This window comes from Oncorhynchus mykiss, chromosome 23 (genome assembly GCF_057628025.1).
Source record: "Oncorhynchus mykiss isolate SJ-2025 chromosome 23, ASM5762802v1, whole genome shotgun sequence".
Classification (NCBI taxonomy): Eukaryota; Metazoa; Chordata; class Actinopteri; order Salmoniformes; family Salmonidae; genus Oncorhynchus; species Oncorhynchus mykiss.
Genome location: NC_143044.1, coordinates 64069319 through 64211217, shown reverse-complemented (window position 1 = coordinate 64211217; position 141899 = coordinate 64069319). Strand labels below are relative to the sequence as shown.

Sequence of the window (141899 nt, the reverse complement as noted above, 5' to 3'; positions counted from 1 at the left end):
CATGTTTACCCCCTCAGCAGATATCATGTTTACCTCCTCAGCAGATATCATGTTTTCCTCCTCAGCAGATATCATGTTTACCTCCTCAGCAGATATCATGTTTACCCCCTCAGCAGATATTGTTTACCTCAGCAGATATTGTTTAACTCAACAGATATCATGTTTACCCCCTCGGTAGATATCATGTTTACCTCCTCAGCAGATATCATGTTTACCTCCTCAGCAGATATCATGTTTACCTCCTCAGCAGATATCATGTTTACCTCCTCAGCAGATATCATGTTTACCCCCTCAACAGATATCATGTTTATCCCCTCGGTAGATATCATGTTTACCTCCTCAGCAGATATCATGTTTACCTCCTCAGCAGATAGCATGTTTACCTCCTCAGAAGATATCATGTTTACCCCCTTAGCAGATATCATGTTTACCCCCTCAGCAGATATCATGTTTACCCCCTCAGCAGATATCATGTTTACCCCCTCAGCAGATATCATGTTTACCTCCTCAGCAGATATCATGTTTACCTCCTCAGCAGATATTGTTTACCTCAGCAGATATTGTTTAACTCAACAGATATCATGTTTACCCCCTCGGTAGATATCATGTTTACCCCCTCAGCAGATATCATGTTTACCCCCTCAGCAGATATCATGTTTACCTCCTCAGCAGATATCATGTTTACCTCCTCAGCAGATATCATGTTTACCCCCTCAGCAGATATCATGTTTACCCCCTCAGCAGATATCATGTTTACCACCTCAGCATATATCATGTTTTCCTCTTCAGCAGATATCATGTTTTCCTCCTCAGCAGATATCATGTTTACCCCCTCAGCAGATATCATGTTTACCTCCTCAGCAGATATCATGTTTACCTCCTCAGCAGATATCATGTTTACCCCCTCAGCAGATATCATGTTTACCTCCTCAGCAGCAGATATCACGTTTTCCTCCTCAGCAGATATCATGTTTACCTCCTCAGCAGATATCATGTTTACCCCCTCAGCAGATATTGTTTACCTCAGCAGATATTATTTAACTCAACAGATATCATGTTTACCCCCTCGGTAGATATCATGTTTACCTCCTCAGCAGATATCATGTTTACCTCCTCAGCAGATATCATGTTTACCTCCTCAGCAGATATCATGTTTACCCCCTCGGTAGATATCATGTTTACCTCCTCAGCAGATATCATGTTTACCCCCTCAACAGATATCATGTTTACCCCCTCGGTAGATATCATGTTTACCTCCTCAGCAGATATCATGTTTACCTCCTCAGCAGATATCATGTTTACCTCCTCAGAAGATATCATGTTTACCCCCTTAGCAGATATCATGTTTACCCCCTCAGCAGATATCATGTTTACCCCCTCAGCAGATATCATGTTTACCCCCTCAGCAGATATCATGTTTACCTCCTCAGCAGATATCATGTTTACCTCCTCAGCAGATATTGTTTACCTCAGCAGATATTGTTTAACTCAACAGATATCATGTTTACCCCCTCGGTAGATATCATGTTTACCCCCTCAGCAGATATCATGTTTACCCCCTCAGCAGATATCATGTTTACCCCCTCAAAAGATATATTGTTCACCCCCTCAACAGATATCATGTTTACCCCCTCGGTAGATATCATGTTTACCCCCTCAGCAGATATCATGTTTACCTCCTCAGCAGATATCATGTTTACCCCCTCAGCAGATATCATGTTTACCTCCTCAGCAGATATCATGTTTTCCTCCTCAGCAGATATCATGTTTACCTCCTCAGCAGATATCATGTTTACCCCCTCAGCAGATATTGTTTACCTCAGCAGATATTGTTTAACTCAACAGATATCATGTTTACCCCCTCGGTAGATATCATGTTTACCTCCTCAGCAGATATCATGTTTACCTCCTCAGCAGATATCATGTTTACCTCCTCAGCAGATATCATGTTTACCTCCTCAGCAGATATCATGTTTACCCCCTCGGTAGATATCATGTTTACCTCCTCAGCAGATATCATGTTTACCCCCTCAACAGATATCATGTTTACCCCCTCAGCAGATATCATGTTTACCCCCTCAGCAGATATCATGTTTACCTCCTCAGCAGATATCATGTTTACCTCCTCAGCAGATATCATGTTTACCTCCTCAGCAGATATCATGTTTACCCCCTCGGTAGATATCATGTTTACCTCCTCAGCAGATATCATGTTTACCCCCTCAACAGATATCATGTTTACCCCCTCGGTAGATATCATGTTTACCTCCTCAGCAGATATCATGTTTACCTCCTCAGCAGATATCATGTTTACCCCCTCAGCAGATATCATGTTTACCTCCTCAGCAGATATCATGTTTACCCCCTCAGCAGATATCATGTTTACCCCCTCAGCAGATATCATGTTTACCCCCTCAGCAGATATCATGTTTACCTCCTCAGCAGATATCATGTTTACCTCCTCAGCAGATATTGTTTACCTCAGCAGATATTGTTTAACTCAACAGATATCATGTTTACCTCCTCAGCAGATATCATGTTTACCTCCTCAGCAGATATCATGTTTACCCCCTCAGCAGATATCATGTTTACCTCCTCAGCAGAGATCATGTTTACTTGATGAATAAAAACCATACAGCTTTTCAAGTCATTATTGGTTTACACTTTACAAACGTTAATATGGATGGATGACATTATAGAACAACAAACAGCTGCAGTTTCATGACTACTATGTCAAACATTATCTAATTGACTGAGTTACTACATCTGCCCCATTCAGGGACTTCCCCATTGTGGGTTTGATTGAATGGCACTTGGGCCGTTCACGAGGCCAGATGGCGAACTTTCCTTTTAAGCTGGAAGTTATGAGGCTTCGGGTTTAGGATGCCTCTTGGCTCTCTCCACACATTCCCTAATTACCATGTCATTCTTCACCTTGTTTTCATTGCAAAATACCGGAATGCTGCATTGAATTCTGAGCGGTCGCAGTTGTGTTATAGGAAACACTAAACTAATATTCCCATTTGTTAGATGAAATCCCAGTAACTTCAGCATGGAGTTACTGCACTAATGTACGTGTATGGTGGGTTAAACATAATTGTAGACTTCATGTGGTGTAAATCAAAAGGAGTCAAAAGGATTGTAGAACTGAACATGACAAGGGTTTGTTTAAATCAATGTAAAGTCAGGAAGATAAACACTAAGCTCATACTCCACCGCTAACATTCAATGTTTCTTCTCTCTCAACAAACCAGATGAAACCCAGCCCCTGGTTCAGACCATTACCGTATTCATGTAAAGACCTGGTAGGCACCATTACTGTTGCTGACATAATGCCTTTCATTCAGTCTCTCTCTGTAGGGCTCCTTGTAGAAATCATTCATTCAGTCTCTCTATAGGGCTCCTTGTAAAAATCATTAATTCAGTCTCTCTCTGTAGGGCTCCTTGTAGAAATCATTCATTCAGTCTCTCTCTGTAGGGCTCCTTGTAGAAATCATTCATTCAGTCTCTCTCTGTAGGGCTCCTTGTAGAAATCATTTATTCAGTCTCTCTCTGTAGGGCTCCTTGTAGAAATCATTCATTCAGTCTCTCTCTGTAGGGCTCCTTGTAGAAATCATTCATTCAGTCTCTCTCTGTAGGGCTCCTTGTAGAAATCATTCATTCAGTCTCTCTCTGTAGGGCTCCTTGTAGAAATCATTCATTCAGTCTCTCTCTGTAGGGCTCCTTGTAGAAATGATTCATTCAGTCTCTCTCTGTAGGGCTCCTTGTAGAAATCATTCATTCAGTCTCTCTCTGAAAGGGCTCCTTGTAGAAATCATTCATTCTCTCAGAACACTGGGCAGTAAATCAACCTTCCTGTTCTTCTCCTTCTCATTTGTTTGTCTGGCTAAATGTAATTTCTTCGTGGAAAGATAAGCTGCTGTATCCCCTTCTGTAGTGAAGGTAGCAGCGAGGGGAATATAGTAGTGGTTCATATAAACTGTTACAAAGCTCCATTCTTCTTGACATACCAGAAGCACTTCGCAGACATGTGGATACACAGAACACAACATTTCAAATCATTTGTAATCGTCTGCAACTGTTGTTTCTGATGTGATTTCTAGTCTTCTGAATTGTATCAGTCATAATAATGTTTATCTTTCTAGGTCAAAGTATTGTATGATCATGGAAAGCATTCTGGTAATATTTACAGCATAGCATTGTGATAATATTTACAACATAGCATTCTGGTAATATTTACAGCATAGCATTGTGGTAATATTTACAACATAGCATTCTGGTAATATTTACAACATAGCATTGTGGTAATATTTACAACATAGCATTCTGGTAATATTTACAACATAGCATTCTGATAATATTTACAACATAGCATTCTGGTAATATTTACAGCATAGCATTGTGGTAATATTTACAACATAGCATTCTGGTAATATTTACAACATAGCATTCTGGTAATATTTACAGCATAGCATTGTGATAATATTTACAACATAGCATTCTGGTAATATTTACAACATAGCATTGTGATAATATTTACAACATAGCATTGTGATAATATTTACAACATAGCATTCTGGTAATATTTACAACATAGCATTGTGGTAATATTTACAACATAGCATTCTGGTAATATTTACAACATAGCATTGTGATAATATTTACAACATAGCATTCTGGTAATATTTACAGCATAGCATTGTGGTAATATTTACAACATAGCATTCTGGTAATATTTACAACATAGCATTGTGATAATATTTACAACATAGCATTGTGGTAATATTTACAACATAGCATTCTGGTAATATTTACAGCATAGCATTGTGATAATATTTACAACATAGCATTGTGGTAATATTTACAGCATAGCATTCTGGTAATATTTACAACATAGCATTGTGGTAATATTTACAACATATCATTGTGATAATATTTACAACATAGCATTGTGATAATATTTACAACATAGCATTCTGGTAATATTTACAGCATAGCATTGTGGTAATATTTACAACATAGCATTGTGATAATATTTACAACATAGCATTGTGATAATATTTAGAACATAGCATTGTGTCAATGTCATTCTGTGTTTGACTTCAATCCAGTAGACTGTTAGATGTTAACATGGCTAAATGCCATTAGGCTGAACTTCCACTCAGCAGTAGACTGTTAGATGTTAACATGGCTAAATGCCATTAGGCTGATCTTCCACTCAGCAGTAGACTGTTAGATGTTAACATGGCTAAATGCCATTAGGCTGAACTTCCACTCAGCAGTAGACTGTTAGATGTTAACATGGCTAAATGCCATTAGGCTGAACTTCCACTCAGCAGTAGACTGTTAGATGTTAACATGGCTAAATGCCATTAGGCTGAACTTCCACTCAGCAGTAGACTGTTAGATGTTAACATGGCTAAATGCCATTAGGCTGATCTTCCACTCAGCAGTAGACTGTTAGATGTTAACATGGCTAAATGCCATTAGGCTGATCTTCCACTCAGCAGTAGACTGTTAGATGTTAACATGGCTAAATGCCATTAGGCTGAACTTCCTCTAAAATACCAACACCTAAAGACCGTCTCAGTGATTATTGTTGGACAGATGTTGACATATTTCACATTTGTCATGATCGTATTAATATATTTATTGTATTGTGAAATCAGTATGTTTCAACATGTGGTTGGTTGTTAATGTTGCAAGTCCAGGCTTTGCTTCTGCTGTGACTTGAAATATGTGTTTTGTCTTTCGCTGTTCAGGACCTGAACGGGGCTGACAGGGTACTGTTGCAACATGATAGGTGTGTGTCATTTAATTGAAGCAGAAATGTAGCTCAGCTTGAGTAATGATGTCTTACAGCGTTCTAGTGCCCTGCCCTGTCCTCTCCCTGTTCTCTCCCTGTCCTCTCCCTGTTCTCTACCTGTCTTCTCCCTGTTCTCTACCTGTCCTCTCCCTGTTCTCTACCTGTCCTCTCCCTGTTCTCTACCTGTCCTCTCCCTGTCCTCTCCCTGTCCTCTCCCTGTCCTCTACCTGTCCTCTCCCTGTCCTCTCCCTGTCCTCTCCCTGTCCTCTCCCTGTTCTCTCCCTGTTCTCTCCGTCTTCTCCCTGTCTTCTCCCTGTCCTCTCCCTGTTCTCTCCCTGTTCTCTCCCTGTTCTCTCCCTGTCCTCTCCCTGTCCTCTCCCTGTCCTCTTCCTGTCCTCTCCCTGTCCTCTCCCTGTCCTCTCCCTGTTCTCTCCCTGTTCTCTCCGTCTTCTCCCTGTTCTCTCCGTCTTCTCCCTGTCTTCTCCCTGTCCTCTCCCTGTCCTCTCCCTGTTCTCTCCCTGTCCTCTCCCTGTCCTCTCCCTGTTCTCTCCCTGTTCTCTCCCTGTCCTCTGAACTGCCTGATCCTCATTGAATATGATAATGGTAACGTTTTAAAATGAAGCAGTAGTTCTCTGCCTGTATGAGAACCCAGATGAGTGTTGTATAACAATCTCACTATGAATGTTGACTATCCATCCTTAGAGCACGGCTACACTGTAATGACTATCCATCACGGCTCTACTGTAATGACTATCCATCCTTAGAGCACGGCTCTACTGTAATGACTATCCATCACGGCTCTACTGTAATGACTATCCATCCTTAGAGCACGGCTCTACTGTAATGACTATCCATCCTTAGAGCACGGCTCCACTGTAATGACTATCCATCACGGCTCCACTGTAATGACTATCCATCCTTAGAGCATGGCTCTACTGTAATGACTATCCATCCTTAGAGCACGGCTCCACTGTAATGACTATCCATCCCTAGAGCACGGCTCTACTGTAATGACTATCCATCCCTAGAGCACGGCTCTACTGTAATGACTATCTATCCTTAGAGCACGGCTCTACTGTAATGACTATCCATCACGGCTCTACTGTAAAGACTATCCATCCTTGGAGCACGGCTCCACTGTAATGACTATCCATCCTTAGAGCACGGCTCCACTGTAATGACTATCCATCACGGCTCTACTGTAATGACTATCCATCCTTAGAGCACGGCTCCACTGTAATGACTATCCATCACGGCTCTACTGTAATGACTATCCATCACGGCTCCACTGTAATGACTATCCATCACGGCTCCACTGTAATGACTATCCATCCTTAGAGCACGGCTCTACTGTAATGACTATCCATCCTTAGAGCATGGCTCCACTGTAATGACTATCCATCCTTAGAGCACGGCTCTACTGTAATGACTATCCATCCTTAGAGCACGGCTCTACTGTAATGACTATCCATCCTTAGAGCACGGCTCTACTGTAATGACTATCCATCCTTAGAGCACGGCTCCACTGTAATGACTATCCATCCTTAGAGCACGGCTCTACTGTAATGACTATCCATCCTTAGAGCACGGCTCTACTGTAATGACTATCCATCACGGCTCTACTGTAATGACTATCCATCACGGCTCTACTGTAATGACTATCCATCCTTAGAGCATGGCTCCACTGTAATGACTATCTATCCTTAGAGCACGGCTCCACTGTAATGACTATCCATCACGGCTCTACTGTAATGACTATCCATCCTTAGAGCACGGCTCTACTGTAATGACTATCCATCCTTAGAGCACGGCTCTACTGTAATGACTATCCATCCTTAGAGCACGGCTCTACTGTAATGAATATCCATCCTTAGAGCACGGCTCCACTGTAATGACTATCCATCACGGCTCTACTGTAATGACTATCCATCACGGCTCCACTGTAATGACTATCCATCCTTAGAGCACGGCTCTACTGTAATGACTATCCATCACGGCTCCACTGTAATGACTATCCATCCTTAGAGCACGGCTCTACTGTAATGACTATCCATCCTTAGAGCACGGCTCCACTGTAATGACTATCCATCCTTAGAGCACGGCTCTACTGTAATGACTATCCATCACGGCTCCACTGTAATGACTATCCATCCTTAGATCACGGCTCCACTGTAATGACTATCCATCCTTAGATCACGGCTCCACTGTAATGACTATCCATCACGGCTCCACTGTAATGACTATCCATCCTTAGAGCACGGCTCCACTGTAATGACTATCCATCACGGCTCTACTGTAATGACTATCCATCCTTAGAGCACGGCTCCACTGTAATGACTATCCATCCTTAGAGCACGGCTCCACTGTAATGACTATCCATCCTTAGAGCACTGTAATGACTATCCATCCTTAGAGCACGGCTCCACTGTAATGACTATCCATCCTTAGAGCACGGCTCCACTGTAATGACTATCCATCACGGCTCTACTGTAATGACTATCCATCCTTAGAGCACGGCTCTACTGTAATGACTATCCATCCTTAGAGCACGGCTCTACTGTAATGACTATCCATCACGGCTCTACTGTAATGACTATCCATCACGGCTCCACTGTAATGACTATCCATCACGGCTCCACTGTAATGACTATCCATCACGGCTCCACTGTAATGACTATCCATCCTTAGAGCACGGCTCCACTGTAATGACTATCCATCCTTAGAGCACGGCTCTACTGTAATGACTATCCATCCTTAGAGCACGGCTCCACTGTAATGACTATCCATCACGGCTCCACTGTAATGACTATCCATCACGGCTCCACTGTAATGACTATCCATCCTTAGAGCACGGCTCCACTGTAATGACTATCCATCCTTAGAGCACGGCTCTACTGTAATGACTATCCATCCTTAGAGCACGGCTCTACTGTAATGACTATCCATCCTTAGAGCACGGCTCTACTGAAATGACTATCCATCACGGCTCCACTGTAATGACTATCCATCACGGCTCCACTGTAATGACTATCCATCACGGCTCCACTGTAATGACTATCCATCCTTAGAGCACGGCTCTACTGTAATGACTATCCATCACGGCTCTACTGTAATGACTATCCATCCTTAGAGCACGGCTCTACTGTAATGACTATCCATCCTTAGAGCACGGCTCTACTGTAATGACTATCCATCCTTAGAGCACGGCTCCACTGTAATGACTATCCATCACGGCTCCACTGTAATGACTATCCATCACGGCTCTACTGTAATGACTATCCATCACGGCTCTACTGTAATGACTATCCATCCTTAGAGCACGGCTCCACTGTAATGACTATCCATCCTTAGAGCACTGTAATGACTATCCATCCTTAGAGCACGGCTCCACTGTAATGACTATCCATCACGGCTCCACTGTAATGACTATCCATCACGGCTCTACTGTAATGACTATCCATCACGGCTCCACTGTAATGACTATCCATCCTTAGAGCACGGCTCTACTGTAATGACTATCCATCCTTAGAGCACGGCTCTACTGTAATGACTATCCATCACGGCTCCACTGTAATGACTATCCACCCTTAGAGCACGGCTCTACTGTAATGACTATCCATCCTTAGAGCACTGTAATGACTATCCATCCTTAGAGCACGGCTCCACTGTAATGACTATCCATCACGGCTCTACTGTAATGACTATCCATCCTTAGAGCACGGCTCCACTGTAATGACTATCCATCATGGCTCTACTGTAATGACTATCCATCCTTAGAGCACGGCTCCACTGTAATGACTATCCATCACGGCTCCACTGTAATGACTATCCATCACGGCTCCACTGTAATGACTATCCATCCTTAGAGCACGGCTCTACTGTAATGACTATCCATCCTTAGAGCATGGCTCCACTGTAATGACTATCCATCATGGCTCTACTGTAATGACTATCCATCCTTAGAGCACGGCTCTACTGTAATGACTATCCATCATGGCTCCACTGTAATGACTATCCATCACGGCTCCACTGTAATGACTATCCATCACGGCTCCACTGTAATGACTATCCATCACGGCTCCACTGTAATGACTATCCATCACGGCTCCACTGTAATGACTATCCATCCTTAGAGCACGGCTCTACTGTAATGACTATCCATCCTTAGAGCACGGCTCCACTGTAATGACTATCCATCCCTAGAGCACGGCTCTACTGTAATGACTATCCATCCCTAGAGCACGGCTCTACTGAAATGACTATCCATCACGGCTCCACTGTAATGACTATCCATCACGGCTCCACTGTAATGACTATCCATCACGGCTCCACTGTAATGACTATCCATCCTTAGAGCACGGCTCTACTGTAATGACTATCCATCACGGCTCTACTGTAATGACTATCCATCCTTAGAGCACGGCTCTACTGTAATGACTATCCATCCTTAGAGCACGGCTCTACTGTAATGACTATCCATCCTTAGAGCACGGCTCCACTGTAATGACTATCCATCACGGCTCCACTGCAATGACTATCCATCACGGCTCTACTGTAATGACTATCCATCACGGCTCTACTGTAATGACTATCCATCCTTAGAGCACGGCTCCACTGTAATGACTATCCATCCTTAGAGCACTGTAATGACTATCCATCCTTAGAGCACGGCTCCACTGTAATGACTATCCATCACGGCTCCACTGTAATGACTATCCATCACGGCTCTACTGTAATGACTATCCATCACGGCTCCACTGTAATGACTATCCATCCTTAGAGCACGGCTCTGCTGTAATGACTATCCATCCTTAGAGCACGGCTCTACTGTAATGACTATCCATCACGGCTCCACTGTAATGACTATCCACCCTTAGAGCACGGCTCTACTGTAATGACTATCCATCCTTAGAGCACTGTAATGACTATCCATCCTTAGAGCACGGCTCCACTGTAATGACTATCCATCACGGCTCTACTGTAATGACTATCCATCCTTAGAGCACGGCTCCACTGTAATGACTATCCATCATGGCTCTACTGTAATGACTATCCATCCTTAGAGCACGGCTCCACTGTAATGACTATCCATCACGGCTCCACTGTAATGACTATCCATCACGGCTCCACTGTAATGACTATCCATCCTTAGAGCACGGCTCTACTGTAATGACTATCCATCCTTAGAGCATGGCTCCACTGTAATGACTATCCATCATGGCTCTACTGTAATGACTATCCATCCTTAGAGCACGGCTCTACTGTAATGACTATCCATCATGGCTCCACTGTAATGACTATCCATCACGGCTCCACTGTAATGACTATCCATCACGGCTCCACTGTAATGACTATCCATCACGGCTCCACTGTAATGACTATCCATCACGGCTCCACTGTAATGACTATCCATCCTTAGAGCACGGCTCTACTGTAATGACTATCCATCCTTAGAGCACGGCTCCACTGTAATGACTATCCATCCCTAGAGCACGGCTCTACTGTAATGACTATCCATCCCTAGAGCACGGCTCTACTGTAATGACTATCCATCACGGCTCTACTGTAAAGACTATCCATCCTTGGAGCACGGCTCCACTGTAATGACTATCCATCCTTAGAGCACGGCTCCACTGTAATGACTATCCATCCTTAGAGCACGGCTCTACTGTAATGACTATCCATCCTTAGAGCACGGCTCTACTGTAATGACTATCCATCACGGCTCTACTGTAATGACTATCCATCACGGCTCTACTGTAATGACTATCCATCCTTAGAGCATGGCTCCACTGTAATGACTATCCATCCTTAGAGCACGGCTCTACTGTAATGACTATCCATCACGGCTCTACTGTAATGACTATCCATCCTTAGAGCATGGCTCCACTGTAATGACTATCTATCCTTAGAGCACGGCTCCACTGTAATGACTATCCATCACGGCTCTACTGTAATGACTATCCATCCTTAGAGCACGGCTCTACTGTAATGACTATCCATCCTTAGAGCACGGCTCTACTGTAATGACTATCCATCCTTAGAGCACGGCTCTACTGTAATGACTATCCATCCTTAGAGCACGGCTCCACTGTAATGACTATCCATCACGGCTCTACTGTAATGACTATACATCACGGCTCCACTGTAATGACTATCCATCCTTAGAGCACGGCTCTACTGTAATGACTATCCATCACGGCTCCACTGTAATGACTATCCATCCTTAGAGCACGGCTCTACTGTAATGACTATCCATCCTTAGAGCACGGCTCCACTGTAATGACTATCCATCCTTAGAGCACGGCTCTACTGTAATGACTATCCATCACGGCTCCACTGTAATGACTATCCATCCTTAGAGCACGGCTCTACTGTAATGACTATCCATCACGGCTCCACTGTAATGACTATCCATCCTTAGATCACGGCTCTACTGTAATGACTATCCATCCTTAGAGCACTGTAATGACTATCCATCACGGCTCTACTGTAATGACTATCCATCACGGCTCCACTGTAATGACTATCCATCACGGCTCCACTGTAATGACTATCCATCACGGCTCCACTGTAATGACTATCCATCCTTAGAGCACGGCTCCACTGTAATGACTATCCATCCTTAGAGCATGGCTCTACTGTAATGACTATCCATCCTTAGAGCACGGCTCCACTGTAATGACTATCCATCACGGCTCCACTGTAATGACTATCCATCCTTAGAGCACGGCTCTACTGTAATGACTATCCATCCTTAGAGCATGGCTCTACTGTAATGACTATCCATCCTTAGAGCACGGCTCCACTGTAATGACTATCCATCACGGCTCCACTGTAATGACTATCCATCACGGCTCCACTGTAATGACTATCCATCACGGCTCTACTGTAATGACTATCCATCCTTAGAGCACGGCTCCACTGTAATGACTATCCATCCTTAGAGCACTGTAATGACTATCCATCCTTAGAGCACGGCTCCACTGTAATGACTATCCATCACGGCTCCACTGTAATGACTATCCATCACGGCTCTACTGTAATGACTATCCATCACGGCTCCACTGTAATGACTATCCATCCTTAGAGCACGGCTCTACTGTAATGACTATCCATCCTTAGAGCACGGCTCTACTGTAATGACTATCCATCACGGCTCCACTGTAATGACTATCCACCCTTAGAGCACGGCTCTACTGTAATGACTATCCATCCTTAGAGCACTGTAATGACTATCCATCCTTAGAGCACGGCTCCACTGTAATGACTATCCATCACGGCTCTACTGTAATGACTATCCATCCTTAGAGCACGGCTCCACTGTAATGACTATCCATCATGGCTCTACTGTAATGACTATCCATCCTTAGAGCACGGCTCCACTGTAATGACTATCCATCACGGCTCCACTGTAATGACTATCCATCACGGCTCCACTGTAATGACTATCCATCCTTAGAGCACGGCTCTACTGTAATGACTATCCATCCTTAGAGCATGGCTCCACTGTAATGACTATCCATCATGGCTCTACTGTAATGACTATCCATCCTTAGAGCACGGCTCTACTGTAATGACTATCCATCATGGCTCCACTGTAATGACTATCCATCACGGCTCCACTGTAATGACTATCCATCACGGCTCCACTGTAATGACTATCCATCACGGCTCCACTGTAATGACTATCCATCACGGCTCCACTGTAATGACTATCCATCCTTAGAGCACGGCTCTACTGTAATGACTATCCATCCTTAGAGCACGGCTCCACTGTAATGACTATCCATCCCTAGAGCACGGCTCTACTGTAATGACTATCCATCCCTAGAGCACGGCTCTACTGAAATGACTATCCATCACGGCTCCACTGTAATGACTATCCATCACGGCTCCACTGTAATGACTATCCATCACGGCTCCACTGTAATGACTATCCATCCTTAGAGCACGGCTCTACTGTAATGACTATCCATCACGGCTCTACTGTAATGACTATCCATCCTTAGAGCACGGCTCTACTGTAATGACTATCCATCCTTAGAGCACGGCTCTACTGTAATGACTATCCATCCTTAGAGCACGGCTCCACTGTAATGACTATCCATCACGGCTCCACTGTAATGACTATCCATCACGGCTCTACTGTAATGACTATCCATCACGGCTCTACTGTAATGACTATCCATCCTTAGAGCACGGCTCCACTGTAATGACTATCCATCCTTAGAGCACTGTAATGACTATCCATCCTTAGAGCACGGCTCCACTGTAATGACTATCCATCACGGCTCCACTGTAATGACTATCCATCACGGCTCTACTGTAATGACTATCCATCACGGCTCCACTGTAATGACTATCCATCCTTAGAGCACGGCTCTACTGTAATGACTATCCATCCTTAGAGCACGGCTCTACTGTAATGACTATCCATCACGGCTCCACTGTAATGACTATCCACCCTTAGAGCACGGCTCTACTGTAATGACTATCCATCCTTAGAGCACTGTAATGACTATCCATCCTTAGAGCACGGCTCCACTGTAATGACTATCCATCACGGCTCTACTGTAATGACTATCCATCCTTAGAGCACGGCTCCACTGTAATGACTATCCATCATGGCTCTACTGTAATGACTATCCATCCTTAGAGCACGGCTCCACTGTAATGACTATCCATCACGGCTCCACTGTAATGACTATCCATCACGGCTCCACTGTAATGACTATCCATCCTTAGAGCACGGCTCTACTGTAATGACTATCCATCCTTAGAGCATGGCTCCACTGTAATGACTATCCATCATGGCTCTACTGTAATGACTATCCATCCTTAGAGCACGGCTCTACTGTAATGACTATCCATCATGGCTCCACTGTAATGACTATCCATCACGGCTCCACTGTAATGACTATCCATCACGGCTCCACTGTAATGACTATCCATCACGGCTCCACTGTAATGACTATCCATCACGGCTCCACTGTAATGACTATCCATCCTTAGAGCACGGCTCTACTGTAATGACTATCCATCCTTAGAGCACGGCTCCACTGTAATGACTATCCATCCCTAGAGCACGGCTCTACTGTAATGACTATCCATCCCTAGAGCACGGCTCTACTGTAATGACTATCCATCACGGCTCTACTGTAAAGACTATCCATCCTTGGAGCACGGCTCCACTGTAATGACTATCCATCCTTAGAGCACGGCTCCACTGTAATGACTATCCATCCTTAGAGCACGGCTCTACTGTAATGACTATCCATCCTTAGAGCACGGCTCTACTGTAATGACTATCCATCACGGCTCTACTGTAATGACTATCCATCACGGCTCTACTGTAATGACTATCCATCCTTAGAGCATGGCTCCACTGTAATGACTATCCATCCTTAGAGCACGGCTCTACTGTAATGACTATCCATCACGGCTCTACTGTAATGACTATCCATCCTTAGAGCATGGCTCCACTGTAATGACTATCTATCCTTAGAGCACGGCTCCACTGTAATGACTATCCATCACGGCTCTACTGTAATGACTATCCATCCTTAGAGCACGGCTCTACTGTAATGACTATCCATCCTTAGAGCACGGCTCTACTGTAATGACTATCCATCCTTAGAGCACGGCTCTACTGTAAGGACTATCCATCCTTAGAGCACGGCTCCACTGTAATGACTATCCATCACGGCTCTACTGTAATGACTATACATCACGGCTCCACTGTAATGACTATCCATCCTTAGAGCACGGCTCTACTGTAATGACTATCCATCACGGCTCCACTGTAATGACTATCCATCCTTAGAGCACGGCTCTACTGTAATGACTATCCATCCTTAGAGCACGGCTCCACTGTAATGACTATCCATCCTTAGAGCACGGCTCTACTGTAATGACTATCCATCACGGCTCCACTGTAATGACTATCCATCCTTAGAGCACGGCTCTACTGTAATGACTATCCATCACGGCTCCACTGTAATGACTATCCATCCTTAGATCACGGCTCTACTGTAATGACTATCCATCCTTAGAGCACTGTAATGACTATCCATCACGGCTCTACTGTAATGACTATCCATCACGGCTCCACTGTAATGACTATCCATCACGGCTCCATTGTAATGACTATCCATCACGGCTCCACTGTAATGACTATCCATCCTTAGAGCACGGCTCCACTGTAATGACTATCCATCCTTAGAGCATGGCTCTACTGTAATGACTATCCATCCTTAGAGCACGGCTCCACTGTAATGACTATCCATCACGGCTCCACTGTAATGACTATCCATCCTTAGAGCACGGCTCTACTGTAATGACTATCCATCCTTAGAGCATGGCTCTACTGTAATGACTATCCATCCTTAGAGCACGGCTCCACTGTAATGACTATCCATCACGGCTCCACTGTAATGACTATCCATCACGGCTCCACTGTAATGACTATCCATCACGGCTCTACTGTAATGACTATCCATCCTTAGAGCACGGCTCTACTGTAATGACTATCCATCCTTAGAGCACGGCTCCACTGTAATGACTATCCATCACGGCTCCACTGTAATGACTATCCATCACGGCTCTACTGTAATGACTATCCATCACGGCTCTACTGTAATGACTATCCATCCTTAGAGCACGGCTCCACTGTAATGACTATCCATCCTTAGAGCACTGTAATGACTATCCATCCTTAGAGCACGGCTCCACTGTAATGAATATCCATCACGGCTCCACTGTAATGACTATCCATCCTTAGAGCACGGCTCTACTGTAATGACTATCCATCCTTAGAGCACGGCTCTACTGTAATGACTATCCATCACGGCTCCACTGTAATGACTATCCATCCTTAGAGCACGGCTCTACTGTAATGACTATCCATCCTTAGAGCACGGCTCCACTGTAATGACTATCCATCACGGCTCTACTGTAATGACTATCCATCCTTAGAGCACGGCTCCACTGTAATGACTATCCATCATGGCTCTACTGTAATGACTATCCATCCTTAGAGCACGGCTCCACTGTAATGACTATCCATCACGGCTCCACTGTAATGACTATCCATCACGGCTCCACTGTAATGACTATCCATCCTTAGAGCACGGCTCTACTGTAATGACTATCCATCCTTAGAGCACGGCTCTACTGTAATGACTATCCATCACGGCTCTACTGTAATGACTATCCATCCTTAGAGCACGGCTCCACTGTAATGACTATCCATCACGGCTCCACTGTAATGACTATCCATCACGGCTCCACTGTAATGACTATCCATCACGGCTCCACTGTAATGACTATCCATCACGGCTCCACTGTAATGACTATCCATCACGGCTCCACTGTAATGACTATCCATCCTTAGAGCACGGCTCTACTGTAATGACTATCCATCCTTAGAGCACGGCTCCACTGTAATGACTATCCATCCCTAGAGCACGGCTCTACTGTAATGACTATCCATCCCTAGAGCACGGCTCTACTGTAATGACTATCTATCCTTAGAGCACGGCTCCACTGTAATGACTATCCATCACGGCTCTACTGTAAAGACTATCCATCCTTGGAGCACGGCTCCACTGTAATGACTATCCATCCTTAGAGCACGGCTCCACTGTAATGACTATCCATCACGGCTCCACTGTAATGACTATCCATCACGGCTCCACTGTAATGACTATCCATCACGGCTCCACTGTAATGACTATCCATCCTTAGAGCACGGCTCTACTGTAATGACTATCCATCCTTAGAGCACGGCTCTACTGTAATGACTATCCATCACGGCTCCACTGTAATGACTATCCATCCTTAGAGCACGGCTCTACTGTAATGACTATCCATCACGGCTCCACTGTAATGACTATCCATCCTTAGAGCACGGCTCTACTGTAATGACTATCCATCCTTAGAGCACGGCTCTACTGTAATGACTATCCATCCTTAGAGCACGGCTCTACTGTAATGACTATCCATCCTTAGAGCACGGCTCCACTGTAATGACTATCCATCCTTAGAGCACGGCTCTACTGTAATGACTATCCATCCTTAGAGCACGGCTCTACTGTAATGACTATCCATCACGGCTCTACTGTAATGACTATCCATCACGGCTCTACTGTAATGACTATCCATCCTTAGAGCACGGCTCCACTGTAATGACTATCCATCCTTAGAGCACGGCTCTACTGTAATGACTATCCATCCTTAGAGCACGGCTCTACTGTAATGACTATCCATCCTTAGAGCACGGCTCTACTGTAATGACTATCCATCCTTAGAGCACGGCTCCACTGTAATGACTATCCATCCTTAGAGCACGGCTCTACTGTAATGACTATCCATCCTTAGAGCACGGCTCTACTGTAATGACTATCCATCACGGCTCTACTGTAATGACTATCCATCACGGCTCTACTGTAATGACTATCCATCCTTAGAGCATGGCTCCACTGTAATGACTATCCATCCTTAGAGCACGGCTCTACTGTAATGACTATCCATCACGGCTCTACTGTAATGACTATCCATCCTTAGAGCACGGCTCTACTGTAATGACTATCCATCCTTAGAGCACTGCTCTACTGTAATGACTATCCATCCTTAGAGCACGGCTCCACTGTAATGACTATCCATCACGGCTCTACTGTAATGACTATCCATCACGGCTCCACTGTAATGACTATCCATCCTTAGAGCATGGCTCTACTGTAATGACTATCCATCCTTAGAGCACGGCTCCACTGTAATGACTATCCATCACGGCTCCACTGTAATGACTATCCATCCTTAGAGCATGGCTCTACTGTAATGACTATCCATCACGGCTCTACTGTAATGACTATCCATCCTTAGAGCATGGCTCTACTGTAATGACTATCCATCACGGCTCTACTGTAATGACTATCCATCACGGCTCCACTGTAATGACTATCCATCACGGCTCCACTGTAATGACTATCCATCACGGCTCCACTGTAATGACTATCCATCACGGCTCCACTGTAATGACTATCCATCACGGCTCCACTGTAATGACTATCCATCACGGTTCCACTGTAATGACTATCCATCACGGCTCCACTGTAATGACTATCCATCACGGCTCCACTGTAATGACTATCCATCCTTAGAGCACGGCTCTACTGTAATGACTATCCATCCTTAGAGCACGGCTCTACTGTAATGACTATCCATCCTTAGAGCACGGCTCTACTGTAATGACTATCCATCCTTAGAGCACGGCTCCACTGTAATGACTATCCATCCTTAGAGCACTGTAATGACTATCCATCCTTAGAGCACGGCTCTACTGTAATGACTATCCATCACGGCTCTACTGTAATGACTATCCATCCTTAGAGCATGGCTCCACTGTAATGAATATCCATCACGGCTCTACTGTAATGACTATCCATCACGGCTCTACTGTAATGACTATCCATCCTTAGAGCACGGCTCTACTGTAATGACTATCCATCACGGCTCCACTGTAATGACTATCCATCCTTAGAGCACGGCTCTACTGTAATGACTATCCATCCTTAGAGCACTGTAATGACTATCCATCCTTAGAGCACGGCTCTACTGTAATGACTATCCATCCTTAGAGCACTGTAATGACTATCCATCCTTAGAGCACTGTAATGACTATCCATCACGGCTCTACTGTAATGACTATCCATCCTTAGAGCATGGCTCCACTGTAATGACTATCCATCCTTAGAGCACGGCTCCACTGTAATGACTATCCATCCTTAGAGCACGGCTCCACTGTAATGACTATCCATCATGGCTCTACTGTAATGACTATCCATCCTTAGAGCACTGTAATGACTATCCATCCTTAGAGCACGGCTCCACTGTAATGACTATCCATCATGGCTCTACTGTAATGACTATCCATCCTTAGAGCACTGTAATGACTATCCATCCTTAGAGCACGGCTCCACTGTAATGACTATCAATCCTTAGAGCACGGCTCTACTGTAATGACTATCCATCCTTAGAGCACGGCTCCACTGTAATGACTATCCATCACGGCTCTACTGTAATGACTATCCATCACGGCTCTACTGTAATGACTATCCATCCTTAGAGCACGGTAATAGTATTTTTCTAGATTGTTGGTAATAGTATTATTCTAGACTGTTGGTAATAGCACTTTTCTAGACTATTGGTAATAGTATTATTCAAGACTATTGGTAATAGTATTATTCTAGACTATTGGTAATAGCATTATTCTAGACTATTGGTAATGGCATTTTTCTAGACTATTGGTAATAGCATTATTCTAGACTATTGGTAATAGCATTATTCTAGACTATTGGTAATAGCATTATTCTAGACTATTGGTAATAGCATTATTCTAGACTATTGGTAATAGCTTTATTCTAGACTATTGGTAATAGTATTATTCTAGACTATTGGTAATAGTATTATTCGAGACTATTGGTAATAGTAGTATTCTAGACTATTGGTAATAGTATTATTCGAGACTATTGGTAATAGCATTATTCTAGACTATTGGTAATAGTATTATTCGAGACTATTGGTAATAGTAGTATTCTAGACTATTGGTAATAGTATTATTCGAGACTATTGGTAATAGTAGTATTCTAGACTGCAGTGTGATTGGCTGGGCTGCATCGGACTCTGGTCTGCAGTGTGATTGACTGGGCTTTTCTTATCAACCTCTGTTACCCCTCTGTGTGTCACATTACACTGTTTAATCACTGCATGTCAAAGCATCTCTTCAATCTGCAACTACAATAACATTTGATTTGAAACTGGTTGCTTCCACATTCAAATCTCTGTTAACATTTTCGTCTTGTATCTTCTGTGCAAAATTATTTAAAAAAACATTGTAACTGTATAAGAATTATTCACATAACTTTATGAATATTCAAACATGTTGCACATTGTAATTAACAACAGTGTATAAAGTAGGCGATTATTTTGCCCTTTGTTTACAACGTAAAAGATTACATGCCTGAAGCCAAAATATATTGGGCTAATTATTTGATCTATATATGTTTAGCCTATTAGATTACGTGCCTGAAGCCAAAATATATTAGGCTAATTATTTGATCTATATATGTTTAGCCTATTAGATTACGTGCCTGAAGCCAAAATATATTGGGCTAATTATTTGATCTATATATGTTTAGCCTATTAGATTACGTGCCTGAAGCCAAAATATATTAGGCTAATTATTTGATCTATATATGTTTAGCCTATTAGATTACATGCCTGAAGCCAAAATATATTGGGCTAATTATTTGATCTATATGTGTTTAGCCTATTAGATTACGTGCCTGAAGCCAAAATATATTCATCTATTTTTGTCTGTAGCCTAATGTTGTTAACAGGCTGCAACGTCAAGGCATTTTAATACAGCAGCAGGCCTGTGTAATTCACTCGTTCCTGTCATGCATGCCTCCTTTTAGCTCCGCCTACAACCAAAACCCCCTTCATCTATACAATGAATGACCAACAGATCTATGTTTACAGATATTATGAAGTGTCATTGATAAAATAGTCGGTGGAACAAATATAGCAATATCCTTTGACACATCAATAGTTATATTTTTTTTAAATATATATATCGTGTCCATTGTGTCCGATTACCCTCGTGACTGTTAAACATTGCATAACGTAGTGTAACAGTATAATTTTAAACCGTCCCCTCGCCCATACCCGGGCGCGAACCAGGGACCTTCTGCACACATCAACAGTCACCCTCGAAGCATCGTTACCCATCGTAACGATGCTTCGAGGGTGACTGTTGATGTGTGCAGAAGGTCCCTAGTTCGCGCCCGGGTATGGGCGAGGGGACGGTCTAAATTTGTACTGTTACATTGATGCTGTTGACCCGGATTACTGGTTGCTGCGGAAAAAGGTCAAAAGGGGGGTGAGTGTAACGGATGTGAAACGGCTAGCTTAGTTAGCGTGGGCGCTAAATAGCGTTTCAATCAGTGACGTCACTTGCTCTGAGACCTTGAAGTAGTAGTTCCCCTTGCTCTGCAAGGGCCGCGGCTTTTGTGGAGCGATGGGTAACGATGCTTCGAGGGTGACTGTTGATGTGTGCAGAAGGTCCCTGGTTCGCGCCCGGGTATGGGCGAAGGGAAGGTCTAAATTTGTACTGTTACAGTAGCCTATAAAAAAGATCTGACATTAGCCTGCAGTTTTTAATCACGTTAGCAGCGTTTATTAGGCAGGAGACCCAATTCCACATGAATAACGTCTGACTTCAGAGACAGCTGCAAATAACTTCCCTTATTGTTCATTTATTTAGCAACATTGCCTAATCCGCTGCCTTTCTTTCTCCTCATGTTCAGGCTTAAATCTTTAAAAACTATATACATGTCTATATATATATAGTGCGCTGTGTTTAGATCGGGCTACAATTCACTACCGGTATAGTCTAATGTAATTGCCAATAGGCTGCACCAAATGAGTTGCATTTAGCCTAAATGACATCATTAAAACATGTGGTATTAAAACTAGGATATTACTTAGTCATCTTGCTGCCAGCAGCGGTGAAAAGCTTGTTCCGTCCCTATCCAGAATGATTAAGTTCACAGACTCTCTCAACCTCTGTACAGTATAGCCGACCTAATGAAAATAGAAACAGGAAACCACCCGGCGGCAGTAGGCTCGGCTGTAAAGCCTCGGCTAAATACTAAAAGCATGACTTGTCAACAGCAGTCATGTTCATGTTCGGCAGGATAAAGCCTACAGTCAAAGCTGCCTTACTGTTGCCTTATTGTTGCCTTCAGTCTTTAGAACATCACACTGTTTGGTTGTGGAGCATCCGATGGAAAAAAGCAAAATATTAACTGTTAAAAACAATATATTAACTGTTAAAAACAATATATTAACTGTTAAAAACAATATATTAACTGTTAAAAACAATATATTAACTGTTAAAAACAATATATTAACTGTTAAAAACAATATATTAACTGTTAAAAACAATATATTAACTGTTAAAAACAATATATTAACGGTTAAAAACAATATATTAACTGTTAAAAACAATATATTAACTGTTAAAAACAATCTATTAACTGTTAAAAACAATATATTAACTGTTAAAAACAATATATTAACTGTTAAAAACAATATATTAACTGTTAAAAACAATATATTAACTGTTAAAACAATATATTAACGGTTAAAAACAATATATTAACTGTTAAAAACAATATATTAACGGTAAAAAACAATATATTAACTGGTAAAAACAATATATTAACTGTTAAAAACAATATATTAACTGTTAAAAACAATATATTAACGGTTAAAAACAATATATTAACGGGTTAACGGGTGGAAACAATGTAACAACTAATTAACTGGCATAGACACAATGTAACAACTAATTAATGGGTATAGACACAATGTAACAACTAATTAATGGGTATAGGCACAATGTAACAGCTAACGGTATAGACACAATGTGACAACTAATTAACGGGTATAGACACAATGTAACAACTAATTAACGGGTATAGACACAATGTAACAACTAATTAACGGGTATAGACACAATGTAACAACTAATTAACGGGTATAGACACAATGTAACAACTAATTAATGGGTATAGACACAATGTAACAACTAATTAACGGGTATAGACACAATGTAACAACTAATTAATGGGTATAGACACAATGTAACAACTAATTAACTGGTATAGGCACAATGTAACAGCTAACGGTATAGACACAATGTGACAACTAATTAACGGGTATAGACACAATGTAACAACTAATTAACGGGTATAGACACAATGTAACAACTAATTAATGGGTATAGACACAATGTAACAACTAATTAACTGGCATAGACACAATGTAACAACTAATTAAATGGCATAGACACAATGTAACAACTAATTAATGGGTATAGACACAATGTAACAACTAATTAATGGGTATAGACACAATGTAACAACTAATTAACTGGCATAGACACAATGTAACAACTAATTAACGGGTATAGACACAATGTAACAACTAATTAATGGGTATAGACAACAATGTAACAACTAATTAACTGGCATAGACACAATGTAACGACTCTGGAACTGCCCCCATCTGTCTCCGGCAGCAAGCGAGATTTCACAGGTGGCGAATGTGAGCAGAGGTTCGGCGAGATTTCACAGGTGGCGAACGTGAGCAGAGGTTCGGCGAGATTTCACAGGTGGCGAACGTGAGCAGAGGTTCGGCGAGATTTCACAGGTGGCGAACGTGAGCAGAGGTTCGGCGAAAGTACATACAGTTCAAATCAAATCAAATCAAAATCAAATCAAATTTTATTTGTCACATACACATGGTTAGCAGATGTTAATGCGAGTGTAGCGAAATGCTTGTGCTTCTAGTTCCGACAATGCAGTAATAACAAGTAATCTAACTAACAATTCCAAAACTACTGTCTTGTACACAGTGTAAGGGGATAAAGAATATGTACATAAGGATATATGAATGAGTGATGGTACAGAGCAGCATAGGCAAGATACAGAAGATGGTATCGAGTACAGTATGTACAAATGAGATGAGTATGTAAACAAAGTGGCATAGTTTAAAGTGGCTAGTGATACATGTATTACATAAGGATACAGTCGATGATATAGAGTACAGTATATACATATGAGATGAATAATGTAGGGTATGTAAACATTATATTAGGTAGCATTGTTTAAAGTGGCTAGTGATATATTTTACATAATTTCCCATCAATTCCCATTATTAAAGTGGCTGGAGTTGAGTCAGTGTGTTGGCAGCAGCCACTCAATGTTAGTGGTGGCTGTTTAACAGTCTGATGGCCTTGAGATAGAAGCTGTTTTTCAGTCTCTCGGTCCCCGCTTTGATGCACCTGTACTGACCTCACCTTCTGGATGATAGCGGGGTGAACAGGCAGTGGCTCGGGTGGTTGTTGTCCTCGATGATCTTTATGGCCTTCCTGTGACATCGGGTGGTGTAGGTGTCCTGGAGGGCAGGTAGTTTGCCCCCGATGATGCGTTGTGCAGACCTCACTACTATCTGGAGAGCCTTACGGTTGTGGGCGGAGCAGTTGCCGTACCAGGCGGTGATACAGCCCGACAGGATGCTCTCGATTGTGCATCTGTAGAAGTTTGTGAGTGCTTTTGGTGACAAGCCGAATTTCTTCAGCCTCCTGAGGTTGAAGAGGCGCTGCTGCGCCTTCTTCACAATGCTGTCTGTGTGGGTGGACCAATTCAGTTTGTCTGTGATGTGTACGCCGAGGAACTTAACTTACTACCCTCTCCACTACTGTTCCATCGATGTGGATAGGGGGGTGTTCCCTCTGCTGTTTCCTGAAGTCCACAATCATCTCCTTAGTTTTGTTGACGTTGAGTGTGAGGTTATTTTCCTGACACCACACTCCGAGGGCCCTCACCTCCTTCCTGTAGGCCGTCTCGTCGTTGTTGGTAATCGGTAACAGTTTAGCTGATGCATTCTAGAAATAAGAAGAGTGAGAGGGAACAGACATAGCGCGAGAGACATAGAGAGAGGGAAGAGAGAGACATAGAGAGAGGGAAGAGAGAGACATGGCGAGAGAGACATAGAGAGATATGGAAGAGAGAGACATAGAGAGATATGGAAGAGAGAGACATAGAGAGAGAGACATAGAGAGAGACATAGAGAGATAGGGAAGAGAGAGACATAGCGAGAGAGACAGAGAGAGATATGGAAGAGAGAGACATAGAGAGATATGGAAGAGAGAGACAGAGAGAGAGAGGGAAGAGAGAGACATAGAGAGATAGGGAAGAGAGAGGGAAGAGAGAGACATAGAGAGATAGGTAAGAGAGAGACATAGAGAGATAGGGAAGAGAGAGACATAGAGAGATAGGGAAGAGAGAGGGAAGAGAGAGACATAGAGAGATAGGGAAGAGAGAGGGAAGAGAGAGGGAAGAGAGAGACATAGAGAGATACATAGAGAGATAGGGAAGAGAGAGACATAGAGAGAGACATAGAGATAGGGAAGAGAGAGACATGGAGAGAGACAGAGAGAGACATAGAGAGATAGGGAAGAGAGAGACAGAGAGAGAGAGACATAGAGATAGGGAAGAGAGAGACATGGAGAGAGACAGAGAGAGACATAGAGAGATAGGGAAGAGAGAGACATAGAGAGAGACATAGAGATAGGGAAGAGAGAGACATGAAGAGAGAGACAGAGAGAGACATAGAGAGATAGGGAAGAGAGAGACAGAGAGAGACATAGAGAGAGACATATAGATAGGGAAGAGAGAGACAGAGAGAGACAGAGAGGGACATAGAGAGATAGGGAAGAGAGAGACAGAGAGAGACATAGAGAGATAGGGAAGAGAGAGACAGAGAGAGACAGAGAGGGACATAGAGAGATAGGGAAGAGAGAGACAGAGAGAGACATAGAGAGATAGGGAAGAGAGAGACATAGAGAGAGACATAGAGATAGGGAAGAGAGAGACATGAAGAGAGAGACAGAGAGAGACATAGAGAGATAGGGAAGAGAGAGACAGAGAGAGAGAGACAGAGAGAGACATAGAGAGATAGGGAAGAGAGAGACATGAAGAGAGATACAGAGAGAGACATAGAGATAGGGAAGAGAGAGACAGAGAGAGACATAGAGATAGGGAAGAGAGAGACAGAGAGAGACAGAGAGAGACATAGAGAGAGACAGAGAGAGACAGAGAGAGACAGAGAGAGATAGGGAAGAGAGAGACAGAGAGAGACAGAGAGAGACATAGAGAGATAGGGAAGAGAGAGACAGAGAGAGACATAGAGAGAGACAGAGAGAGACATAGAGAGATAGGGAAGAGAGAGACAGAGAGAGACATAGAGAGAGACATAGAGAGATAGGGAAGAGAGAGACAGAGAGAGACATAGAGAGATAGGGAAGAGAGAGACATAGAGATAGGGAAGAGAGAGACATAGAGATAGGGAAGAGAGAGACATGAAGAGAGAGACAGAGAGAGACATAGAGAGATAGGGAAGAGAGAGACAGAGAGAGACATAGAGAGACATAGAGAGATAGGGAAGAGAGAGACACAGAGAGACATAGAGAGATAGGGAAGAGAGAGACAGAGAGAGACAGAGAGAGACATAGAGAGACATAGAGAGATAGGGAAGAGAGAGACATAGAGAGATAGGGAAGAGAGAGACAGAGAGAGACATAGAGAGATAGGGAAGAGAGAGACAGAGAGAGACATAGAGAGAGACATAGAGAGATAGGGAAGAGAGAGACAGAGAGAGACATAGAGAGATAGGGAAGAGAGAGACAGAGAGAGACATAGAGAGAGACATAGAGAGATAGGGAAGAGAGAGACAGAGAGAGACATAGAGAGATAGGGAAGAGAGAGACATAGAGAGAGACATAGAGATAGGGAAGAGAGAGACATGAAGAGAGAGACAGAGAGAGACATAGAGAGATAGGGAAGAGAGAGACAGAGAGAGACATAGAGAGACATAGAGATAGGGAAGAGAGAGACAGAGAGAGACATAGAGAGATAGGGAAGAGAGAGACAGAGAGAGACAGAGAGAGACATAGAGAGACATAGAGAGATAGGGAAGAGAGAGACATAGAGAGATAGGGAAGAGAGAGACAGAGAGAGACAGAGAGAGACAGAGAGAGACATAGAGAGATAGGGAAGAGAGAGACATAGAGAGAGACATAGAGATAGGGAAGAGAGAGACATGAAGAGAGAGACAGAGAGAGACATAGAGAGATAGGGAAGAGAGAGACAGAGAGAGACATAGAGAGACATAGAGATAGGGAAGAGAGAGACAGAGAGAGACATAGAGAGATAGGGAAGAGAGAGACAGAGAGAGACAGAGAGAGACATAGAGAGACATAGAGAGATAGGGAAGAGAGAGACATAGAGAGATAGGGAAGAGAGAGACAGAGAGAGACAGAGAGAGACAGAGAGAGATAGGGAAGAGAGAGACATAGAGAGAGACATAGAGAGATAGGGAAGAGAGAGACAGAGAGAGACATAGAGAGATAGGGAAGAGAGAGACAGAGAGAGACAGAGAGAGACAGAGAGAGACATAGAGATAGGGAAGAGAGAGACAGAGAGAGACAGAGAGAGATAGGGAAGAGAGAGACAGAGAGAGACATAGAGAGATAGGGAAGAGAGAGAGGGAAAAGAGAGACATAGAGAGAGACAGAGACAGAGAGAGACATAGAGAGAGGGAAGAGAGAGACAGAGAGAGACATAGAGAGATAGGGAAGAGAGAGACAGAGAGAGACATAGAGAGATAGGGAAGAGAGAGACACAGAGAGACATAGAGAGATAGGGAAGAGAGAGACATGAAGAGAGAGACAGAGAGAGACATAAAGAGATACGGAAGAGAGAGACAGAGAGAGATAGGGAAGAGAGAGACAGAGAGAGACATAGAGAGATAGGGAAGAGAGAGACAGAGAGAGACAGAGAGAGACATAGAGAGATAGGGAAGAGAGAGACAGAGAGAGACATAGAGAGATAGGGAAGAGAGAGACAGAGAGAGACAGAGAGAGACATAGAGAGAGAGGGAAGAGTGAGACAGAGAGAGACATAGAGAGAGACAGAGAGAGACATAGAGAGATAGGGAAGAGAGAGACATACAGAGAGACATAGAGAGATAGGGAAGAGAGAGACATGAAGAGAGAGACATAGCGAGAGAGGGAATAGAGACACAGAGAGACATAGCGAGACAGAGAGAGACATAGAGAGAGAGACATAGAGAGATAGGGAAGAGAGAGACAGAGAGAGAGACATAGAGAGACAGAGAGATAGGGAAGAGAGAGACAGAGAGACATAGAGAGATAGGGAAGAGAGAGACAGAGAGAGACATAGAGAGAGACATAGAGAGATACATAGAGAGATATGGAAGAGAGAGACATAGAGAGATATATAGAGAGATAGGGAAGAGAGAGACATAGAGAGACATAGAGAGAGACATAGAGAGAGACATAGAGAGACATAGAGAGATAGGGAAGAGAGAGACAGAGAGAGACATAGAGAGATAGGGAAGAGAGAGACAGAGAGAGACAGAGAGAGAGACATAGCGAGAGAAAGAGACCTTGCATCTCTGCAGGAAATGATATTTTGTATTATTACATATTCAAACGTCCTTGCTTCAGGTCCTGACAGAGACATAACTGTGTTATTACACATATTGGATGATTAGAGGCTGAAATCGTTCTGAATAAATATAGTTTGTATCGCAGCATCACCGGTATGTGGATATTGTCCTGTCGGCAAGAGCAGATCACAATAATTAGATCATCCTGATGTTTTAATGGATATGGATTTCACACCAGTCTCTCTATGAGGGCATGCACCCATGCCTTTTGGAATTTATCATGGCTATTTCCTTTTGCAATTCTACAACAAAAATGTACATTTGAAATAAAGTACACTGAAGAAATATTAGACTACATTTTCATACATTTTGGGTGTACTAGATTGCTAATATTTAGATTTCATATTGACGCAGGACGCAATACTGCGTGCGCATATATTGCTCCCTTCCAGGACCGTTTAGCAGTCCATTCAAGCGGACAGTTTTGGAGTGAATGTTGAGAGCGTCGAGATGGAGCCCAACTCACTCACGGTATTTATCGTTATCTACCCCGATTCTCTTTTATCGCATTTAATTTCTTAGTGATGGAAGCCAAAGTTACGGATATTGTGTTATATATAATAATAATGCATGAATACAGGAAACTTTTTAACAACATTTTATAGGCTATTTTATAAATCATTATGTTCTATCAGATCATTTGTTTAAAAAAAAGTACCCTTTAAATCATATTGCGATCGTTATACGGTTTTAATGTTTCAATTCAATCAAGTGCATGTTGCTTTTGATTTGTGCTTGTTTTATATGCCTGGTACTGGGTAATCCGTGAAATGAATGACTTATCGCTGTTTCCGCAGTGGGTCGGCTCACCTTGCGGTTTTCACGGACCTTACATTTTCTACAAGGCTTTTAGGTTTGACATTGAAGCCAATCCTCGGATCCTGTCTCTGGGAGACTTTTTCCTAGTGAGGTGTAGACCCGGGGAACCGCTCTGCATAGCGGAGCTACAGCTGTTATGGGAAGAAAGAAGCAGAAAACAACTTTTATCCAGCTCCAAACTTTATTTTCTCCCCGAAAACACCCCTCAGGGACGGACTGTCAGTCACGGAGAGGTGATTACACATTTTCTTTCTGCCTTATACTTTGTGTGATAAATTATTGACTGCATTCTTCTGCGAATAACATTCAAAATAATGTCTGTGTCGGTGGTATGACCAAAATGGAGCTGCTATCTCGATTCCGCTTTCTGTGTGACACAAAAACGGATAACACCTCGTATTTCCTCTAGTGAGACAACCGATGCGGTTATTCATGTCACATAGGCTACTAATGGGGCCTGAAATTACCTGCTGTCCTCTCTACACAATCCCCTGGCTCTAGCGCTGACTAGTCATTTTGTTTTGTCGCTTATTTTAGTTTGATGAAATAGGCCTATATATATATATATTGGCCATCTGTGTGAAAGCATCGATTGTGATATTATAAAGTTGTTAGATCACTACTTTTCATATTTCATATCCCCGTTTAGTAGAACCGTGCGGATATCCTAAGCATGAGACCATGAATCAAAAGCCGTATTTTGTCAGTGTCGAGCAGATTGCCTCATGACTGGTTGTCAATATGATGAATTGGAATTCTTGATTGTCATGGGCGTTTTGTAAAGCTACATTAACAACCTAGAGCGGGAAGGACCGCGGCAGCCGGTCTGTGAATGTGATCTGTCACGTTTACTAGACAGCTCCAAATGTTAAGCAATGCCTTTATTATAGACCTGAATCAGCTGCGTTCACACACTAGACTACAAGTATTGTAAGCGGACATTTTCTCCATACCCTCTCCGGGCTGTGGGAATTGATTTACAAGCAGATAAAGCACCAAGCTGGGATGCCTTAACGGGTCGGCTGACATTTGTGAAGGTTATTACGGAAAAGTGCTGCAGCTTCATTCCGTATCGCTGATAGGGGCATCTGCTATCAGGGAAATTTGTGAGAAAGAAAAATGCATGAAAACTTAACCCTTTAATTGCCGCATCGACTTGATGAGTTGCGCTGCGTGCATTATTATCTGCGCTATTTCAAGAATGTAATGCATTATGGAACAAGGCAATGGAGTGTAAACGCTCAGCGGCTGGCCACATCCCTAATGTAGCGTAGTAAAGGATGAATGTATTTTATGTTGTTATGCTGCTGTAATCAGTCAGACACATTACAAAGAAAACAACTCCTCTCTCACTGAACCCCCCGAGGAGCGGAGGATCACATTTCCTTCTCATAATAAGCAACAGGTTTTCTGTATCTCTGCTGCTCCGGAGAATGTCAAGGTCTCACTGCAGAAAGATGAACGATGGGGGATATTAGAGAAACTTCAGTCTGAATAGAGCTGGATGTTTAGTCAATGTAACACGGTGGAAAAGAGTAAAACCAGAGTTAACCTGCTGTTAGTTCAGTTAACTAGACCCATATTCAGACCCTCTAACTAACTTGTCATCTGTTAGAGCTACCCTCCTCCCATCCCCCTCCTCCCCCCTCCACCTCCTCCTCCTCCCATCCTCCCATCCCCCTTCACCCCCTCTCCTCTTCCTCCTCCCTCCTCCTCCTTCTCCTCCTCTCCTCCTCCTCCCACCCCCCCCCTCTCCTCCTCCTCCCATCCCCCTCCACCTCCTCCTCCCATCCCCCTCCTCCCCCCTCCACCTCCTCCTCCTCCCATCCTCCCATCCCCCTTCACCCCCTCTCCTCTTCCTCCTCCCTCCTCCTCCTTCTCCTCCTCTCCTCCTCCTCCCACAAGCATGGTGAATTATTTTCTCTCAAATGTGTTGAGTACATTTTTTATAATTACATTTTTATTGACCCTTTATTTAACTAGGCCCATGACAATAAATAATTACAGTTTACATGATAGGTGTTCCAGAGACAGCAAGGTGGATAGGATTACCAGCCCAAGGACAACACTTTATTCAAAACAAGTTCAGTATAATTAAGCAATAAGGCACGAGCGGGTGTGGTATATAGCCAACTCGGAGTGCATGGACTCAGCCCTTAGCCGTGGTATATTGGCCGTATATCACAAACCCCCAAGGTGCCTTATTGCTGTTATAAACTGGTTACCAATATAATAAGAGCAGTAAAAATACATGTTTTGTCATACCCGTGGTATTCAGCCAATCAGCATTCAGGTCTCGAACCACCCAGTTTATAATTTAGGATAACCGATGCTAGGGTTATTGTATGTTTTATTGATCAGTTATAATCAATGATTAGTCACGTAATCTGATCATGTTAAACTGTGTGTGTGTCAGCCATTAGTTCCTGAATGTTTTAAGAGCTGTAGGAAAATTAGCCCCATATGGAGAATCTAAACAACAATGTGATTGAGTGTGAACCTGGCCACTAGTAATTTGACACCCACAGTGCCCCTCGCTGCCACAACATTTATACTGCCCTCAGCAAATTGGAAAACTGAATTACATTAGCATTTGTACAGAATAACTCACATGCCTATCCATCAAATAAAATGGAAATTAGGTTAGAGAGAGAGAGAGAGAGAGAGAGACTCACTATTTACACTGCTGTTACTAGCTTTTTATTATCTATGCATAGTCACGTCACCCCTACCTACATGTACAAATTACCCAGACTAACCTGTGCCCGCTGTATATAGCCTCCACATTGACTCTGTACCGGTACCCCCTGTATATAGCCTCCACATTGACTCTGTACCGGTACCCCCTGTATATAGCCTCCACATTGACTCTGTACCGGTACCCTCTGTATATAGCCTCCACATTGACTCTGTACTGGTACCCCCTGTATATAGCCTCCACATTGACTCTGTACCGGTACCCTCTGTATATAGCCTCCACATTGACTCTGTACTGGTACCCCCTGTATATAGCCTCCACATTGACTCTGTACCGGTACCCTCTGTATATAGCCTCCACATTGACTCTGTACCGGTACACCCTGTATATAGCCTCCACATTGACTCAGTACCGGTACCCCCTGTATATAGCCTCCACATTGACTCTGTACCGGTACCCCCTGTATATAGCCTCCACATTGACTCTGTACCGGTACCCCCTGTATATAGCCTCCACATTGACTCTGTACCGGTACCCTCTGTATATAGCCTCCACATTGACTCTGTACTGGTACCCCCTGTATATAGCCTCCACATTGACTCTGTACCGGTACCCTCTGTATATAGCCTCCACATTGACTCTGTACTGGTACCCCCTGTATATAGCCTCCACATTGACTCTGTACCGGTACCCTCTGTATATAGCCTCCACATTGACTCTGTACCGGTACACCCTGTATATAGCCTCCACATTGACTCAGTACCGGTACCCCCTGTATATAGCCTCCACATTGACTCTGTACCGGTACCCCCTGTATATAGCCTCCACATTGACTCTGTACCGGTACCCCCTGTATATAGCCTCCACATTGACTCAGTACCGGTACCCCCTGTATATAGCCTCCGCATTGACTCAGTACCGGTACCCCCTGTATATAGCCTCCACATTGATTCTGTACCGGTACCCCCTGTATATAGCCTCCACATTGACTCTGTACCGGTACCCCATGTATATAGCCTCCACATTGACTCTGTACCGGTACCCCCTGTATATAGCCTCCACATTGACTTCCTACCGGTACCCCCTGTATATAGCCTCCACATTGACTCTGTACCGGTACCCCCTGTATATAGCCTCCACATTGACTCTGTACCGGTACCCCCTGTATATAGCCTCCACATTGACTCTGTACCGGTACCCCCTGTATATAGTCTCCACATTGACTCAGTACCGGTACACCCTGTATATAGCCTCCACATTGACTCTGTACTGGTACCCCCTGTATATAGTCTCCACATTGACTCTGTACCGGTACCTCCTGTATATAGCCTCCACACTGACTCTGTACCGGTACCCCCTGTATATAGCCTCCATATTGACTCTGTACCGGTACCCCCTGTATATAGCCTCCACATTGACTCTGTACCGGTACCCCCTGTATATAGCCTCCACATTGACTCTGAACCGGTACCCCCTGTATATAGCCTCCTCCGCCCTGTTATTACCTGGTAGCACAGTGTAATGAAGCCCATGTTATTACCTGGTAGCACAGTGTAATGTAGCCCATGTTATTACCTGATAGCACAGTGTAATGTAGCCCATGTTATTACCTGATAGCACAGTGTAATGTAGCCCTGTTATTACCTGGTAGCACAGTGTAATGTAGCCCATGTTATTACCTGGTAGCACAGTGTAATGTAGCCATGTTATTACCTGGTAGCACAGTGTAATGAAGCCCATGTTATTACCTGGTAGCACAGTGTAATGTAGCCCATGTTATTACCTGGTAGCACAGTGTAATGTAGCCCATGTTATTACCTGGTAGCACAGTGTAATGAAGCCCATGTTATTACCTGGTAGCACAGTGTAATGTAGCCCATGTTATTACCAGATAGCACAGTGTAATGAGGCCCATGTTATTACCTGGTAGCACAGTGTAATGAAGCCCATGTTATTACCTGGTAGCACAGTGTAATGTAGCCCATGTTATTACCTGGTAGCACAGTGTAATGTAGCCCATGTTATTACCTGGTAGCACAGTGTAATGAAGCCCATGTTATTACCTGGTAGCACAGTGTAATGTAGCCCATGTTATTACCAGATAGCACAGTGTAATGAGGCCCATGTTATTACCTGGTAGCACAGTGTAATGTAGCCCATGTTATTACCTGGTAGCACAGTGTAATGTAGCCATGTTATTACCTGGTAGCACAGTGTAATGTAGCCCATGTTATTACCTGGTAGCACAGTGTAATGTAGCCATGTTATTACCTGGTAGCACAGTGTAATGTAGCCCATGTTATTACCTGGTAGCACAGTGTAATGTAGCCCTGTTATTACCTGGTAGCACAGTGTAATGTAGCCATGTTATTACCAGATAGCACAGTGTAATGAAGCCCATGTTATTAACTGGTAGCACAGTGTAATGTAGCCATGTTATTACCTGGTAGCACAGTGTAATGTAGCCATGTTATTACCTGGTAGCACAGTGTAATGTAGCCATGTTATTACCTGGTACTTCCTGTATATAGCCATGTTATTACCTGGTACTTCCTGTATATAGCCATGTTATTACCTGGTACTTCCTGTATATAGCCATGTTATTACCTGGTACTTCCTGTATATAACCATGTTATTACCTGGTACTTCCTGTATATAACCATGTTATTACCTGGTACTTCCTGTATATAGCCATGTTATTACCTGGTACTTCCTGTATATAGCCATGTTATTACCTGGTAGCACAGTGTAATGTAGCCATGTTATTACCTGGTAGCACAGTGTAATGTAGCCCATGTTATTACCTGATAGCACAGTGTAATGTAGCCCATGTTATTACCTGATAGCACAGTGTAATGTAGCCCATGTTATTACCAGATAGCACAGTGTAATGTAGCCATGTTATTACCAGATAGCACAGTGTAATGTAGCCCTGTTATTACCTGGTAGCACAGTGTAATGAAGCCCATGTTATTACCTGGTAGCACAGTGTAATGTTGCCGTGTTATTACCTGGTAGCACAGTGTAATGAAGCCCATGTTATTACCTGGTAGCACAGTGTAATGTAGCCCATGTTATTACCTGATAGCACAGTGTAATGTAGCCCATGTTATTACCTGATAGCACAGTGTAATGTAGCCCTGTTATTACCTGGTAGCACAGTGTAATGTAGCCCATGTTATTACCTGGTAGCACAGTGTAATGTAGCCATGTTATTACCTGGTAGCACAGTGTAATGTAGCCCATGTTATTACCTGGTAGCACAGTGTAATGAAGCCCATGTTATTACCTGGTAGCACAGTGTAATGTAGCCCATGTTATTACCTGGTAGCACAGTGTAATGTAGCCATGTTATTACCTGGTAGCACAGTGTAATGTAGCCCATGTTATTACCTGGTAGCACAGTGTAATGTAGCCCATGTTATTACCTGGTAGCACAGTGTAATGTAGCCCATGTTATTACCTGGTAGCACAGTGTAATGAAGCCCATGTTATTACCTGGTAGCACAGTGTAATGTAGCCCATGTTATTACCAGATAGCACAGTGTAATGAAGCCCATGTTATTACCTGGTAGCACAGTGTAATGTAGCCATGTTATTACCTGGTAGCACAGTGTAATGTAGCCCATGTTATTACCTGGTAGCACAGTGTAATGTAGCCCATGTTATTACCTGGTAGCACAGTGTAATGTAGCCCATGTTATTACCTGGTAGCACAGTTTAATGTAGCCCATGTTATTACCTGGTAGCACAGTGTAATGTAGCCCATGTTATTACCTGGTAGCACAGTGTAATGTAGCCCATGTTATTACCTGGTAGCACAGTGTAATGTAGCCCATGTTATTACCTGGTAGCACAGTTTAATGTAGCCCATGTTATTACCTGGTAGCACAGTGTAATGTAGCCCATGTTATTACCAGGTAGCACAGTGTAATGTAGCCCATGTTATTACCTGGTAGCACAGTGTAATGAAGCCCTGTTATTACCTGGTAGCACAGTGTAATGAAGCCCATGTTATTACCTGGTAGCACAGTGTAATGTAGCCATGTTATTACCTGGTAGCACAGTGTAATGTAGCCCATGTTATTACCTGGTAGCACAGTGTAATGTAGCCCATGTTATTAGCTGGTAGCACAGTGTAATGTAGCCCATGTTATTACCTGGTAGCACAGTGTAATGAAGCCCTGTTATTACCTGGTAGCACAGTGTAATGAAGCCCATGTTATTACCTGGTAGCACAGTGTAATGTAGCCATGTTATTACCTTATTAACCATCAGTTGTTGTGTATTTATTAATCAGATGGAAGGCCGTGGTGTTATTATGTGTGATGTCATCAGTTATTGTGTATTTATTAATCAGATGGAAGGCCGTGGTGTTATTATGTGTGATGTCATCAGTTGTTGTGTATTTATTAATCAGATGGAAGGCTGTGGTGTTATTATGTGTGATGTCATCAGTTGGAACAGAACAGAAACTAGAAGAGGTTAGGCCATGGTCTTAAATCACATCCTGTTCCCCAGTGCACTATGGGGACCAATGGGCTCTGGTCAAAAGTAGTGCAATAAGAAGGAATAGGGTGTCATTTGGGATGCACCCTGGGAGCAAAACTAAAGTATATTGTCCTCATGGTTTCCATGATATTGGAGCCAGTTGTTGGACAGCTTTTCTCCTCTCTGTGAATATCAGCAGCACACTGCCGAAGCTGCGGCCGTCCTGGCAACCCCCAGGAATAATGCTTTTAGTCAGGCAGAAGTAAAACAGCTTTCTATAAATAGATCAGTATCTGAATCCATCAGCAGTTTGACTATGTTACTCTACCTAGCTGTTGCAACACTACACATCAACACTAAGCTCCCTCAACTGTATGTTACTCTACCTAGCTGTTGTAACACTACACATCAACACTAAGCTCCCTCAACTGTATGTTACTCTACCTAGCTGTTGTAACACTACGCTCCCTCAACTGTATGTTACTCTACCTAGCTGTTGTAACACTACGCTCCCTCAACTGTATGTTACTCTGCCTAGCTGTTGTAACACTACGCTCCCTCAACTGTATGTTACTCTGCCTAGCTGTTGTAACACTACGCTCCCTCAACTGTATGTTACTCTACCTAGCTGTTGTAACACTACGCTCCCTCAACTGTATGTTACTCTACCTAGCTGTTGCAACACTACACATCAACACTAAGCTCCCTCAACTGTATGTTACTCTACCTAGCTGTTGTAACACTGCACATCAACACTAAGCTCCCTCAACTGTATGTTACTCTACCTAGCTGTTGTAACACTACACATCAACACTAAGCTCCCTCAACTGTATGTTACTCTGCCTAGCTGTTGTAACACTACGCTCCCTCAACTGTATGTTACTCTACCTAGCTGTTGTAACACTACACATCAACACTAAGCTCCCTCAACTGTATGTTACTCTGCCTAGCTGTTGTAACACTACGCTCCCTCAACTGTATGTTACTCTGCCTAGCTGTTGTAACACTACGCTCCCTCAACTGTATGTAACTCTGCCTAGCTGTTGTAACACTACGCTCCCTCAACTGTATGTTACTCTACCTAGCTGTTGTAACACTACGCTCCCTCAACTGTATGTTACTCTACCTAGCTGTTGTAACACTACACATCAACACTAAGCTCCCTCAACTGTATGTTACTCTACCTAGCTGTTGTAACACTACGCTCCCTCAACTGTATGTTACTCTACCTAGCTGTTGTAACACTACACATCAACACTAAGCTCCCTCAACTGTATGTTACTCTGCCTAGCTGTTGTAACACTGCACATCAACACTAAGCTCCCTCAACTGTATGTTACTCTGCCTAGCTGTTGTAACACTACACATCAACACTAAGCTCCCTCAACTGTATGTTACTCTACCTAGCTGTTGTAACACTACGCTCCCTCAACTGTATGTTACTCTACCTAGCTGTTGTAACACTACGCTCCCTCAACTGTATGTTACTCTACCTAGCTGTTGTAACACTAAGCTCCCTCAACTGTATGTTACTCTGCCTAGCTGTTGTAACACTACGCTCCCTCAACTGTATGTTACTCTGCCTAGCTGTTGTAACACTGCACATCAACACTAAGCTCCCTCAACTGTATGTAACTCTGCCTAGCTGTTGTAACACTACGCTCCCTCAACTGTATGTTACTCTACCTAGCTGTTGCAACACTACACATCAACACTAAGCTCCCTCAACTGTATGTTACTCTGCCTAGCTGTTGTAACACTACGCTCCCTCAACTGTATGTTACTCTACCTAGCTGTTGTAACACTACGCTCCCTCAACTGTATGTTACTCTACCTAGCTGTTGTAACACTACGCTCCCTCAACTGTATGTTACTCTACCTAGCTGTTGTAACACTACGCTCCCTCAACTGTATGTTACTCTACCTAGCTGTTGTAACACTACGCTCCCTCAACTGTATGTTACTCTACCTAGCTGTTGTAACACTACGCTCCCTCAACTGTATGTTACTCTACCTAGCTGTTGTAACACTGCACATCAACACAAACCATGTGACTTGGGACTATTCAGGCAGCCCTGTGACTTGGGACTATTCAGTCAGCCCTGTGACTTGGGACTATTCAGTCAGCCCTGTGACTTGGGACTATTCAGTCAGCCCTGTGACTTGGGACTATTCAGTCAGCCCTGTGACTTGGGACTATTCAGTCAGCCCTGTGACTTGGGACTATTCAGGCAGCCCTGTGACTTGGGACTAAACAGGCAGCCCTGTGACTTGGGACTCTTCAGTCAGCCCTGTGACTTGGACTATTCAGGCAGCCCTGTGACTTGGACTAAACAGGCAGCCCTGTGACTTGGGACTAAACAGGCAGCCCTGTGACTTGGACTAAACAGGCAGCCCTGTGACTTGGACTAAACAGGCAGCCCTGTGACTTGGACTAAACAGTCAGCCCTGTGACTTGGACTATTCAGGCAGCCCTGTGACTTGGGACTATTCAGTCAGCCCTGTGACTTGGGACTAAACAGGCAGCCCTGTGACTTGGGACTATTCAGTCAGCCCTGTGACTTGGGACTAAACAGGCAGCCCTGTGACTTGGACTAAACAGTCAGCCCTGTGACTTGGACTATTCAGGCAGCCCTGTGACTTGGGACTAAACAGTCAGCCCTGTGACTTGGGACTATTCAGTCAGCCCTGTGACTTGGGACTAAACAGGCAGCCCTGTGACTTGGGACTAAACAGTCAGCCCTGTGACTTGGGACTATTCAGTCAGCCCTGTGACTTGGGACTAAACAGGCAGCCCTGTGACTTGGGACTATTCAGTCAGCCCTGTGACTTGGGACTAAACAGGCAGCCCTGTGACTTGGGACTAAACAGGCAGCCCTGTGACTTGGACAATTCAGGCAGCCCTGTGACTTGGGACTAAACAGGCAGCCCTGTGACTTGGACAATTCAGGCAGCCCTGTGACTTGGGACTAAACAGGCAGCCCTGTGACTTGGGACTAAACAGGCAGCCCTGTGACTTGGACTATTCAGGCAGCCCTGTGACTTGGACTATTCAGGCAGCCCTGTGACTTGGGACTAAACAGACAGCCCTGTGACTTGGGACTATTCAGTCAGCCCTGAGACTTGGCACTAAACAGGCAGCCCTGTGACTTGGGACTATTCAGGCAGCCCTGTGACTTGGACTAAACAGTCAGCCCTGTGACTTGGGACTATTCAGGCAGCCCTGTGACGTGGGACTATTCAGGCAGCCCTGTGACTTGGGACTATTCAGTCAGCCCTGTGACTTGGGACTAAACAGTCAGCCCTGTGACTTGGGACTATTCAGTCAGCCCTGTGACTTGGACTATTCAGGCAGCCCTGTGACTTGGACTATTCAGGCAGCCCTGTGACTTGGGACTATTCAGGCAGCCCTGTGACTTGGGACTATTCAGTCAGCCCTGTGACTTGGGACTATTCAGTCAGCCCTGTGACTTGGGACTATTCAGTCAGCCCTGTGACTTGGGACTATTCAGGCAGCCCTGTGACTTGGACTATTCAGGCAGCCCTGTGACTTGGACTATTCAGGCAGCCCTGTGACTTGGGACTATTCAGGCAGCCCTGTGACTTGGGACTATTCAGTCAGCCCTGTGTCTTGGGCTGGGGGTGCAGAGAGAGGAGAGGGAATGTGCGGCAGACTTCCAGACATATATCTGCTGCTTGGCACACGGACATGTTTGTATTTTCATGCCTGGAACATATGTATTAGATCATCAGCTTGTTTCTTTGTGAAGTAATATTGTTCTGTGTGACATTCACAGTGGTCGTCAGAATAGTTTCCTGAACTGAACACGCTGGTGTCCCCAGACATTCACAGTGGTCGTCAGAATAGTTTCCTGAACTGAACACGCTGGTGTCCCCAGACATTCACAGTGGTAGTCAGAATAGGTTCCTGAACTGAACACGCTGGTGTCCCCAGACATTCACAGTGTTAGTCAGAATAGTTTCCTGAACTGAACACGCTGGTGTCCCCAGACATTCACAGTGTTAGTCAGAATAGTTTCCTGAACTGAACACGCTGGTGTCCCCAGACATTCACAGTGTTAGTCAGAATAGGTTCCTGAACTGAACACGCTGGTGTCCCCAGACATTCACAGTGGTAGTCAGAATAGTTTCCTGAACTGAACACGCTGGTGTCCCCAGACATTCACAGTGGTCGTCAGAATAGGTTCCTGAACTGAACACGCTGGTGTCCCCAGACATTCACAGTGTTAGTCAGAATAGTTTCCTGAACTGAACACGCTGGTGTCCCCAGACATTCACAGTGGTAGTCAGAATAGTTTCCTGAACTGAACACGCTGGTGTCCCCAGACATTCACAGTGGTCGTCAGAATAGGTTCCTGAACTGAACACGCTGGTGTCCCCAGACATTCACAGTGTTAGTCAGAATAGTTTCCTGAACTGAACACGCTGGTGTCCCCAGACATTCACAGTGTTAGTCAGAATAGTTTCCTGAACTGAACACGCTGGTGTCCCCAGACATTCACAGTGTTAGTCAGAATAGTTTCCTGAACTGAACACGCTGGTGTCCCCAGACATTCACAGTGGTAGTCAGAATAGGTTCCTGAACTGAACACGCTGGTGTCCCCAGACATTCACAGTGGTAGTCAGAATAGGTTCCTGATCTGAACACGCTGGTGTCCCCAGACATTCACAGTGGTAGTCAGAATAGGTTCCTGAACTGAACACGCTGAATGGTGTCCCCAGACATTCACAGTGGTAGTCAGAATAGTTTCCTGAACTGAACACGCTGGTGTCCCCAGACATTCACAGTGTTAGTCAGAATAGTTTCCTGAACTGAACACGCTGGTGTCCCCAGACATTCACAGTGGTAGTCAGAATAGGTTCCTGAACTGAACACGCTGGTGTCCCCAGACATTCACAGTGGTAGTCAGAATAGTTTCCTGAACTGAACACGCTGGTGTCCCCAGACATTCACAGTGTTAGTCAGAATAGTTTCCTGAACTGAACACGCTGGTGTCCCCAGACATTCACAGTGTTAGTCAGAATAGTTTCCTGAACTGAACACGCTGGTGTCCCCAGACATTCACAGTGGTAGTCAGAATAGTTTCCTGAACTGAACACGCTGGTGTCCCCAGACATTCACAGTGGTCGTCAGAATAGGTTCCTGAACTGAACACGCTGGTGTCCCCAGACATTCACAGTGTTAGTCAGAATAGTTTCCTGAACTGAACACGCTGGTGTCCCCAGACATTCACAGTGGTAGTCAGAATAGTTTCCTGAACTGAACACGCTGGTGTCCCCAGACATTCACAGTGGTCGTCAGAATAGGTTCCTGAACTGAACACGCTGGTGTCCCCAGACATTCACAGTGTTAGTCAGAATAGTTTCCTGAACTGAACACGCTGGTGTCCCCAGACATTCACAGTGTTAGTCAGAATAGTTTCCTGAACTGAACACGCTGGTGTCCCCAGACATTCACAGTGTTAGTCAGAATAGTTTCCTGAACTGAACACGCTGGTGTCCCCAGACATTCACAGTGGTAGTCAGAATAGGTTCCTGAACTGAACACGCTGGTGTCCCCAGACATTCACAGTGGTAGTCAGAATAGGTTCCTGATCTGAACACGCTGGTGTCCCCAGACATTCACAGTGGTAGTCAGAATAGGTTCCTGAACTGAACACGCTGAATGGTGTCCCCAGACATTCACAGTGGTAGTCAGAATAGTTTCCTGAACTGAACACGCTGGTGTCCCCAGACATTCACAGTGTTAGTCAGAATAGTTTCCTGAACTGAACACGCTGGTGTCCCCAGACATTCACAGTGGTAGTCAGAATAGGTTCCTGAACTGAACACGCTGGTGTCCCCAGACATTCACAGTGGTAGTCAGAATAGTTTCCTGAACTGAACACGCTGGTGTCCCCAGACATTCACAGTGTTAGTCAGAATAGTTTCCTGAACTGAACACGCTGGTGTCCCCAGACATTCACAGTGTTAGTCAGAATAGTTTCCTGAACTGAACACGCTGGTGTCCCCAGACATTCACAGTGTTAGTCAGAATAGGTTCCTGAACTGAACACGCTGGTGTCCCCAGACATTCACAGTGTTAGTCAGAATAGGTTCCTGAACTGAACACGCTGGTGTCCCCAGACATTCACAGTGGTCGTCAGAATAGGTTCCTGAACTGAACACGCTGGTGTCCCCAGACATTCACAGTGGTAGTCAGAATAGGTTCCTGAACTGAACACGCTGGTGTCCCCAGACATTCACAGTGGTCGTCAGAATAGGTTCCTGAACTGAACACGCTGGTGTCCCCAGACATTCACAGTGGTCGTCAGAATAGGTTCCTGAACTGAACACGCTGGTGTCCCCAGACATTCACAGTGGTCGTCAGAATAGGTTCCTGAACTGAACACGCTGGTGTCCCCAGACATTCACAGTGTTAGTCAGAATAGTTTCCTGAACTGAACACGCTGGTGTCCCCAGACATTCACAGTGTTAGTCAGAATAGGTTCCTGAACTGAACACGCTGGTGTCCCCAGACATTCACAGTGGTCGTCAGAATAGGTTCCTGAACTGAACACGCTGGTGTCCCCAGACATTCACAGTGGTCGTCAGAATAGGTTCCTGAACTGAACACGCTGGTGTCCCCAGACATTCACAGTGGTCGTCAGAATAGGTTCCTGAACTGAACACGCTGGTGTCCCCAGACATTCACAGTGTTAGTCAGAATAGTTTCCTGAACTGAACACGCTGGTGTCCCCAGACATTCACAGTGGAAGTCAGAATAGGTTCCTGAACTGAACACGCTGGTGTCCCCAGACATTCACAGTGGTCGTCAGAATAGGTTCCTGAACTGAACACGCTGGTGTCCCCAGACATTCACAGTGTTAGTCAGAATAGTTTCCTGAACTGAACACGCTGGTGTCCCCAGACATTCACAATGTTAGTCAGAATAGGTTCCTGATCTGAACACGCTGGTGTCCCCAGACATTCACAGTGGTAGTCAGAATAGGTTCCTGAACTGAACACGCTGGTGTCCCCAGACATTCACAGTGGTCGTCAGAATAGGTTCCTGAACTGAACACGCTGGTGTCCCCAGACATTCACAGTGTTAGTCAGAATAGTTTCCTGAACTGAACACGCTGGTGTCCCCAGACATTCACAGTGGTAGTCAGAATAGGTTCCTGATCTGAACACGCTGGTGTCCCCAGACATTCACAGTGGTAGTCAGAATAGGTTCCTGAACTTAACACGCTGGTGTCCCCAGACATTCACAGTGGTAGTCAGAATAGGTTCCTGAACTGAACACGCTGGTGTCCCCAGACATTCACAGTGGTAGTCAGAATAGTTTCCTGAACTGAACACGCTGGTGTCCCCAGACATTCACAGTGGTAGTCAGAATAGGTTCCTGAACTGAACACGCTGGTGTCCCCAGACATTCACAGTGGTAGTCAGAATAGTTTCCTGAACTGAACACGCTGGTGTCCCCAGACATTCACAGTGGTAGTCAGAATAGGTTCCTGATCTGAACACGCTGGTGTCCCCAGACATTCACAGTGGTAGTCAGAATAGTTTCCTGAACTGAACACGCTGGTGTCCCCAGACATTCACAGTGGTAGTCAGAATAGTTTCCTGATCTGAACACGCTGGTGTCCCCAGACATTCACAGTGTTAGTGGAATAGGTTCCTGAACTGAACACGCTGGTGTCCCCAGACATTCACAGTGGTAGTCAGAATAGGTTCCTGAACTGAACACGCTGGTGTCCCCAGACATTCACAGTGGTAGTCAGAATAGTTTCCTGAACTGAACACGCTGGTGTCCCCAGACATTCACAGTGGTAGTCAGAATAGTTTCCTGAACTGAACACGCTGGTGTCCCCAGACATTCACAGTGGTAGTCAGAATAGTTTCCTGAACTGAACACGCTGGTGTCCCCAGACATTCACAGTGGTAGTCAGAATAGTTTCCTGAACTGAACACGCTGGTGTCCCCAGACATTCACAGTGGTAGTCAGAATAGTTTCCTGAACTGAACACGCTGGTGTCCCCAGACATTCACAGTGGTAGTCAGAATAGTTTCCTGAACTGAACACGCTGGTGTCCCCAGACATTCACAGTGGTAGTCAGAATAGTTTCCTGAACTGAACACGCTGGTGTCCCCAGACATTCTTATCTTTCTCATAGAGCTCAGAGGAAATCACACTGCTGTTTAGAGAGAAGGGGAGAGGAAGTAAAGACTTCTTTTAATAATAATAACGATACATCACAATATCAGCAATATGGAATATCAACACTTCAAATGTGAGGCAGCCATGTTGTTTTGTCATACTGAGATCCACATGCAGATTAGCAGTCTGATCCTCAACAGTTTGGATTCTTCTAGCGGCCTAATATGACAGATGTATTTTCTGATATAGAGGCTTTATTTCAGCTGTGGTGTCATGTTTTATCAGATCCCACCATGTAATTAACTCAGGCTTTGAACTAGATCAATTATTGAAAGAAACAATTGTTCATTTAACTTTTAACAGCAAGCAAAACTTTCCCCTCTGTGTCTGCTGAGCACATTGTTCATGTTAGCAGGTCAATAACTCAATAGGCGTGCAAGCAGGTGGACAAATCTGCAGTGACCCGGGGAATTCTTGGCCCGACCCCTGAAGCACTGGAGTGAAACATTCTGTGTAAAACTGTTAGTGGGTTTCTCAACATTACTGCTGCTTCACTTTGAGCCTCTGTTACCGCTCTGCTCAAAGCTCTGGGGCTCCCTTTCTCTCTCTGCCCTCTCCCCCTCTCTCTCTGCCTTCTCTCCCTCTCTCTCTCTCTCTCTGCCTTCTCTCCCTCTATATCTCTGCCCTTTCTCTCTGCCCTCTCCCCCTCTCTCTCTCTTGCCCCCCCCCTCTCTCTCTCTCCCTCTCTCTCTCTCTCTCTCTCTCTCCCTCTCTCCCTCTCTCTCTCTCTCTCTCGCTCCCCCCCTCTCTCCCTCTCTCTCTCTCGCTCCCCACCCTCTCTGTCTCTCTCTCTCGCCACCCCCCACTCTCTCTCTCTCACCCCCCCTCTCTCTCTCTCGCTCCCCACCCTCTCTGTCTCTCTCTCTCGCCACCCCCCCACTCTCTCTCTCTCACCCCCCCCCCTCTCTCTCTCTCTCTGTTGCTTTACAGCTCTCTCCTCTGAGCGGCTAATTCCTCCGTTCCCCCTGAAGTGTCATTACCAAGAGCCAATTGTTTTGCAGAGCTTCAAATCTAAAACATGGAAACCTTTAAACCATTACAATGGATTCTTTGAATGTTTCTTAGAACACGGTTTACAACCACAAGGTAAACAAACTGAACTATCAGGAAGAAGAGTTATTACTAAATATTCTCCAGATCAGCCAGCCAATAAGGAGGTAAAGTTTGCTGCGTCGCCATTAGGTTTAATAATGTTTAACCCACTTGGTTTTATAGGAGCATGAAAACAGATGCCTCCAGTCCCTCCCTCCACACTGGAATGATTATTGTGCAGAGCGCTGGAGCAGGTCTGAAAGCTGTTACTTATAGTAGAGGACTATAGTCAGAACTGTTACTTATAGTAGAGGACTATAGTCAGAACTGTTACTTATAGTAGAGGACTATAGTCAGAACTGTTACTTATAATAGAGGACTGTAGTCAGAACTGTTACTTATAATAGAGGACTGTAGTCAGAACTGTTACTTATAGTAGAGGACTGTAGTCAGAACTGTTACTTATAGTAGAGGACTGTAGTCAGAACTGTTACTTATAGTAGAGGACTGTAGTCAGAACTGTTACTTATAATAGAGGACTGTAGTCAGAACTGTTACTTATAGTAGAGGACTGTAGTCAGAACTGTTACTTATAGTAGAGGACTGTAGTCAGAACTGTTACTTATAGTAGAGGACTGTAGTCAGAACTGTTACTTATAGTAGAGGACTATAGTCAGAACTGTTACTTATAGTAGAGGACTGTAGTCAGAACTGTTACTTATAATAGAGGACTGTAGTCAGAACTGTTACTTATAGTAGAGGACTGTAGTCAGAACTGTTACTTATAGTAGAGGACTATAGTCAGAACTGTTACTTATAATAGAGGACTGTAGTCAGAACTGTTACTTATAGTAGAGGACTAGTCAGAACTGGGCTTCTGTTACTTATAGTAGAGGACTATAGTCAGAACTGTTACTTATAGTAGAGGACTATAGTCAGAACTGTTACTTATAATAGAGGACTGTAGTCAGAACTGTTACTTATAGTAGAGGACTAGTCAGAACTGGGCTTCTGTTACTTATAATAGAGGACTGTAGTCAGAACTGTTACTTATAATAGAGGACTGTAGTCAGAACTGTTACTTATAATAGAGGACTATAGTCAGAACTGTTACTTATAATAGAGGACTATAGTCAGAACTGTTACTTATAATAGAGGACTATAGTCAGAACTGTTACTTATAATAGAGGACTGTAGTCAGAACTGTTACTTATAGTAGAGGACTATAGTCAGAACTGGGCTTCTGTTACTTATAGTAGAGGACTATAGTCAGAACTGTTACTTATAATAGAGGACTGTAGTCAGAACTGTTACTTATAATAGAGGACTATAGTCAGAACTGTTACTTATAGTAGAGGACTGTAGTCAGAACTGTTACTTATAGTAGAGGACTATAGTCAGAACTGTTACTTATAATAGAGGACTGTAGTCAGAACTGTTACTTATAGTAGAGGACTATAGTCAGAACTGTTACTTATAGTAGAGGACTGTAGTCAGAACTGTTACTTATAGTAGAGAACTATAGTCAGAACTGTTACTTATAGTAGAGGGATGTAAGTCAGAACTGTTACTTATAGTAGAGGACTATAGTCAGAACTGTTACTTATAGTAGAGGACTATAGTCAGAACTGGGCTTCTGTTACTTATAGTAGAGGACTATAGTCAGAACTGTTACTTATAATAGAGGACTATAGTCAGAACTGTTACTTATAATAGAGGGATGTAAGTCAGAACTGGGCTTCTGTTTTCAAGGTGGAAATTCTAGTCTGATGTGATTCCTACGGAATTGGCCATTTTGAGGTTCAAATAGACAAATGTTTTGTTTTTACTCTGGAACTCTTGAACATGTCTTTGTCATTCCATGTTCACCTCTACAGAACATAGAATTTAACACGATTAATTAACTCTGTGAATAGAAACATTCTTATAGATATAGAAAATATAGAACATGAAAAATGGATAATAACACAATAATACAAGTACATAGATTGGTGCAATACAAATTAGATAATGGAAAAATGAAAAATACTAAATGTAGGTTTGTAATGGGAGATGGAGCTATATAGGATGACTCTATAGTAATGGGAGATGGAGCTATATAGGATGGTTATATAGTAATGGGAGATGGAGCTAAATAGGATGGTTCTATAGTAATGGGAGATGGAGCTATATAGGATGACTATAGTAATGGGAGATGGAGCTATATAGGATGACTATAGTAATGTGAGATGGAACTATATAGGATGACTCTATAGTAATGGGAGATGGAGCTATATAGGATGACTATAGTAATGTGAGATGGAACTATATAGGATGACTCTATAGTAATGGGAGATGGAGCTATATAGGATGACTATAGTAATGTGAGATGGAGCTATATAGGATGACTCTATAGTAATGGGAGATGGAGCTATATAGGATGACTCTATAGTAATGGGAGATGGAGCTATATAGGATGGTTCTATAGTAATGGGAGATGGAGCTATATAGGATGATTCTATAGTAATGGGAGATGGAGCTATATAGGATGGTTCTATAGTAATGTGAGATGGAACTATATAGGAGGATTCTGACTTGCCTTGTTAAATAAAGGACATTTCTAAATGTCTTCAAACTTTTGAACGGTGGTCTATATATATATAATATTGTTATTGTTATTTGTCAGGAAGACAAGCTCTCTCTCTGTGATGGAGCTGGTCTGACTCAGGAAGATATCCTCTCTCTCTGTGATGGAGCTGGTCTGACTCAGGAAGATATCCTCTCTCTCTGTGATGGAGCTGGTCTGACTCAGGAAGATATCCTCTCTCTCTGTGATGGAGCTGGTCTGACTCAGGAAGACAAGCTCTCTCTCTGTGATGGAGCTGGTCTGACTCAGGAAGATATCCTCTCTCTCTGTGATGGAGCTGGTCTGACTCAGGAAGACAAGCTCTCTCTCTGTGATGGAGCTGGTCTGACTCAGGAAGATATCCTCTCTCTCTGTGATGGAGCTGGTCTGACTCAGGAAGACAAGCTCTCTCTCTGTGATGGAGCTGGTCTGACTCAGGAAGATATCCTCTCTCTCTGTGATGGAGCTGGTGTGATGGAGTGGGTCTGACTCAGGAAGAAGCTCTCTCTGTGATGGAGCTGGTCTGACTCAGGAAGAAGCTCTCTCTGTGATGGAGCTGGTGTGATGGAGTGGGTCTGACTCAGGAAGAAGCTCTCTCTGTGATGGAGCTGGTCTGACTCAGGAAGATATCCTCTCTCTCTGTGATGGAGCTGGTCTGACTCAGGAAGAAGCTCTCTCTGTGATGGAGCTGGTGTGATGGAGCGGGTCTGACTCAGGAAGAAGCTCTCTCTGTGATGGAGCTGGTCTGACTCAGGAAGAAGCTCTCTCTGTGATGGAGCTGGTCTGACTCAGGAAGATATCCTCTCTCTCTGTGATGGAGCTGGTCTGACTCAGGAAGAAGCTCTCTCTGTGATGGAGCTGGTGTGATGGAGCGGGTCTGACTCAGGAAGAAGCTCTCTCTGTGATGGAGCTGGTCTGACTCAGGAAGAAGCTCTCTCTGTGATGGAGCTGGTGTGATGGAGCGGGTCTGACTCAGGAAGAAGCTCTTTCTGTGATGGAGCTGGTCTGACTCAGGAAGAAGCTCTCTCTGTGATGGAGCTGGTGTGATGGAGCGGGTCTGACTCAGGAAGAAGCTCTCTCTGTGATGGAGCTGGTCTGACTCAGGAAGAAGCTCTCTCTGTGATGGAGCTGGTGTGATGGAGCGGGTCTGACTCAGGAAGAAGCTCTCTCTGTGATGGAGCTGGTGTGATGGAGCGGGTCTGACTCAGGAAGAAGCTCTCTCTGTGATGGAGCGGGTCTGACTCAGGAAGAAGCTCTCTCTGTGATGGAGCTGGTCTGACTCATGAAGAAGCTCTCTCTGTGATGGAGCTGGTGTGATGGAGCTGGTCTGACTCAGGAAGAAGCTCTCTCTGTGATGGAGCTGGTCTGACTCAGGAAGAAGCTCTCTCTGTGATGGAGCTGGTCTGACTCAGGAAGAAGCTCTCTCTGTGATGGAGCTGGTCTGACTCAGGAAGAAGCTCTCTCTGTGATGGAGCTGGTGTGATGGAGCTGGTCTGACTCAGGAAGAAGCTCTCTCTGTGATGGAGCGGGTCTGACTCAGGAAGAAGCTCTCTCTGTGATGGAGCTGGTCTGACTCAGGAAGAAGCTCTCTCTGTGATGGAGCTGGTCTGACTCAGGAAGAAGCTCTCTCTGTGATGGAGCTGGTGTGATGGAGTGGGTCTGACTCAGGAAGACATCCTCTCTCTCTGTGTGATGGTGCTGTTGCGTTTAATATGCCCCCCTCCTAAATTGTCTCATGTTTGAACTACTTTGTTATATGATATGATATTCCATTATATTATCTCCCCCCTGTCTGCAGGATGAGGTGCTGGCTGTGTCTGAGAAGGTGGTGGTGAAGTTACAGGACCTGGTCAGATGGACTGTATGGGACTCTTCAGGCTGGAGCAGGGGCCTGAAGGCTGCACCTCTAAAGCCCAGTGAGGTGCTCCAAGAGCTGGAGAAGAATGGACAGAGAGACACCCCCGTCCTCCACCGGTACAGAGAGTCAACACTCAACAGCGGCCTCAACTTCAAATACGTTTTAAAGGAAAAGACTCAACTAGGTAACACTGGCATTTCTCTTTCTCTCTGACTTTACGCTCTTACATCTCAGCTGTTCATGTCTGTAGCATGCAGTATGATGAGGTAGATGTCATGTCTGTAGCATGCAGTATGATGAGGTAGAGGTCATGTCTGTAGCATGCAGTATGATGAGGTAGAGGTCATGTCTGTAGTATGCAGTATGATGAGGTAGATGTCATGTCTGTAGCATGCAGTATGACGAGGTAGATGTCATGTCTGTAGCATGCAGTATGATGAAGTAGAGGTCATGTCTGTAGCATGCAGTATGATGAGGTAGAGGTCATGTCTGTAGCATGCAGTATGACGAGGTAGAGGTCATGTCTGTAGCATGCAGTATGACGAGGTAGATGTCATGTCTGTAGCATGCAGTATGATGAGGTAGATGTCATGTCTGTAGCATGCAGTATGATGAAGTAGAGGTCATGTCTGTAGCATGCAGTATGATGAGGTAGAGGTCATGTCTGTAGCATGCAGTATGATGAGGTAGATGTCATGTCTGTAGCATGCAGTATGACGAGGTAGATGTCATGTCTGTAGCATGCAGTATGATGAGGTAGATGTCATGTCTGTAGCATGCAGTATGACGAGGTAGATGTCATGTCTGTAGCATGCAGTATGATGAGGTAGAGGTCATGTCTGTAGCATGCAGTATGATGAAGTAGAGGTCAAGTCTGTAGCATGCAGTATGATGAAGTAGAGTTCATGTCTGTAGCATGCAGTATGATGAGGTAGAGGTCATGTCTGTAGCATGCAGTATGATGAGGTAGATGTCATGTCTGTAGCATGCAGTATGATGAAGTAGAGGTCATGTCTGTAGCATGCAGTATGATGAGGTAGAGGTCATGTCTGTAGCATGCAGTATGACGAGGTAGAGGTCATGTCTGTAGCATGCAGTATGACGAGGTAGATGTCATGTCTGTAGCATGCAGTATGATGAGGTAGATGTCATGTCTGTAGCATGCAGTATGACGAGGTAGATGTCATGTCTGTAGCATGCAGTATGATGAGGTAGAGGTCATGTCTGTAGCATGCAGAATGATGAGGTAGATGTCATGTCTGTAGCATGCAGTATGACAAGGTAGATGTCATGTCTGTAGCATGCAGTATGATGAGGTAGATGTCATGTCTGTAGCATGCAGTATGATGAGGTAGAGGTCATGTCTGTAGCATGCAGTATGATGAGGTAGAGGTCATGTCTGTAGCATGCAGTATGATGAAGTAGATGTCATGTCTGTAGCATGCAGTATGATGAGGTAGATGTCATGTCTGTAGCATGCAGTATGACGAGGTAGAGGTCATGTCTGTAGCATGCAGTATGATGAGGTAGAGGTCATGTCTGTAGCATGCAGTATGATGAGGTAGATGTCATGTCTGTAGCATGCAGTATGATGAGGTAGAGGTCATGTCTGTAGCATGCAGTATGATGAGGTAGAGGTCATGTCTGTAGTATGCAGTATGATGAGGTAGATGTCATGTCTGTAGCATGCAGTATGACGAGGTAGATGTCATGTCTGTAGCATGCAGTATGATGAGGTAGAGGTCATGTCTGTAGCATGCAGTATGACGAGGTAGAGGTCATGTCTGTAGCATGCAGTATGACGAGGTAGATGTCATGTCTGTAGCATGCAGTATGATGAGGTAGATGTCATGTCTGTAGCATGCAGTATGACGAGGTAGATGTCATGTCTGTAGCATGCAGTATGATGAGGTAGAGGTCATGTCTGTAGCATGCAGTATGATGAGTTAGATGTCATGTCTGTAGCATGCAGTATGACGAGGTAGATGTCATGTCTGTAGCATGCAGTATGATGAGGTAGATGTCATGTCTGTAGCATGCAGTATGATGAAGTAGAGGTCATGTCTGTAGCATGCAGTATGATGAGGTAGAGGTCATGTCTGTAGCATGCAGTATGATGAAGTAGATGTCATGTCTGTAGCATGCAGTATGATGAGGTAGATGTCATGTCTGTAGCATGCAGTATGACGAGGTAGAGGTCATGTCTGTAGCATGCAGTATGATGAGGTAGATGTCATGTCTGTAGCATGCAGTATGATGAAGTAGAGGTCATGTCTGTAGCATGCAGTATGATGAGGTAGAGGTCATGTCTGTAGCATGCAGTATGACGAGGTAGAGGTCATGTCTGTAGCATGCAGTATGACGAGGTAGATGTCATGTCTGTAGCATGCAGTATGATGAGGTAGATGTCATGTCTGTAGCATGCAGTATGACGAGGTAGATGTCATGTCTGTAGCATGCAGTATGATGAGGTAGAGGTCATGTCTGTAGCATGCAGAATGATGAGGTAGATGTCATGTCTGTAGCATGCAGTATGACAAGGTAGATGTCATGTCTGTAGCATGCAGTATGATGAGGTAGATGTCATGTCTGTAGCATGCAGTATGATGAGGTAGAGGTCATGTCTGTAGCATGCAGTATGATGAGGTAGAGGTCATGTCTGTAGCATGCAGTATGATGAAGTAGATGTCATGTCTGTAGCATGCAGTATGATGAGGTAGATGTCATGTCTGTAGCATGCAGTATGACGAGGTAGAGGTCATGTCTGTAGCATGCAGTATGATGAGGTAGAGGTCATGTCTGTAGCATGCAGTATGATGAGGTAGATGTCATGTCTGTAGCATGCAGTATGATGAGGTAGAGGTCATGTCTGTAGCATGCAGTATGATGAGGTAGAGGTCATGTCTGTAGTATGCAGTATGATGAGGTAGATGTCATGTCTGTAGCATGCAGTATGACGAGGTAGATGTCATGTCTGTAGCATGCAGTATGATGAGGTAGAGGTCATGTCTGTAGCATGCAGTATGACGAGGTAGAGGTCATGTCTGTAGCATGCAGTATGACGAGGTAGATGTCATGTCTGTAGCATGCAGTATGATGAGGTAGATGTCATGTCTGTAGCATGCAGTATGACGAGGTAGATGTCATGTCTGTAGCATGCAGTATGATGAGGTAGAGGTCATGTCTGTAGCATGCAGTATGATGAGTTAGATGTCATGTCTGTAGCATGCAGTATGACGAGGTAGATGTCATGTCTGTAGCATGCAGTATGATGAGGTAGATGTCATGTCTGTAGCATGCAGTATGATGAAGTAGAGGTCATGTCTGTAGCATGCAGTATGATGAGGTAGAGGTCATGTCTGTAGCATGCAGTATGATGAAGTAGATGTCATGTCTGTAGCATGCAGTATGATGAGGTAGATGTCATGTCTGTAGCATGCAGTATGACGAGGTAGAGGTCATGTCTGTAGCATGCAGTATGATGAGGTAGAGGTCATGTCTGTAGCATGCAGTATGATGAGGTAGATGTCATGTCTGTAGCATGCAGTATGATGAGGTAGAGGTCATGTCTGTAGCATGCAGTATGATGAGGTAGAGGTCATGTCTGTAGCATGCAGTATGACGAGGTAGAGGTCATGTCTGTAGCATGCAGTATGATGAAGTAGATGTCATGTCTGTAGCATGCAGTATGATGAGGTAGATGTCATGTCTGTAGCATGCAGTATGACGAGGTAGAGGTCATGTCTGTAGCATGCAGTATGATGAGGTAGAGGTCATGTCTGTAGCATGCAGTATGATGAGGTAGATGTCATGTCTGTAGCATGCAGTATGATGAGGTAGAGGTCATGTCTGTAGCATGCAGTATGATGAGGTAGAGGTCATGTCTGTAGTATGCAGTATGATGAGGTAGATGTCATGTCTGTAGCATGCAGTATGACGAGGTAGATGTCATGTCTGTAGCATGCAGTATGATGAGGTAGAGGTCATGTCTGTAGCATGCAGTATGACGAGGTAGAGGTCATGTCTGTAGCATGCAGTATGACGAGGTAGATGTCATGTCTGTAGCATGCAGTATGATGAGGTAGATGTCATGTCTGTAGCATGCAGTATGACGAGGTAGATGTCATGTCTGTAGCATGCAGTATGATGAGGTAGAGGTCATGTCTGTAGCATGCAGTATGATGAGTTAGATGTCATGTCTGTAGCATGCAGTATGACGAGGTAGATGTCATGTCTGTAGCATGCAGTATGATGAGGTAGATGTCATGTCTGTAGCATGCAGTATGATGAAGTAGAGGTCATGTCTGTAGCATGCAGTATGATGAGGTAGAGGTCATGTCTGTAGCATGCAGTATGATGAAGTAGATGTCATGTCTGTAGCATGCAGTATGATGAGGTAGATGTCATGTCTGTAGCATGCAGTATGACGAGGTAGAGGTCATGTCTGTAGCATGCAGTATGATGAGGTAGAGGTCATGTCTGTAGCATGCAGTATGATGAGGTAGATGTCATGTCTGTAGCATGCAGTATGATGAGGTAGAGGTCATGTCTGTAGCATGCAGTATGATGAGGTAGAGGTCATGTCTGTAGTATGCAGTATGATGAGGTAGATGTCATGTCTGTAGCATGCAGTATGACGAGGTAGATGTCATGTCTGTAGCATGCAGTATGATGAAGTAGAGGTCATGTCTGTAGCATGCAGTATGATGAGGTAGAGGTCATGTCTGTAGCATGCAGTATGACGAGGTAGAGGTCATGTCTGTAGCATGCAGTATGACGAGGTAGATGTCATGTCTGTAGCATGCAGTATGATGAGGTAGATGTCATGTCTGTAGCATGCAGTATGACGAGGTAGATGTCATGTCTGTAGCATGCAGTATGATGAGGTAGAGGTCATGTCTGTAGCATGCAGTATGATGAGGTAGATGTCATGTCTATAGCATGCAGTATGATGAAGTAGAGGTCAAGTCTGTAGCATGCAGTATGATGAAGTAGAGGTCAGGTTTGTAGCATGCAGTATGATGAGGTAGAGGTCATGTCTGTAGCATGCAGTATGATGAGGTAGAGGTCATGTCTGTAGCATGCAGTATGATGAGGTAGAGGTCATGTCTGTAGCATGCAGTATGATGAGGTACAGGTCATGTCTGTAGCATGCAGTATGATGAAGTAGAGGTCAGGTTTGTAGCATGCAGTATGATGAGGTAGAGGTCATGTCTGTAGCATGCAGTATGATGAGGTAGATGTCATGTCTGTAGCATGCAGTATGATGAGGTAGAGGTCATGTCTGTAGCATGCAGTATGATGAGGTAGAGGTCATGTCTGTAGCATGCAGTATGATGAGGTAGAGGTCATGTCTGTAGCATGCAGTATGATGAGGTAGATGTCATGTCTGTAGCATGCAGTATGATGAAGTAGAGGTCATGTCTGTAGCATGCAGTATGATGAGGTAGAGGTCATGTCTGTAGCATGCAGTATGATGAGGTAGATGTCATGTCTGTAGCATGCAGTATGATGAGGTAGAGGTCATGTCTGTAGCATGCAGTATGATGAAGTAGATATCATGTCTGTAGCATGCAGTATGATGAGGTAGAGGTCATGTCTGTAGCATGCAGTATGACGAGGTAGAGGTAATGTCTGTAGCATGCAGTATTTACATATCTACCTCAATTACCTGGTACCCCTGCACATCGTCTCGGTACTGGTACCCCGTGTATATAGCCATGTTATTACCTGGTGATCCCTGTATATAGCCAAGTTATTACCTGGTACCCCTGCACATCGTCTCGGTACTGACACCCAGTGTATATAGCCATGTTATTACCTGGTGATCCCTGTATATAGCCAAGTTATTACCTGGTACCCCTACACATTGACTCAGTACTGACACCCAGTGTATATAGCCATGTTATTACCTCGTACCCCTGCACATCGACTCAGTACTGACACCCCGTGTATATAACCATGTTATTAGCTGGTACCCCTGTATATAACCATGTTATTACCTGGTACCCCTGCACATTGACTCAGTACTGACACCCCGTGTATATAACCATGTTATTAGCTGGTACCCCTGTATATAACCATGTTATTAGCTGGTACCCCGTGTATATAACCATGTTATTAGCTGGTGATCCCTGTATATAGCCAAGTTATTACCTGGTACCCCTGCACATTGACTCAGTACTGACACCCCGTGTATATAACCATGTTATTACCTGGTACCCCTGCACATTGACTCAGTACTGACACCCAGTGTATATAACCATGTTATTACCTGGTACCCCTGCACATTGACTCAGTACTGACACCCCGTGTATATAACCATGTTATTACCTGGTACCCCTGAACATCGACTCAGTACTGACACCCCGTGTATATAACCATGTTATTACCTGGTACCCCTGAACATCGACTCAGTACTGACTCCCCGTGTATATAACCATGTTATTACCTGGTACCCCTGAACATTGACTCAGTACTGACTCCCCGTGTATATAGCCAAGTTATCATTATTCATTGTGTATTTATTCCTCATGTTATTATTTTTCTATTTCAAAAAATATATCTCTGCATTGTTGGTAAGGGCCCGTCAGTCAGCATTTCACTGTTAGTGTCACGATCGTCGTAAAGGGGAGACCGAAGCACAGCGTGATTAGAATACATTCTTCTCTTATTGAAGGACGAACACAAAGAGCAGTTCAACAAAAACAACAAGACGCTATGACCACCGAGTGCAGACACAGGCAATAACCCACGAACCACAATACAAAACAGGTTACCTAAATATGGTTCCCAATCAGAGACAACGACAAACACCTGCCCCTGATTGAGAACCATATCAGGCCAAAACACATAGAAACAGACTAACTAGACATGCAACATAGAATGCCCACTCATATCACACCCTGACCAAACAAAACATAGAAACAAACAACGCAAATGATGGTCAGAGTGTGACAGTCTACTACACCTGTTGTTTACCAAGCATGTGACAAATCATATTTGATTTGATATGATTAATATAGAAAATATTTAGATAAAGCAAATCTTTCCCCTTATACGATTCCCTAAATGTTTTATATTTTATTTTTTAATCTCAAATAATATACCTAAATAATAAATGTTCAACTATAAAAATGACATTTTTGTGCCAGATAATGATTGTCCCAACTTTCAACAATCCCTGTACTAAGTCTTTGTAAGAATGGAAAGAGATCAGGAGAGGGCCTCAATCAGTTTGGAGCCCCACCTGTTCAGCTAATTTTTTTTATAACAAAATAATAATAATTGGCCTATTTTGCATGTTATTTCATGTCACATATCAGTCAGTTTGCAAACAATGTAAAAAGAAATGTTTCCCTTGAGTTAATTTGGTCACCAACAAACAAGATTTCTGTCTCTCACAGACCTGTAACTTCTTCTTTAAGAGGCTCCTCTGTCCTCCACGTGTTACCTGTATTAATGGCACCTGTTTGAACTTGTTATCAGTATAAAAGACACCTGTCCACAACCTCAAACAGTCACACTCCAAACTCCACTATGGCCAAGACCAAAGAGCTGTCAAAGGACACCAGAAACAAAATTGTAGACCTGCACCAGCCTGGGAAGACTGAATCTGCAACAGGTAAGCAGCTTGGTTTGAAGAAATCTACTGTGGGAGCAATTATTAGGAAATGGAAGACATACAAGACCACTGATAATCTCCCTCGATCTGTGGCTCCACGCAAGATTTCAACCAGTGGGGTCAAAATGAGCACTTCCCTATATAGAATACTACTATTGACCAGAGCCCTATTCCCTATATAGAACACTACTGTTGACCAGAGCCCTATTCCCTATATAGAACACTACTGTTGACCAGAGCCCTATTCCCTATATAGTACACTACTGTTGACCTGAGCCCTATTCCCTATATAGAACACTACTGTTGACCAGAGCCCTATTCCCTATATAGAACACTACTGTTGACCAGAGCCCTATTCCCTATATAGAACACTACTGTTGACCAGAGCCCTATTCCCTATATAGAACACTACTGTTGACCAGAGCCCTATTCCCCATATAGAACACTACTGTTGACCAGAGCCCTATTCCCTATATAGAACACTACTGTTGACCAGAGCCCTATTCCCTATATAGAACACTACTGTTGACCAGAGCCCTATTCCCTATATAGAACACTACTGTTGACCAGAGCCCTATTCCCTATATAGAACACTACTGTTGACCAGAGCCCTATTCCCTATATAGAACACTACTGTTGACCAGAGCCCTATTCCCTATATAGAACACTAGTGTTGACCAGAGCCCTATTCCCCATATAGAACACTACTGTTGACCAGGGCCCTATTCCCTATATAGAATACTACTGTTGACCAGAGCCTTATACCCTATATAGAGCACTACTGTTGACCAGAGCCCTATTCCCTATATAGAACACTACTGTTGACCAGAGCCCTATTCCCTATATAGAACACTACTGTTGACCAGAGCCCTATTCCCTATATAGAACACTACTGTTGACCAGAGCCTTATACCCTATATAGAGCACTACTGTTGACCAGAGCCCTATTCCCTATATAGAACGCTACTGTTGACCAGAGCCCTATTCCCTATATAGAACACTACAGTTGACCAGAGCCCTATTCCCTATATAGAACGCTACTGTTGACCAGAGCCCTATTCCCCATATAGAACACTACTGTTGACCAGGGCCCTATTCCCTATATAGAATACTACTGTTGACCAGAGCCTTATACCCTATATAGAGCACTACTGTTGACCAGAGCCCTATTCCCTATATAGAACACTACTGTTGACCAGAGCCCTATTCCCTATATAGAACACTACTGTTGACCAGAGCCCTATTCCCTATATAGAACACTACTGTTGACCAGAGCCTTATACCCTATATAGAGCACTACTGTTGACCAGAGCCCTATTCCCTATATAGAACGCTACTGTTGACCAGAGCCCTATTCCCTATATAGAACACTACAGTTGACCAGAGCCCTATTCCCTATATAGAACGCTACTGTTGACCAGAGCCCTATTCCCTATATAGAACACTACTGTTGACCAGAGCCCTATTCCCTATATAGAACACTACTGTTGACCAAAGCCCTATTCCCTATATAGTGCCCTGCTATGGACCAGAGCTCTGCACTGTGAAGGGAATAGGGTTTCATTAGGGACACACCCTCTGTGTCCTCTGTTCTCTCAGAGTTGTTTTACAAGACATGATGTTTTCATTATTGTCACCAGGGCTGTTCAGGCTGGAAGTTTACTGGTCTTATTGTCCATTATAACACTCTGATATGCTCATAACTCCCCGTGTGAGTCAAGATGGACGCGGGCCAGCACATCAAAATCTGGGAGTCAGAGTATTGTGAGAGCAGGAGTGGAAAGAAACAGTTTTTTGTTACTTTATTTCAAAGTCCGTCCTCTAGTTGTCAGTTCTCCCTCTATATGAAGTGTTGTGGTACTGTTCTGTCCTCTAGTGTTGTGGTACTGTTCTGTCCTCAAGTGTTGTGGTACTGTTCTGTCCTCTAGTGTTGTGGTACTGTTCTGTCCTCTAGTGTTGTGGTACTGTTCTGTCCTCTAGTGTTGTGGTACTGTTCTGTTCTCTAGTGTTGTGGTACTGTTCTGTCCTCTAGTGTTGTGGTACTGCTCTGTCCTCTAGTGCTGTGGTACTGTTCTGTCCTCTATATGAAGTGCTGTGGTACTGTTCTGTCCTCTATATGAAGTGTTGTGGTACTGTTCTGTCCTCTAGTGTTGTGGTACTGTTCTGTCCTCAATAGGAAGTGCTGTGGTACTGCTCTGTCCTCTAGTGTTGTGGTACTGTTCTGTCCTCTATATGAAGTGCTGTGGTACTGCTCTGTCCTCTATATGAAGTGCTGTGGTACTGCTCTGTCCTCTATATGAAGTGTTGTGGTACTGCTCTGTCCTCTATATGAAGTGCTGTGGTACTGCTCTGTCCTCTATATGAAGTGTTGTGGTACTGTTCTGTCCTCTATATGAAGTGTTGTGGTACTGCTCTGTCCTCTACATGAAGTGCTGTGGGACCGCTCTGTCCTCTATATGAAGTGCTGTGGTACTGCTCTGTCCTCTATATGAAGTGTTGTGGTACTGCTCTGTCCTCTATATGAAGTGCTGTGGTACTGCTCTGTCCTCTATATGAAGTGCTGTGGTACTGCTCTGTCCTCTATATGAAGTGCTGTGGTACTGTTCTGTCCTCTAGTGTTGTGGTACTGCTCTGTCCTCTATATGAAGTGCTGTGGTACTGATCTGTCCTCTATATGAAGTGCTGTGGTACTGTTCTGTCCTCTAGTGTTGTGGTACTGCTCTGTCCTCTATATGAAGTGCTGTGGTACTGTTCTGTCCTCTAGTGTTGTGGTACTGCTCTGTCCTCTAGTGCTGTGGTACTGTTCTGTCCTCTATATGAAGTGTTGTGGTACTGTTCTGTCCTCTATATGAAGTGCTGTGGTACTGTTTTGTCCTCTATATGAAGTGCTGTGGTACTGTTCTGTCCTCTAGTGTTGTGGTACTGCTCTGTCCTCTATATGAAGTGCTGTGGTACTGTTCTGTCCTCTATATGAAGTGCTGTGGTACTGCACTGTCCTCTAGTGTTGTGGTACTGCTCTGTCCTCTAGTGCTGTGGTACTGTTCTGTCCTCTATATGAAGTGTTGTGGTACTGTTCTGTCCTCTATATGAAGTGCTGTGGTACTGTTCTGTCCTCTAGTGTTGTGGTACTGTTCTGTCCTCAATAGGAAGTGCTGTGGTACTGCTCTGTCCTCTAGTGTTGTGGTACTGTTCTGTCCTCTATATGAAGTGCTGTGGTACTGCTCTGTCCTCTATATGAAGTGCTGTGGTACTGCTCTGTCCTCTATATGAAGTGTTGTGGTACTGCTCTGTCCTCTATATGAAGTGCTGTGGTACTACTCTGTCCTCTATATGAAGTGTTGTGGTACTGTTCTGTCCTCTATATGAAGTGTTGTGGTACTGCTCTGTCCTCTACATGAAGTGCTGTGGGACCGCTCTGTCCTCTATATGAAGTGCTGTGGTACTGCTCTGTCCTCTATATGAAGTGTTGTGGTACTGCTCTGTCCTCTATATGAAGTGCTGTGGTACTGCTCTGTCCTCTATATGAAGTGCTGTGGTACTGCTCTGTCCTCTATATGAAGTGCTGTGGTACTGTTCTGTCCTCTAGTGTTGTGGTACTGCTCTGTCCTCTATATGAAGTGCTGTGGTACTGATCTGTCCTCTATATGAAGTGCTGTGGTACTGTTCTGTCCTCTAGTGTTGTGGTACTGCTCTGTCCTCTATATGAAGTGCTGTGGTACTGTTCTGTCCTCTAGTGTTGTGGTACTGCTCTGTCCTCTAGTGCTGTGGTACTGTTCTGTCCTCTATATGAAGTGTTGTGGTACTGTTCTGTCCTCTATATGAAGTGCTGTGGTACTGTTTTGTCCTCTATATGAAGTGCTGTGGTACTGTTCTGTCCTCTAGTGTTGTGGTACTGCTCTGTCCTCTATATGAAGTGCTGTGGTACTGTTCTGTCCTCTATATGAAGTGCTGTGGTACTGCTCTGTCCTCTAGTGTTGTGGTACTGCTCTGTCCTCTAGTGCTGTGGTACTGTTCTGTCCTCTATATGAAGTGTTGTGGTACTGTTCTGTCCTCTATATGAAGTGCTGTGGTACTGTTCTGTCCTCTAGTGCTGTGGTACTGCTCTGTCCTCTAGTGCTGTGGTACTGCTCTGTCCTCTAGTGCTGTGGTACTGCTCTGTCCTCTATATGAAGTGCTGTGGTACTGCTCTGTCCTCTATATGAAGTGCTGTGGTACTGCTCTGTCCTCTATATGAAGTGTTGTGGTACTGTTCTGTCCTCTATATGAAGTGCTGTGGTACTGCTCTGTCCTCTATATGAAGTGCTGTGGTACTGCTCTGTCCTCTATATGAAGTGCTGTGGTACTGCTCTGTCCTCTATATGAAGTGCTGTGGTACTGCTCTGTCCTCTATATGAAGTGTTGTGGTACTGCTCTGTCCTCTAGTGTTGTGGTACTGCTCTGTCCTCTATATGAAGTGTTGTGGTACTGCTCTGTCCTCTATATGAAGTGCTATGGTACTGCTCTGTCCTCTATCTGAAGTGCTGTGGTACTGCTCTGTCCTCTATATGAAGTGTTGTGGTACTGCTCTGTCCTCTAGTGTTGTTGTACTGCTCTGTCCTCTAGTGTTGTGGTACTGCTCTGTCCTCTAGTGTTGTGGTACTGCTCTGTCCTCTATATGAAGTGCTGTGGTACTGCTCTGTCCTATATATGAAGTGCTGTGGTACTGCTCTGTCCTCTATATGAAGTGTTGTGGTACTGCTCTGTCCTCTAGTGTTGTGGTACTGCTCTGTCCTCTATATGAAGTGCTGTGGTACTGTTCTGTCCTCTATATGAAGTGCTGTGGTACTGCTCTGTCCTCTAGTGCTGTGGTACTGCTCTGTCCTCTATATGAAGTGTTGTGGTACTGCTCTGTCCTCTATATGAAGTGTTGTGGTACTGTTCTGTCCTCTAGTGTTGTGGTACTGCTCTGTCCTCTATATGAAGTGCTGTGGTACTGTTCTGTCCTCTATATGAAGTGCTGTGGTACTGTTCTGTCCTCTATATGAAGTGCTGTGGTACTGTTCTGTCCTCTATATGAAGTGCTGTGGTACTGCTCTGTCCTCTAAATGATGTGCTGTGGTACTGTTCTGTCCTCTATATGAAGTGCTGTGGGACTGCGGCTGCTCTATCGACCGTCTAAAATGTTCCACCGCTGCTCTCTGAGGCCTTGCTGACCTTAAAGGAAATGTATTGACTGTCTGTTATTGCTGTGAGACAACACTGGGTTAATTAATGTGTATGATGTTATATTCTTTAAATAAGTATCTCACCTCCATCCAAGCAGCCATACTTGAGTTAGTCATCATATCCTGAGGACTCTCATTTAGTTTTTCACCAAATAAAACAATGTCTTTTTATGTGCTGAATGTTGCCAAATCCCGCCCCCTTGCCGATCAGGACGCCAAGCCCCACCCACAGCCAGTCAAGATGATGACTAATGTGTTATTATGGCCAGACAATCATGTCACTGCAAGCTGGGGGCAAACATTTCCTTAAATATGAAACATTTTGGAAGTTCCACAGTTACCGCTCTGAGGCGAATAAATCCATGGTTTGGCACCGGCCCTTTAAAAGCAGCCTCTCTGTGCTAATTCTAAATCATTAGATTGAGTCATGGGAAAGGAGCTGCTGACAGGACCAGAACTGTACTGCAGGTCATTAGTCACTAACTGAAGAACCCTTGAAAGCCTGACTGAGTGTTGATACCCTGTCACCAACCAAAATCCCACTGTCACCCCCCCCCACCCTCCCTGTAACCCCCCCACCCACCCTCCCTGTCACCAACCCAAATCCCTCTGTCACCCCCCCACCCTCCCTGTCACCAACCCAAATCCCTCTGTCACCCCTCCCACCCTCCCTGTCACCCCCCCCCCACCCTCCCTGTCACCAACCCAAATCCCACTGTCACCCCCCCACCCTCCCTGTCACCCCCCCCCCCCCCCCACCCTCCCTGTCACCAACCCAAATCCCACTGTCACCCCCCCACCCTCCCTGTCACCAACCCAAATCCCTCTGTCACCCCTCCCACCCTCCCTGTAACCCCCCCCCCACCCACCCTCCCTGTCACCAACCCAAATCCCTCTGTCACCCCCCCCACCCTCCCTGTCACCCCCCCACCCTCCCTGTCACCAACCCAAATCCCACTGTCACCCCCCAAATCCCACTGTCACCCCCCCCACCCTCCCTGTCACCAACCCAAATCCCACTGTCACCCCCCCACCCTCCCTGTCACCAACCCAAATCCCCCTGTCACCCCCCCCCCCACCCTCCCTGTCACCCTCCCTGTCACCAACCCAAATCCCACTGTCACCCCCCCACCCTCCCTGTCACCCCCCCCCCCAACCTCCCTGTCACCAACCCAAATCCCACTGTCACCGTCCAAATCTCACTGTCACCCCCCAAATCCCACTGTCACCCCCCCCAAATCCCACTGTCACCCCCCAAATCCCACTGTCACCCCCCCCACCCTCCCTGTCACCCCACAAAATCCCACTGTCACCCCCCCCACCCTCCCTGTCACCCCACCAAATCCCACTGTCACCCTCCCCACCCTCCCTGTCACCCCCCCAAATCCCACTGTCACCCCCCAAATCCCACTGTCACTCCCCCACCCTCCCTGTCACCCCCCAAATCCCACTGTCACCCCCCCACCCTCCCTGTCAACCCCCCACCCTCCCTGTCACCCCCCACCCTCCCTGTCACCCCCCACCCTCCCTGTCACCAACCCAAATCCCACTGTCACCCCCCCCACCCTCCCTGTCACCCCCCCACCCTACCTTTCACCCCCCCACCCTCCCTGTCACCCCCCCAAAATCCCATTGTCACCCCCCCACCCTCCCTGTCACCCCCCCAAATCCCACCCTTCTCTATGTCTCCCAGGGTGTTTATTCTCTATGTCTCCCAGGGTGTTGTAGAGGGTGTTTATTCTCTATGTCTCCCAGGGTGTTTATTCTCTATGTCTCCCAGGGTGTTGTAGAGGGTGTTTATTCTCTCTGTCTCCCGGGGTGTTGTAGAGGGTATTTATTATCTCTGTCTCCCAGGGTGTTGTAGAGGGTGTTTATTCTCTATGTCTCCCGGGGTGTTGTAGAGGGTGTTTATTCTCTGTCTCCCAGGGTGTTTATTCTCTGTCTCCCAGGGTGTTGTAGAGGGTGTTTATTCTCTATGTCTCCTGGGGTGTTGTAGAGGGTGTTTATTCTCTCTGTCTCCCAGGGTGTTGTAGAGGGTTCAATATGCTGGGTTCTCTCCCTCTGAAAGTCATTGAAAAGACCCGACAAAACAGAAAAGGGCATGATAGTGCACTGATCACACTGACAACACTGATCACACTGACAACACTGATCACACTGACAACACTGATCACACTGACAACACTGATCACACTAACAACACTGATCACACTGATCACACTGATCACACTGATCACACTGACCACACTGACCACACTGATCACACTGACCACACTGATCACACTGATCACACTGACAACACTGATCACACTGACAACACTGATCACACTAACAACACTGATCACACTGATCACACTGACCACACTGATCACACTGATCACAATGACACCACTGATCACATTGACAACACTGATCACATTGACAACACTGACACCACTGATCATACTTACAACAATGACAACACTGACAACACTGATCACGTTGACAACACTGCTCACATTGATCACACTGACAACATGGATTACTTTTAACACTAATATTAAAATAACACATTGTTCACATTGATAATAATATAATAACACATTGATAATAATATAATAATATAACATCACATTGATAGTAATATAATAATATAATAACACATTGATTATAATATAATAATATAACATCACATTGATAATAATATAATAACACATAATATAATAACACATTGATTATAATATAATAATATAATAATATAACATCACATTGATTATAATATAATAATATAATAATATAACATCACATTGATAATAATATAATAATATAACAACACATTGATAATAATATAATAATATAACAACACATTGATAATAATATAATAATATAACAACACATTGATAATAATATAATAATATAACAACACATTGATAATAATATAATAATATAACACATTGATAATATAATAACACATTGATAATAATATAATAATATAACATCACATTGATAATAATATAATAATATAACAACACATTGATTATAATATAATAATATAATAATATAACATCACATTGATAGTAATATAATAATATAACATCACATTGATAATAATATAATAATATAACATCACATTGATAATAATATAATAATATAACATCACATTGATAATAATATAATAATATAACAACACATTGATTATAACATAATAATATAATAATATAACATCACATTGATAATAATATAATAATATAACATCACATTGATAATAATATAATAATATAACATCACATTGATAATAATATAATAATATAACACATTGATAATAATATAATAATATAATAATATAATAATATAACATCACATTGATAATAATATAATAATATAACAACACATTGATAATAATATAATAATATAACAACACATTGATTATAATATAATAATATAATAATATAACATCACATTGATAATAATATAATAATATAACAACACATTGATAATAATATAATAATATAACATCACATTGATAATAATATAATAATATAACAACACATTGATTATAATATAATAATATAATAATATAACATCACATTGATAATAATATAATAATATAACATCACATTGATAATAATATAATAATATAACATCACATTGATAATAATATAATAATATAACATCACATTGATAATAATATAATAATATAACATCACATTGATAATAATATAATAATATAACATCACATTGATAATAATATAATAATATAACACATTGATAATATAATAACACATTGATAATAATATAATAATATAACATCACATTGATAATAATATAATAATATAACAACACATTGATTATAACATAATAATATAACAACACATTGATTATAATATAATAATATAATAATATAACATCACATTGATAATAATATAATAATATAACAACACATTGATAATAATATAATAATATAACATCACATTGATAATAATATAATAATATAACAACACATTGATTATAATATAATAATATAATAATATAACATCACATTGATAATAATATAATAATATAACATCACATTGATAATAATATAATAATATAACATCACATTGATAATAATATAATAATATAACATCACATTGATAATAATATAATAACACATTGATAATATAATAACACATTGATAATAATATAATAATATAATAACACATTGATAATAATATAATAACACATTGATAATAATATAATAATATAATAATATAACATCACATTGATAGTAATATAATAATATAATAATATAACATCACATTGATAGTAATATAATAATATAACATCACATTGATAATAATATAATAACACATTGATAATATAATAACACATTGATAATAATATAATAATATAATAACACATTGATAATAATATAATAACACATTGATAATAATATAATAATATAACATCACATTGATAATAATATAATAATATAACATCACATTGATAGTAATATAATAATATAATAACACATTGATAATAATATAATAACACATTGAAAGTAATATAATAATATAACACATTGATAATAATATAACACATTGATAATAATATAATAATATAACAACACATTGATAATAATATAATAATATAACACATTGATAATAATATAATAATATAACACATTGGTAATATAATAACACATTGATAATAATATAATAATATAACACATTGGTAAAATAATAACACATTGATAATAATATAACACATTGATAATATATAACACATTGATAATAATATAACACATTGATAATAATATAACACATTGATAATAATATAACACATTGATAATAATATAACACATTGATAATATATAACACATTGATAATAATATAACACATTGATAATATATAACACATTGCTAATAATAATATAATATAACACATTGATAATATATAACACATTGATAATAATATAATAATATAATAACACATTGATAATAATATAATAATATAATAACACATTGATAATAATATAACACATTGATGATAATATAATAATATAATAACACATTGATAATATAATAACACATTGATAATAATATAACACATTGATGATAATATAACACATTGATAATAATATAATAACACATTGATAATAACATAATAATATAACACATTGATAATAATATAATAATATAACACATTGATAATATATAACACATTGATAATAATATAATAATATAATAACACATTGATAATAATATAATAATATAATAACACATTGATAATAATATAACACATTGATGATAATATAATAATATAATAACACATTGATAATATAATAACACATTGATAATAATATAACACATTGATGATAATATAACACATTGATAATAATATAATAACACATTGATAATAATATAATAATATAACACATTGATAATATAATAACACATTGATAATAATATAATAATATAATAACACATTGATAATAATATAATAACACATTGATAATAATATAATAACACATTGATAATAATATAATAACACATTGATAATAATATAATAATATAACACATTGATAATAATATAACACATTGATAATAATATAACACATTGATAATATAATAACACATTGATAATAATATAACACATTGATAATATATAACACATTGATAATAATATAACACATTGATAATATATAACACATTGATAATAATATAATAATATAATAACATATTGATAATAATATAACACATTGATAATAATATAACACATTGATAATAATATAACACATTGACAATAATATAACACATTGATAATAATATAATAATATAATAACACATTGATAATAATATAATAATAACACATTGATAATATATAACACATTGATAATAATATAATAATATAATAACACATTGATAATATATAACACATTGATAATAATATAACACATTGATAATAATATAATAATAATATAACACATTGATAATAATATAACACATTGATAATAATATAACACATTGATAATAATATAACACATTGATAATATATAACACATTGATAATAATATAACACATTGATAATATATAACACATTGATAATAATATAATAATATAATAACACATTGATAATAATATAATAATATAATAACATATTGATAATAATATAACACATTGATAATAATATAACACATTGATAATAATATAACACATTGACAATAATATAATAATAATATAACACATTGATAATAATATAACACATTGATAATATATAACACATTGATAATAATATAATAATATAACACATTGCTAATAATATAACACATTGCTAATAATATAACACATTGATAATAATATAATAACACATTGATAATAATATAATAATATAATGACACATTGATAATAATATAATAATATAACACATTGATAATAATATAATAATATAACATCACATTGATAATAATATAATAATATAACACATTGATAATAATATAATAATATAATAACACATTGATAATAATATAACACATTGACAATAATATAATAATAATATAACACATTGATAATATATAACACATTGATAATATAATAACACATTGATAATAATATAATAATATAACACATTGATAATAATATAATAATATAATAACACATTGATAATAATATAATAACACATTGATAATAATATAATAACACATTGATAATAATATAATAACACATTGATAATAATATAATAACACATTGATAATAATATAATAACACATTGATAATAATATAACACATTGATAATAATATAACACATTGATAATAATATAACACATTGATAATATATAACACATTGATAATATATAACACATTGATAACATTGATAATAATATAACACATTGATAATAATATAACACATTGATAACATTGATAATATATAACACATTGATAATATATAACACATTGATAATATATAACACATTGATAATATATAACACATTGATAACATTGATAATATATAACACATTGATAATATATAACACATTGATAATATATAACACATTGATAATAATATAACACATTGATAATATATAACACATTGATAATAATATAATAATATAATAACATATTGATAATAATATAACACATTGATAATAATATAACACATTGATAATAATATAATAATATAATAACACATTGATAATATATAACACATTGATAATAATATAATAATAATATAAAACATTGATAATAATATAACACATTGATAATATATAACACATTGATAACATTGATAATATATAACACATTGATAATATATAACACATTGATAATATATAACACATTGATAATATATAACACATTGATAACATTGATAATATATAACACATTGATAATATATAACACATTGATAATATATAACACATTGATAATATTATAACACATTGATAATATATAACACATTGATAATAATATAACACATTGATAATAATATAATAATATAATAACACATTGATAATATATAACACATTGATAATAATATAATAATATAACACATTGATAATAATATAATAATATAACACATTGATAATAATATAACACATTGATAATAATATAATAATATAATAACACATTGATAATATATAACACATTGATAATAATATAATAATAATATAAAACATTGATAATAATATAACACATTGATAATATATAACACATTGATAATATATAACACATTGATAACATTGATAATATATAACACATTGATAATATATAACACATTGATAATATATAACACATTGATAATAATATAACACATTGATAATATATAACACATTGATAATAATATAATAATATAATAACATATTGATAATAATATAACACATTGAGAATATATAACACATTGATAATATATAACACATTGATAATAATATAACACATTGATAATATATAACACATTGATAATAATATAATAATATAATAACATATTGATAATAATATAACACATTGATAATAATATAATAATAATATAACACATTGATAATAATATAACACATTGATAATAATATAACACATTGATAATAATATAACACATTGATAATATATAACACATTGATAATATATAACACATTGATAACATTGATAATATATAACACATTGATAATATATAACACATTGATAACATTGATAATATATAACACATTGATAATATATAACACATTGATAATATATAACACATTGATAATAATATAACACATTGATAACATTGATAATATATAACACATTGATAATATATAACACATTGATAATATATAACACATTGATAATATATAACACATTGATAACATTGATAATATATAACACATTGATAATATATAACACATTGATAATATATAACACATTGATAACATTGATAATATATAACACATTGATAATATATAACACATTGATAATATATAACACATTGATAATAATATAACACATTGATAATAATATAATAATATAACACATTGATAATATATAACACATTGATAATAATATAACACATTGATGATAATATAACACATTGATAATAATATAATAATATAATAACACATTGATAATATATAACACATTGATAATAATATAACACATTGATAATAATATAATAATAATATAACACATTGATAATAATATAACACATTGATAATAATATAACACATTGATAATAATATAATAATAATATAACACATTGATAATAATATAATAATAATATAACACATTGATAATAATATAATAATAATATAACACATTGGTAAAATAATAACACATTGATAATATATAACACATTGATAATAATATAACACATTGATAATAATATAACACATTGATAATATATAACACATTGATAATATATAACACATTGATAATAATATAACACATTGATAATAATATAACACATTGATAATATAATAACACATTGATAATATATAACACATTGATAATAATATAACACATTGATAATATATAACACATTGATAATAATATAACACATTGATAATATATAACACATTGATAATATATAACACATTGATAATAATATAACACATTGATAATATATAACACATTGATAATAATATAACACATTGATAATATATAACACATTGATAATAATATAACACATTGATAATATATAACACATTGATAATAATATAACACATTGATAATATATAACACATTGATAATAATATAACACATTGATAATAATATAATAATATAATAACACATTGATAATAATATAACACATTGATAATATATAACACATTGATAATAATATAACACATTGATAATATATAACACATTGATAATAATATAATAATATAATAACATATTGATAATAATATAACACATTGATAATAATATAACACATTGATAATAATATAACACATTGATAATATATAACACATTGATAATAATATAATAATATAACACATTGCTAATAATATAACACATTGATAATAATATAACACATTGACAATAATATAATAATAATATAACACATTGATAATAATATAACACATTGATAATAATATAACACATTGACAATAATATAATAATAATATAACACATTGATAATAATATAACACATTGATAATAATATAACACATTGATAATATATAACACATTGATAATAATATAATAATATAACACATTGATAATATATAACACATTGATAATAATATAACACATTGACAATAATATAATAATAATATAACACATTGATAATAATATAACACATTGACAATAATATAATAATAATATAACACATTGATAATAATATAACACATTGACAATAATATAATAATAATATAACACATTGATAATATATAACACATTGATAATAATATAACACATTGATAATATATAACACATTGATAATAATATAATAATATAACACATTGGTAATATATAACACATTGATAATAATATAATAATATAACACATTGCTAATAATATAACACATTGATAATAATATAATAATATAATAACACATTGATAATAATATAATAATATAACACATTGATAATATATAACACATTGATAATATAATAACACATTGATAATAATATAATAATATAACACATTGATAATAATATAATAATATAACACATTGATAATATATAACACATTGATAATATAATAACACATTGATAATATATAACACATTGATAATAATATAATAATATAATAACACATTGATAACATTGATAATAATATAATATAACACATTGATAATATAATAACACATTGATAACATTGATAATAATATAATAATATAACACAGCTCCAACGACCCTAATGTAGACTGATTGGAGGAAGCATGCTGGCTGTGTTGAGATGTATGGGTTTGCATTCTACCATACCATTTTTATATGTATTAGAGACAACACTGTTATACATAATATATATTAGAGACAACACTGTTATACATAATATATATTAGAGACAACACTGTTATACATAATATATATTAGAGACAACACACTGTTATACATCATATATATTAGAGACAACACTGTTATAAGTTGAGAAGTATTTTATCTTCACACTTGGCTTAAACAGTCCTGTTTCTATTTCAGGCTGTAGTGCACTATGTAGGGAACAGGGTTCTATAGGACCCTGGTCTAAAGTAGGGCACTATGAAGGGAATAGGGTTCTATAGGGCCCTGGTCTAAAGTAGTGCACTATGAAGGGAATAGGGTTCTATAGGGCCCTGGTCTAAAGTAGTGCACTATGAAGGGAATAGGGTTCTATAGGACCCTGGTCTAAAGTAGTGCACTATGTAGGGAACAGGGTTCTATAGGACCCTGGTCTAAAGTAGTGCACTATGTAGGGAATAGGGTGCCGATTTGAATGAATGACCACCAGGAGAGAGAGGAGTTGACAGAGTTTAGACCTCAAGTCCATTCCATCTGATGAGACATGCAGACTGACTCAGACTGATTTCATGGCTGATTTTGGAACCAATCAGTGCCTCCCATTTTTCCCCGTCTTGACAAAGGCTTCTTGTATCAACTATTAAAGGGAAATTGCATAATTTGATCCAACAGCTCTTATGGTAGTGCTGCCCCCATACCAATTAAATACCACAGATAAGTATTCCTTTGTTTAGAAAAGGTTAGATTTTATTAACAGAATAATGATCTAGCATGTGGGGTTGTACTTTCTTCTCCATCCTCTGGAATTATTATCTTCACATTGACAAAACATAATCTTCCCTCAATAACTTAAAATGAAGACTGGAGGTCAGCCTGATGAGCCAAACTACTCAGTAATCTCCTCCATGAGACTGGGGATCAGCATCAGCCTGATGAACCAAACTACTCAGTAATCTCCATGAAGACTGGAGGTCAGCCTGATGAACCAAACTACTCAGTAATCTCCTCCATGAAGACTGGAGGTCAGCCTGATGAACCAAACTACTCAGTAATCTCCTCCATGAAGACTGGAGGTCAGCCTGATGAACCAAACTACTCAGTAATCTCCTCCATGAAGACTGGAGATCAGCCTGATGAACCAAACTACTCAGTAATCTCCTTCATGAAGACTGGAGGTCAGCCTGATGAACCATGAAGACTGGAGGTCAGCCTGATGAACCATGAAGACTGGAGGTCAGCCTGATGAACCATGAAGACTGGAGGTCAGCCTGATGAACCATGAAGACTGCAGGTCAGCCTGATGAACCATGAAGACTGGAGGTCAGCCTGATGAACCATGAAGACTGGGGGTCAGCCTGATGAACCAATGACGACTGGGGGTCAGCCTGATGAACCAATGACGACTGGGGGTCAGCCTGATGAACCAATGAAGACTGGGGGTCAGCCTGATGAACCAATGAAGACTGGGGGTCAGCCTGATGAACCAATGAAGACTGGGGGTCAGCCTGATGAACCATAACAACTGGGGATCAGCCTGATGAACCAAACTACTCAGTAATCTCCTCCATGAAGTCTGGGAGTCAGCCTGATGAACCAAACTACTCAGTAATCTCCTCCATGAAGACTGGGGTCAGCATGGTGAACCATGAAGACTGGGGGTCAGCCTGATGAACCATGAAGACTGGGGGTCAGCCTGATGAACCATGAAGACTGGAGTTCAGCCTGATGATCCATGAAGACTGGGGGTCAGCCTGATGAACCATGAAGACTGGGGGTCAGCCTGATGAACGATGAAGACTGGAGGTCAGCCTGATGGACCATGAAGACTGGAGGTCAGCCTGATGAACCAAACTACTCAGTAATCTCCTCCATGAAGACTGGGGGTCAGCCTGATGAAACAAACTACTCAGTAATCTCCTCCATGAAGACTGGAGGTCAGCCTGATGAACGATGAAGACTGGAGGTCAGCCTGATGAACCAAACTACTCAGTAATCTCCTCCATGAAGACTGGAGATCCGCCTGATGAACCAAACTAACATCACCTGATAGAACATCTCCTGGTAGAACATCACCTGGTAGAACATCACCTGGTAGAACATCTCCTGATAGAACATCACCTGGTAGCACATCACCTGGTAGAACATCTCCTGATAGAACATCTCCTGATAGAACATCACCTGGTAGAACATCACCTGGTAGAACATCACCTGATAGAACATCTCCTGATATAACAGATATTGTGGTTAATTTGTGCTCTGGGTGCCATGATGGTGATTGAGCAGAAGGATCTGTGTAAATCAGCAGAGTGAGATGTATCAACGTTGAACCATCTGGCTCTCGTTATATCACAACGGTTTATATCACAACGGTTTATATCACAACGGTTTATACCACAACGGTTTATATCACAACGGTTTATATCACAACAATCGGTTTATATCACAACGGTTTATATCACAATGGTTTATATCACAACGGTTTATACCACAACGGTTTATATCACAACGGTTTATATCACAACGGTTTATATCACAACGGTTTATACCACAACGGTTTATATCACAACGGTTTATACCACAACGGTTTATATCACAACGGTTTATATCACAACGGTTTATATCACAACGGTTTATATCACAACGGTTTATATCACAACACTCGGTTTATATCACAATGGTTTATATCACAATGGTTTATATCACAACGGTTTATACCACAACGGTTTATATCACAACGGTTTATATCACAACGGTTTATATCACAACGGTTTATATCACAACGGTTTATATCACAACGGTTTATATCACAACAGTTTATATCACAACGGTTTATATCACAACGGTTTATACCACAATGGTTTATATCACAACGGTTTATATCACAACGGTTTATATCACAACGGTTTATACCACGGTTTATATCACAACGGTTTATATCACAACGGTTTATATCACAACGGTTTATATCACAACGGTTTATACCACAACGGTTTATACCACAACGGTTTATATCACAACGGTTTATACCACAACGGTTTATATCACAACGGTTTATATCACAACGGTTTATATCACAACGGTTTATATCACAACGGTTTATATCACAACACTCGGTTTATATCACAATGGTTTATATCACAACGGTTTATACCACAACGGTTTATATCACAACGGTTTATATCACAACGGTTTATATCACAACGGTTTATATCACAACGGTTTATACCACAACGGTTTATATCACAACGGTTTATATCACAACGGTTTATATCACAACGGTTTATATCACAACGGTTTATATCACAACGGTTTATATCACAACACTCGGTTTATATCACAATGGTTTATATCACAACGGTTTATACCACAACGGTTTATATCACAACGGTTTATATCACAACGGTTTATATCACAACGGTTTATATCACAACGGTTTATATCACAACGGTTTATATCACAACAGTTTATATCACAACGGTTTATATCACAACGGTTTATACCACAATGGTTTATATCACAACGGTTTATATCACAACGGTTTATATCACAACGGTTTATACCACAACGGTTTATATCACAACGGTTTATATCACAACACTCGGTTTATATCACAACGGTTTATACCACAACGGTTTTCATCACAACCGTTTATACCACAACGGTTTATGTCACAAAGGTTTATATCACACTCGGTTTATGTGAACCATCCTGGCTGAGAAGTGTCATGTTAAAACAGCAGTTTGGCTCTGTAGTAAAACCTCATATGATTCTCATATCCCACAGAACTGGACTGGAACACAGATACACTGTATCATTATATTAGCATTGTAGTGTCTATAAACTAGGCTCCAGCCTCTGCATCACAGCCTGAGTGGAACAGCCTGAATGCCGTCCAGCAGTATGGAGGGATGAACTCATTAAAACGCTATCTGTATTGTGGTGCAGGTTAATCAAAGCATTGGGTGACTGAAGAGCAGTATAGAAAACAGTGAAGCTGGTTCAGAACCCCAGTGTCTGTGTCAGCTGAGATTGCACCAATCAGATGTTAAAAACACTTCCTGCCTTAATGTGGCGGTCTAGTCAAGCTGACCGGTTCTGCTCACACATCCTCTGCTGTCACTTCCTGCTACTGCTAGTATGTTCTGCTCACACTTCCTCTGATGTCCCTTCCTGCTACTGCTAGTATGTTCTGCTCACACTTCCTCTGCTGTCACTTCCTGCTACTGCTAGTATGTTCTGCTCACACTTCCTCAGCTGTCACTTCCTGCTACCACTAGTATGTTCTGCTGTCACTTCCTGCTACCACTAGTATGTTCTGCTCACACTTCCTCTGCTGTCACTTCCTGCTACTGCTAGTATGTTCTGCTCACACTTCCTCTGCTGTCACTTCCTGCTACTGCTAGTATGTTCTGCTCACACTTCCTCTGCTGTCACTTCCTGCTACTGCTAGTATGTTCTGCTCACACTTCCTCTGCTGTCACTTCCTGCTACTGCTAGTATGTTCTGCTCACACTTCCTCTGCTGTCACTTCCTGCTACTGCTAGTATGTTCTGCTTACACTTCCTCTGCTGTCACTTCCTGCTACTGCTAGTATGTTCTGCTCACACTTCCTCTGCTGTCACTTCCTGCTACTGCTAGTATGTTCTGCTCACACTTCCTCTGCTGTCCCTTCCTGCTACTGCTAGTATGTTCTGCTCACACTTCCTCTGCTGTCACTTCCTGCTACTGCTAGTATGTTCTGCTCACACTTCCTCTGCTGTCACTTCCTGCTACTGCTAGTATGTTCTGCTCACACTTCCTCTGCTGTCACTTCCTGCTACTGCTAGTATGTTCTGCTCACACTTCCTCTGCTGTCACTTCCTGCTACTGCTAGTATGTTCTGCTCACACTTCCTCTGCTGTCACTTCCTGCTACTGCTAGTATGTTCTGCTCACACTTCCTCTGCTGTCACTTCCTGCTACTGCTAGTATGTTCTGCTCACACTTCCTCTGCTGTCCCTTCCTGCTACTGCTAGTATGTTCTGCTCACACTTCCTCTGCTGTCACTTCCTGCTACTGCTAGTATGTTCTGCTCACACTTCCTCTGCTGTCACTTCCTGCTACTGCTAGTATGTTCTGCTCACACTTCCTCTGCTGTCACTTCCTGCTACTGCTAGTATGTTCTGCTCACACTTCCTCTGCTGTCACTTCCTGCTACTGCTAGTATGTTTTTTCTTGCTCCCCACCTCCAGCTGTTGGACCTCTCTCTCTGTTAAAGAACATGTCTCTCCTCTGTCCCTCTAGGTGATGACGGGGACCAGAAGTGTGTCTTAATGCTGTCTTACCACCAGTATTGTTGCTACATATTCTCTGTACTGCGTTTCTGTCTGACTTTATCCATGTTGTTAATCCCTGTCTGTCTTTCTCTCCTCTGTCCCTCTAGGTGATGATGTGGACCAGAAGCGTGTGTCGGTGCTGTCTTACCCCCAGTATTGTCGCTACCGTTCCCTATTGGCCCGGCTGAAAGAAAGACCCGCCTCCCTCCTCGCCTCACAGGTGGTTCTGGCCCTGGGGGGCGTGACCTCACTCACAGACCACACCCACATCCTGTACTGCAGGGACACCTTTGAACACCCCACCCTCATCGACAACGACAATGTCTGTGATGAGTTCGGTGAGTGCCTGAAATATTACTACTGTACTGAAATACCTTGTCACTTCCTGCTTTGAGTAGGCAAATCACCAATGTTAACATGGGCTGATGTTTCCATGGCACTGAGCCCAATGCCACTGTATGTTACTGATGGTCCACATGATGGGGATGATAGCTGTGCCATTTGGGACGGATCTCCCCTTAGGGCTGATTAGCACAGCCTGCCTGGTCTCCTTCAGGTCCTCCTGCCTCAACATTCTGTAATTCCTTGAGGGCTGATTAACACCGCCTGCCTGCTCTCCTTCAGGTCCTCCTGCCTCCACATTCTATAATGACATCACACAGCTAATGACCTTTAACCTCCAGAACTAAAAAATTCAAACTGCCGTCAGCATAGTTACTGTAACTGTCTGTAAACGTGTGTTGTTTCTCCAACATGAAGGATGAGCCTTACCATGTTAGTTGTGTGTGTTGTTTGTATTGTATTTGTATATTTGTATTGTATATTAGTATGTCATTAGTGTGATATTGGTATATTATCAGGTCACCCTCTGGCTAGGTACAGGAGACTAACGGTTTAACCAGGAGACTAACGGTTTAACCAGGAGACTAACGGTTTAACCAGGAGACTAAAGAGTTAACCAGGAGACTAACGGTTTAACCAGGAGACTAACGGTTTAATCAGAACATCCTCTGGTTAGGTACAGGAGACTAAAGGTTTGACCAGGAGACTAACGGTTTAATCAGAACATCCTCTGGTTAGGTACAGGAGACTAACGGTTTAACCAGGAGACTAACGGTTTAATCAGAACATCCTCTGGTTAGGTACAGGAGACTAACGGTTTAACCAGGAGACTAACGGTTTAACCAGGAGACTAAAGGGTTAACCAGGAGACTAACGGTTTAACCAGGAGACTAACGGTTTAACCAGGAGACTAACGGTTTAATCAGAACATCCTCTGGTTAGGTACAGGAGACTAACGGTTTAACCAGGAGACTAACGGTTTAATCAGAACATCCTCTGGTTAGGTACAGGAGACTAACGGTTTAACCAGGAGACTAACGGTTTAATCAGAACATCCTCTGGTTAGGTACAGGAGACTAACGGTTTAACCAGGAGACTAACGGTTTAATCAGAACATCCTCTGGTTAGGTACAGGAGACTAACGGTTTAACCAGGAGACTAACGGTTTAATCAGAACATCCTCTGGTTAGGTACAGGAGACTAACGGTTTAATGCTACTGCAGCAGCTGCTGCTGCCTATAGCTGGTCCTCAGACTGGGATCCCAATCAGACAAGGAGGATAAGAAACAACTTTACAGCACACACAATGGAAATGGATTTCAGAGTGTGTACATGAAGACAGGAACATTTCTGGACCGTGTCCATATTCTGTTTTGAACGTGTTCTGTAGGACTTTGTTGTCATGATAAAGGGAGATGTCAGCAGGGCTTGACAGGCATCTGCATGTTAACTGTACCGATTGTCCCGATGGACTCCCTCCTGAGGGGTTTAAACAGTGTTTGGCTAGGGGTAACAGAATCCAATGGAACAACTGTGTAAGGACTGATCTCAGCAGTATGAAGTCATTGTTAATGTTACAGAACTTCACCACACGCTGGGGTTCCAAAGAACACATTTCATTCTGGAACACATCAGAGACACCCTGAGGGAATCTTCTTTATCTTCAGAATGATGGTTAGTTGGTGGGAAATCTGCTGCATTTAGAGTAGCTATTTACTTCCAGCTACAGTAACAGTTGTGTTTCCTAAATGGTATCTCATTCCCTATTTAGTGCCCTCGCCCATGGGCCCTGGTCAACAGTAGCCAACTATCCTATGGGCCCTGGTCAACAGTAGTCCACTACCCTATGGGCCCTGGTCAACAGTAGTGCACTAGCCCATGGGCCCTGGTCAACAGTAGTCCACTACCCTATAGACCCTGGTCAACAGTAGTGCACTACCCTATAGGTCCTGGTCAACAGTAGTGCACTAGCCCATGGGCCCTGGTCAACAGTAGTGCACTAGCCCATGGGCCCTGGTCAACAGTAGTCCACTACCCTATAGGCCCTGGTCAACAGTAGTGCACTAGCCCATGGGCCCTGGTCAAAAGTAGTGCACTAGCCCATGGGCCCTGGTCAACAGTAGTCCACTACCCTATAGGCCCTGGTCAACAGTAGTGCACTAGCCCATGGCCCCTGGTCAACAGTAGTCCACTACCCTATAGACCCTGGTCAACAGTAGTGCACTACCCTATAGGTCCTGGTCAACAGTAGTGCACTAGCCCATGGGCCCTGGTCAACAGTAGTCCACTACCCTATAGGCCCTGGTCAACAGTAGTGCACTAGCCCATGGCCCCTGGTCAACAGTAGTCCACTACCCTATAGACCCTGGTCAACAGTAGTGCACTAGCCCATGGGCCCTGGTCAAAAGTATATTGAGAACAGGGAGCCATTTGGGACGTATGCCATCGTTGTAAAATCCTTTGGCTACAGAGTAACAACATCAATGTGTAGGAAGATCCAGAATAAAAAGAAGAAAATAAAAGTTGAATGGAACCGTCATCATGAATACGGTGGCTCTGCCGTCTCACACTGAATATGTGGACAACTACAAATACCTGGGTGTCTGGCTAGACTGTAAACTCTCCTTCCAGACCCACATTAAGCATCCCCAATCCAAAATGAAATCTAGAATCGGCCTCCTATTTCACAACAAGCCTCCTTCACTGTTCATCCCCAAAACCAACTCCTCCTTTGGCCGCCTTTCCTTCCAGTTTTCTGCTGCCAATGACTGGAACAAATTTAAAAAATCACTGAAGTTGGAGACTCATATCTCCCTCACTAACTTTAAACATCAGCTGTCAGAGCAGCTTACAGATCATTGCACCTGTACACAGCCCATCTGTAAATAGCCCGCCCAACTACAGTGCCTTGCGAAAGTAGTCGGCCCCCTTGAACTTTGCGACCTTTTGCCACATTTCAGGCTTCAAACATAAAGATATAAAACTGTATTTTTTGTGAAGAATCAACAACAAGTGGGACACAATCATGAAGTGGAACGACATTTATTGGATATTTCAAACCTTTTTAACAAATCAAAACCAGAAAAATTGGGCGTGCAAAATTATTCAGCCCCTTTACTTTCAGTGCAGCAAACTCTCTCCAGAAAATCAGTGAGGATCTCTGAATGATCCAATGTTGACCTAAATGACTAATGATGATAAATACAATCCACCTGTGTGTAATCAAGTCTCCGTATAAATGCACCTGCACTGTGATAGTCTCAGAGGTCCGTTAAAAGCGCAGAGAGCATCATGAAGAACAAGGAACACACCAGGCAGGTCCGAGATACTGTTGTGAAGAAGTTTAAAGCCGGATTTGGATACAAAAAGATTTCCCAAGCTTTAAACATCCCAAGGAGCACTGTGCAAGCGATAATATTGAAATGGAAGGAGTATCAGACCACTGCAAATCTACCAAGACCTGGCCGTCCCTCTAAACTTTCAGCTCATACAAGGAGAAGACTGATCAGAGATGCAGCCAAGAGGCCCATGATCACTCTGGATGAACTGCAGAGATCTACAGCTGAGGTGGGAGACTCTGTCCATAGGACAACAATCAGTCGTATATTGCACAAATCTGGCCTTTATGGAAGAGTGGCAAGAAGAAAGCCATTTCTTAAAGATATCCATAAAAAGTTTTGTTTAAAGTTTGCCACAAGCCACCTGGGAGACACAACAAACATGTGGAAGAAGGTGCTCTGGTCAGATGAAACCAACATTGAACTTTTTGGCAACAATGCAAAACGTTATGTTTGGCGTAAAAGCAACACAGCTAATCACCCTGAACACACCATACCACTGTCAAACATGGTGGTGGCAGCATCATGGTTTGGGCCTGCTTTTCTTCAGCAGGGACAGGGAAGATGGTTAAAATTGATGGGAAGATGGATGGAGCCAAATACAGGACCATTCTGGAAGAAAACCTGATGGAGTCTGCAAAAGACCTGAGACTGGGACGGAGATTTGTCTTCCAACAAGACAATGATCCAAAACATAAAGCAAAATCTACAATGGAATGGTTCAAAAATAAACATATCCAGGTGTTAGAATGGCCAAGTCAAAGTCCAGACCTGAATCCAATCGAGAATCTGTGGAAAGAACTGAAAACTGCTGTTCACAAATGCTCTCCATCCAACCTCACTGAGCTCGAGCTGTTTTGCAAGGAGGAATGGGAAAAAATGTCAGTCTCTCGATGTGCAAAACTGATAGAGACATACCCCAAGCGACTTACAGCTGTAATCGCAGCAAAAGGTGGCGCTACAAAGTATTAACTTAAGGGGGCTGAATAATTTTGCACGCCCAATTTTTCAGTTTTTGATTTGTTAAAAAAGTTTGAAATATCCAATAAATGTCGTTCCACTTCATGATTGTGTCCCACTTGTTGTTGATTCTTCACAAAAAAATACAGTTTTATATCTTTATGTTTGAAGCCTGAAATGTGGCAAAAGGTCACAAAGTTCAAGGGGGCCGAACACTTTCGCAAGGCACTGTATCTCATCCCCATACTGTTATTTATATTTTGCTCCTTTGCTCCCCAGTATCTCTACTTGCACATTAATCAGGTCGCAGTTGTAAATGAGAACTTGTTCTCAGCTGGGCTACCTGGTTAAATAAAGGTGAAATAAAAAATAAAATATATAAATAAACATAGGAATCCAAATCATGTGGCTGTTCAACCTCTGCCATGTCGTTGAGTCAGAGCTGTCTATCTAATAGAACTCAAAGGGTTTTCTTTAATGGAAGCTTCTCTAATGTCAAACATGTAAAGTGTGGTGTACCGCAGGGCAGCTCTAAATGCCCTCTACTCTTTTCTTTTTTTTTACCAAATGACCTGCCACTGGCAATAAACAAAGCATGTGTATCCATGTATGCTGAGGATTCAACCATAAACACATCAGCAACCACAGCTAATGGAGTCACTGAAACCCTTAACAAAGAGTTGCAGTCTGTTTTGGAATGGGGGGCCAGTAATAAACTGGTCCTGAACATCTCTAAAACTAAGAGCATTGTATTTGGTAAAAAACCATTCCCTATGTTCTAGAGCTTAACTGCATCTGGTAAGGAATGGTGTGGCCGTTGAACACGTTGAGGAGACTAAATCACTTGGCGTTACCTTAGATTGTTAACTGTCATGGTCAAAACATATAGATTCAATGGTTGTAAAGACGGCTAGAGGTCTCTCCGTAATAAAGAGATTCTCAGTTTTTTTGACACCACACTCCACAAAGCAAGTCCTGCAGCCTCTAGTTTTGTCTTGATTATTGTCCAGTCATGTTATCGACTGCTGCAAGGAAAGACCTACACTACCATTCAAAAGTTTGGGGTCACTTAGAAATGTCCATTAAAATAACATCAAATTGATCGGAAATACAGTGTAGACATTATTACTGTTGTACATTTCCTGAACTGAACTGTCAGCTTCATTAAATAGTACCCGTAAAACACCGGTCTCAACGTCAACAGTGAAGAGGTGACTCCGGGATGCTGGCCTTCTAGGCAGAGTCCAGTGTCTGTGTTCTTTTGCCCATCTTAATCTCTTCTTTTTATTGGCCAGTCTGAGATATGGCTTTTTCTCGTTTGCTCATCTTAATCTTTTCTTTTTATTGGCCAGTCTGAGATATGGCTTTTTCTCGTTTGCTCATCTTAATCTTTTCTTTTTATTGGCCAGTCTGAGATATGGCTTTTTCTTTGCATCTCTGCCTAGAAGGCCAGCATCCCGGAGTCGCGTCTTCACTATTGACGTTGAGACTGGTGTTTTGTGGGTACTATTTAATGAAGCTGCCAGTTGAGGCATCTGTTTCTCAAACTAGACACTCTAATGTACTTGTTCTCTTGCTCAGTTGTGCACCGGGGCCTCCCATTCCTTTTTCTATTCTGGTTAGAGACAGTTTGTGCTGTTCTGTGAAGGGAGTAGTACACAGCGTTGTACGAGATCTACAGTTTCTTGCCAATTACTCACATGGAATAGCCTTCATTTCTCAGAGCAAGAACAGACTGACGAGTTTCAGAAGAAGGTTTTTTGTTTCTGGCCATTTTGAGCCTGTAATCAAACCCACAAATGCTGATGCGCCAGATACTCAACTAGTCTACAGAAGGCCAGTTTTATTGCTTCTTTAATCAGAACAACAGTTTTCAGCTGTGCTAACATAATTGCAAAAGGGTTTTCTAATGATCAATTAGCCTTTTAAAATGATAAACTTGGATTAGCTAACACAACGTGCCATTGGAACACAGATGGTTGCTGATAATGGGCCTCTGTACGCCTATGTAAATATTCCGTAAAAAATCTGGCGTTTCCAGCTACAATAGTCGTTTACAACATTAACAATGTCTACACTGTATTTCTGATCAATTTGATGCTATTTTAATTGACAAAACATTTGCTTTTCTTTCAAAAACAAGGACATTTCTAAGTGACCCCAAACTGTTGAACCGCAGTGTAGTTAAGCTGCAGCTGGCCCAGAACAGAGCAGCACGTCTTGCTCTTCATCGTAATCAGAGGGCAGATGTAAATACTATGCTGCCAGTCTCTCTTGGCTCAGAGTTGAGGGGAGACTGACTGCGTCACGTATTATTTTTATAAGAAACATTGTGTTTAAAATCCCAAATTGTCTGCATAGTCAACTTACACACAGTTCTGACACACACACTTACCCCACCAGGGGTCTTTTCACAGTCCCCAAATCCAGAACAAATTCAAGAAAGAGTACAGTATTATATGAAGCCATTATTTCATGGAACTTCCTTCCATCTCTTCTTGCTGAAATTAACAGCAAACCTGGTTTCAAAAAACAGATAAAGCAACACCTCTCGGCACAACGCCTCTCCCCTATTGGACCCAGATAGTTTGTGTGTATGTAGTGATGTCTAGGCTACGTGTGCCTTTTTAAAAATGTTTAATGTAGTTCTGTTCTTGTTATTTGTCATAGTTGATGTTCTGTATTATTTGTCATGTTCTGTGTGGACCCCAGGAAGAGTAGCTGCTGCTTTGGCAGAACACTCTAGTGTTTAATAGGGATCCTAATAAAATGCCCCCCAAAATACCAATTATATGTTAGTAAAATACCATTATCCAAATGTTCAAACAACACCATTCTACATTACTGTACTAAAAACTCCCAGGGGGCCTAGCATTACATATTGGCTTCTGCCTCTCTCCCATACCACCATCCAGATGTGAAGTTCCACACTATTACAGAGAGAGCTGCCTGCCAGGAAGAGCCTTGAGACATAGAGCAGAGTGGTGAGGGAGGGAGGGGAGGGAGGAGGGGAGGGGAGGGAGGAGGGGAGGGGAGGGAGGAGGGGAGGGAGGGGAGGGAGGAGGGGAGGGAGGGGAGGGAGGAGGGGAGGGGAGGGAGGAGCGGAGGGGAGGGAGGAGGGGAGGGAGGGGAGGGAGGAGGGGAGGGGAGGGAGGAGGGGAGGGGAGGGAGGGGAGGGAGGAGGGGAGGGAGGGGAGGGAGGAGGGGAGGGAGGGGAGGGAGGAGGGGAGGGAGGGGAGGGAGGAGGGGAGGGGAGGGCGGAGGGGAGGGAGGGAGGGAGGAGGGGAGGGGAGGGGAGGGAGGAGGGGAGGGGAGGGAGGAGGGGAGGGGAGGGAGGAGGGGAGGGGAGGGCGGAGGGGAGGGCGGAGGGGAGGGGAGGGTGGAGGGGAGGGAGGAGCGGAGGGGAGGGGAGGGAGGAGGGGAGGGAGGAGGGGAGGGGAGGGGGGAGGGGAGGGAGGAGGGGAGGGAGGAGGGGAGGGGAGGGGAGGGGAGGGAGGAGGGGAGGGGAGGGGAGGGAGGAGGGGAGGGAGGAGGGGAGGGGAGGAGAGGGAGGAGGGGAGTGAGGAGGGGAGGGAGGAGGGGAGGGGTGTTCATATAAAAACAACATGTTATTTGGGGTTTCGTCCAGTATGTCTGCAGGGTCAATGTTTTTTCAGTTGAAATTACAATGCCAAGCTCAAATACCTACATGCCAGATCATTCCCCCGGCATTCATGTTCCCATGTAATGATTGTCACTCTCTAGCAAGGGGTGCGGGGGAAGTTATGAAATCAGCCACTGATGTTTCCAGGCAGCCCCCATGATAATAACATGGCTTTAATGGAGGTTTGTTAGAAAGGTTTGTGTCCCAAATGTTCCCTACATACAGATAGAATATAGTATACACGTAGTCTATAGACACATACAGATAGAATATAGTATACACGTAGTCTATAGACACATACAGATAGAATATAGTATACACGTAGTCTATAGACACCTACAGATAGAATATAGTGTTGGGGTTGGGGTGGCAGGGTAGCCTAGTGGTTAGAGTGTTGGACTAGTAACTGGAAGGTTGCAAGTTCAAACCCCTGAGCTGACAAGGTACAAAACTGTCGTTCTGCCCCTGACCAGGCAGTTAAACCCACTAGGTCGTCATTGAAAATAAGAATTTGTTCTTAACTGACTTGCCTGGTTAAATAAAGATACAAAAAATGAAGTATCCATATAATTGTCCTTCTTCATAATCTATTTTGTGAAGTGCCTCCTGCAGCAAAGCACCTCCACAACATGATGCTGCCACCCCTGTGCTTCACGGGGGTGACAGCATCATGGTGTTCTTCGGCTTGCAAGCCTCCCCCTTTTTCCTCCAAACATAACGAGGGTCATTATGGCCATTATGGCTATTATGGCCAAACAGTTCTGTTTTTGTTTCATTAGACCAGAGGACATTTCTCCAAAAAGTACGATCATTGTCCCCATGTGCAGTTGCAAACCGTAGTCTAGCTTTTTTATGGCGGTTTTGGAGCAGTGGCTTCTTCCTTGCTGAGCGGACTCGTTTTACTGTGGAAATAGATACTTTTGTACCTGTTTCAAGCAAAGAGTCACTGAGTTTGAAGGTAGGCCTTGAAATACATCCACAGGTACACCTCCAATTGACTCAAATGATGTCAATTAGCCTATCAGAAGCTTCTAAAGCCATGACATAATTTTCTGGAATTTTCCAAGCTGTTTGAAGGCACAGTCAACTTAGTGTATGTAAACTTCTGACCCACTGGAATTGTGGTACAGTGAATTATAAGTGAAATAATCTGTTTTGTGAACAATTGTTGGAAAAATGTATTGTGTCATGCACAAAGTAGATGTCCTAACCGACTTGCCAAAACTATAGTTTGTTAACAAGAAATTAGTGGAGTGGTTGAAAAATAAGTTTTAATGACTCCAACCTGAATGTATGTAAATTTCCGACTTCAACTGTATGTATAACAGCACAGTTCTGAGATCAGGTGTGTACAACCCAGCCCTCTATACCCCTCTACAACCCTCTACAACACTCTATAACCCTCTACAACACTCTACAACACTCTATAACCCTCTAAAACCCTCTATAACCCTCTACAACACTCGATAACCCTCTATAACCCTCTATAACCCTCTACAACTCTCTATAACCCTCTATACCCCTCTACAACCCTCTACAACCCTCTACATCCCTCTACAACCCTCTACAACCCTCTACAACACTCTACAAACATCTACAACCCTATACAACCCTATACAACCCTCTACAACCCTCTATAACCCTATATATCCCTCTATAACCCTCTACAACCCTCTACAATCCTCTATAACCATCTACAATCCTATACAACCCTCTATAACCCTCTACTACCCTCTATAACCCTCTACAACCCTCTACAACCCTATATTACCCTCTATAACCCTCTACAACCCTATATACCCATCTATAACCCTCTACAACTCTCTATAACCCTTTATAACCCTCTACAACCATCTACAATTCTCTACATCCCTCTATAACCCTCTACAACCCTCTACAATCCTCTATAACCATCTACAATCCTATACAACCCTCTACTACCCTCTATAACCCTCTACAACCCTCTACAACCCTATAGTACCCTCTATAACCCTCTACAACCCTATATAACCCTCTACAACCCTTTACATCCCTCTATAACCCTCTACAACCCTCTATAACCCTCTACAACCCTCTACATCGCTCTATAACTCTCTATAAGCCTCTATAACCCTCTACAACCCTCTATAACCCTCTACTGCCCTCTGTAACCCTCTACTACCCACTACACCCCTATATAACCCTCTACAACCCTCTATAACCCTCTACAACCCTATGTAACCCTCTACAACCCTATGTAACCCTCTACAACCCTATGTAGCCCTCTACAACCCTATGTAGCCATATACAACCCTCTTACATCCCTCTATAACCCTCTATAACCCTCTACAACCCTCTCATATTCCCCCCTGGTCATTCCGGGACCACCACTCTGAGGCCGGTCTGAAAGGCAGTGAAACTAAATATATCTGGACTGGCCCTTTCCTTTCCTACGGGGCCGGAGCGGTTCAGGGTTGGTGTGTTACAGTTGTTCCTCCATACATAATTCATTTATTAAGTCCATGTATGATCTGCTCCTGACACTCAGTTGGCCTCCCGCAGCTCAGAGAACCGAGGCTGTAGAAAAGTCTTCCAGTAACTGTTTGATTCAAATTAAAACCACATTTCCATGATTCCCTTTTTACATGTTCCCTGGGGACATCTGAGTCCCTATGCTCTGACAGCTACGAGCTGAGCAACATTACATACTAGATCAGAAAATACTCTGTTCCCTGGGGACATCTGAGTCCCTATGCTCTGACAGCTACGAGCTGAGCAACATTACATACTAGATTAGAAAATACTCTATTATTAAATACTTTTTTAGAAATTACTATATTATGAAATACTTTATTAATTTGTTGACTGAGAGACCACCGGTTGGGACTCACTCCAACTCACACAATGGCCTTATTCAGTTCATAGTAATAAATAATGTATCTTGTAACCTACTTATTTCTCTACAGTCTGTTATTTTACAGCCCTGCTCTATTCTCTACAGTCTGTTATTTTACAGCCCTGCTCTATTCTCTACAGTCTGTTATTTTACAGCCCTGCTCTATTCTCTAGTCTGTTATTTTACAGCCCTGCTCTATTCTCTACAGTCTGTTATTTTACAGCCCTGCTCTATTCTCTACAGTCTGTTATTTTACAGCCCTGCTCTATTCTCTAGTCTGTTATTTTACAGCCCTGCTCTATTCTCTACAGTCTGTTATTTTACAGCCCTGCTCTATTCTCTACAGTCTGTTATTTTACAGCCCTGCTCTATTCTCTACAGTCTGTTATTTTACAGCCCTGCTCTATTCTCTAGTCTGTTATTTTACAGCCCTGCTCTATTCTCTAGTCTGTTATTTTACAGCCCTGCTCTATTCTCTAGTCTGTTATTTTACAGCCCTGCTCTATTCTCTACAGTCTGTTATTTTACAGCCCTGCTCTATTCTCTAGTCTGTTATTTTACAGCCCTGCTCTATTCTCTACAGTCTGTTATTTTACAGCCCTGCTCTATTCTCTAGTCTGTTATTTTACAGCCCTGCTCTATTCTCTACAGTCTGTTATTTTACAGCCCTGCTCTATTCTCTACAGTCTGTTATTTTACAGCCCTGCTCTATTCTCTACAGTCTGTTATTTTACAGCCCTGCTCTATTCTCTAGTCTGTTATTTTACAGCCCTGCTCTATTCTCTACAATCTGTTATTTTACAGCCCTGCTCTATTCTCTACAATCTGTTATTTTACAGCCCTGCTCTATTCTCTAGTCTGTTATTTTACAGCCCTGCTCTATTCTCTAGTCTGTTATTTTACAGCCCTGCTCTATTCTCTAGTCTGTTATTTTACAGCCCTGCTCTATTCTCTACAGTCTGTTATTTTACAGCCCTGCTCTATTCTCTAGTCTGTTATTTTACAGCCCTGCTCTATTCTCTACAGTCTGTTATTTTACAGCCCTGCTCTATTCTCTAGTCTGTTATTTTACAGCCCTGCTCTATTCTCTAGTCTGTTATTTTACAGCCCTGCTCTATTCTTTACAGTCTGTTATTTTACAGCCCTGCTCTATTCTATAGTCTGTTATTTTACAGCCCTGCTCTATTCTCTAGTCTGTTATTTTACAGCCCTGCTCTATTCTCTACAGTCTGTTATTTTACAGCCCTGCTCTATTCTTTAGTCTGTTATTTTACAGCCCTGCTCTATTCTCTACAGTCTGTTATTTTACAGCCCTGCTCTATTCTCTACAGTCTGTTATTTTACAGCCCTGCTCTATTCTCTAGTCTGTTATTTTACAGCCCTGCTCTATTCTCTAGTCTGTTATTTTACAGCCCTGCTCTATTCTTTACAGTCTGTTATTTTACAGCCCTGCTCTATTCTCTAGTCTGTTATTTTACAGCCCTGCTCTATTCTCTAGTCTGTTATTTTACAGCCCTGCTCTATTCTCTACAGTCTGTTATTTTACAGCCCTGCTCTATTCTCTAGTCTGTTATTTTACAGCCCTGCTCTATTCTCTAGTCTGTTATTTTACAGCCCTGCTCTATTCTCTAGTCTGTTATTTTACAGCCCTGCTCTATTCTCTACAGTCTGTTATTTCACAGCCCTGCTCTATTCTCTAGTCTGTTATTTTACAGCCCTGCTCTATTCTCTAGTCTGTTATTTTACAGCCCTGCTCTATTCTCTAGTCTGTTATTCTCTACAATCTGTTATTTTACAGCCCTGCTCTATTCTCTACAATCTGTTATTTTACAGCCCTGCTCTATTCTCTAGTCTGTTATTTTACAGCCCTGCTCTATTCTCTACAGTCTGTTATTTTACAGCCCTGCTCTATTCTCTAGTCTGTTATTTTACAGCCCTGCTCTATTCTCTACAGTCTGTTATTTTACAGCCCTGCTCTATTCTCTAGTCTGTTATTTTACAGCCCTGCTCTATTCTCTAGTCTGTTATTTTACAGCCCTGCTCTATTCTTTACAGTCTGTTATTTTACAGCCCTGCTCTATTCTATAGTCTGTTATTTTACAGCCCTGCTCTATTATCTAGTCTGTTATTTTACAGCCCTGCTCTATTCTCTACAGTCTGTTATTTTACAGCCCTGCTCTATTCTCTAGTCTGTTATTTTACAGCCCTGCTCTATTCTCTACAGTCTGTTATTTTACAGCCCTGCTCTATTCTCTACAGTCTGTTATTTTACAGCCCTGCTCTATTCTCTAGTCTGTTATTTTACAGCCCTGCTCTATTCTCTAGTCTGTTATTTTACAGCCCTGCTCTATTCTTTACAGTCTGTTATTTTACAGCCCTGCTCTATTCTCTAGTCTGTTATTTTACAGCCCTGCTCTATTCTCTAGTCTGTTATTTTACAGCCCTGCTCTATTCTCTACAGTCTGTTATTTTACAGCCCTGCTCTATTCTCTAGTCTGTTATTTTACAGCCCTGCTCTATTCTCTAGTCTGTTATTTTACAGCCCTGCTCTATTTTCTAGTCTGTTATTTTACAGCCCTGCTCTATTCTCTACAGTCTGTTATTTCACAGCCCTGCTCTATTCTCTAGTCTGTTATTTTACAGCCCTGCTCTATTCTCTAGTCTGTTATTTTACAGCCCTGCTCTATTCTCTAGTCTGTTATTCTCTACAATCTGTTATTTTACAGCCCTGCTCTATTCTCTACAATCTGTTATTTTACAGCCCTGCTCTATTCTCTAGTCTGTTATTTTACAGCCCTGCTCTATTCTCTACAGTCTGTTATTTTACAGCCGTGCTCTATTCTCTAGTCTGTTATTTTACAGCCCTGCTCTATTCTCTAGTCTGTTATTTTACAGCCCTGCTCTATTCTCTACAGTCTGTTATTTTACAGCCCTGCTCTATTCTTTACAGTCTGTTATTTTACAGCCCTGCTCTATTCTCTAGTCTGTTATTTTACAGCCCTGCTCTATTCTCTAGTCTGTTATTTTACAGCCCTGCTCTATTCTCTACAGTCTGTTATTTTACAGCCCTGCTCTATTCTCTAGTCTGTTATTTTACAGCCCTGCTCTATTCTCTAGTCTGTTATTTTACAGCCCTGCTCTATTCTCTAGTCTGTTATTTTACAGCCCTGCTCTATTCTCTACAGTCTGTTATTTCACAGCCCTGCTCTATTCTCTAGTCTGTTATTTTACAGCCCTGCTCTATTCTCTAGTCTGTTATTTTACAGCCCTGCTCTATTCTCTAGTCTGTTATTCTCTACAATCTGTTATTTTACAGCCCTGCTCTATTCTCTACAATCTGTTATTTTACAGCCCTGCTCTATTCTCTAGTCTGTTATTTTACAGCCCTGCTCTATTCTCTACAGTCTGTTATTTTACAGCCGTGCTCTATTCTCTAGTCTGTTATTTTACAGCCCTGCTCTATTCTCTAGTCTGTTATTTTACAGCCCTGCTCTATTCTCTACAATCTGTTATTTTACAGCCCTGCTCTATTCTCTACAATCTGTTATTTTACAGCCCTGCTCTATTCTCTACAGTTTGTTATTTTACAGCCCTGCTCTATTCTCTAGTCTGTTATTTTACAGCCCTGCTCTATTCTCTAGTCTGTTATTTTACAGCCCTGCTCTATTCTCTAGTCTGTTATTTTACAGCCCTGCTCTATTCTCTACAATCTGTTATTTTACAGCCCTGCTCTATTCTCTACAATTTGTTATTTTACAGCCCTGCTCTATTCTCTAGTCTGTTATTTTACAGCCCTGCTCTATTCTCTAGTCTGTTATTTTACAGCCCTGCTCTATTCTCTAGTCTGTTATTTTACAGCCCTGCTCTATTCTCTACAATCTGTTATTTTACAGCCCTGCTCTATTCTCTACAGTCTGTTATTTTACAGCCCTGCTCTATTCTCTAGTCTGTTATTTTACAGCCATGCTCTATTCTCTAGTCTGTTATTTTACAGCCCTGCTCTATTCTCTACAGTCTGTTATTTTACAGCCATGCTCTATTCTCTAGTCTGTTATTTTACAGCCCTGCTCTATTCTCTACAATTTACTATTCTTTACTTTTTTTAGGTAGTGGAATTACTTTTGCTTCCTTCCAGGCCTGAGGGAACACACTTTCTAGTAGGCTTAGATTGAAGATATGACAAATAGGAGTGGCAATATCGTCCTCTGTAATCCTCAGTCATTTTCCATCCAAGTTGTCAGACCCAGGTGGCTTGTCATTGTCTTTTTCACCTCTTCCACAAAAAAAAAAAAAAAAAGTATAAATTACAATGCCTGTCTTACATCATTTGGTTAGTTATTTATTTATTTTTACCTTTATTTAACCAGGCAAGTCAGTTAAGAACAAATTCTTATTTTCAATGGCGGCCTAGGAACAATGGGTTAACTGCCTGGCAGTTTTTTACCTTGTCAGCTCAGGGGGTTTGAACTTGCAACCTTCCGGCTACTTGTCCAACGCTCTGACCACTAGGCTACCCTGCCGCCCCATATGCATGGATGTGGGGCGGCAAGGTAGCCTAGTGGATGTGTAGGGTTAAACATCTGTTGTTGGCATGTCATGCCTTAGTTTGCTAATCTTTCTAATGAAAAAAACATTAAAGTAGTTTGCAATATCAGTGGGTTTTGTGATGAACGAGCCATCGGATCCAATGAATGATGGAGCATTAATTTTTCCTCATCATTTTTCAATTCCTCATCAATTCACAGGGATTTAACAATGTTTTAAAGTAATTTTATTAAAGGGTGCTTATTAGTAACTGGGATAAGCAATTTCATAAATGTGTCAAGTGCAGTGACTGGTTGCTCCTCATTACACACCATCGACCAGCAAATATTCAACATAGGAATCACCACAGAACTCCTTATATGACCTCTTATATACTATATTAGGCCCAGCCTGTCCTCTTATACACTATATTAGGCCCAGCCTGACCTCTTATACACTATATTAGGCCCTGCCTGTCCTCTTATACACTATATTAGGCCCTGCCTGTCCTCTTATACACTATATTAGGCCCAGCCTGTCCTCTTATACACTATATTAGGCCCTGCCTGTCCTCTTATACACTATATTAGGCCCTGCCTGTCCTCTTATACACTATATTAGGCCCAGCCTGTCCTCTTATACACTATATTAGGCCCTGCCTGTCCTCTTATACACTATATTAGGCCCCGCCTGTCCTCTTATACACTATATTAGGCCAGCCTTTGGAACTTTGGTTTTCCTAGATTTGGCTACTATATTGTGATCACTACATCCTATGGATTTGGACACTGCTTTAGAGCAAAATAGTAAAGATGTGATCAATACATGTTGAAAATTTAATTCCTGTGCTGTTTGTAACTACCCTGGTAGGTTGATCAATAACCTGAACCAGGTTGCAGGCACTAGTTACCAGTTTGAGGCTTTCTCTTGAGTGGGCAGCCTGATGAAAGACGGTCAATATTTAAATCACCCAGAAAATATACTTCTCTGTTGATATCACAAACATTATCAAGCATTTCACATGTTAACCAGATACTGACTGTTAGCACTTGCTGGTCTATAGCAGCTTCCCACCAGAATGGGCTTTAGGTGAGGCAGGGGAACCATTTTGCTTCAACAGTATTTGACATGAGATCCTCTCTAAGCTTTACAGGAATATGACTCTAAACATAAACGGCAACACCTCCACCATTGGCATTCCTGTCTCTTCTGAAATTGCTGAAACCATTTATTGCTACTACGGTCTCATCAAAGGTAGTATCTAAGTGAGTCTCAGAGACAGTCAGAAAGTTATCTATTTCATGAACCTTGTTTCTTAGGCTACATATGTGAATGTGGGATATTTTTAACACTTTTCTGGGATTTCTTGATAGTTTTTATTGCTTTACTGGGAGGCTTATCAGAGGTAGACATGACTGGGTTATTTATATTGTAGCTGATAGTGCAGGGCGAGCCTTCACACAGTGGACTTCCTACTAGGGCAAACCGCTTCAGTGCTAACAGTCTAACTCAAATCAAATCAAATTTATTTATATAGCCTTTCATACATCAACTGATATCTCAAAGTGCTGTACAGAAACCCAGCCTAAAACCCCAAACAGCAAGCAATGCAGGTGTAGAAGCACGGTGGCTAGGAAAAACTCCCTAGAAAGGCCAAAACCTAGGTAGAAACCTAGAGAGGAACCAGGCTATGTGGGGTGGCCAGTCCTCTTCTGGCTGTGCCGGGTGGAGATTAGAAACCTAGAGAGGAACCAGGCTATGTGGGGTGGCCAGTCTTCTTCTGGCTCTGCCGGGTGGAGATTATAACAACATGGCCAAGATGTTCAAATGTTCATAAATGACCAGCATGGTCAAATAATAATAATCACAGACAGAACAGTTGAAACTGGAGCAGCAGCACGGCCAGGTGGACTGGGGACAGCAAGGAATCATCATGCCCGATAGTCCTGAGGCATGGTCCTAGGGCTCAGGTCCTCCGAGAGAGAGAAAGAAAGAGAAAGAGAGAATTAGAGAGAGCATACTTAAATTCACACAGGACACCAGATAGGACAGGAGAAGTACTCCAGATATAACAAACTGACCCTAGCCCCCCGACACATAAACTACTGCAGCATAAATACTGAACTCTTGTTCATTGTTGCATAATTACTGCATTCAATAGCTGTAGGTGTTACGGTGAGTGAATGAGGACCCAAAAGCGAATTAACTTAAACAGAGCTTCTTTAATAACCAAACATAGGTAGGCTCAGATAGACCGGCAGATTCCGACAGGACAGGACAAGGTTACAGCAAACATGACGATAGTCTGGTTCAGGCATGAAACACAACAAACAAGAATCCGACAAGGACAGGAACAAAAACAGAGAGAGATATAGGGGACTAATCAGAGGGAAAAGGGGAACAGGTGGGAGAAGGGGTGACGAGGTAGTCAAGAGGAGACAAGGAACAGCTGGGGGAAAGCGGGGGAGAAAAGGTAACCTAATACGACCAGCAGAGGGAGACAGGGTGAAAGGAAAGGACAGAAACACACAACATGACAATACATGACAGTACCCCCCCACTCACCGAGCGCCTCCTGTCGCACTCGAGGAGGAAACCTGGCGGCAACGGAGGAAATCCTCGATCAGCGCACGGTCCAGCACGTCCCGAGAGGGAACCCAACTCCTCTCCTCAGGACCGTACCCCTCCCAATCAACGAGGTACTGGTGACCACGGCCCCGAGGACGCATGTCCAAAATCCTGCGGACCCTGTAGATGGGTGCGCCCTCGACAAGGATGGGGGGGGGGGGGAAGACGAGCGGGGGCGCGAAGAACGGGCTTAATACAGGAGACATGGAAGACCGGGTGGACGCGACGAAGGTATCGCGGAAGAAGAAGTCGAACTGCGACAGGATTAATGACCCGAGAAATACGGAACGGACCAATGAACCGCGGGGTCAACTTGCGAGAAGCCGTCTTAAGGGGAAGGTTCTGAGTGGAGAGCCAAACTCTCTGACCGCGACAATATCTAGGACTCTTAGTTCTACGCTTATTAGCAGCCCTCACAGTCTGCGTCCTATAACGGCAAAGTGCAGACCTGACCCTCTTCCAGGTGCGCTCGCAACGTTGGACAAAAGCCTGAGCGGAGGGGACGCTGGACTCGGCGAACTGAGATGAGAACAGCGGAGGCTGGTACCCGAGGCTACTCTGAAAAGGAGATAGCCCGGTCGCAGACGAAGGAAGCGAGTTGTGGGCGTATTCTGCCCAGGGGAGCTGTTCTGACCAAGACGCAGGGTTGCGAAAAGAAAGACTGCGTAAGATGCGACCAATAGTCTGATTGGCCCGTTCTGCTTGACCGTTAGACTGGGGGTGAAAGCCGGAAGAGAGACTGACGGAAGCCCCAATCAAACGGCAAAACTCCCTCCAAAATTGAGACGTGAATTGCGGACCTCTGTCCGAAACGACGTCTGACGGAAGGCCATGAATTCTGAAAACATTCTCGATGATGATTTGTGCCGTCTCTTTAGCAGAAGGAAGCTTAGCAAGGGGAATGAAATGAGCCGCCTTAGAGAACCTATCGACAACCGTAAGAATAACAGTCTTCCCCGCTGACGAAGGCAGTCCGGTGACAAAATCTAAGGCGATGTGAGGCCACGGTCGAGAGGGAATGGGAAGCGGCCTGAGACGGCCGGCAGGAGGGGAGTTACCGGACTTAGTCTGCGCGCAGACCGAACAAGCAGCCACGAAACGACGCGTGTCATGCTCCCGGGTGGGCCACCAAAAACGCTGGCGAATGGAAGCAAGCGTACCCCGAACGCCAGGGTGGCCGGCTAACTTGGCAGAGTGAGCCCACTGAAGAACGGCCAGACGAGTAGGAACGGGAACGAAAAGAAGGTTGTGAGTGAGCGCTTGCTTTACCTGCCTCTCAATTCCCCAGACAGTCAACCCGACAACACGCCCCTCAGGGAGAATCCCCTCGGGGTCAGTGGAGGCTACTGAAGAACTGAAGAGACGAGATAAAGCATCAGGCTTGGTGTTCTTAGAGCCCGGACGATAAGAAATCACGAACTCGAAACGAGCGAAAAACAGCGCCCAACGCGCCTGACGCGCATTAAGTCGTTTGGCAGAACGGATGTACTCAAGGTTCCTATGGTCAGTCCAAACGACAAAAGGAACGGTCGCCCCCTCCAACCACTGTCGCCATTCGCCTAGGGCTAACCGGATGGCGAGCAGTTCGCGGTTTCCCACATCATAATTACGTTCCGACGGCGACAGGCGATGAGAAAAATACGCGCAAGGGTGGACCTTGTCGTCAGAGAGGGAGCGCTGAGAAAGAATGGCTCCCACGCCCACCTCTGACGCGTCAACCTCGACCACGAACTGTCTAGAGACGTCAGGTGTAACAAGGATAGGAGCGGATGTAAAACGATTCTTGAGGAGATCAAAAGCTCCCTGGGCGGAAACGGACCACTTAAAGCACGTCTTGACAGAAGTAAGGGCTGTGAGAGGAGCTGCCACCTGACCGAAATTACGGATGAAACGACGATAGAAGTTCGCGAAGCCGAGAAAGCGCTGCAGCTCGACGCGTGACTTAGGGACGGGCCAATCAATGACAGCCTGGACCTTAGCGGGATCCATCTTAATGCCTTCAGCGGAAATAACAGAACCGAGAAATGTGACGGAGGAGGCATGAAAAGTGCACTTCTCAGCCTTCACAAAAAGACAATTCTCTAAAAGGCGCTGGAGGACACGTCGAACGTGCTGAACATGAATCTGGAGTGACGGTGAAAAAATCAGGATATCGTCAAGGTAAACGAAAACAAAGATGTTCAGCATGTCTCTCAGGACATCATTGACTAATGCCTGAAAGACAGCTGGAGCGTTAGCGAGGCCGAAAGGAAGAACCCGGTATTCAAAGTGCCCTAACGGAGTGTTAAACGCCGTCTTCCACTCGTCCCCCTCCCTGATGCGCACGAGATGGTAAGCGTTACGAAGGTCCAACTTAGTGAAAAACCTGGCTCCCTGCAGGATCTCGAAGGCTGAGGACATAAGAGGAAGCGGATAACGATTCTTAACTGTTATGTCATTCAGCCCTCGATAATCTATGCAGGGGCGCAGAGACCCGTCCTTCTTCTTGACAAAAAAAAACCCCGCTCCGGCGGGAGAGGAGGAGGGGACTATGGTACCGGCGTCAAGAGCTACAGACAAATAATCCTCGAGAGCCTTACGTTCGGGAGCCGACAGAGAGTATAGTCTACCCCGGGGGGGAGTGGTTCCCGGAAGGAGATCAATACTACAATCATACGACCGGTGTGGAGGAAGAGAGGTGGCCCTGGACCGACTGAACACCGTGCGCAGATCGTGATATTCCTCCGGCACCCCTGTCAAATCACCAGGCTCCTCCTGTGAAGAAGAGACAGAGGAAACAGGAGGGATAGCAGACATTAAACATTTCACATGACAAGAGACGTTCCAGGAGAGGATAGAATTACTAGACCAATTAATGGAAGGATTATGACAAACTAGCCAGGGATGGCCCAAAACAACAGGTGTAAAAGGTGAACGAAAAATCAAAAAAGAAATGGTTTCGCTATGATTACCAGAAACAGTGAGGGTTAAAGGTAGCGTCTCACGCTGAATCCTGGGGAGAGGACTACCATCCAGGGCGAACAAGGCCGTGGACTCCCTTAACTGTCTGAGAGGAATGTCATGTTCCCGAGCCCAGGTCTCGTCCATAAAACAGCCCTCCGCCCCAGAGTCTATTAAGGCACTGCAGGAAGCTGACGAACCGGTCCAGCGTAGATGGACCGACAAGGTAGTGCAGGATCTTGAAGGAGAGACAGGAGTAGTAGCGCTCACCAGTAGCCCTCCGCTTACTGATGAGCTCTGGCTTTTACTGGACATGAAGTGACAAAATGACCAGCAGAACCGCAATAGAGACAGAGGCGGTTGGTGATTCTCCGTTCCCTCTCCTTAGTCAAGATGCGGATACCTCCCAGCTGCATAGGCTCAGCTCCCGAGCCGGCAGAGGAAGATGGTAGTGATGCGGAGAGGGGGGCAACGGAGAACGCGAGCTCCTTTCCACGAGCTCGGTGACGAAGATCAACCCGTCGCTCAATGCGAATAGCGAGTTCAATCAAGGAATCCACGCTGGAAGGAACCTCCCGGGAGAGAATCTCATCCTTTACCTCTGCGCGGAGACCCTCCAGAAGACGAGCGAGCAAAGCCGGCTCGTTCCAGCCACTGGAGGCAGCAAGAGTGCGAAACTCAATAGAGTAGTCTGTTATGGATCGATTGCCTTGACATAGGGAAGACAGGGCCCTGGAAGCCTCCTCCCCAAAAACAGATCGATCAAAAACCCGTATCATCTCCTCCTTAAAGTCCTGATACTGGTTAGTACACTCAGCCCTTGCCTCCCAGATTGCCGTGCCCCACTCACGAGCCCGTCCAATAAGGAGAGATATGACGTAGGCGACACGAGCAGTGCTCCTGGAGTAAGTGTTGGGCTGGAGAGAAAACACAATATCACACTGGGTGAGGAACGAGCGGCATTCAGTGGGCTCCCCAGAGTAACACGGCGGGTTATTGATTCTGGGCTCCGGAGATTCGAAAGCCCTGGAAGTGGCCGGTGGATCGAGGCGGAGATGGTGAACCTGTTCTGTGAGGTTGGAGACTTGGGTGGCCAGGGTCTCAACGGCATGTCGAGCAGCAGACAATTCCTGCTCGTGTCTGCCTAGCATCGCTCCCTGGATCTCGACGGCTGAGTGGAGAGGATCCGAAGTCGCTGGGTCCATTCTTGGTCGGATTCTTCTGTTACGGTGAGTGAATGAGGACCCAAAAGCGAATTAACTTAAACAGAGCTTCTTTAATAACCAAACATAGGTAGGCTCAGATAGACCGGCAGATTCCGACAGGACAGGACAAGGTTACAGCAAACATGACGATAGTCTGGTTCAGGCATGAAACACAACAAACAAGAATCCGACAAGGACAGGAACAAAAACAGAGAGAGATATAGGGGACTAATCAGAGGGAAAAGGGGAACAGGTGGGAGAAGGGGTGACGAGGTAGTCAAGAGGAGACAAGGAACAGCTGGGGGAAAGCGGGGGAGAAAAGGTAACCTAATACGACCAGCAGAGGGAGACAGGGTGAAAGGAAAGGACAGAAACACACAACATGACAATACATGACAGTAGGATTGACAGAAGCATCCAGGAGAGCTAGAGGTACACACATTAGGTTAATTACAGTACATTATGACTGACAACACCCCTGGGACAATGTAGCAGCAGTACGACAACTCAGCAACACAATGGTAGGGATTATCTGATTTATTGTTGATAAATCAAATCAAATGTTATTTGTCACTTGTGCTGAATACAACAACCTTACCGTGAAATGCAGACTAACCAGCCCTTAACCAAGAATACAGTTTTAAGAAAATAGAGTTAAGAAGTTTTTACAAAGTAAGCTAAAGTAAAGAAAATAACAATAACGAGGCTATAAACAGGGGGTACCGGTACCCATTCAGTGTTCGGGGGTAGAAGCTGTTCAGCAGTCTAATGGCTTGGGGGTATAAGCTGTTTATCAGTCTATTGGCTTGGGGGTAGAAGCTGTTCAGCAGTCTAATGGCTTGGGGGTAGAAGCTGTTCAGCAGTCTGATGGCTTGGGGGTAGAAGATGTTCAGCAGTCTGATGGCTTGGGGGTAGAAGATGTTCATCAGTCTAATGGCTTGGGGTAGAAGCTGTTAAGCAGCCTTTTGGACCTAGACTTGGCACTCAGGTACAACTTGCCATATGGTAGCAGAGAGAACAGTCTGTGACTTGGGTGACCGGAGTGTTTGACAATTTTTTGGGCCTTCCTCTCTGACACCGCCTAGTATATAGGTCCTGGATGGCAAGAAGCTTGGCCGCGGTGATGTACTGGGCTGTACGCACTACCCTCTGTAGCACCTTATGGTCAGATGCCGACGAATTTCCTTTCCATGCAGTGATGCAACCAGTGGTGCAGCTCTCGATGGTGCAGCTGTAGAACGTTTTGAGGATCAGAGGACCCAAATCTTTGTTGTGCCCTCTTCATGACTTTCTTTGTGTGTTTGGACCATGATAGTTTGTTGGTGAACTTGAAACTCTAGGCCCTGTCAATGTGAATGGGGGGGTGTTTGGCCCTCCTTTTCCTGTAGTCCATGATCATCTCCTTTGTCTTGCTCATGTTGTGTGAGAGGTTGTTGTCCTGTCCACATCAGGTGTCTGACGTCCTAGTCCCAGGGTCCTTAGCTTAGCTTCTCTGGGATATGTGGGGCGGTAGCATCCCACCTCGCCAACAGCCAGTGAAATTGCAGGGCGCCAAATTCAAAACAACAGAAATCCCATAATTAAAATTCCTCAAACATTTTAAAGATAAACTTCTTGTAAATCTGTAACGGTTTTCTTCCTCTGAAGGAGAGGAGGACCAAAATGCAGTGTGGTGTTCAACATCTTTAACCTGTAGTGACGCCCAGCCTGTGAACGGGACCGTTATCATCATCTGACACTAATTAGCATAACGGACATAAATCTTCCTAGAAAATATTCATATTCATGAAAATCACAAGTGAAATATATTGGAACACAGCTTAGCCTTTTGTTAATCACCCTGTCATCTCAGATTTTCAAAATATGCTTTACAGCCAACGCTAGACAAGCATTTGTGTAAATTTATCATAGCCTAGCATAGCATTATGCCTTGCTAGCAGCAGGCAAACTTGTCACGGAAATCAGAAAAGCAATCAAATTAAATCGTTTACCTTTAATGAACTTCGGATGTTTTCACTCAAGAGACTCCCAGGTAGACAGCCAAAGTTCAATGAAACACCCTGCAAGGGACACTGAGTCCCTAATGGAACCCCCTGCTAGGGACACTGAGTCCCTAATGGAACCCCCTGCTAGGGACACTGAGTCCCTAATGGAACCCCCTGCTAGGGACACTGAGTCCCTAATGGAACCCCCTGCTAGGGACACTGAGTCCCTAATGGAACCCCCTGCTAGGGACACTCAGTCCCTAATGGAACCCCCTGCTAGGGACACTGAGTCCCTAATGGAACCCCCTGCTAGGGACACTGAGTCCCTAATGGCGTGACACCCTGCTAGGGACACTGAGTCCCTTATTGAACCCCCTGCTAGGGACACTGAGTCCCTAATGGAACCCCCTGCTAGGGACACTGAGTCCCTAATGGCGTGACACCCTGCTAGGGACACTGAGTCACTATACAGGTTAAACATTGTGCACTATATATATGGGTTACCATTCGGAAGTCACTCTCTCTCTCTGACTTCGCCTCATTGTTCAGACAACCTGTTTTTATTGTAAAACTATCAATGTTCATGGATCACAAAGACGCCTGATAATATTCTCCCTTTTCACAAGTCGGACTCAGAACTGATATCTGAGATAAAGAGAAGGAACAGTTGATCAGATGGGGGTTTAGTTTAGGAACCCTAGAGAAGTTAACAGCACACAGCATTATTTAGAGAAGGAACAGTTGATCAGATAGGGTTTAGTTTAAGAACCCTAGAGAAGTTAACAGCACACAGCATTATTTAGAGAAGGAACAGTTGATCAGATGGGGGTTTAGTTTAGGAGCCCTAGAGAAGTTAACAGCACACAGCATTATTTAGAGAAGGAACAGTTGATCAGATAGGGTTTAGTTTAAGAACCCTAGAGAAGTTAACAGCACACAGCATTATTTAGAGAAGGAACAGTTGATCAGATGGGGTTTAGTTTAAGAACCCTAGAGAAGTTAACAGCACACAGCATTATTTAGAGAAGGAACAGTTGATCCCCCTGTCTCAGTGTGTTTCTGTCTCCTCAGTGTGTTTCTGTCTCCTCAGTGTGTTTATGTCCCCCTGTCTCCTCAGTGTGTCTCTGTGTCTCTAACTCCTCTGTGTCTCTGACTCCTCTGTGCCTCTGTGTCTCTGCATCTCTGACTCCTCTGTGTCTCTGTGTCTCTGACTCCATATTGTCTCTGACTCCACAGTGTCTCTGTGTCACTGACTCCACAGTGTCTCTGTGTCTCTGTGTCTCTGACTCCACAGTGTCTCTGTGTCTCTGTGTCTCTTACTCCACAGTGTCTCTGTGTCTCTGTGTCCACAGTGTCTCTGTGTCTCTGTGTCTCTGACTCCACAGTGTCTCTGTGTCTCTGACTGCACAGTGTCTCTGTGTCTCTGACTGCACAGTGTATCTGTGTCTCTGACTCCACTGTGTCTCTGTGTCTCTGTGTCTCTGACCCCACAGTGTCTCTGTGTCTCTGACTCCATATTGTCTCTGACTCCACAGTGTCTCTGTGTATCTGACTCCACTGTGACTCCACTCTGTTGACAACAGTGTTTCTCTCTGTCTCTCCTCTAGCTCCCAACCTGAAGGGCCGGCCTCGGAAAAAGAAGCTGTCCTTCTCGCAACGCTGCGACTCCCAGAATACACCAGCAGGCAAGGAGACGTGCAACACAGAGGGCAAGGCCCCTGCCAAGGTACAACATCTGATAGCAATAGCATTAGCACTGGTCTCTCCTCTGGGCCCCTGCCAAGGTACAGCATCTGATAGCAATAGCATTAGCACTGGTCTCTCCTCTGGGCCCCCAGGTACAGCATCTGATAGCAATAGCATTAGCACTGGTCTCTCCTCTGGGCCCCCAGGTACAGCATCTGATAGCAATAGCATTAGCACTGGTCTCTCCTCTGGGCCCCTGCCAAGGTACAGCATCTGATAGCAATAGCATTAGCACTGGTCTCTCCTCTGGGCCCCCAGGTACAGCATCTGATAGCAATAGCATTAGCACTGGTCTCTCCTCTGGGCCCCCAGGTACAGCATCTGATAGCAATAGCATTAGCACTGGTCTCTCCTCTGGGCCCCTGCCAAGGTACAGCATCTGATAGCAATAGCATTAGCACTGGTCTCTCCTCTGGGCCCCCAGGTACAGCATCTGATAGCAATAGCATTCGCACTGGTCTCTCCTCTGGGCCCCTGCCAAGGTACAGCATCTGATAGCAATAGCATTAGCACTGGTCTCTCCTCTGGGCCCCCAGGTACAGCATCTGATAGCAATAGCATTAGCACTGGTCTCTCCTCTGGGCCCCTGCCAAGGTACAGCATCTGATAGCAATAGCATTAGCACTGGTCTCTCCTCTGGGCCCCCAGGTACAGCATCTGATAGCAATAGCATTAGCACTGGTCTCTCCTCTGGGCCCCCAGGTACAGCATCTGATAGCAATAGCATTAGCACTGGTCTCTCCTCTGGGCCCCTGCCAAGGTACAGCATCTGATAGCAATAGCATTAGCACTGGTCTCTCCTCTGGGCCCCCAGGTACAGCATCTGATAGCAATAGCATTCACACTGGTCTCTCCTCTGGGCCCCTGCCAAGGTACAGCATCTGATAGCAATAGCATTAGCACTGGTCTCTCCTCTGGGGCCCCCAGGTACAGCATCTGATAGCAATAGCATTAGCACTGGTCTCGCCCACAGGTATAGCATTCATTACTATTTAGTAATTGATTAAGATCCCCAAGACTACTAACGCAGAAGCTACTCTTCCTGGGTTCCACACAAAACATAGAACATGACATAATACAGACCATTGGTATACACTAACTCTAGGACTGAACTACATAGGTTTAGAATCATACGTTCACACCGACACACACCTTGACATTCAGCCTGCTCACAGATACAGTTTCACATTCAGCCTGCTCACAGATACAGTTCCACATTCAGCCGGCTCACAGATACAGTTTCACATTCAGCCTGCTCACACATACAGTTTCACATTCAGCCTGCTCACACATACAGTTCCACATTCAGCCTGCTCACAGATACAGTTCCACATTCAGCCGGCTCACAGATACAGTTTCACATTCAGCCGGCTCACAGATACAGTTTCACATTCAGCCTGCTCACAGATACAGTTTCACATTCAGCCTGCTCACACATACAGTTCCACATTCAGCCTGCTCACAGATACAGTTTCACATTCAGCCTGCTCACACATACAGTTCCACATTCAGCCGGCTCACAGATACAGTTCCACATTCAGCCTGCTCACAGATACATTTCCACATTCAGCCTGCTCACAGGTACAGTTTCACATTCAGCCTGCTCACAGGTACAGTTTCACATTCAGCCTGCTCACACATACAGTTTCACATTCAGCCTGCTCACACATACAATTCCACATTCAGCCGGCTCACAGATACAGTTCCACATTCAGCCGGCTCACAGATACAGTTTCACATTCAGCCGGCTCACAGATACAGTTCCACATTCAGCCTGCTCACAGATACAGTTTCACATTCAGCCTGCTCACACATACAGTTTCACATTCAGCCTGCTCACAGGTACAGTTTCACATTCAGCCAGCTCACAGATACAGTTCCACATTCAGCCTGCTCACAGATACAGTTTCACATTCAGCCTGCTCACAGATACAGTTCCACATTCAGCCTGCTCACAGATACAGTTTCACATTCAGCCTGCTCACACATACAGTTTCACATTCAGCCTGCTCACACTATCCTGCTTATATGAAACAAACAAAACAGTGTACTGGAGGAGCTTCACATTTTGTCCCATTCAGCTCATAAAATGAAGTAAACTATCAGCTGGCTGGGCTTCACTTCACCTCCTTCACCCCTGCTCATAAACAGTGTACCAGGGGAGTTTCACATATTGTCCTTCACTCCCATTCAGCTCCCAAGCAAAAAGGTAATTGCTCATAGCGTGGAACTGAGAAAAATGGCTTTTATTTACCTTGGTTGCACAGTAGCTCTATGCAGTTACTGCTAACATGACCTCCATTTTTCCAAAACGCAATATAATAGAGGCAGGATACTTGTCCACATGATTAAGCATGTATTTAATGTAGCAAAAAATATATATTAACTCATTTTCGACCAAATGAGCAGTTACTGCCTTTTTGCTTGGTAGGGCAGAATACCGATAATGATAGTAATAGCGTAAACCATGGCAATAACAACAGCGATAGCATTAGCGATAGCATTAGCGATAGCATTAGCGATTGCATTAGCGCTAGCATTAGCGATTGCATTAGCGAAAGCATTAGCGCTAGTGATAGCTTTATCAAAAGCGATATTTTAACGATAGTGTAAGCAATAGCATTAGAGTTAGGAATAGCTTTAGCCTCTATTGGGGCTCCAGGTATAGTATTAGTTAGCAAAAGCATTATTCTTTTCCGTGGGCCTCTCTCTCCCTCTCTACTCCACAGAGGCTGATATCCAGACTATCTCTCTCCTCTTGGCCCAGACCCAAAGTTGCCGTAGATACTTGTACTGTTTGCGCTCAGATATTTGGTTTCTCAAATGACTGCCTCGCCTGGTTTACCAAGTACTTCTCAGATAGAGTTCAGTATGTCAAATCGGAGGACCTGTTGTCCGGTGCCACAGGGTTCAATTCTCGGGCCGACTCTTTTCTCTGTATACATCAATGATGTCGCTCTTGCTGCTGGTGATTCTCTGATCCACCTCTACGCAGACGACACCATTCTGTATACATCTGGCCCTTCTTTGGACACTGTGTTAAAAACCTGTTGTGACTAGGGGGCAGTATTTTCATTTTTGGAAAAAAAACGTTCACGTAGTAAACGGGATATTTTGTCAGGACAAGATGCTAGAATATGCATATAATTGACAGCTTTGGATAGAAAACACTCTAAAGTTTCCAAAACTGTACAAATATTGTCTGTGAGTATAACAGAACTGATGTTGCAGGCGAAAGCCTGAGAAAAATCCAATCCGGAGGTGCCTCATGTTTTGAAAGCGCTGCGTTCCTATGCGTCCCTATTGAGCAGTGAATGGGCTATCAACCAGATTACTCTTTCTCCGTATTCCCGAAGGTGTCTACAGCATTGTGATGTAATTTTACGCATTTATGTTGAAGAATACCCGTAAGCGGCTACATTGCGCAAGTGGTCACCTGATGCTCCCAGAGAGATTTTCGCGTAAAATACAGAGGTAGCCATTACTCCAATCGGTCCTACTGAAAAACTAATTGTCCCGATGGATATATTATTGAATAGATATTAGAAAAACACCTTGAGGATGGATTATAAACAACGTTTGGCATGTTTTTGTCGATATTATGGAGCTAATTTGGAATATTTTTTGCTGTTTTCGTGACTGCAATTTCCGGGCGATTTCTCAGCCAAACGTGAAGAACAAACGGAGCTATTTCGCCTACAAAAATAATATTTTGGGAAAAAAAGGAACATTTGCTATCTAACTGGCAGTCTCGTGAGTGAAAACATCCAAAGCTCATCAAAGGTAAACGATTTAATTTGATTGCTTTTCTGATTTCCGTGACCAAGTTACCTGCTGCTAGCTGGACAAAATGCTATGCTAGGCTATCGATAAACTTATACAAATGATTGTCTAGCTTTGGCTGTAAAGCATATTTTGAAAATCTGAGATGACAGGGTGATTAACAAAATGCTAAGCTGTGTCTCAATATATTATATTTCTGATTTTCATGAATAGGAATATTTTTTAGGAATATTTATGTCCGTTGCGTTATGCTAATTAGTGTCAGGCGATGATTACGCTCCCTCATGCGGGATGGGGAGTCACTAGAGGTTAACTAAATTTGCAGGTTTCCATTTTTTTGTTGCTATAACAGCCTCCACTCTTTCCACTAGATGTTGGAACATTGCTGAGGGGACTGTCTTCCATTCAGAGCGTTAGTGAGGTCGGGACAGATGTCCGTTGCTCTAATGTCCATCTCTGCCCCCATCTCTGCCCCCATCTCTGCCCTCATGTCCTTCTCTGCCCTCATGTCCTTCTCTGCCCCCATCTCTGCCCTCATGTCCTTCTCTGCCCTCATGTCCTTCTCTGCCCTCATGTCCTTCTCTGCCCTCATGTCCTTCTCTGCCCTCATGTCCTTCTCTGCCCTCATGTCCTTCTCTGCCCTCATGTCCATCTCTGCCCTCATGTCCTTCTCTGCCCTCATGTCCTTCTCTGCCCTCATGTCCATCTCTGCCCTCATGTCCTTCTCTGCCCTCATGTCCTTCTCTGCCCTCATGTCCTTCTCTGCCCTCATGTCCTTCTCTGCCCTCATGTCCTTCTCTGCCCTCATGTCCATCTCTGCCCTCATGTCCATCTCTGCCCTCATGTCCACCTATGCCCATCTATGCCCTCATGTCCATCTATGCCCTCATGTCCATCTATGCCCTCATGTCCATCTCTGCCCTCATGTCCATCTCTGCCCTCATGTCCTTCTCTGCCCTCATGTCCTTCTCTGCCCTCATGTCCATCTCTGCCCTCATGTCCATCTATGCCCTCATGTCCATCTATGCCCTCATGTCCACCTATGCCCTCATGTCCACCTATACCCTCATGTCCACCTATACCCTCATGTCCACCTATACCCTCATGTCCACCTATACCCTCATGTCCACCTATGCCCTCATGTCCACCTATGTCCTCATGTCCACCTATGTCCTCATGTCCATCTCTGCCCTCATGTCCATCTCTGCCCTCATGTTCATCTCTGCCCTCATGTCCATCTCTGCCCTCATGTCCATCTCTGACCTCATGTCCATCTCTGACCTCATGTCCATCTCTGACCTCATGTCCATCTCTGACCTCATGTCCATCTCTGACCTCATGCCCATCTCTGACCTCATGCCCATCTCTGACCTCATGTCCATCTCTGTCCTCATGTCCATCTCTGCCCTCATGTCCATCTCTGTCCTCATGTCCATCTCTGGCCTCATGTCCATCTCTGCCCTCGTGTCCATCTCTGCCCTCATGTCCATCTCTGCTCTCGTGTCCATCTCTGCCCTCGTGTCCATCTCTGCCCTCGTGTCCATCTCTGCCCTCGTGTCCTTCTCTGCCCTCGTGTCCATCTCTGCCCTCGTGTCCATCTCTGCCCTCGTGTCCATCTCTGCCCTCATGTCCATCTCTGTTCTCATGTCCTTCTCTGTCCTCTGTGTCTTCAGGTGAAGCCTGAGTCCAAGGCAGTGCTGTCCAGGTGGCCTAAAGGAATCAGTAGAGGCAGCAGCTGCTGTAAGAGGGTCTCCCCTAAAGGAAGAACAGGGGGAGGAGGTGAGAAGTGTCCTCCTGATGAACAGGCCTTCCTAGTAGCTCTGTATAAATACATGAAGGAGAGGAGGACGCCCATAGAGAGGATCCCCTACCTGGGCTTCAAACAGAGTAAGTAGAAGCCTCCTTATTTTATTGCCTCTATCTTTCTGGAGCCAACACCTCTGTTTTCTCACTAGATGCTGTCAGTCTGTCTGTCAGGCCACCAGGGTCAGGTGCTGCTGTGTCAACATGGTATCAGCCCTGCATTGAGTCCAGGAACAACGATGCTAACATGTGGCAGCACAGCAGAACAGAACACAGCAGAGCGGAACAGAGCAGAACAGAGCAGAACACAGCTGAGCAGAACAGAGCAGAACACAGCTGAGCAGAACAGAGCAGAACACAGCTGAGCAGAACAGAGCAGAACACAGCTGAGCAGAGCAGAGCAGAACAGAGCAGAACAGGAGGATATGGGGGTAGAATAAGAGAGAGGAGGAGAGGAGGATATGGGGGTAGAATAAGAGAGAGGAGGAGAGGAGGATATGGGGATACAATAGGGGAGAGGAGGAGAGGAGGTTTGAGAGAGAGGAGGAGAGAAGGATATAGGGGTAGAATAAGGGAGAGAGAAGGCCATCATGACAAATGCATGGAATCCTGATGAAAGCCAGATTGATCCTCTGGAGTCCATCAGTAATATTCCTTTTAGAGAATGTAATTGACAGACACTACAGTATGGAATTGTCCTGTACATTGTAATTAATATGTTATTAATATTGTATTAAAAACAGGTTTTCTTTTTCATGTAAGAAGTGTTGATATTTCAAAAACCTTAAATCCCTTTTGAATGTTGTAGGTCTGACTGACTGACTGACTGATTGACTGTATTGTATAGACAGAACATTACAACTGGGTTTGTCTTGGTGTTATTGTCTTATTGATCGTTGTATAGACAGAACATTACAACTGGGTTTGTCTTGGTGTTATTGTCTTATTGATCGTTGTATAGACAGAACATTACAACTGGGTTTGTCTTGGTGTTATTGTCTTATTGATCGTTATATAGACAGAACATTACAACTGGGTTTGTCTTGGTGTTATTGATCGTTGTATAGACATAACATTACAACTGGGTTTGTCTTGGTGTTACTGTCTTATTGATCGTTGTATAGACATAACATTACAACTGGGTTTGTCTTGGTGTTATTGTCTTATTGATCATTGTATAGACAGAACATTACAACTGGGTTTGTCTTGGTGTTATTGTCGTATTGATCGTTGTATAGACAGAACATTACAACTGGGTTTGTCTTGGTGTTATTGTCTTATTGATCGTTGTATAGACAGAACATTACAACTGGGTTTGTCTTGGTGTTATTGTCTTATTGATCGTTATATAGACAGAACATTACAACTGGGTTTGTCTTGGTGTTATTGATCGTTGTATAGACAGTACATTACAACTGGGTTTGTCTTGGTGTTATTGTCTTATTGATCGTTGTATAGACAGAACATTACAACTGGGTTTGTCTTGGTGTTATTGTCTTATTGATCGTTATATAGACAGAACATTACAACTGGGTTTGTCTTGGTGTTATTGATCGTTGTATAGACAGAACATTACAACTGGGTTTGTCTTGGCGTTATTGTCTTATTGATCGTTGTATAGACAGAACATTACAACTGGGTTTGTCTTGGTGTTATTGTCTTATTGATCGTTGTATAGACAGAACATTACAACTGGGTTTGTCTTGGTGTTATTGTCTTATTGATCGTTGTATTGACAGAACATTACAACTGGGTTTGTCTTGGTGTTATTGTCTTATTGATCGTTGTATAGACAGAACATTACAACTGGGTTTGTCTTGGTGTTATTGTCTTATTGATCATTGTATAGACAGAACATTACAACTGGGTTTGTCTTGGTGTTATTGTCTTATTGATCGTTGTATAGACAGAACATTACAACGGGGTTTGTCTTGGTGTTATTGTCTTATTGATCGTTGTATTGACAGAACATTACAACTGGGTTTGTCTTGGGGTTATTGTCTTATTGATCGTTGTATAGACAGAACATTACAACTGGGTTTGTCTTGGTGTTATTGTCTCATTGATCGTTGTATAGACAGAACATTACAACTGGGTTTGTCTTGGTGTTATTGTCTTATTGATCGTTGTATAGACAGAACATTACAACTGGGTTTGTCTTGGTGTTATTGTCTTATTGATCGTTGTATAGACAGAACATTACAACTGGGTTTGTCTTGGTGTTATTGTCTTATTGATCGTTGTATAGACAGAACATTACAACTGGGTTTGTCTTGGTGTTATTGTCTTATTGATCGTTGTATTGACAGAACATTACAACTGGGTTTGTCTTGGTGTTATTGTCTTATTGATCGTTGTATAGACAGAACATTACAACTGGGTTTGTCTTGGTGTTATTGTCTTATTGATCGTTGAATAGACAGAACATTACAACTGGGTTTGTCTTGGTGTTATTGTCTTATTGATCGTTGTATAGACAGAACATTACAACTGGGTTTGTTTTGGTGTTATTGTCTTATTGATCGTTGTATAGACACAACATTACAACTGGGTTTGTCTTGGTGTTATTGTCTCATTGATCGTTGTATTGACAGAACATTACAACTGGGTTTGTCTTGGTGTTATTGTCTTATTGATCGTTGTATAGACAGAACATTACAACTGGGTTTGTTTTGGTGTTATTGTCTTATTGATCGTTGTATAGACAGAACATTACAACTGGGTTTGTCTTGGTGTTATTGTCTCATTGATCGTTGTATTGACAGAACATTACAACTGGGTTTGTCTTGGTGTTATTGTCTTATTGATCGTTGTATAGACAGAACATTACAACTGGGTTTGTTTTGGTGTTATTGTCTTATTGATCGTTGTATAGACAGAACATTACAACTGGGTTTGTCTTGGTGTTATTGTCTTATTGATCGTTGTATAGACAGAACATTACAACTGGGTTTGTCTTGGTGTTATTGTCTTATTGATCGTTGTATAGACAGAACATTACAACTGGGTTTGTCTTGGTGTTATTGTCTTAATGATCGTTGAATAGACAGAACATTACAACTGGGTTTGTCTTGGTGTTATTGTCTTATTGATCGTTGTATAGACAGAACATTACAACTGGGTTTGTCTTGGTGTTATTGTCTTATTGATCGTTGTATAGACAGAACATTACAACTGGGTTTGTCTTGGTGTTATTGTCTTATTGATCGTTGTATAGACAGAACATTACAACTGGATTTGTCTTGGTGTTATTGTCTTATTGATCGTTGTATAGACAGAACATTACAACTGGGTTTGTCTTGGTGTTATTGTCTTAATGATCGTTGAATAGACAGAACATTACAACTGGGTTTGTCTTGGTGTTATTGTCTTATTGATCGTTGTATAGACAGAACATTACAACTGGGTTTGTCTTGGTGTTATTGTCTTATTGATCGTTGTATAGACAGAACATTACAACTGGGTTTGTCTTGGTGTTATTGTCTTATTGATCGTTGTATAGACAGAACATTACAACTGGGTTTGTCTTGGTGTTATTGTCTTATTGATCGTTGTATAGACAGAACATTACAACTGGGTTTGTCTTGGTGTTACTGTCTTATTGATCGTTGTATAGACAGAACATTACAACTGGGTTTGTCTTGGTGTTATTGTCTTATTGATCGTTGTATAGACAGAACATTACAACTGGGTTTGTCTTGGTGTTATTGTCTTATTGATCGTTGTATAGACAGAACATTACAACTGGGTTTGTCTTGGTGTTATTGTCTTATTGATCGTTGTATAGACAGAACATTACAACTGGGTTTGTCTTGGTGTTACTGTCTTATTGATCGTTGTATAGACAGAACATTACAACTGGGTTTGTCTTGGTGTTATTGTCTTATTGATCGTTGTATAGACAGAACATTACAACTGGGTTTGTCTTGGTGTTATTGTCTTATTGATCGTTGTATAGACAGAACATTACAACTGGGTTTGTCTTGGTGTTATTGTCTTAATGATCGTTGAATAGACAGAACATTACAACTGGGTTTGTCTTGGTGTTATTGTCTTATTGATCTCACTATTATTGTCCCTCTAACAGTAAACCTTTGGAACATGTTTCAAGCAGCAGAGACCCTTGGAGGATATGAGCTGGTAAGTGATTTCTCCGTCTAAATCATGGTGAAATAAAGGGTTTCTATAGCTTTACGTTTGTCCCTCAGCGTTTCCTCTGACACTATCATCGCCACGCCTATCTCTGACCTTTTTAACCTGTCTCTCCTTTCTGGGGAGGTTCCCATTGCTTGGAAGGCAGCCACAGTTCGTCCTTTATTTTAAGGGGGAGATCAAGCCGATCCTAACTGTTATAAGCCTAATTCTATTTTGCCCTGTTTATCAAAAGTGTTGGAGAAACTTAATCAACAATCAACTGACTGGCTTTCTTGATGTCTATAGTATTCTCTGGGGTTTGCAATCTGGTTTCCACTCAGGTTATGGATGCGTCACTGCAACCTTAAAGGTCCTCAATGATTTCACCATTGCCCTTGATTTTAATCAATGTTGTGCTACTATTTTTATTGACTTGGCCAAAGCTTTTGATACGTGAGACCATTCCATTCTTGTGGGCAAGGCTACGGAGTATTGTTGTCTCTGAGGGGTCTTTGGCCTGGTTTGCTAACTACCTCTCTCAAAGAGTGCAGTGTATAAAGTCATAAAATCTGCTGTCTCAGCCACTGCCCGTCACCAGGGGTGTACCCCAAGGCTCGATCCTAGGCCCCACTCTCTTCTCAATTTACATCAACAACATAGCTCAGGCAGTAGGAAGCTCTCTCATCCATGTATATGCAGATGATACAGTCTTGTACTCAGCTGGACCCTCCCTGGATTTTGTGTTAAATTCTCTACAACAAAGCTTTCTTAGTGTCCAACAAGCTTTCTCTGCCCTTAACCTTGTTCTGAACACCTCAAAAACAAAGGTAATGTGGTTTGGTAGGAAGAATGCCCCTCTCCCTACAGGTGTTATTACTACCTCTGAGGGTTTAGATCTTGAGGTAGTCACCTCATACAAGTACTTGGGAGTATGGCTGGATGGCGCACTGTCCTTCTCTCAGCACATATCAAAGCTGCAGGCTAAAGATAAATCTAGACTTGGTTTCCTCTATCGTAATCGTTCCTCTTTCAGCCCAGCTGCCAAACTAACCCTGATTCAGATGACCATCCTACCCATGCTAGATTACGGAGACGTAATTTATAGATCGGTAGGTAGAGGTGCTCTCGAGCTAGATGTTCTTTACCATTTGGCCATCAGAATTGCCACCAATGCTCCTTATAGGACACATCACTGCTCTCTATACTCCTCTGTAAACTGGTTATCTCTGTATACCCGTCGCAAGACCCACTGGTTGATGCTTATTTAGAAAACACTCTTAGGCCTACCTCCCCCTATCTGAGATATCTACTGCAGCCCTCATCCTCCACATGCAACACCCGTTCTGCCAGTCACATTCTGTTAAAGGTCCCCAAAGCACACACATCCCTGGGTCACTCCTCTTTTCAGTTCGCTGCAACTAGTGACGAGCTGCAACAAACACTCAAACTGGACAGTTTTATCTCAATCTCTTCATTCAAGACTCAATCATAGACACTCTTACTGACAGTTGTGGCTGCTTTGTGTGATGTATTGTTGTCTCTACCTTCGTGCCCTTTGTGCTGTTGTCTGTGCCCAATAATGTTTGTACCATGTTTTGTGCTGCTACCATGTTGTGTTGCTACCATGTTGTTGTTATGTTGTGTTGCTACCATGTTGGTGTTATGTTGTGCTGCTACCATGCTGTTTTGTCATGTGTCGCTGCCTTGCTAGGTTGTTGTCTTTAGGTCTCTATGTAGTGTTGTGTTGCCAGTCTTGTTGTGATGTGTGTTTTGTCCTATTTATATTGTATTTATTTATTCATTTTAATCCCAGACCCCCGCAAGAGGCCTTTTGGTAGGCCGTCATTGTAAATAAGAATTTGTTCTTAACTGACTTGCCTAGTTAAATAAAGAAAATGTCAAGAACATCTCAAATAAACTAAGAGAAATGACATCATGCATTTAGTCAATACGGAAAATACCAAGAACTTTTAAGGTTTCTTCAAGTGCAGTCTTAAAATATATTTTGATTTGTTGAACACTTTTTTTGGTTACTACTTGATTCCATATGTGTTATTTCATAGTTTTGACGTCTTCACTATTATTCTACAATGTTGAAAATAGTAAAAATAAAGACAAATCCTTGAATGAGAAGGTGTGTCCAATAATTTGACTGGTACTGTGTGTATATATATATATATTATTTGTATTATTGTTTAATTAGCTTCTCTTTTTGCCTGCACTGTTGGAGCTCAGAGCAACAGAATATCACTGTACCCTATATAGAACACTACTGTTGACCAGAGCCCTATTCCCTATATAGAACACTACTGTTGACCAGAGCCCTATTCCCTATATAGAACACTACTGTTGACCAGAGCCCTATTCCCTATATAGAACACTACTGTTGACCAGAGCCCTATTCCCTATATAGAACACTACTGTTGACCAGAGCCCTATTCCCTATATAGAACACTACTGTTGACCAGAGCCCTATTCCCTATATAGAACACTACTGTTGACCAGGGCCCTATTCCCTATATAGAACACTACTGTTGACCATAGCCCTATTCCCTATATAGAACACTACTGTTGACCAGAGCCCTATTCCCTATATAGAACACTACTGTTGACCAGAGCCCTATTCCCTATATAGAACACTACTGTTGACCAGAGCCCTATTCCCTATATAGAACACTACTGTTGACCAGAGCCCTATTCCCTATATAGAACACTACTGTTGACCAGAGCCTCATGGGCCCTGTTCTAATGTAGTGCACTACATTGGTCGGTAGTCATAGTGATCAGAGTCCAATGACCTCCCCACTGACATTACTGTGATGTGATGTGAATGTGATTCCACACGGAGTAGAATACGCCCCAAGGCCAAATGGATGGATGTATTCTCAGCGCTGTGCTCAGGGCTTCCAATAGACTGGAGGAAGCAGTGTGTTTCTGCTCTTCAATAGGTTACTGTTCCCTCTGGGTTTTAAGGGGATTCATCTGTTTAATGAACAACGTGGACTTTCATCCGTCATATTGTCATTTATTCATAATTCAGTTTAAGTCTTAGTTGTCTGATGACATTGAATGTTCTGAATGTACTCACAAAAATGTCAGATATCGCTAGCTATGCTAGCTATGCTAATATGCTAATATGCTAGCGATGCTAATATGTTAGGGTCCAACTGTTTTCTAACCCTGTCATTGCCCCTCTGTGTCGTCAGATCACATCGCGCCGACAGTGGAAACATGTTTATGACGAGTTAGGAGGAAACCCAGGAAGCACCAGCGCTGCAACCTGCACCAGACGACACTATGAAAGGTCTCTATATTAAACATGTCCCCTACTACACCTGTATACATAGACACTATGAAAGGTCTCTATATTAAACATGTCCCCTACTACACCTGTATACATAGACACTATGAAAGGTACAGTCTCTATATTAAACATGTCCCCTACTACACCTGTATACATAGACACTATGAAATGTCTCTATATTAAACATGTCCCCTACTACACCTGTATACACAGACACTATGAAATGTACTCTAACTGTACTGTATTAATGAATGGCAAATACTGTAGATGGGAGTAATAATGATTTGACAGTATGGTACATATTAGGAGAACCGTTTGACTCATGACAGGCAGAGAATGGTTCATACAGTATGGTACATATTAGGAGAACATTTAGACTCTTTCTCGTACTGTAGTTGGTACCATACAGAGGATACAGTCTCAGACCAGTTATTAGTACTGTAGTTGGTACCATGGAGGATAGTCTCAGACCAGTTATTAGTACTGTAGTTGGTACCATATAGAGGATACAGTCTCAAACCAGTTATTAGTACTGTAGTTGGTACCATGGAGGATACAGTCTCAGACCAGTTATTAGTACTGTAATTGGTACCATGGAGGATAGTCTCAGACCAGTTATTAGTACTGTAGTTGGTACCATGGAGGATACAGTCTCAGACCAGTTATTAGTACTGTAGTTGGTACCATATAGAGGATACAGTCTCAGACCAGTTATTAGTACTGTAGTAGGTACCATACAGAGGATACAGTCTCAGACCAGTTATTAGTACTGTAGTTGATACCATATAGAGGATACAGTCTCAGACCAGTTATTAGTACTGTAGTAGGTACCATGGAGGATACAGTCTCAGACCAGTTATTAGTACTGTAGTTGGTACCATGGAGGATCCAGTCTCAGACCAGTTATTAGTACTGTAGTTGGTACCATGGAGGATCCAGTCTCAGACCAGTTATTAGTACTGTAGTTGGTACCATACAGAGGATACAGTCTCAGACCAGTTATTAGTACTGTAATTGGTACCATGGAGGATACAGTCTCAGACCAGTTATTAGTACTGTAGTTGGTACCATGGAGGATACAGTCTCAGACCAGTTATTAGTACTGTAGTTGGTACCATGGAGGATACAGTCTCAGACCAGTTATTAGTACTGTAGTTGGTACCATATAGAGGATACAGTCTCAGACCAGTTATTAGTACTGTAGTTGGTACCATGGAGGATACTGTCTCAGACCAGTTATTAGTACTGTAGTTGGTACCATGGAGGATCCAGTCTCAGACCAGTTATTAGTACTGTAGTTGGTACCATATAGAGGATACAGTCTCAGACCAGTTATTAGTACTGTAGTTGGTACCATATAGAGGATACAGTCTCAGACCAATTATTAGTACTGTAGTTGGTACCATATAGAGGATACAGTCTCAAACCAGTTATTAGTACTGTAGTTGGTACCATGGAGGATACAGTCTCAGACCAGTTATTAGTACTGTAATTGGTACCATGGAGGATACAGTCTCAGACCAGTTATTAGTACTGTAGTTGGTACCATGGAGGATACAGTCTCAGACCAGTTATTAGTACTGTAGTTGGTACCATATAGAGGATACAGTCTCAGACCAGTTATTCGTACTGTAGTAGGTACCATACAGAGGATACAGTCTCAGACCAGTTACTGGTACTGTAGTTGGTACCATATAGAGGATACAGTCTCAGACCAGTTATTAGTACTGTAGTTGGTACCATGGAGGATACAGTCTCAGACCAGTTATTAGTACTGTAGTTGGTACCATATAGAGGATACAGTCTCAGACCAGTTATTAGTACTGTAGTTGGTACCATGGAGGATACAGTCTCAGACCAGTTATTAGTACTGTAGTTGGTACCATGGAGGATCCAGTCTCAGACCAGTTATTAGTACTGTATTTGGTACCATGGAGGATACAGTCTCAGACCAGTTATTAGTACTGTAGTTGGTACCATGGAGGATACAGTCTCAGACCAGTTATTAGTACTGTAGTTGGTACCATGGAGGATACAGTCTCAGACCAGTTATTAGTACTGTAGTTGGTACCATGGAGGATACAGTCTCAGACCAGTTATTAGTACTGTAGTTGGTACCATATAGAGGATACAGTCTCAGACCAGTTATTAGTACTGTAGTTGGTACCATGGAGGATACAGACTCAGACCAGTTATTAGTAGATATCATGAAAATAATGGTCAAGCAGGTTGGCTGATGGAATGTGTAGAGATATTGTAATATCTCATTGGATTCTGCCCCAAGAGGTTTTTAAACATATTTTTCCCAAGGGGTGCTTTCGACAGATACCCCTCGTTAATGACTGCGTTGCAGCTAGCGTTAGGGGAAGGCAGTGTGGTCAGTGGAGGAGGCACTGTAGACTGTGACCATACCTGGTTGGTTTTCCAATCCAGCAATGGGAGTAACCGATCCATCAAGTCTGCTCCAAGTAGCAGGGTTACAGTTTCGAGGCTGGTAACATACACAGGGTGAACGAGCGATACGTCCTTGAAGTGTAGTTTCAGCATGACTCTCAATGTGAGAGGCAAGGTAGTCTGAGTAACCCCTCGAAGTGTAGCGTCGCATCGTTCCACTTTTAACCAATGTTTAAGTTGGCTTCAAAGCCCTTTTAAGATCATCAAACAATATTTGAGAGATGAGTGATATTGTCGCACCCGAATCAATTAGCCCATGACAAGTTAAGCAGTTCTCCAGGACTGTTTCCAGGTATGGGCGTTTAGATTCATGGTTAGTGGACATGTTTCCCACAAAGTGGAGTGGTCGTTCGCAACTTCGTAATGTGCCATTTCTGTTCAAGGTGGAAGCAGATGGACTTTTCCGATGTTGAGTGGGCGTGGCTTTAACGAAGCGTTTGACCTTTTTCTTCGCAACCTTTGTATCAGAGTCTATAGACAAAGCCTGTGGTCTATATGTATCAGTCTATAGAGTCTATAGTCTATAGTCTATAGACAAAGCCCAGTGGGCTTGTTTCTTTATCAAGCGGGCCCTGGAAGGGTCTTGAATGAGAGCGGGAGAAATAAGAACTTTAAAAGCTTGCTATGGGTGTTAATTCCTGCGGACCTGGTGTCCGGTAATTCCCCTTCTAGTCCTTGTGACTTGTCTTTCACCCTTTTCTCAAATTGTTCTCGCTTTAGTTCTTCCCGTAGTGGGACTTCTGGAGAACATTGGTCTACGTTTTGATCATCCTTCACCCCTTTGTTACCCTTGTGCTCTGACACTTTTTGGGGGTTGGGTGCAGGAACGTAGTGAACAGGTCGATTGTAGCGGTAGTCATGTTGATGGAGACGTACTTTACAGTTATTTCGACTGCGGAGGTTATTGGAATCATGGTTTCGTGGTAGAAACTGTTGTTGTGTGTCATCTCTCAACGCTCCAATACCTGATAATGCACACTCTGACTGGAGTGAAACTTCAAAACCGAGTGGTCAGGGCTCTTAGCGTTGTGAACTTTTGATGCCTCAAAGGCTGTGCTTGCAAGCTCTCTGAGTTGTAAGATAGGCAAGCCAACGTGGGCGGCAGGGCCCAAGTACCTTTGTCAAGGTATTCCGCGCCAAGCGGGCGGAGAGGGTTGGCTTCATCCTGTGGAGAGATTGGGGCCGAAAGGCCAAGAGGAGAAGCCAAGCCTTGTTGTTGTTGGCCAAGAGGCGCAATATTACTCAGTGCCGAATGGTCAAGAGGAGAAGACTGAGGGACACATGAGGGAGACAAGGTCTGAAACCTATCGTCTTTACTCTTGTGAGTACAGGGTTCCGGGTGCTTGGATTGGTAGTCACGCTGTAGAGCGTGACCATTCTGGACTTCCTCCAGATGGTACCTAAAGGTGGTATTCTGCTGCATTGCAGAGTCCACTTGAGCGCTTAGAGTACTGATTTTGGACACATGAGTGTAACACTTGCTCCTTTTGGTCTCAAACTTATCTGTCATGGTTTGCAGATAGAGGTATTAAGTACGGAGCGAGAGATTCAGTGATGAGATTTCCTCCACTTGCTTAGAAATCAATATTTCCATATTCATCACCTGAGTTCTCTCATCATTCATTTGGTCAGCGACTTCAATGAGTTCTGCTGATTTGTCATCCACCTTTGTCATTGTGTTCATTAACTGATTGTCTTTGCTCTGCAGCGTTTTGAGTAGAACCGTGTTACTTTGAGTAACGTTCAACAAAACTTATTTGTGATGGGATGAAATCCGATTTTAGCTTCTAAAAGAGAAGCTTCTAGAGATTTGGGTTTTCATAAGATAGGGCTTTGCTCAATCAGTGGCCCGCCCCTGTGAAGGGACATGGGCTATAAAACTTTTCAAACACGCCCTCCTCTCCCTTCCTATATAAGCCCTTGACGACAATATAACCTCCTTTTCCGAGGACGTGTTGACGACGGTCCGATGTCAGAATGGTTCAGATAATAACTACAGAACGAAGCCAACATCAGCGTGAGCTTTGGTTGCGAATGGTATGAACTTTGAACTCTTATTCACTACAGAAGTAATACCTCCTAGCCGTTGAGTTAGCAACAGCCGCTGCAAACGAGGGTTAGGAAGGAACAGACTGAGTAACCCGTCTATCACCCAACGACGTTACTACAACGTATCCAATTGACAACCAGAGACATTCTTCAAAGGACTCGGTTTGGCAACACGGCCTTCCATCTACCACCAACCTACCGAAGCGCAGCTCAGAGTAAATATTTATTGCATTTTCCTTTTCCGAATGGGCGGTAATTTAGAATGCATAAGATACTGTATTTACGATAGCACAGCTTCGCCCTTTGTTCCTCAGTCTTCCCGCTCTTTCACTCAAACCCAGCCCCTTTTCTTTTGTGTAACCAGCTATCACATCTGTTCCGCCCGCTAGGGACGATTTCCTTTATGACGTAATTTGTAATCAAGTTGATTAATTATGTCTATGTGTAATTCTGTGTGATTAGTTAGGTATTTAGTAAATAAATAATTAAACCCAATTTTGTATTGCTGGTTCAACTTGTTAGCCAGGGTTCGTGCAGATAACCAAGAATTTACAACTTTCAGATGAGACTGAATTAAGATGACGATTAATATTGACTGCTATGGATTTAACATATTACTAGGTCTTTAAGAGTTTATTAGGAAGATAACAGCTCTATAAATATTATTTTGTGGTGCCCGACTCTCTAGTTAATTACATTTACATGATTAGCTCAATCAGGTAATATTAATTACGGAGAAATTATTTAATAGAATAGCATGTCATATCACTTAATCCGGCATAGCCAAAGACACGACAGCTGGGTGTCAGTGTGTCAGTGTTAGGGCTCTATGGCTGGGTGTCAGTGTTAGGGCTCTATGGCTGGGTGTCAGTGTGTCAGTGTTAGGGCTCTATGGCTGGGTGTCAGTGTTAGGGCTCTATGGCTGGGTGTCAGTGTATCAGTGTTAGGGCTCTATGGCTGGGTGTCAGTTTATCAGTGTTAGGGCTCTATGGCTGGGTGTCAGTGTATCAGTGTTAGGGCTCTATGGCTGGGTGTCGGTGTATCAGTGTTAGGGCTCTATGGCTGGGTGTCAGTGTTAGGGCTCTATGGCTGGGTATCAGTGTTAGGGCTCTATGGCTGGGTATCAGTGTTAGGGCTCTATGGCTGGGTGTCAGTGTATCAGTGTTAGGGCTCTATGGCTGGGTGTCAGTGTATCAGTGTTAGGGCTCTATGGCTGGTGTGTCAGTGTTAGGGCTCTATGGCTGGGTGTCAGTGTTAGGTCTCTATGGCTGGGTGTCAGTGTATCAGTGTTAGGGCTCTATGGCTGGGTGTCAGTGTATCAGTGTTAGGGCTCTATGGCTGGGTGTCAGTGTTAGGGCTCTATGGCTGGGTGTCAGTGTATCAGTGTTAGGGCTCTATGGCTGGGTGTCAGTGTATCAGTGTTAGTGTTCTATGCCTGGTGTCAGTGTTAGGTTAAATGTGTGTCTATAGATATAATCAGTTACTTAAATGGTGTCAGCAGCTGACAGCAGAGACTCAGACTGTTTCTGTAGCTGGTTCTGGCCACATGACGGACTGGCTGGCTGGTAATGTAATGGAATGTATGGGCACTTCAGTTCTTATTCTGTTCCCAGAGGGAGTTGAGACCAGTGTGTCATCCTGGGTTTAGCTCCCAGTGAATTGTATTTTGGGGCTACTGTAACAAAGGTGCCTTTTCCTGGCAATTAAGATGCAAAAATCTCTGTCTCTGTCTCTCTGTCTCTCTCTCCCTCTCTCCCTCTCTCCCTCCCCCCTTCCTTCCCTCCCTCCCTCCCTCATAAAGGATCATTTAATTGTGGCGATCCTGTTCTTGGCTCTAGCTCTGACCAGCTGTAGTGTTATTATGTCAGTCAGACAGATTTTCAGCTCAACCAAACGTCACGTCACACACATTAAAACCTCTCAGACCCTCTTGAACTCTTAAAAGCATCAAAAGCAAGGGAATATTTCACAATGAGCCAATTTGGAAAGTAAAGATTAGTATGTGGCTGTTGTGTCCATAAATGGAAATATGTTAAATACATGGACATATTGGGAATGTGGAAAGAATGGGAAAATAGTTTTAGTCATAAATTATCTCAGATTCTTTGGAAAGGCGATCCCCAGATCTTATTATAGAAACTCCCAACAACTCTCAACCAATCACAACACTGTATCTGACTGAAACATCTGACCTCAATAACTCAACCAATCACAACACTGTATCTGACTGAAACATCTGACCCCAATAACTCAACCAATCACAACACTGTATCTGACTGAAACAAGAAGCACCTTAACCCAATAACTCAACCACAATCTATCAACATGGTCAAGGGAGGACCACACACTGGACCCACAGACTGGACCCACATACTGGTCCCACATACTGGAACCACACACTGGACCCACACACTGGAACCACACACTGGACCCACAGACTGAACCCACAGACTGAACCCACACACTGGACCCACAGTCTGAACCAACACACTGGACCCACACACTGGACCCACATACTGGACCCACACACTGGACCCACAGACTGAACCCACAGACTGGACCCACACACTGGACCCACACACTGGACCCACACACTGGAACCACACACTGGACCCACACACTGGACCCACACACTGGACCCACACACTGGAACCACAGACTGAACCCACAGACTGAACCCACAGACTGAACCCACAGACTGAACCCACACACTGGAACCACACACTGGACCCACAGACTGAACCCACACACTGGACCCACACACTGGAACCACACACTGGAACCACACACTGGAACCACACACTGGACCCACAGACTGAACCCACAGACTGAACCCACAGACTGAACCCACACACTGGACTCATACTGGACAGTTCCTAGATACTGTAGTGATGACAGACAGTTCCTAGATACTGTAGTGATGACAGACAGTTCCTAGATACTGTAGTGATGACAGACAGTTCCTAGATACTGTAGTGATGACAGACAGTTCCTAGATACTGTAGTGATGACAGACAGTTCCTAGAGACTGTAGTGATGACAGACAGTTCCTAGAGACTGTAGTGTTGACAGACAGTTCCTAGATACTGTAGTGATGACAGACAGTTCCTAGATACTGTAGTGATGACAGACAGTTCCTAGATACTGTAGTGATGACAGACAGTTCCTAGATACTGGACCCACAGACTGAACCCACAGACTGAACCCACACACTGGACCCACAGTCTGAACCAACACACTGGACCCACACACTGGACCCACATACTGGACCCACACACTGGACCCACAGACTGAACCCACAGACTGGACCCACACACTGGACCCACACACTGGACCCACACACTGGAACCACACACTGGACCCACACACTGGACCCACACACTGGACCCACACACTGGAACCACAGACTGAACCCACAGACTGAACCCACAGACTGAACCCACAGACTGAACCCACACACTGGAACCACACACTGGACCCACAGACTGAACCCACACACTGGACCCACACACTGGAACCACACACTGGAACCACACACTGGAACCACACACTGGACCCACAGACTGAACCCACAGACTGAACCCACAGACTGAACCCACACACTGGACTCATACTGGACAGTTCCTAGATACTGTAGTGATGACAGACAGTTCCTAGATACTGTAGTGATGACAGACAGTTCCTAGATACTGTAGTGATGACAGACAGTTCCTAGATACTGTAGTGATGACAGACAGTTCCTAGATACTGTAGTGATGACAGACAGTTCCTAGAGACTGTAGTGATGACAGACAGTTCCTAGAGACTGTAGTGTTGACAGACAGTTCCTAGATACTGTAGTGATGACAGACAGTTCCTAGATACTGTAGTGATGACAGACAGTTCCTAGATACTGTAGTGATGACAGACAGTTCCTATAGACTGTAGTGTTGACAGACAGTTCCTAGATACTGTAGTGTTGACAGACAGTTCCTAGATACTGTAGTGTTGACAGACAGTTCCTAGATACTGTAGTGATGACAGACAGTTCCTAGATACTGTAGTGATGACAGACAGTTCCTAGATACTGTAGTGATGACAGACAGTTCCTAGATACTGTAGTGATGACAGACAGTTCCTAGATACTGTAGTGATGACAGACAGTTCCTAGATACTGTAGTGATGACAGACAGTTCCTAGATACTGTAGTGATGACAGACAGTTCCTAGATACTGTAGTGATGACAGACAGTTCCTAGATACTGTAGTGATGACAGACAGTTCCTAGATACTGTAGTGTTGACAGACAGTTCCTAGATACTGTAGTGTTGACAGACAGTTCCTAGATACTGTAGTGATGACAGACAGTTCCTAGATACTGTAGTGTTGACAGACAGTTCCTAGATACTGTAGTGTTGACAGACAGTTCCTAGATACTGTAGTGATGACAGACAGTTCCTAGATACTGTAGTGATGACAGACAGTTCCTAGATACTGTAGTGATGACAGACAGTTCCTAGATACTGTAGTGATGACAGACAGTTCCTAGATACTGTAGTGATGACAGACAGTTCCTAGATACTGTAGTGATGACAGACAGTTCCTAGATACTGTAGTGATGACAGACAGTTCCTAGATACTGTAGTGATGACAGACAGTTCCTAGATACTGTAGTGATGACAGACAGTTCCTAGATACTGTAGTGATGACAGACAGTTCCTAGATACTGTAGTGATGACAGACAGTTCCTAGATACTGTAGTGATGACAGACAGTTCCTAGATACTGTAGTGATGACAGACAGTTCCTAGATACTGTAGTGATGACAGACAGTTCCTAGATACTGTAGTGTTGACAGACAGTTCCTAGATACTGTAGTGTTGACAGACAGTTCCTAGATACTGTAGTGATGACAGACAGTTCCTAGATACTGTAGTGATGACAGACAGTTCCTAGATACTGTAGTGATGACAGACAGTTCCTAGATACTGTAGTGATGACAGACAGTTCCTAGATACTGTAGTGATGACAGACAGTTCCTAGATACTGTAGTGATGACAGACAGTTTCTAGATACTGTAGTGATGACAGACAGTTCCTAGATACTGTAGTGATGACAGACAGTTCCTAGATACTGTAGTGATGACAGACAGTTCCTAGATACTGTAGTGATGACAGACAGTTCCTAGATACTGTAGTGTTGACAGACAGTTCCTAGATACTGTAGTGATGACAGACAGTTCCTAGATACTGTAGTGATGACAGACAGTTCCTAGATACTGTAGTGATGACAGACAGTTCCTAGATACTGTAGTGATGACAGACAGTTCCTAGATACTTTAGTGATGACAGACAGTTCCTAGATACTGTAGTGATGACAGACAGTTCCTAGATACTGTAGTGATGACAGACAGTTCCTAGATACTGTAGTGATGACAGACAGTTCCTAGATACTGTAGTGATGACAGACAGTTCCTAGATACTGTAGTGATGACAGACAGTTCCTAGATACTGTAGTGATGACAGACAGTTCCTAGATACTGTAGTGATGACAGACAGTTCCTAGATACTGTAGTGATGACAGACAGTTCCTAGATACTGTAGTGATGACAGACAGTTCCTAGATACTGTAGTGATGACAGACAGTTCCTAGATACTGTAGTGATGACAGACAGTTCCTAGATACTGTAGTGATGACAGACAGTTCCTAGATACTGTAGTGTTGACAGACAGTTCCTAGATACTCTAGTGATGACAGACAGTTCCTAGATACTGTAGTGATGACAGACAGTTCCTAGATACTGTAGTGATGACAGACAGTTCCTAGATACTGTAGTGATGACAGACAGTTCCTAGAGACTGTAGTGATGACAGACAGTTCCTAGATACTGTAGTGATGACAGACAGTTCCTAGATACTGTAGTGTTGACAGACAGTTCCTAGATACTCTAGTGATGACAGACAGTTCCTAGATACTGTAGTGATGACAGACAGTTCCTAGATACTGTAGTGATGACAGACAGTTCCTAGATACTGTAGTGATGACAGACAGTTCCTAGAGACTGTAGTGATGACAGACAGTTCCTAGATACTGTAGTGATGACAGACAGTTCTGTAGCGCCGCACAGATTGGAACACTGCGAATGTTCAATTGTGAATTACTTCTCATCATTGTTTTGTAAAGCTAAATTACAGCCACACACACACACACACACACACACACACACACACACACACACACACACACACACACACACACACACACACACACACACACATACAAGGCGATCAGACTGTTAAATAGTCACCACTAGCTCAGTACCCTGCCTTTAACTTTAGTGACTGTTACTAGCCGGTTACCACCCAGTACTCAACCCTGCAATTTAGAGACTACAGTCCTATGCACATAGTCATGGAACACTGGTCTCCCTCTCCAGGTTATAATGATTACCTGTCTTGCTATCCAGGTTATAATGATTACCTGTCTCGCTATCCAGGTTATAATGATTACCTGTCTCCCTCTCCAGGTTATAATGATTACCTGTCTCCCTCTCCAGGTTATAATGATTACCTGTCTCCCTCTCCAGGTTATAATGATTACCTGTCTCCCTCTCCAGGTTATAATGATTACCTGTCTCCCTCTCCAGGTTATAATGATTACCTGATTCTGATTTCTCGTCAGGGGGCTGGGTTATCTGGGTTATCTCTATAATAACTGTTGATGTTTAATGGCTTTTATTTATTAATTGATTGATTGATAATAATTGTCTCTCTCCCCAGGCTTATCCTGCCCTATGAGAGGTTCACTAAAGGAGAGGAAGATAAGCCCCTCCCCCTATCCAAACCCCGTAAAGACCTCACCACCCAGCAGGAGGTCCCCAAGACCAAGGTTCCCACGGTGACGCAGTGGCCCAAAGAGGAGCAACACCCACAAAACCCCCAACCCCCCAGGACTGAACAGGACCCCTGTGCTAAAGGCCTGGAACTCTCACCAGTCAGTCCCATTCTCTCTCTCTCTCTCTGTCTCTCTCTTTCTCTGTGTCCCTCTCTCTCCTCCCAGTCAGACTAATTCTCTCTCTTTCTCTCTCTCCTCCCAGTCAGTGTGGTGGTTAATTTCTGTATTTACCAAATGAGGAGAGAGACAAACTTCACACACCAGTCCGAGTTATACTTAAACTACATCTTTAATAATAAGAGCCTTGCAATAGCATTTGACTTTCAATGATGCACCATTTCTAATGAACCATTGAAAAGTGACAACACAAAAGTACAAAGATCCTTTATAGCCGAGATACACCCCTCTCAACCTATATGACGAACAACAGATACATAGAATGGTCACAAGATTAAGATAAGATTTGTATGAAAGGTATCTCTAATACATAGCAGACAGCATCTGCTGGGTCAACAGTTTTCATTGTATAGACCAGTGTCTGGTCCTCTGACTCCAAACTGGAACCATCTCACCCTGCTACGGTATAGAACAGAAACATTACCTCATTCTCTGGAATGCTCAACAGCAGCTACTCTTCCTGGGGTTTAATATGGATCCCCATTAGTTCCTGCCAAGGAAGCTGCTACTCTTCCTGGGGTTTAGTATGGATCCCCATTAGTTCCTGTCAAGTCAGCAGCTACTTTTCCTGGGGTTTAGTATGGATCCCCATTAGTTCCTGCCAAGGCAGCAGCTACTCTTCCTGGGGTTTATTATGGATCCCCATTAGTTCCTGTCAAGTCAGCAGCTACTCTTCCTGGGGTTTATTATGGATCCCCATTAGTTCCTGCCAAGTCAGCAGCTACTCTTCCTGGGGTTTATTATGGATCCCCATTAGTTCCTGCCAAGGAAGCTGCTACTTTTCCTGGGGTTTATTATGGATCCCCATTAGTTCCTACCAAGTCAGCAGCTACTCTTCCTGGGGTTTATTATGGATCCCCATTAGTTCCTGTCAAGTCAGCAGCTACTCTTCCTGGGGTTTAGTATGGATCCCCATTAGTTCCTGCCAAGGCAGCAGCTACTCTTCCTGGGGTTTATTATGGATCCCCATTAGTTCCTGCCAAGGCAGCAGCTACTCTTCCTGGGGTTTATTATGGATCCCCATTAGTTCCTGCCAAGGCAGCAGCTACTCTTCCTGGGGTTTATTATGGATCCCCGTTAGTACCTGTCTCTCTGTTTAGAATCAGGAATCTGTAGGGGTTGTAAGGCTGTAAGAATAGTTCAATAACTCAGAGGAGCAGTTGAGCCTGTTGAGTGATTCAGGTGTTTAGCCCCATAGCGCCAGAGCCAATAGACACACCTACTGCTGCAGAAGTCCTGTCTGTATAGTGGTCCCCAGCTAAGCCCTTACCCTGGACATGTTCTGTCGATGTGTGTGAGTGTCTGGATGGGTGGAGGATGTATTCCTGAAGTTAGCAACATAGTCCTGTCACTTTGAGTGACGCCAGAGGAGATGTCTGCTGTTTTACGACCTCCTAACAGATTGAGTGTGTTTTTTCACGTTATTTGTGACATATTTTGTACATAATGCTACTGTCACATTCTCTTATGACCGAAAAGAGCTTCTGGATATCAGAACAACGATTACTCACCTCGTTCTGGACGAGTCGGACGCGAAGGATTTACCTCAGACACCAGACAAGGCCCAAATCCCTGTCATTCGCTTGAAGAAGAGAAGTGTATATAGGACACGTAGGTTTGGGTGCCTTGTAAGGATCTGATGGCGAGTGGGTAATCCGCCTCTACCATCCATCCCATTAGCCAATGTGCAATCACTGGAGAATAAACTGGATGAGCTCTGATCAACACTATCCTACCAACGGGACATTAAACTAATATCTTATGTTTCAACGAGGGCTGAACAACAACATGGATAACATACAGTGTCACGAGAATTACGTTCTCAATGTTCATAAACCCAATTCAATTAACTACTCAGCCTGAAACCCAGAATTTGTAAGAAACTGGTTGAAATGAATCAGACGGAGGCCCAGCTACGATAGTCAGAAAGTTTATTTACGAGAGCGCTCCTCTGTTGTACAAAACAATTCATTTTATACTGGTTTCTCACGCACCCACATTCACACTAACATTAGCACACAATGTCCTGCTACCCAGCCGACAAAGATTAGGGACCGTGAGAATCACTCCCTGTCCTTTCCCAAATCTCTCTCCGAATTCTGGCGCTCCTCTGTTTTTAAGGTACTATAAAGACATAAACATTAGCTATATTGTTTTACCCTAATTCTGACTAGAACTACACATTTATTGATTATAATTTTATACATTCTAATCAATTCCATACAATTTGATTGTTTCAGGGTGGAATATTCTAATCATTCAATTAACAGATAAATCCCATTAACATCCTATCCTACCAACTGGCCATTAAACTAATATGTTGTGTTTCATCGAGTCGGGGCTGAACAACAACATGGATAACATACAGCTGGCTGGATTTACGCTGCATCGGCAAGACAGAACAGCTGCCTCCATCCGGTAAGACAAGGGGTGGAGGTCTGTGTCTATTTGTAAGTAACAGCTGGTGCACAAAATCTAATATTTTGGAAGTCTCTAGGTTTTGCTCGCCTGAGGTAGAGTATCTTACGATAAGATGTAGACCACACTATTTACCAAGAGAGTTTTCATCTATATTTTTGTAGCTGTCTATTTGTGATCTGGGTTCCACATCTTTCATTTACTGAGTGAAACTCACAGCAAAACAAAACAAGAAATCTCAAACGAAACGTGAAGCTAACAGTAGTTCTAACAGGCAACTATCCATAGTCAAGATCCCACAAAGCACAAAAGGGGAAATGGCTGCCTAAATATGATCCCCAATCAGAGACAACGATAAACAGCTGCCTCTGATTGGGACCCATACCAGGCCAACATAAATCATAAATCACCTAGATAACCCACCTAGATAACCCATGACGGCTCCGGTGCGGAAAAAGTTATCCTCAATGGCGGCTCTGGTGCGGGGATCGTTGCCGGATGCTCCGGACCGTGGATCGTCGCTGGGGACTCCAAACTGTAGATCGTCGCTGGGAACTCCGGACCGTAGATCGTTGCTGGAGGCTCCGGACTGGGAACCCTTGCAGGAGGCTCTTGATTGAGAACCTCCTCTGGAGGCTCTGGACCACCGACCGTCGCTGGAGGCTCTGGACCGCAAACCGTCTCTGGAGGTTCCAGACCGTGGACCGTCTCAGGAGGTTCCGGACCGTGGACCGTCTCAGGAGGTTCCGGACCGTGGACCGTCTCAGGAGGTTCCGGACCGTGGACCGTCTCTGGAGGTTCCAGACCGTGGACCGTCTCAGGAGGTTCCGGACCGTGGACCGTCTCAGGAGGTTCTGGACCGAAGACCGTCGCTGGAGGCTCTGGACCGCAAACCGTCTCTGGAGGTTCCAGACCGTGGACCGTCTCAGGAGGTTCAGGACCGTGGACCGTCTAATGGGGGTTCCGGACCGTGGACCGTCTCAGGAGGTTCCGGTCCGTGGACCGTCTCAGGAGGTTCCGGACCGTGGACCGTCTCAGGAGGTTCCGGACCGTGGACCGTCTCAGGAGGTTCCGGACCGTGGACCGTCGCCGGAAGCTCTGGACCGGGAACCGTCGCCGGAAGCTCTGGACTGTGGAGGCGCACTGGAGGCCTGATTCATGGGACCGGTACAGGCACCGGGCTGGTGATACGCACCTCAGGGCGAGTGCGGGGAGGAGGTACAGGACGCACTGGACTGGGAATACAGCGCGCTGAGCCGGCTCTCCAATATGTTGACTTTGTTGTCCTTAAGCCATTTTGCCACAACTTTGGAAGTATGTTTGGGGTCATTGTTCATTTGGAAGACCCATTTGCGACCAAGCTTTAACATCCTGACTGATGTCTTAAGATGTTGCTTCAATATATCCACATAATTTTCCATCCTCATGATTTCATCTATTTTGTGAAGTGCACCAGTCCCTAACGCAGCAAAGAACCCCCACAACATGATGCTGCTTCACGGTTGGGATGGTGTTCTTCGGCTTGAAAATCTCCCCCTTTTTCCTCCAAACACAACGATGGTCATTATGGCCAAACATTTTTTCATCAGACCAGAGGACATTTCTCCAAAAAGTACGATCTTTGTCCCCATGTGCAGTTGCAAACCGTAGTCTGGATTTTTTTATGGCGGTTTTGGAGCAGTGGCTTCTTCCTTGCTGAGCAGCCTTTCAGGACTCATTGTATTGTGGATATAGATAATTTTGTACCTGTTTCCTCCAGCATCTTCACAAGGTCCTTTGCTGTTGCTCTGGGATTGATTTGCACTTTTAGCACCAAAGTACGTTCATTTCAAGGAGACAGAACGCGTCTCCTTCCTGAGCGGTATGACGGCTGTGTGGTCCCATGGTGTTTATACTTGCACACTATTGTTTGTACAGATGAACGTGGTACCTTCAGGCGTTTGGAAATTGCTACCAAGGATGAACCAGACTAGATTTTTTTTCTGAGGTCTTGGCTGATTTTGTTTGATTTTCCCATGATGTCAAGCAAAGAGGCACTGAGTTTGAAGGTAGGCCTTGAAATACATCCACAGGTACACCTCCAATTGACTCAAATGATGTCAATTAGCCTATCAGAAGCTTCGAAAGCCATGACATAGTTTTCTGGAATTTTCAGAGCTTTTTAAAGACACAGTCAACGTAGTGTATGTAAACTTCTGACCCACTGGAATTGTGATACAGTGAAATAATCTGTCTGTAAACAGCTGTTGGAAAAATGACTTGTGTCATGCACAAATTAGATGTCCTAACCGACTTTCCAAAACTATAGTTTGTCAACCAGAAATTTGTGGAGTGGCTGAAAAATGAGTTTTAATGACTCCAACCTAAGTGTATGTAAACTTCCGACTTCAACTGTATGTAAGAATGCTATTCATTGACTACATCTGTGTTCAACACCATAGTGCCCTCAAGGCTCATCACTAAGCTAAAGACCCTGGTTCTAAACACCTCCCTCTGCAACTGGATCCTGGACTTCCTGACATGCCGCCCCCGGGTGTTAAGGGTAGGTAACAACACATCCACCACGCTGATCCTCAACACTGGAGCCCCTCAGGGTTCGTGCTCAGTCCCCTCAAGCACGACTCCAACAACATCATTAAGTTTTCTGATGATACAACAGTGGTAGGCCTGATCACCAACAACGATGAGAGCCTATAGGGAGGAGGTCAGAGACCTGGCAGTGTGGTGCCAGGATAAAATCCTCTCCCTCAACGCGATCAAGACAAAGGAAATGATTGTGGACTACAGGAAAAGGAGGGCTGAGCACGCCCCCATTCTCATCGACGGGGCTGTAGTGGATCAGGTTGAGAGCTTCAAGTTCCTTGGTGTCCACATCACCAACACATTTTCATGGTCCAAACACACCAAGACAGTCGTGGAGGGCACGACAACGCCTATTCCCCTCAGGAGACTGAAAAGATTTGGCATGGGACCTCAGATCCTCAAAAAGTTCTAGATCTACACCATCGAGAGCTTCCTGACTGATTGCATCACCGCCTGGTATTGCAACTGCTCAGCCTCCGACCGCAGCCTCCACATTGACTCTGTACGGGTACCCCCTGTATATAGCCTCCACATTGACTCTGTACCGGTACCCCCTGTATATAGCCTCCACATGGACTCTGTACCTGTACCCCATGTATATAGCCTCCACATTGAAATCTGGTTTCCCAATGAAAACTCATTGAATAGACAGTGACCTCACAAAAATACAAATCTGAATGGTTTGTCCTCTGGGTTTTGCCTGCTACATACGTTCTGTTATACTCACAGACATGATTCAAACAGTTTTAGAAACGTCAGAGTGTTTTCTATCCAAATCTACTAATAATATGCATATCTTATATTCTGGGGATGAGTAGCAGGAAGTTGAATTGGGGCACGCTATTTATCAAAAAAGTGCAAATGCTGCCCCCTATCCCGAAGAAGTTTTAAGGGCTTGTAAGTAAGCATTTCACAGTAACCTGTTCTATTGGGTACATGTGACAAATACAATTTGATTTGATTTTGATTTGAGAGTCAGCAGACCTGAAAGGACCTGTCAGTCAGTCCACCGGCCCTCCAGCTCCCTACAACCCTACCACCCTAGAGTTCAGAGGTCAGGGGTTAGAGGTTACCCACCACTTCTGCCCACAGCTGAAGGGAATGTCCTCACAGTGTTATCACCATGGAAACAGTGCAATCTGATTTCTACACAAGGGGAGAGAAGACCTGCCCATAGGGTCCTGGTGAAAAGTAGTGCACTATAAAAGGAACAGGGTGCTGTTTGGGACGCATTTCTGCTTGAGGCTGATCCCTGTGGTTAAAGTGGCAGCATTGTGGTGTCAACACTAAGCCTTGAGGCTGATCCCTGTGGTTAAAGTGGCAGCATTGTCGTGTCAACACTAAGCCTTGAGGCTGAAGCCCTGTGGTTAAAGTGGCAGCATTGTCGTGTCAACACTAAGCCTTGAGGCTGATCCCTGTGGTTAAAGTGGCAGCATTGTCGTGTCAACACTAAGCCTTGAGGCTGATCCCTGTGGTTAAAGTGGCAGCATTGTGGAGTCAACACTAAGCCTTGAGGCTGAAGCTCTGTGGTTAAAGTGGCAGCATTGTCGTGTCAACACTAAGCCTTGAGGCTGAAGCCCTGTGGTTAAAGTGGCAGCATTGTCGTGTCAACACTAAGCCTTGAGGCTGATCCCTGTGGTTAAAGTGGCAGCATTGTCGTGTCAACACTAAGCCTTGAGACTGATCCCTGTGGTTAAAGTGGCAGCATTGTCGTGTCAACACTAAGCCTCAGCGTATCTCACAGGGTGCTTAGCAGCAGGGTCACGTGTCTGTCAAAAATATATGATTATGAACGCTACTTAAGTCCGACTGGCCGAGTGATTTGATATCAGCAATTTGCAAACAGAGCCCAGGGTTTATTTCTCCAGGAATTATTTCAGACCACAGAGGCTTATTCTGCAGAGCTCCACATCTCCACAAACCCTCTGTTGGTCTGTTGATGGAAACATTTCATTAGAGAGGAGAAGAGGGAGACTGGTGGATTGGACTGTGCGTGTAAATGTTATTCAGTACTACCTCTGTAGTGTGTATTGGTGGTCTGGTTCCTAACTGTCCGTGTGCCAGTAAACCCCCTGTAAACTCTTAATATTACCTCTATAATGGACTCTGGTTCCTAACTGTCCTCTGTGTCTGTTGTCTGTCTGGTTCCTAACTGTCCTCTGTGTCTGTCTGTCTGGTTCATAACTGTCCTCTGTGTCTGTTGTCTGTCTGGTTCCTGACTGCCCTCTGTGTCTGTTGTCTGTCTGGGTCCTAACTGTCCTCTGTGTCTGTTGTCTCTCTGGTTCCTAACTGTCCTCTGTGTCTGTTGTCTGTCTGGTTCCTAACTGTCCTCTGTGTCTGTCTGTCTGGTTCATAACTGTCCTCTGTGTCTGTTGTCTGTCTGGTTCATAACTGTCCTCTGTGTCTGTTGTCTGTCTGGCTCCTAACTGTCCTCTGTGTCTGTTGTCTGTCTGGTTCCTAACTGTCCTCTGTGTCTGTTGTCTGTCTGGCTCCTAACTGTCCTCTGTGTCTGTTGTCTGTCTGGTCCCTAACTGTCCTCTGTGTCTGTTGTCTGTCTGGTTCCTAACTGTCCTCTGTGTCTGTTGTGTTGCAGGAGTGTGAGGAGAAGGAAAGTAGTCCGAAGGAGGAGGGAGTCCAGGTGAAGCAGGAGGTGCCCCTGCCGGCTGGTGAGGTGAGCAGGAGCACCAGTGAAGAGGAGGAGGAGGAGCCAGTAGCGGTCTGCATCAAGGAGAGGGTTCTACACCAAGGAGTTTCCTGGAAGAACAAAGAGAAGCCACCTTCAGACACCACTACACTCCACTTCTTCCCTGTAGACACTCCCACTCCAATAAACCACTCCCACCCTCAGGACCAATGGCAAAAGGAGCTGCCTGACTATGCCAACCCATGTCCCCAGGCCAGGCTGGACCAGTCTGGGTTGACTGAGGAGCCCCAGGGCCCTAACCCTGGCATGGTGGGCATAGTGGGGGTGGTGCTCCCCATTCGGCAGAGGTCCCTACAGTCCCCCAGGGCTCCAGAGGACACCACAGACAGAGCACAGCTCCCTGGACAGGACCACTCCTGTTACAGATACTCTACTATACTCTACCCAGGCAGAGCCCATCCTGGACCTGGCATCAACCATCCAGGCACCAACCATCCAGGCACCAACCCTGGCACCAACCATCCAGGCACCAACCATCCAGGCACCAACCCTGGCACCAACCATCCAGGCACCAACCCTGGCACCAACCATCCAGGCACCAACCATCCAGGCACAAACCATCCAGGCACCAACCCTGGCATCAACCATCCAGGCACCAACCCTGGCATCAACCATCCAGGCACCAACCCTGGCATCAACCATCCAGGCACCAACCCTGGCATCAACCATCCAGGCACCAACCCTGGCATCAACCATCCAGGCACCAACCCTGGCATCAACCATCCAGGCACCAACCATCCAGGCACCAACCATCCAGGCACCAACTCTGGCACCAACCATCCAGGCACCAACCCTGGCACCAACCATCCAGGCATCAACCATCCAGGCATCAACCATCTAGGCACCAACCATCCAGGCATCAACCATCCAGGCACCAAACATCCAGGCACCAACCATCCTGGCACCAACCCTGGCACCAACTCTGGCACCAACCACCCAGGCACCATGTCTGATCTAGCCAAGAAGAAGCTGCTCTCTCAGGTCAATGGGACCGCCCCTGGGCCATCTCTGCCCAATCACTACGCCATTGGCCCGCCCCCACCCCTCATCAACACAAGCCTGGCTATTGGCAACGCAGAGGAGTCGGCCAGTCAGCCAATAGCAGGCTGTCAGGGTTCCTGCAGCACAGACACAGCTGTGGTCAAACGTCCGTCTGTCATCCAGCATGCCCAGATCTTCAAGCCGCTGTTCTGCGAGACAGGGGACAGGAGGGAGAGGGAGGGCCTGAACAGGAACATGTATAAACCAGGGGAACCCTACTCTCCCTGTGACCTGACCCAGCACCATCCCCTATCCCATCCACCCCCCCAGACTATACACCATCCTCTATCCCATCCACCCCCCCAGACTATACACCATCCCCAATCCCATCCACCCCCCCAGACTAGACACCATCCCCAGCCCCACCCTAACTCTCCCTGTGACCTGACCCAGCCCCACCCTAACTCTCCCTATGACCTGACCCAGCCCCACCCTAACTCTACCTATGACCTTTACCTACGGAGTCCTGAGACGCCCCAACCTGGCCACATTACCAGATTCCTGCCTGACTTCCCCCCCCCCCCTCCACCCCCAGAACATCCACAGTTTGTACAACCATACAGAGACACACGTCAGCCAGTTCATCAGCAGAAGGGAGAGGGAGACAGCCTTACCCAGAGACTGTGAGGCCGCGCCTGGCCCGGGAGGGCCGCGGTTCCCCTCCTCTAAACACCCCGACACGGTGGGTCTGGGGGGCTACTGTGCCCGTATAAACCCCCTGACCCCCAACCTGACCCCTCACACACTAAGAGACAAGACGTCCCTCGTACAGACAAGCTCAGAAGACCAACCCACAGACTTAAGTCTTCCCAAGTCCTCTCCTCACAAACCTACCCCCTCCACTGCCACACCCTCCCTTCACAACAACCCCCACCCCCTCATGCCCCTCCAGGATACTGGGAGGTTCTGTAGAGTCCCCCCCATGACCATGTCCTCCAGCCCCAGACAGCCTGCAGACCCCCAGCCTAACCCCAGGGGGAAGACCCTGAATGGCCAGAGAGGAGGATGGGAGGACCAGGGACTGGGACACAAGATGGAGGAGCTAAACAGACCCATCCTAGGCACCAAGAATACGTCCAGACCCCAGAACAACGTGTGCACGGCGCTCCCACTGAAGAGGAGTCTGGAGGAGCGGGAGAACGGGCCCCCAGAGAGGAAGATCAGAGCTGTCACTCCCATGCACTCCTCCTCTTCCTCCTCCTCCTGTACAATCAGGGACAGAGACAGGGAGGGCCACTCGGAGTGGAAGGTCTGGACCCCAGCGCTGGAGGGGGTGGTACCAGCCGACCCCCAGCCAGCCCCGGCCCACAGCCTCCACCTACACATCACCTCCTTCGTGGAAGGACACAAGTTCCCCTTCCACTCCTCCCCCCTGTTCCCCGGGGGCCTCTACCCAGAGGCCTTCATCTCTCAGATCCAGGATATGTGTGAGGGCCACAGGCCCCTGGGGTACCACCCCCTACAGTACCTGAAGAACCAGGCCGGCCTCTCTCCTCTGGTCCCGCCCTTCGCTTTCCACTCCTTCATGATGCAAAGACAGGCGCACAGCCCCGCCCACATGTACCGGCACCCTATGGGAGCCTCGTATGGGGAACTGTTGCATCATGGTCTACACCCCATGTCTTCCATGTCTGCCCTCAACACACAGCAACACCCAGACATCAGCCCCTCACAGCTCTCCTCTGTCCACCCCAACACCAAACGATCCTAACCCTAACCCTCCCTTCAGAGCCTCACAGCTCTCCTCTGTCCACCCCAACACCAAACTATCATAACCCTAACCCTCCCTTCAGAGCCTCACAGCTCTCCTCTGTCCACCCCAACACCAAACTGTCAGAACCCTAACCCTCCCTTCAGAGCCTCACAGCTCTCCTCTGTCCACCCCAACACCAAACTATCCTAACCCTAACCCTCCCTTCAGAGCCTCACAGCTCTCCTCTGTCCACCCCAACACCAAACTATCCTAACCCTAACCCTCCCTTCAGAGCCTCACAGCTCTCCTCTGTCCACCCCAACACCAAACTATCATAAACCTAACCCTCCCTTCAGAGCCACACAGCTCTCCTCTGTCCACCCCAACACCAAACTATCCTAACTCAACCATTCCCTACAGACAAGTCGGAAGTTTACATACACCTTAGCCAAATACATTTAAACTCAGTTTTTCACAATTATTAGCTGCAACACGTTTAATCCTAGTAAAAATTCCCTGTCTTAGGTCAGTTAGAATCACCCCTTTATTTTAAGAATGTGAAATGTCAGAATAGTAGAATAATAGTAGTCAGAATTATAGTAGAGAGAATTATTTATTTAACCTTTTTATTCTTTCATCACATTCACAGTGGGTCAGAAGTATACATACACTCAATTAGTATTTGGTAGCATTGCCTTTAAATTGTTTAAACTTGGGTCAAACGTTTCGGGTAGCCTTCCACATGCTTCCCACAAAAAGTTGGGTGAATTTTGGCCCATTCCTCCTAACAGAGCTGGTGTAACTGAGTCAAGTTTGTAGGTCTCCTTGCTCGTACCCACTTTTTCAGTTCTGCCCACAACATTTCTATTCAGGGCTTTATGATGGCCGCTCCAATATGTTGACTTTGTTGTCCTTAAGCCATTTTGCCAAAACTTTGGAAGTATGTTTGGGGTCATTGTTCATTTGGAAGACCCATTTGCGACCAAGCTTTAACATCCTGACTGATGTCTTAAGATGTTGCTTCAATATATCCACATAATTTTCCATCCTCGTGATTTCATCTATTTTGTGAAGTGCGCCAGTCCCTCCTGCAGCAAAACACCCCCACAACATGATGCTGCTTCACGGTTGGGATGGTGTTCTTTGGCTTGCAAATCTCCCCCTTTTTCCTCCAAACACAACGATGGTCATTATGGCCAAACAGTTCTATTTTTGTTTCATCAGGCCAGAGGACATTTCTCCAAAAAGTACGATCTTTGTCCCCATGTGCAGTTGCAAACCGTAGTCTGGATTTTTTTATGGCGGTTTTGGAGCAGTGGCTTCTTCCTTCTTCCTTATGTCGATATAGGATTTGTTTTATTGTGGATATAGATACTTTTGCACCTGTTTCCTCCAGCATCTTCACTAGGTCCTTTGCTGTTGATCTGGGATTGATTTGTACTTTTCGCACCAAAGTACGTTCATTTCAAGGAGACAGAACGCGTCTCCTTCCT

The 141899-nt window shown here is 43.2% G+C and overlaps 1 protein-coding gene across 1 annotated transcript; it reads left to right on the top strand.

Annotated features, from left to right (window-relative positions):
• Nucleotides 1-28878: 28878 nt before the first annotated feature.
• On the top strand, nt 28879-141507 carry arid5b (AT-rich interaction domain 5B). The gene is given in 13 exon segments (XM_036960207.2): nt 28879-29440; nt 29767-30021; nt 50640-50883; nt 79314-79544; nt 105254-105372; nt 110849-110938; nt 110940-110969; nt 110972-111062; nt 115066-115118; nt 118319-118416; nt 129676-129889; nt 137562-139238; nt 139240-141507. Coding segments are annotated over 13 exon segments (4308 nt in total). The 5' UTR covers nt 28879-29419; the 3' UTR covers nt 140425-141507.
• The last annotated feature ends 392 nt before the right edge of the window (nt 141508-141899 follow it).